This window comes from Peromyscus leucopus, chromosome 13, assembly GCF_004664715.2.
Source record: "Peromyscus leucopus breed LL Stock chromosome 13, UCI_PerLeu_2.1, whole genome shotgun sequence".
Classification (NCBI taxonomy): domain Eukaryota; kingdom Metazoa; phylum Chordata; class Mammalia; order Rodentia; family Cricetidae; genus Peromyscus; species Peromyscus leucopus.
The window spans coordinates 29,163,514-29,272,111 of record NC_051074.1 but is presented as its reverse complement, the minus strand read 5'-3'; the positions used below and the strand labels follow the sequence as shown (position 1 = coordinate 29,272,111).

General features: G+C 39.9%; 1 protein-coding gene across 2 annotated transcripts; it reads right to left on the bottom strand.

The window, feature by feature from the left end:
• Nucleotides 1-8,598: 8,598 nt before the first annotated feature.
• On the bottom strand, nucleotides 8,599-77,966 carry Yes1 (YES proto-oncogene 1, Src family tyrosine kinase). Of its 2 annotated transcripts, none has more exons than XM_028874093.2 (12): nucleotides 77,874-77,966; nucleotides 44,291-44,563; nucleotides 40,060-40,159; nucleotides 36,623-36,721; nucleotides 35,386-35,489; nucleotides 35,141-35,290; nucleotides 32,898-33,053; nucleotides 32,515-32,694; nucleotides 28,800-28,876; nucleotides 24,311-24,464; nucleotides 19,603-19,734; nucleotides 8,599-9,338 (listed from the first exon to the last, which is right to left on the bottom strand). In XM_028874093.2, the coding sequence occupies exons 2-12, from the start codon at nucleotides 44,553-44,555 to the stop codon at nucleotides 9,130-9,132; spliced, it is 1,626 nt and encodes a 541-aa protein (XP_028729926.1). In that variant the 5' UTR covers nucleotides 44,556-44,563; nucleotides 77,874-77,966; the 3' UTR covers nucleotides 8,599-9,129. The 2 variants fall into 2 exon arrangements, with proteins under 2 accessions (XP_028729926.1, XP_028729925.1); XM_028874092.2 differs by lacking the exon at nucleotides 77,874-77,966 and adding an exon at nucleotides 77,493-77,576.
• Nucleotides 77,967-108,598: the final 30,632 nt, after the last annotated feature.

Genomic DNA, 108,598 nt, shown 5'->3' with positions numbered 1-108,598 from the left:
AATGGAGCCAAAGACAGCTTCCTGGTTTTGCCTCTCATAAAGGCCTTGGTACAGAGATGCTGCAGAATGGGCTTGAGCTACAGCATGATGGGTTCCCACAGGCTCACATGAACTGCAGTAACAGCATGTACTGCATGGTGGATTTAGGGTTTCTGCTCATACAAACAAAAAAGGGTCAGAAATATACAGTAAAAACAGGTTCAGACAATAAGACCTCTAAACTGGTTACAGTATGCTTAAAAAATGTGCATAGCCTTAAAAATGAGAAGAGGGAGAATATATACAGCTTAGATTAAAAAATATATTTAAAATAATAAAATCCTTTAAAAGGGGAATAAAATAAAAAAAAGTAAGCCACATAAAGATGAAAAATATAGTCTGGATTACATATATTATTGTGTTTTCTTTAGATTTTTTGATTGTTAACAAGCTAATTGCTGAGAGATATTTGATTATAAAAGCTGCTAAATTTACTTCTACTTTGATAAGTTATTTTGGGAAAGAGATTCTGCTTTTATTTCCACAGAAAATGAGAGGCTATAGATTCATTTTAGGTTAAGAAAAATCATGTTTGATTGAGAAAAACCTCTGAAAATCCTGACCAAAGACATGGGAAAATAATCCTAAAGTAACTACAAGACATGAGATGTATATTTTACCCACTAAACCATAAAACAAAAAATTATCTTTGGCTGGCTTATGTACAAAACACAGTTTATATTTCTATTAATACCTTTAAAAATGCCTATGTTTCCAGAACAAGTGGACCAGACACCAATAAAAACAGATGGCCCAGATGATCCAATGTTTCAGCATACCCGTTACAGTTTCCTGAGTTCTGCACCCAAAACAGCTTCAAGGCTGCTGGCTGAGATGGACCTACTGCAAAAAACACTCCAGTCAGGACTTGACCATAATTCTAAGTTTTCTCAGGGTCCCTGTAAGATTATCAGCACCAATCAACAGTGAGCAGTCAAGAAAACTATGTCCAAATTCCCAAATATTGTTTACGAATGTTTATTTTCATTTAAGGGGTGGTGGTGGTTATAAATTGTTATTGGTCATAGTCAACTTCTTTCTAAAGAAGGAAGGGGGATATGAAATAGAAATAATGGGGGAAAAGGGCAGATTTTTATAACAAGAAAAAAGGGTAGATTGTTGAATCTATTTTAATACCCAAAACAACTGTTAATATAACATATTTTACATTGGTATGAATTTTAGTTTATTGATATAAATTTAAAGTTATTTCTGTTATACTATATGTATATTTCTAATCTTGTTTAAGGTATTATGTTTATACAGCTCAATTAAAAATGTAATGTAAGCCGGGCGGTGGTGGCGTACGCCTTTAATCCCAGCACTCGGGAGGCAGAGCCAGGCAGATCTCTGTGAGTTTGAGGCCAGCCTGGACTACCAAGTGAGTTCCAGGAAAAGGTGCAAAGCTACACAGAGAAATCCTGTCTCGAAAAACAAAAAACAAAAAACAAAACAAAACAAAACATGTAATGTATAATTAAAAATACAATTTAATAATCATCTATAATAGTCAAACTTACAGTCATTTAGGTTTTCTAGGTATACAAAAACATATTTCAATTAGATAGTCATCAAACACTTCAAAGACCTACAGAATATAGCATTTAAAATTTTTTAAGAACTTAGAATTCTTTTGAACATGAGATACATTTGCTCCTAGCAACACGAATCTACTCATGAGAGGATGATGGGCACTGAAGCCACTCCATATAGAGTTTGTTTTCCTTTTGCCAAAACTGGCCTACTGGGCAAGAAACTGCCCTTGCCTCCACTGCTGACAGTAAGTACGCTGTACAATCTTGACAAATAGGACACAAAGAAAAGTGACTGCCAAGCTTTGCCAAGACAAGATAAACAGTCTTTCAAACTTTTCTGTTTCTGAAAAAGATCTGTCAGATATGCTAAGACTGTAGGCCAAAGATGGATATCCCAACATTATAGAAAGATTTGGGTGACTGTCATTATGTAACATTACATCCTTTTGGAGTCTTTGATGAAGTTGAGTACTAGATAATTATAATTATAGTTTTCCTTGGTTATGATAAAAGATAAATTAGATATAAAACTTTAGACTCACCAAGATAATTGTTTTCTCGAATTTTGTCAAACACAAATAGACTAGATATTATAACTATAATTCTCATTTGATAACTGTTTTGTTGTATGTAATCTTACTATGTTAAAGTTAAAATCTTCCTTTTTAATAATAAAAAAAAGGGGGAAATGCTGTGGAATAATCCTCTTGTGCACTGTAAAGATTTGCTATTCAAATGGTTTAATAAAATGCTGATAGGCTAGTAGCCAGGCAGGAAGTATAGGTAGGGTGACCAAACTAAGAATACTGGGAAGAGGAAGTGTGGAGTTAGGAATTGCCAGGTAGAAGCAGAGGAAGCAAGATGAGAATGCCATACTGAAAACGGGACCAAGCCATGTGGCTAAACATAAATAAGAATAATGGGTTAATTTAAGTGTGAGAGATAGTTAGTAATAAGCCTGAGTTACCGGCTGAGCATTTATAATTAATATAAGCTTCTGTGGGTATTTGGGAGTGGCTAGTAGAACAGAAACTTACTCATACAGTTGGAAACCTACAGGAAAATAAGAGATAACACACTATAAAGTCATGTTTTATTTTCCAATAGCTTCTAAATGAATCAAAACATTAAAAATGAAAAGCACAAATTATAAAAGAGGTGACATGAATTTTTAATATTGGGGCAGATAAATGCTTTCTAAGCATAAAAAAGAATATACTTGGCAAAATACAAATGTAAAACTTAAATGTTAATCAAGCACATGTAACATTAAAAGCAAATCACCAAACTAGGGAAAATATGTTTTTTGAGACAAGGTCTTACTGTGTAGCCCTGGCTGGACTGTGTAATCGGAAGTTTCTCTTCCACCTGCCAGTTCCCAAATAACCAGAGGCTTAATATTATTTATAAATGCTTGGTCGATGCCTCAGACTTGTAATTAGCTAGCTCTTACATTTAAATTAACTCACTTCTATTAGTCTATGTATTGCCATGTAGCGTTGACATTACTGGTCTGCTGGCATCTTGCTCCTTGGGAAGCTGGCTGGCTTCTCCCAGACTCTACCCTTTTCCTGTATCTCTGCTTGGATTTCCCACCTGGCTGTATGCTGCCTTGCCATAGGCCAAAGCAGCTTTATTTATTAACCAATGGGAGTAATACATATTCACAACATACAGGAAAACATCCCACATCATTTGCCCTTTTCTGTCAAACAAAAAAAAGGTTTTAACTTTAACATAGTAAAATTACATATAACAAAAGTTATTAAGCAAGAATTACAGTTACAATATTTAACCTATTTGTATTTGGCAAAATTAAATACTCTATCATCTATTCTATCTTTGTGAGTCTAAAGTTTCCTATCTAATTTATTTTTTATCATAACTAAGGAAAACTATAACTATCTAGTCTTCAACTCCATCAAAGACCCCAGAAGGATATAACATTACCTTAGTAAACAAGAAGTGCACTACAAGCAACTTCCAAAATTCTAGAATGACAGAGACATCTGGCTGCCTGGAGAGTCACCCAAAGTTCCTCTGTAATGTTGAGGCATTGATCTTCAGCCTCTAAGCCTAGAGTATCTGGCAGACTTCTTAGTGAAGTAGGAAATTTGAAGGACTGTCCCTATTATTTTGGCAAATTTCATCAGTTGCTTTCCTCTGTGTCCTGAAGAATGTCTGACAGTTTCTTCTGTGAAGCAGGAGCCCTGAAGGATTGTCCCAACTTGTTCTGGCAAAGCTCAGCATTCACTTTCCTGTGGGTCCTGCATGTCCAGTTTAGAGAGCATAGTCAAGCAGTCAAGGCAAAAGCTGTTTCTTGCCTAAAAGGCTAACCTTGCCACAATGAAAGCAAACTCCTATGGAGGTTCTTTAATACCCACCATCCTTTTATGAAGTAAACTGGTGCTGCCAGGAGCAGATGTGTCTCATTGTCATGAAAAACCCTAAGTTAACAAAACATTTCAAATGCCATATTCTATAGGTCTTTGAAGTATTTGAAGACCACTTATCTATCTAAAATATATCTCTGTATGATCTAGAAACATGTCTAATATATCTACAAATTTGGCTGTTATAAATGACTATTAACCTATGTTTTTTGATTATCCTAAATAGTTTATAATAATAGCTTTCAAAAACCAGAATTTTACATTTTTAAATGAACTGCATAGGTACAATACTTTAAACAAGAGTAGAAGCATATATACAATGTTGTGCCAAAAATAACCTTAAATTTGTATCAATATACAAAAATCCTTTAAACCAGAAACATATACATAGTGTAACAAAATTAACTTTAAATTTGTATCACTATACCAAAATCCATGCCAATGCAAAATATCTGAGATTAATAGTTGCCCTTTTATCCTATATTCTCCTAAATGTAATAAACATTCATAACCCACCAAATAACGAAAGACCATCCGTATCCCCCACCTCTTGAGAAAGTGGACGTCATTTCCTCCAAACTGCTCCTGCTGTCTGTGGACGAGCTATCTTTAGGGTCCCTGAGAAAACATGAGATAATGGCCATGTCCTGGGAAGACCAGTTATAACCTTTGTTGATAGGTATCACCTGTCAAAGTTCAGGTCTCCCTTGATCAAATCTGGTCCATCTAAACCTGGAACAAATCCATAGCCTCTTGTTTCCAATGGAAACAAAAGCAGAATCTCTTTCCCAAAGTAACACATCTTTTGACTTAAATTCTGAAGTCAAGGCATTTTTTAAATATTTAAGTTGGGTTAACCCAGCAACATTTTTAATCAAACATCTCTTAGCAGCTGTTGTTCCTTCCTCAACAGTCGAACAATTCAAAGACAATATCCAGATTCTCTGTGTATTTTTCATTTTTATGTCGCTTTTTTTATATTCCTTTATTCCCCCTTTAAGGATTTTAATTTAAAATTATGTATTTCTTTTTTATGACTGTCTATACCTTTTCTCTTCCAAGCCTATGTATATTTTTCAAACATATTGTGACCCATTTGGAGGCCTTTTTTGGTCTGAATCTGTTTCTGTTGTTTATCTCTGACCCTTTGTCTATATGAGCAAAAACCTTAACCTGCCCTGTGGTATGCTGCTGGAGTTTGTACTGATAGCTTAAGCCAGCAGGCAGTGTGGCTCCTGTGAGAGACCATGGAAGCCTGTTGTGTGGCTTGGCTCATGGTGGTTGGCAGCCAGCTCTATTTCAAGGGAACCACGGTGCTGTGAGAAAATGGTCTTGTAAAGATTTGTCATTTGAATTGGTTTAATAAAACAATGATTAGCCAGTAGCCAAGGAGGAAGTATATGAGGGGTGACCAGACTAGGTGAATTCTAGAAAAAGAGGGCAGAGTAAGGAGTTGCCAGTCAGACACAGAGGAAGCAAGATGAGAATGCTGCACTAAGAAAAGGTACCAAGTCACGTGGCTAACCATAGATAAGAATTATGGGTTAATTTAAGTGTAAGAGCTAGCTAGTAATAAGCCTGAGCTACTGGCTGAGCATTTGTAAGTAATATTAAGCCTCAGAGTCGCTGCTGGGTATTTGGGACCAGGCCTGTGGCAGAAAAACTTCCACCTACACTGTGGCTGGCATGAAAGAGTAGGAAGCCCATTGTGGCTCCATTTCTGTGCGTTAGAATCTTTTTAAAGCTTTCTTGGGTTTTATGTGGATGTACATGCTCTACATTGGGTACCATTTGTAATCAGAAATTTCTTTCCCTCCCACTAGTTCCCAAATAACCATTCAGAGGTCTAATATTATTTATAAATGCTTGGACAATGCCTCAGGCTCATTGCTAGCTAGCTCTTACATTTACATTAACCCCTTTCTATTAAGCTACGTATTGCCACATAGCCATGGCATTACTGGTCTGCTGGCATCTTACTCCTTGGGCAGCTGGCTGGCTTCTCCCAGACTCTGACCTTCTTCTCCAGTATCTCTGCTTGAATTTCCCACTTGGATCTATCCCACCTTGCCATAGGCCAAAGCAGCTTTATTTATTAACCAATGGGAGCAATACATATTCACAGAGTACAGAAAAGACATCCCACACCAGGAATGGAACTGTCTATGTTGATCAGGCTGGCATAGAAATCAGAGATTTGCTTTCCTCTGCCTTCCAAGTGTTGGGATTAGAAGAATGTACACCATGCCCAGCTGGAAAAACATTCTAGGAGATTGTTAATATACTACATAAACAATGAATTGAAGAAAGTATTGTGTTGATTGTAATTTGTGATTTTTTTTTTTTTGGAAATCATGAAAAGGGGCAATAATTTCACATGAAGTAGTAGTAAAAAGTAATTAACACAACTGTAGAACTGAAAATCACAAAAGCTTTTGATAAGACATTTAAAATTTTAATTAAATCTGTGAAAACAGATTTGTAGAACACATAGAGATGTTTGTGCCACTTAAGGAAAGTAAAGTGACTTTTCTACTTTATATCTTTCCTATTGTCTGTAAATAGCTTCACTTAAATCACCCAGGTTTCTCTATGTGATACAGTGGCTGTATTTGCTGATACAATTTTAGAAAATGTCATTTACTGTAGACAGGAAATTAATCATGTGAAATAAGTTCAATAGTGTTCTAAACTTAAGAAAGAACTGATTTTAACTCTGTTCGAGATTTACAATTTCTAACTCAACATTTTCTTCCCAATGGAAGAATAAATTCAGAATAGCCAATACTTACATAATTAATGAGGAAATATAAAGAGCAAATGAAAAGATAAATAGATGCATTCAACAAAGAATTTTATTTTAATTATCCACAAAACAATATTTCAACATTTTATAAAAATATTAAGTTTTAGGTTACCATTATTTATTTTAAAAAAGTGTGCTAGAAGGCTTCTTTTGCCAACTTTCCTTTTTTGGTAAGGGTTAAAGTTCCAAGTTAAGACAATAAAGATGAAAACTGTTGGAAAAAAAAAATCTTCAAATGTACAAAACTTTTTCTTGACAATTCAAAAATACATAACAATTTAAACTGAATACACATTAAGTTAGTGTTGTGTCCTTACTATACAAGTGTTAGTATAAGAACTGCTTCATCCAGTTTATTGAAAATCTAAAGAATTCCATCAACTTTTCCTGCCTTATTTTTCTGATCAGAATTAGTACATAAACGTAATTTTATTACTCTTTAAAGAATCCTTAGAAAAACTACAATACCATAGTTCACATGAAGCCCTTTAAAACACTCATGTCACAAACTGTAGACATCAGGACAAATAAGGACGACATTCTTATCAGGAGACCCTCTTGGCAGAGGATTCAGTACTGAATAGGTTAATTAAAAAGAAAACAAACACAACTTTTAGTACCAGAACTTTTGCCAACTTGCATGAAGTTCACTTGTCACATTTAAAAAGGTCTAAATTTGAACATACTTTACCATGGCACAGATCTTTAAATTTCTTGATTAAAATGATGGTAGTTTAAAATTATATGCTGAAAATAAGACAACTTGATATAACGTTTTAAAGTGTAACTATAAAATACAGCATTTAAAAACATAAATATTAGACTTTTATTTAGCAGTTTTCCCTTGCTAGACCCTTAAACCATTAACACTACTCAATTCAAATTAATATTTCATAATTTCTGAGTTAGAAAAGCTCTCATTTTGAATGTTCTACTTCTGCACTTTGAGTGGGCAAAAATTTCCCTCTTTAAATTACTGTTACTTAGAGTAAGTATTCTCCCTCAAATTAATTATATTATGAAAGGAAAATACGATAATCATCAAGTATATCTGAAATGTAAGTGAAATTTCAGAGATTTGAAAATTGGAGTTCTAAAAAGGTTCTGTATAAAAATGGGCCACTGAAATTAGTGTTAAGCCTTATCTTCACTATTTTGAGGATGTAGAACTGGTTTAGTGTATATGTTAAGAAAATGAGTTTTACAGTCATACTTTACAACTTTTAAAGTCTAAAAGTAGCTAATGAGGAGCTCTGAGTGCCAGAAAAGCCACGTTGTCACTCCACAACACCAACATTCAACATTCCATCCTATCCCAATACCTGTAAAACTTTCCCATTTTCTTCTCTCATGTTTATTTAAATACATTTTCCTCTCTCCTATTCTATACTCAATACAAGCAAAGTGCATTCAAGTCCCTGATCTAGTGATGTTTTCTATTGTGGAGCCCATCACCATAAAAACATACTAGCAACACCTCATAGTACACCATCTATTTCTTAAAAATGGACTGCTTAAATGCTGGGTTTTTATTTTTCATGCTATGCAAATATTAAAAGATTTTTCCCTTGGACTGGATAGTATAATTTCAATTGTACATTGCCTTTAAAAAATCAATACAACCTTATAAAAGATTAACTCACTTTCTGGTTATCTTATTATTCTAACCTGAACAATTTAAGAAATGACTGAAGTAAAAAAACTGTTTTTCTACTTTCCAGTTCTATGAACTAAATGTGAACACAGTGTATTATGCTTCCAAATTCCAAGGCTGTGATCTAACACTTAATCAAGTTTCTGATGCTGTTTATAATCCATTTTTTTGTTTTTGGAACACTTGGCCCGTTCCACACAAAAGGAGATCTGTGTTAAGACTACATGCCAACTGTTAAATAGAAAAACAAAACAAAAACCTAACTTCTGAGGAAAAAAAAAATGCAAGATTTTTAAAAACTGGAATGGAATTATTTGGTCCCATGAAGTTCTTTGATTTTAGATTTTACAGTGGTATAACAGCCCAAGTTTCGTCCATATCAATAAATAGTTTTCTTTTAGCAATTCTGAGTTTGGGGAAGAAAAGAAAGTGACTAGTAAACAGTAGTCTTGTTGCTCTTTCTTACCATGCTATCGCCCACAGTCACAATAGCTTAGCTTTCTTTGGACCCTGAAGTAAGTTGTAAGATGTATCATTGGTACTTTAGAGTTTAACACTTGGGGGAAAAAGTGGTTTTGTGCAACCATATCTGGAATTCCAGTTTACCACAAGAAACATGCAGAGTGAAGAGTATCTTCTCATTCCTGTGCATGAGGAACTCACACAAGTGTTTTGGCAGATCTGTGCACACAGCTACTTGGATTATAAATTTTCTCCTGGTTGGTACTGTGGCTCTGTAGCAGTGAAGTAGTCTTCCAAGAAGGACTGAATATATTCAAATGTTGGTCTCTCATCAGGGTCCTTCTTCCAACAATGATTCATCAATTCATGGAGGGATTCTGGACAGCCCTGAGGGCAAGGCATCCTGTACCCTCGCTCCACTTGTTCCAGAACTTCACGGTTTACCATACCTAAGGTTAAGATTCAAACGTTAAAAATAATGGTCCTAGCCATGAAGAGCAAAACAGAGTAAATACCCTAGCCATTAACTAAGACATACCAAATTTACCTAGTGAAAAGACATTTTCAACAGAGACTAGAATAAAATTTAAACACCAATTTATTTAAAGAAAAGCTGAGAAATGATTATAGATATATATGTATACACACACACACACACACACACACACACACACACACACGTGATTTTTCAAGACAGGGCTTGTCTGTGTAGCTTTGGAGCCTGTCCTGGAACTCACTGTGTAGATCAGGCTGCCCTCAAACTCACTGACATTCACCTGCTTCTGCCTCCAGTACTGGGATTAACGGCATGCACCACCACACTGGGCTGATAATCTATATTTTAATATGATCAATTTTTTCATTCCACTTAAACTTTTACTTGTAACACAGTATCTTCAAATGCCAACTAAACTTGACTGAGAATTTAGAGTGGAATGGTATTTTCTATTACCATTTAATAACTCCAACTTAAGTAATGAGGAATCACAACTGAATTAGGAGAGAATTCTAGTTTTATTTTTGTGTATACTAACTACATAATTATTTTTAATCACTAGCCTGAGTTCCCTTATCTATTATCACCTATTTGAATTTGTCTTATTACACAGTTCATTTCTTTTATTCTTTTGTAAGTTTCCTCCCATGATTAATGAGTTACTGTGCACTGTCCCAAGTAGCAAGTGGACTCTTCCTAAATTTCTCTTCTAGACGTTGACTCACTGTGATGGTAGAATTACCTAGGAGAAAATGTCTGGGCATAGCTGTGAAGGATTATCTAGATTAAGATAGCCTCTATGAAGGATTTTCTAGGCTAGGTTATTTAAGGTGAGAAGACCCATTTAACTGTGGACAGCATCAGTCTATGAGTTGGGAGGTCTTGGCCTGAATGTAAAGGAGAAAGAGCTGTGCTGTGGGATGTCTTTCTGTATGCTGTGAATATGTGTTGCTCTGACTGGTTGATAAATAAAGCTGCACTGGCCTACAGCAAGACAGCTTAGCAGCAGGTGGGAAATCCCAACAGATATACGGAGAGAAGAAAGGAGAGGAGAGGAGAGATGCCAGCTGCCGTGCAGAAGGAGCAGCAAGATGCCAGCAGAACAGTAATACTGTGGCCACATGGCAACTTATAGATTAATAGAAATTAGTTAAGTTATAAGAGCGAGCTAGTAAGAAGCCTACCATAGGCCATTCAATTGATAATAAATATTAAGCCTCTGAATAATTATTTTATAAGTAGCTGAGGAACCTTCCGGCTACAGAGCTGAACACTAGCTTCCATCTCCCTCTGCTTCTTGACTAGATACAATGAGATCAGTATCTTGCGCTTCTATAGTTATGACTGACTACTATGATGGGATAGTACCTTCAACTGTGAGCTGAAATAAGCCCTTTCTCCCTTCCGCCAGTCAGGTATTTTGTTCCAGCAACATGTAAAGCAACCAATACACGTGTCATGCCAGCAAACCCTGGACTCTTTCCCACATCCCATTATCACCTTCCCTGCCAGCCAAGGCAGGCCATCCCTTATTTCCTGTCATCTCATACTGACCACCAGCAGTAAGGTTGTTCACTGACCATGATTACTTTCTTTTTTTTTCCCCCAAGGCAGGGTTTCTCTGTATAGCTTTGGTGCCTGTCCTGTAACTTGCTCTGTAGACCACACTGGCCTCAAACTCAGAGATCTGCCTGCCTCTGCCTTCCAAGTGCTAGTATTAAAGGCATGCACCACCACTGCCCAGCAACTATGATTGCTTTCAAACAACGAAACATCATAGAACTATTTCCATTTTTAGTTATGACTTTCTAAGGAATAAGGGATTCCTCAAAATACTTAAAATCTTAAAAACTGAAGAATGTTTTCATCTAAGAAAATAGCACCTCTTAGTGAAATCCAATATATTTTCCTGCTACAGAAATAAAGCCAGAAGTTGTTACACACATGCAGAAAGGACCCAATATTTAACATTCGATGAGGGCTTACTGTAACTGGAGAACTTTTGTTATTGAACATATATGCCTATGAGCTTTTGTACTTCTTAATAGACTAATATTAATTAATCTAAATAAGCCTGAACCCACAAAACCAACTTTAAGTACTAATTACTTCTCCTTTGGGGTGTGTGTGTGTGTGTGTGCTGGAGATAGAACCCAGGGCATGGCAGAAACGGCCTCCACTCAGTCTTCAGAAAGATAACCATTTCCTACAATCATTTCTAAGATGCTGAGTAAGACATAACTCCGGAGCATGGCAGGAAGTCAATTCTTTCATACCTGCTTTTTAATAAAAAGATAGACCTCTAACACTTAATACTTAAAACCGACTGTAATGGCTTTGCTTTCTGTCAATGAAGTATTTAATTATTGCTTACATTTGTTGAGGCTATTTTGCTAAAATTATAGTAGCAAATAGAAACTGTTGGTGCTACATGTTAATCCTCTTCAGTAATCAAAGACGGACAATATATTCTCTTTTCCTTTTTGGAAGCCTGGAATTTGGGGGCTGGAGTGGTAGCTCAGTGGTAGAATGCTGGCTAAGTGCATACACGGTCCTAGGTCCAATCCCTGGCACTTTCCTGCCAAAATAAAATCTGTAAATTGTTTATATTCTGCTTATTTAAATGTTTATTAATGTATATTTACAGATATGTAATTAGTTATACCTGTTTGGATTTTTATGTTTCCCTGTTCAACTGACACTTTTATCATTCAACGATATTTTGTCTCTAGTAATATTTCTTGTCCACAGCTGCACAGGTTTTCTTTTGGCTAATATTTTGCATAGTATGTCTCTTTCCACCCTCTGAATTTTAATCATTTTGTACAGCTTATGTATTTAAAGTGTATCTCTTAAAAATAGTACTATAGGGGCTGGAAAGACAGCTCAGTGGTTAAGAGCACTACGAAGTCATGAGGACCATTCATAGTTGGGATTCCAGCACTCATGTAATAAACTAGGTGGCCAATGCATACCTGTGATGGCAGCTGCAAGGGCAGGGATGGGTGGTGAGGCAGACACAGAAGGATTTCTGGGGTTTGTTAGTTCTAGCCTGGCCAAGAAAAAAAAAAATTTTTTTTTTCTAGTTCCAGGGAGAGACACTGCTTCAAAAGGAATATGAGGAGTGATAGGGGTGTACTAGAGGTTTGGCACTGATGCATATATTTAAGACCTGGTTTTTGTCTTTTAACTGGAATATTTAGTGCACTTACTGCCAGGTTTACCATCCCATTTACTTGCTGTTTGTCCCATCTATTCCTTGGTCCTCTTTATATTTTGATTAAGCAAGCACTGTTCATCATTACATTTTAGTGGATTGTTTTTGTGCTAGGGATCAGACTCATGGCCTAGGGCACGCTAAGTGAGCACTCTACACTCCACATAGTCGTCTACCACTGAATCACACTCTACTGGAATTGCAATAAGCTTCTCTGGGGCTTACGCTTTACTTTAAATAAGTACTTCTATAATCTCTACATATTAACAGAAACTCAGAACTATCTACCTACTACTATTTCATACCCTGTGACCTTTGTGTTACCATCATGGAATTTATCTTACTTTCTAAAGATTTATTTTTATTCTAAGTGTGTGGGTGGTTTTGTCTGTATCTATGCCTGTGTACCACATGCACAGACTCCAGAAAAGGACACTGGCTCCCCTGTAACTAAAGTTATGGGCAGTTGTGAGTCACCATGTGGGTGATGGGAATGGAATCCAGGTCCTCTTGAAGAGTATTGAGTGCTCTTAATCACTGAACCATCTCTCTAGCCCCATTGAATATATTTTTAGATGTACCATAAATGTGGTAAGTCAACAATTTCCCCCTAAGCACTTTAAAGACAATTCTGGGCAGGGGTGGCTTAATGGGTAAGGGTGCTTTGCTACCAAATCTGGTGACTTGAGTTGGAGCACCAGAATCTACATAGTAGAGAGAGCTAACTCCTACAGGTTGTCCTCTGACCTTTCCATGTGTGTCCATACACATACATATACATAAATAAATAAAAACATAATAAAGATCTTTCACTTATTTCCAGCTTCCATATGCATTGAGGAACCGTCAAGTATATACCAACTCCCTAGGGCTATCTATTTATTTGGCTTTGACTTTTATAATTTGGTAATGCTATACCTGATTGAAGTACACTAAATTTCCTTTATCCTGCTTCAGGTTCACTGAGTTAACCATAACTATTTATTTTTAAGGAACTTCTGGCTATTCCTTTCCTAGTAATACTTGTTACTATTCCACTCTCCCATCTCCTAGGGCTCCAGGTACAGAGAAATGAGACCTTTTCACTATGTCCTATTTAGTTCATACATTGTCCATCCCCACCCCCAGGTATTTAATCTATACACTGCCTTGAGAATTCATCTAATAATGAACCTATGAATCTACTAATTTTGTCTTCCGCAGCCATATAATGTGTGAATTTTACAAAATATTTTACAGTTCTTACATGATATTTACTTATTAGAGACAGGTTCTTGCTAAGCAAGGTAGACTTGAAGCTGTGATCTTTCTGCTTCAGTATCTTGATTGCTGGGATTACAGGTGAGCACCACCACATCCAGCTTTGTTTATTTCGTTTATAGATCCCAATTCTATTGAAACTCTCCAGTTTTCTTATCATTTTGCTAACCACTTCTTTTGTTTTAAGTATTGTTAGCTTTGGTCATGTACACCTATAGTACCAGCAGTCTAGGGGCTGAGATGGATAGATCACTTCAAGTTTGAGGCCAGCCTGGATATTTTAAATAGGAAGACCAAGGAAAGCTTGGGTTACAAAGGGATGACCTGCCTCAGACAACACATACACACATACACACATACACATACACACACACACACACACACACACACACACACACACACACACACACCCCATACCACACTCATGCACACACACAAAGCACTAATTTGAAGTTCTTTACTAAGTTTATAATTGGGGTTTTCTTTAGGGCCTAGTAATTTTCAATTCTTGAATCAGTCATCTATTTATTTATTTATATTTTAGAGACATGGTCTTACTGTGTACTCTGCTGGCCTGGAACTCACAAAGATCCACCTGTTTGTGTGTCTCAAGTGCTAGGATTAAAACATGCACCACCACACATGACTTCTGGCAGTTTGAATGAGAATGGCCTCCATAGGCTAAAATATCTGAATGACTGTCACCAGTTAATTGAATTGTTTGAAAAAGATTAGGAGGTGTGGCCTTGTTGGAGGAGGTGTGTCACTAGGAATTAGCTTTCAGGTTTCAAAAGCCAATGCCAGCCAGGTCTAGTGCCTCTCTCTTTGCCTGATGCCTGAGGATAAGATATAAAGCCCTCAGCTACTGTTCCTATGCCAGACCTGTCTGCTTCCAGTCATGATGACCATGGACAAATCCTCTAAACTGTAAGCAAGCCCTGCGTAAGTGCCTTCTTTTATAAGCGTTTCCTTGGTCATGCTGTATCTCCACAGTAATAGAACAATAACTAAGACATGGTTCTCCCCTAATCAGTTCTCAACCTATGGGTCGCAACCCCTTTGGGGGGTTGAACGATCCTTTCATAGGGGTCACATATCAAATATCCTGCATATCAGATATTTATATTACAATTCATAACAGTAGCAAAATTACAGTTATGAAGTATCAACAAAATAATTTTATGGTTGGGGGTCACCACAACATGAGAAACTCTATTAAATAAAGGGTCACAGCATTAGGAACATTGATAACTAAATGATTGGGGCTTTAGTTTTCTTTCACAGAATACAAAATTTTGCATCAATAGATCTATTTTAGGTTGACATTCTGAATCACACACTATGAACTATTTCTTTTTCTTCAAGACATTAGGTTTGATTTTACCAGTAAATTTATTGTCAGGTCACCTGGTTCTTCCTTGGCAATACTTTGCTTTAGGTGTTCTTTAATTTTGCCTTTTCTACTAGAGCACTGATGTCAGAACACTGTCCAGGAATGGAATTATGTGAGAAGAATTCTGAGTGCTTGTGAGAACACTCCAAGAAAACAAGACAAGAGTCTTGTAACCCTAAGTTTCTTCAAAAACACAAAATTACCCTTGGAATATGTTTTTGGGCCCTCCTGGGTGTGCTCCTCCCAGGTGTAGCACAGGAATGAGTTTACTTCAGATAACTCATTATCGCTTGCTGTTGTTACTGAATTCAATGTTTAAACTATCCTTTATATGCCTCAATGGAAATTTTATACAGCTTGAACTCATGAGAACTTTACTCATGTGACCTTTCTTAACTCTCAAGAGTATAAATTGTCTATGGTGCTGATAAAGTTGGCATGAAACTTTACCACCTCATTTATCGGTTCCATTCCCCCAGGTCCCACTGCCTGTGGTGACACATTGCCTTGTAGGGTCCCAACAAAAAGCATAAAATGTTCCCTAATATCTGTTCATTTTGGCTAGGCAAGAACTCTCTATGACTCTGTGCTTTTAGCTCAGCTCAGTTTAGCTCAGTTTTCAGACTCTGAGTGCCTGTTTTCTGTTAGGACTCCCAACCACAGTCTTTCCGTTAGGAGGACCTACTGTAAAGAGCCTATAGGGACTGTTTAATGCAGAATTTCAGTTCTTTTTTTTCCTGGAGCTGAGGACCGAACCCAGAGCCTTGTGCTTGCTAGGCAAGCACTCTACCACTGAGCTAAATCCCCAACCCCAGAATTTCAGTTCTTTTACTGGGGCTCCATCCTTTTTAGGAGCATTTGTACTTCTTTCTCCTTTGTTCAGAAAAACAAACAAATAAACAAATAAACCTCCCCCAAAAAAGCAAAAACTGATGTCCTCACTTGGACTTTATGAATATGCCCACTATAAATGTGATATAAATGTAGGTCTCATTTAAAAAAAAAAGATTGCATTCTTCCTTGGTGGCTGTGAAATATACTGTATTATGTTTCTGTCTAATTCTGTATCTGTAGTGAGATAGCAGATATTAGATTCTCTATTGTGGCTAAAACAGAAAGTGCACCATGATTAAAACTTCAAAGTGAAATGACTTAATATAACTTTTTTCACCTCTGGCTTTATTTACTGGTATAGAGAGGACAAAACTGGATTTTATCCAGAATTATGACTTAAGTAGTAATAAAGTAAAAAAAAAATAAAGGATAAAATAAACCCAAGGGAATGATCATATTGTTTGACTATAAAGTTTAAGAACAGAGGGGTTTATGAAGAGGATGAGGGTCTGGCAAAGTTGGTACCAATACATAAAAGATCCTGGTAGTGTCAAATTGCTAAAGCTGGGGTAGAAAAGGATAGAAAGATGCAAGGTAGGAGTCAGATAAGGGGCACATGAAATTGTGATAATGAGAGGAATACAGTTATAGGTATTGTTAAGGTTGAAAGTGTGAGAAATGACAAGATCACAGACAGAAAGTGCCCAAGCCATGAGATCAGAGAATGGGAAGAAACACTGACATATGTATTAAGATGACTATTGTGTCCTTGCTGTATAGAAGCTTTTCAGACTCATGAGATTCCCATTTACTGTTTGTTGTTCTTAGTGCCTGTGCTACTGTTGCCCTGTTTAGAAGTCTTTTCCTGTGCCAATGAGTCCAAGTAATTTCCCTACTTTCTATTCTATCGGATTCAAGATATCTGATCTTCTGTTGAGATCCTTGATCCATCTGGAGTTTTGTACAGGGTGATACACATCTATTTGGAATCTTCTACACGGAGCCATTCAGTTTCTCCAGTGTGTACTTTTGGCTTCTTTGTCAAAAATCAGGTGTCTGTATGTATGTGAAATTGAGGTTTCAAAACAAAAACAATCTAAATAGTCACCAAATATTATGGGAAACAATATCCCAGCTAGGCATCTTCTAGTACCAAGTAAAACCACCAGTGCCAAGAATATTGATGTTGGCCAAAGGGTCCCATAGAGACACTACCCTAAACATCACAGGGTACTGCCAAGGCTTACTGGCTGTTCTCCATAACCTGGTGGTAAGGTCCTACTGCTGAAAAAAAACACTTATGACATCGAACACAGAGAAGTTGAGCTGGTGCCTAACTAGAAGCTTTACCCTTACTGATTAGCATTCATGGCGCTGGAAGGTACTCTGCATGCACTGGAAGAGAAAGGTTATTAGTATCACCCAGCTACCTACAATAGCAACCTGCCTGCAAGACACCCTGGTTCAATAGTGTCACAAATGGTACAGCAATGACCTTTCAGAATGGATTTAAGGCACACTCTATGAGATGGAACCCATATCTGACACTGCTAAAGTAGCTAAGAAACTAAGACTAGACAGGCTATGGGCCTAGGGGAAAACCTACTATTATTTGGCTAAAGGAATATAGTAATCTAATGACATAGTACTACACCCAGAGATCAGCAGCTTACTTAAGCCATATCAGAAAAATTTCTTCTTGCATAAGATGAGAATTAACACCAAGTCCCACAACTGGAAAATATGCAAAGATTGAGAGATTTTAGAAAACTCAGTCCTAAATGGGATGTCTTCATAAAAAGCCCTCCCCTCAAGGCTCAGGAATCAATGTTGGAAGAAGAAGCAGAAAAGACTGTAAAAGCCAGAGGTGACAGTTGACTCCAAGAAAACAGTGTCTTCCAGATACAATAGGACTGATGCACATATACACTCACAGAGATTGTGGTAACACACAAGATTTGCACAGGTTAAAGCCACATGGGGTCCTAGCACTGAAAGGAGAAAATGGACAGGGCATCCCATCCCTAACTAATAAGGTATTTGCAACTGAAGACCTGCAAACAAAGAGAAACATCAGTTTCTCTAATGGAGTATCACTTTGTGTATCAACCACAGTCTAGGGCAGACTATGCCTAGAAGTAGTTACCCAACACAAAATGAACTCAATGATATTGCTGTAACCTTTTTTTTTGGTTTTTCAAGACAGGGATTCTCTGTGTATCCTGGAACTAGCTCTGTAGACCAGGCTAGCCTTGAACTTTGAGATTCACTTACCACTGTGCTTACTAAGTGCTGGGATTAAAGGCCCAGTGTGGCACTTTTTTTTTTTTTTTTTTGTCTTATTGGTGTTTTGGTTGTTTTGATTTTCATTTCTATGGTTTTTGTTTTTGTTTTTTGAAAGAGGAAAAAAAACAAAGATGGGTGGGTAGAAAGGAGGGAAAGATGTGGGACAAGTTGGGGGAGGGGGAAATGATAAAAAATATAGGCAGTGGTGGTGCATGCCTTTAATCCCAACACTTGGGAGGCAAAGACAGGTGGATCTCCGAGTTAGAGGTCAGCTACAGAGTGGGTTCCAGGACAGCTGGGGCTACACAGAGAAACCCTATCTCGAAAAACCATCTCGCTCTCGCTCTCGCTCTCTCTCTCTCTCTCTCTCTCTCTCTCTCTCTCTCTCTCTCTCTCACACACACACACACACACACACACACACACACACACACACACACACACCATATATTTATATGAAATGAAAAAACTCAGTAAATTAAAAAAAAAAAAAAAAAGAGATGACCACGAATTAAGATAGGAAGGGAGTCTTATCTGACAGGGTGATGAGGAATGGCCATTAAGTGAGGAGAATTTGGATGGCTAAGCATCAGCACATAATGAAAGGATGTGGCCATAGAACGTGACAACACTTCATCTACAGCTGCAAGGATTAAGGAATGGCACGTAAGAGATCACTATAGCAATTCTTCCCGAAGACTGGATTTTCTATGCTTTCACACTCTTCAACTGTCAGGAGACCTCAGTGGACCTGTTTGAGAGCTAACATGCTGAAGGAATATCAATTATAGCTGAATTTCAACTAGCCTAAAAATTCTTCTTGCTACCAAAAACCTACATTAATGTCTTAATTTTTACAGTAAAATAGTTTGTTTTTCCTCTTATTACAAGAGGAAACAATGCTTCTCAAAACTATCTTTTGAGTCTAGAATATCACAATTCTAGAAAAGAATACTTGGGGGGACAGATATAACCTAGAATATTTAAGATATGCTTCTGATATGAGAGTACAGAACATAAAAAGGGCTTTTTTGGAAAACATCTTAGAGAAGCCGAAGTGAATCTAGGACATACCTCCTGTGCTTGCTCAAGGATTCGAGCTCTCATGGATTGCTACATACCCAGTGCCAAAATAAAGGGGTAGGAAAGAAGAACATTCTTGCTGCGTGTACCCCTCATTAAAGCCTATGTTGAGATAACTAAAGAGCTAGAGAAACACAAGCTTACCTGGATATGGCACTCTCCCCTTGGTCACCAGCTCTGTCTGTAGAATTCCAAATGACCACACATCAGACTTTATTGTAAACCGACCATACAGTGCAGCCTCAGGAGCTGTCCACTTGATTGGAAATTTTGCACCTAAAAATAATATTGACAATCTTAAATGTTTCTGAAGAGCCTATTTGTGTAAATGTAAGGTACACGGGTCTAATGTCTATCAATATCCCAATTCTTTGTGTCTTAAGTTTAAATCTTCAAACACAGAAAATATGTGGAAAACTGCACTGACTTTAAATTTTTACATTAAAATAAATCTGTTTTTTCTTATATTTAATGATATAAAAAGTTGCTGGTGGGAACAGAACATGATCCAATAAAACAGCAGAAGTTTTAATAAGACAAAAACATGGATTGTAAAATTAGAAATTTGGGAGCAGGGAGCAAATGGGATCCTGATCTTGCTGTATTTATCTTAGGCTACTCTTAAATTCTCACAATTATGGCTGGGTGGGCATGGTGATGCACACCTTTAATCCCAGCACTCAGGAGACAGAGGCAGGAGATCTCTGTGAGTTTAAGAGCAGTCTGGTCTACAGAGCAAGTTCCAGTACATCCAGGAATAGAGAAACCCTGTCTTGGGGGGGGAAAAAAAAAAGTCTCACAATACTGTGTCAGCCTTTTGAAAATTGGAATTACAAACATTTGCTAAATCAAGCTAAATCTGTTGCTGTTTTTAGTGTGTGTGTAAAATATGTGATGAACAAAGATTAAAACTTCATGCATTAGTCTCTCCCTCTGTCTGGCTTTTTGAGAAAGCGTCAGCTGGTCTCTAACATGCTATTTTTTGAAGAAAAACCATGAACTCCTGATCCTTCTGCCTCTAACTGACAAGTGCTAAGTTTAGAGACATGAGATACTACATTATTATAAAATCTAAAACTTTAAGTTCAGGACATCCAGTGGCTGTAGCCAATTATGGTTGAAAACCCATTCTGGGTCTAATGGCTATTGGCTCATAACCTTAATGTACTTTTGTGCTATCTTTGCAGTTTTTTTGTGGTGGTGATATTTTATTTGTGCTCTACCAAATAAAGCTTGCCTGGAGATCAGAATGTGGAGCCAGCCACTAGTTAACCATAGAAGCCAGGCATTGGTGGCACACATCTTTGATTCCAATACTTGGGAGACACATGCCTTTTATCCCAGCACTAGAGAGGTGGAGACAGGATTTGATAAGGCTGGGTGGAGAGAGCAATATAAGGCAGGAGTAGACAGGAGCTGAACCACTTTCAGCTGAGGAGTTGGCAAGGTAAGAGGTAGCTGTGGCTTGCTCCTTTGTCTCTCTGATTTTTCAATATTTACACCAATTATCTGGCTCCAGGTTTTTATTATTAAGACTAATTAGGATTCCTGCTACAGTTTTTATTGTGCTATCATATTTTTATTGTGTGTTTGTGTGAGTGCACATATGCCTTGGCACTTGCATGGAGGTCAGAGGACAACTCTGTGGAGTTGGCTCTACCTTTCTACCTTTATGTGGGTTCCAACGATCAAACTCAGGTCACCAGGCCTGAGTAACAAGCACATCTGCTAGCTGATTCATTACACCAGCCCTTGTGTTACCATTTTTAAAACACTTTGTTAATTTACACAAATATTTAGTGTAAGACTTGAAAACACAAGCATTTTGCTAATTATTGTGGATACACAAACAACACAGCTTTCATGAAATTTGTATATTTATGCTAGCAAAATTATAAGTGCTATATATACTTGAAGTGATTTTATGTGTGTGTATGTGTGTATGTTGTAAAATAAGAGTTCATAGATATTATGAAAATAGTTCAATTTTCATTTGTCACATAACAAATCTTCATTAAACAGTGGCAACTAAATTTAGCCTTAAACAAATGGTTAGGATTTTCTAAGTAAGGACTACAGGAATATAGGACTAGTTGGAGGTAAGTATGTGTAGGGGTAGAGAAAGTAAAGGAATGGAGAAGGTGGGGAGATGGCTCAACAGTTAAGAGTACTGGCTACGCTTCCAGAGGATCCAGGATTGATACCCAGCACCCACAAGGCAGCTCACATCCGTCCCTCCAGTTCTAGGAGATTTGACACCCTCTGCTGGCCTCCACGGGTACTACACGCATGTGGTGCACTGGCATACAAACGAACAAAACACCCCCCCACATAAAATAAACATAAACCCCTTTTTCAGACTGGAGCCAAATCATGGGTTTTCTACTCTGGTAAAGCTAACTATTCTGGGCATGGTAATTTGTGTGTGTGTGTGTGTGTGTGTGTGTGTGTGTGTGTGTGTGTGTGTGTGTGTGAGAGTGAGAGAGAGAGAGAGAGAGAGAGAGAGAGAGAGAGAGAGAGATTGATTGATTATTAGGCTGTACGTTACAGCATGTTTAGCAGTATGTTAGCCTCTACCTACCAGATGCTGGCAGTAGTGCCCAAATTGGAACAACAAAAAATGTTTCTAGACAGTGCTGAGGTCTCCTTGTGGTAGGAAGAGACAATGGTTGGTTGGGAACCACCTCCAATCTAAGACAACAGTTTAAATAACAACTCATCAAGTTTGTTAAAAAAAAAACAAAAACAAAAAACATTTATCTGAGACAAGGGAGATGGCTCAGTGGGTCAAGTGCTTGTCAGCCATGAGGACTTGAGTTTGGATTCCCAGAACCCATGTAACTTGTGTGTGTAATCCAAGTGCTTTTACAATGAGAGGGTAATTGGAAACAGGGAAATGTCAGGACGCTTAGAGACAGCTAAATCTGGCACTTATCCTGGGAAACAAGGAACCCAATCTCAAGATGGGAGAGTAAAGCCCAAGGCTGTATTCTGACTTTTGTGTGCTTACTGTGTCAAGTGTGTGTTGAGGAGGTCCACAAAGGTTTCCTAGTGAGACCTGAGCTTGCTTTACCCAGCAGAGCTGCATTAGAAAATTGCTTGGCCACATGCAGGGTTACCAGGTGTTTGGAAGGGTCTGCTACATGTGTAGCATGCTTTGATCTAACAAAGGGAAGTATTTTGCCCTGCTCCTTGGCATTCCTTTAAAAATCCCTTTGAAGACGGCTGGTGGTCGTGCATACCTTTAATCCCAGCACTAAGGAGACAGAGCCAGGCAGATCTCTGTGAGTTCAAGGCCAGCCTGGTCTACAGAGCAATATCTAGGACAGGTACCAAAACAACATGAAGAAACCCTGTCTTGAAAAAAAAAAAAAATTTTTTTTTTTGGTTTCTCTGTGTAGCTTTGCGCCTTTCCTGGAACTCACTGTGTAGTCCAGGTTGGCCTTGAACTCATAAAGATCTGGCTGGCTCTGCCTCCCAAGTGCTGGGATTAAAGGTGTACACCACCACTGCCTGGCTGAATACTTTTTATAAAAGCTTAAAATACAATTTTATGATCTCAGTAGCCCCTGGAAAACTTAACTGAAGTCATAATTAGGGGAGTTTTTCTGTCTTATTTCTAGAAGTTTCCACTCCTGTTTCTGTTTAGAAAGAGGTAGGCTTCCCACAAAGGGATAGGCCTCCTATAATCGAATTTGTAAAAGTGTCTTTATAATTAGCATAGTTTTTGTTTACTTGAGTGGACACTTTGAAATGGTTTGACATGACTGTTTTCTCCTGGGAATCAAAATAATCTCTTGAATGTTTTATTGAACATCTGTTAGAAGAGAGTTTTGATCCAGGAAAAGGGCTTGATCCAGCTAAGACTGCTGTAATCACCTTAGACCCATTCCAAGAAAGACATTCCATCTTCATTATCCTCTACTTCTTTACTGGGAGGTGTAGCAGCTATGGAGATCACTGTAGATATTTGCAAGCTCTGTATCCCCTCCTGCCAGAGCCTGGCAAAGACAGGCAACTTTCTTCTTGATAGCTTTCAACCTAAGGCAGAGTATGCTTGATGGAAAGTTTATCTCCACGACAGGTAAGGAAGATCTATCAAGGAGGGCAAACTAACACAGGTGCAGTCTATCTGAGGGGCCTGGGGGGACCTTTTTAATATCAAGAAGGGGGAGTTGTAGATGCCCAAAAAGGTTTCCTAGTATGATCTGAGCTTGTTTTACCCAGCAGAGCTGCATTAGAGGATTGCTTGGCCACATGCATGGGTCTGCACTTGATGTGTGGTATGCTTTGATCTAGCAAAGAGAGGTCTTTTGCCCTGCCCCTTGATATTCCTTTAAAAAGCCCTTTAGAAGAAACAGAAGGGGCCAGTGGATAAGGATCCAGGTCCCCCCAAGCTATCCTGTGTTTCTATGTGTCTCTCTCCCCTCTATCCTTCTATCTAAATATTTCACTTCTCCCTCCTCAAGAGTTTCAGGTGTTTTTTACCTGCTCAGCCATCTTCCTGATCCCTTTTCCCCAAAATCCTGTTGACCTTGAACAGATCTCATAGATGGCTTTGCTACATGGGGAACACTCACACAAAAGCACATAGTCTACAGATAGTTTCTTGCCAGGCCCACATAAACATGCATGTTACACGCTAAGGAAAAAGGTAGTCTCTCTACCTAGATGTGCCCTGTTTCCCACAACAAAAAGCGCTTGCATCCACATCCTACCCTGGTGACAGCCCAGCTAGGCAAGAAGCTGGATAACTATTAGTATATTGCATAAAGTCCTGGGTGTTCAAAACAATGTTAAGTAAGACAAGTATAGGGCACTAGATTATAAGCATCTATGTATGTTATTTTACCTTGTCTTGCTGTGTATTCATTGTCTTCAATTAATCTTGCTAAGCCAAAATCTGCTATTTTGCATACAAGATTTTCTCCTACAAGAATATTAGCAGCTCGGAGATCTCGGTGAATGTAGTTCATTCTTTCAATATACGCCATACCATCAGCAATCTTAAGAGAGGAAACAAAATGAGAGGCAAAATATATGATACAAAGGGAAAAATTTTGTTTAAATTAAAGGGACTGTTGAAAAATTATGTAGTTAAAAAAATTATAGTAACAGACACAGTCCATAAGACAACAGAAAAAAAAACTATAATTAAAAAAAGGCTAAATTAATCTTTATATCCCTAACACTGCAAGGAAAAAACAATCAACATATATTTTGAAGATCAATATTTTATGCCCAGAGTATATCCAGTGATCATGACCAGCACAATGTCCTACTGTCTTGTCAATGGTCAGAAGATCACAAGAGGATGGAGTCTACAGTCTCTGTAGAAAAACTCACACAGTCGATACCAGACACAATCTAAGGTACTGAAGCACCAACAAACTATAGCTTATAAGTCAGATGTGGCCACAGCCTGTTTTCACATGCCTTGAGAAGTGTTAAAAAAAAAAAAAATGACTTTTACATTTTTTTAAAGGGCTGTGAAAACTAATGAGGCCCAACAGAGTTTGTATGTGGCTTGCAAAGCCTAAAAGGTCTGCCATTTTTCTAAGAGAAGGTGACTAAGAGCCTTGAATGCAGGGTCTGGCATATGCCTGTCTCCTCTGAAGTTTGTCTACATTAACAGATGCTATGGATGTGTGGACTTTCACTGACAGGTAAGAGCCACAGTGCTGTGCAACAATCTTTTTCTACACTATGAATATGTATTACCCTCATTGGTTAATAAAAAGCTGACAGACCAGTACCTGAGAAGGAAGTTAAGCAGGAAAGCCAATCTGGGAATGATGGGAAAAAGGGTGAAGTCAGGAGAGATGCCAGCCAGCCACCAAACAAGCAGGACATTCAAAAAAAAAAAAAAAAAAAAGAGGAAACAAGCCATTGAGTCACATGGCAAAGCATAAATAGAAATGTAGGTTAATTTAAGTGTAAGAGTTAGCTAGTAACAAGCCTGAGCCATCGGCTGAGCATTTTTAATTAATATAAGCCTCTATGTGGTAATTTGGGAAGTGGCTGCTGAGTATTTGGGAATTTCTGGAGGAACAGACTTCTGCCTACATATGGCATTCCAACGTGGGGCCAAAATTTCCACATAAAACCTGACAAAGCTTCAAAAAGGATTCTAGACACACAAGAATGGAGTCAAGCACAACTTCTTGGTAGCTGCATTTTCTCAGGTGGGTTCTACATGTTGGCGGTGAGCAGAGGCGCAGCTCTAGGAGACAACTTTCTGGCTCAGTGCTAGTGGCAAAAATAAGTGGCTCTTTTAGGAGGCCCTGCTGCCAAACACTTATATGGTATTTAAGAGCAGCATGATACTCAGTGACAGCGTGGACCTAGAAACTTCCCAGAGTTGAGGCAGTAAACATGGCACTCAGAGCTGGCGGTAAATGTGCTTCCGCCATGAGGCTAGCCTCCCAGGGAACTGAGGGGAGGAGCCAGCATTAGAACGCCATGATCCAAGTTACACAGCAGTTTTTTTTTGCTTATGTAGACAGAAAAGGTTATAGATACACAGTAAAGACAGATTCAGATGGAAAAAAACTCTGAACGGGTCACAGTGTGTTTAAAACTATATGTGAGCTTGGGAGAGAGAAAGAAAAAAAGAATAGAAAAAGTCCTTAATAAGAGAGTAATAAAAAAAAAGACACATAAAGATGGAAAATACACAGAGAGTCTGGATACTATGTTATTATGTTATCTTTAATTTTTTTTACTGCTAATGAACAAATAATTGCTGAGAGACATTTTATCATGAAAGCTACTAGATTAAACCAACCTATATATTTTTAAAATATCCTGACTTCAAAATTGAGTCAAAAAATATGTTACTTTGGGAAAGAGGTTCTGCTTTTATTTCCACAGGAAATGCGAGGCTGTGGATTAATTCTGGGTTAAGAAAAATCAGGTTTGATCGAGGAAGACCCCCTTAAAGTCTCCAATGGAAATGGATGGCCCAGATGATCAAATGTTTCAGAGTGCCTCTGTTGTAGTTTCCTCTGAGTCCTACATCCAGAACAGCTTCAAAGCTGCTGACTGAGATGATCCAGTCTCACAGAATACTCTAGTCAGGACTTGCCCACAATCCTTAATTTTCTCCGAGTCCCCCAAAGATTACCAAAGGCCCCAGTCAACAGGAAGTAGTATAAAGAACTACACCCCCAAAATAAATTATGAATGTTTGTCATCATTCAGGGGGGTTGGTTACAAGTTGTTATGGATAATGGTCAGGAAAAAAATGCTACCCAAAGGAGATTAGATTCAGGGATCTTGTTCTGAAAAGAAAAAGGGAGGATATAGAAAAGACAGGATAAAAGGATAGACTATTGAATCTACTGTAATACTATTAATCTTACATTAGTATGGATTTTGGTTTATTGATATAAATTTAAAGTTAATTTTGTTATACAATATGTATATTTCTACTCTTGTTTAAAGTATTGTGTTTTGCAGCTCATTTAAAATGCAATATATAATTAAGAAACACAGATTAATAGTTATCTACAATAGCAAACTTACAGTCATGTTAGTTAGGTTTTCAAGGTTATACAGAGATACACTTCAGGTAGACAGGCACTTTTCAAACACTTCAAAGACCTAAAGAATATGGCATTTAAAATGTTTTAAGAACTCAGCCTTTTCTAAACAGTGAGACACATCTGCTCTTGGCAGCACCAATTACTTCAAAGAGGATGATGGGTGTTGAAAAACTCCATATGGAGTTTGTTTTCTTTATGGCAAAAGCTAGCCATGTGGGCAAAGAAACTGCCCTTGCCTCAACTGTTGACAGTTACTGTCCAAACTGGACCAACAGGACACAAGAAAGGTCACTGCTGAACTTTGCAAAAAGACAAGCCCTTCAAAATTCCCTGCTTCACAGGAAAGTCTGACAGATATGCTAGGCCTGTAGGTCAGATGCCCCAATGTTACAGCAGAACTTTGGGTGACTGTCCAGGCAGTCTGATGTCCTTGTCACTAGGTAACATTTCACTCTTCTAAGGTCTTTTATAGAGCTGAAGACTAAGTAGTTATAGTTTTCCTTAGTTATAATACAAAGTAAATTAGATACAAAAATTTAGACTCACCAAGACAGAAAATTAAGTATTTTCTCTAATTTTGCCAAAGGCAAATGGATTAGATAGTATTATTGTAATTCTTACTTAATAACTGTTTTTGTTGTATATAGTTTTACCATATTAAGGTTAAAACTTTCCTTTTTAATTAGACAAAAAGGGGGGAATGCTGTGGAACAATTCTTTTCTACACTATGAATATGTATTACTCTCATTGGCTAATAAAAAGCTGACAGGCCAGTAGCTGGGCAGGAAGTTTGATGGGAAAGACAAACTGAAAATAATGTAAAGGAGGGCAGAGTCAGGAAAGATGTCAGTCAGGTGCCAAACAAGCAGGGCATTTAAAAAAATTAGGTAATAAGCCATGAGCCATGTGGCAAAGCATAAACAGGAATATGGGTTAATTTAAATGTAAGAGCTAGTAACAAGCTTGAGCTATCAGCCAAACATTTAAAATTAACATAAGCCTCTGTGTGGTAATTTAGGAAGCAGCTGCCGTGTATTTGTGAGTTTCTGGAGGGACAGAAACTTCTGCCTACACTGCAGAAGCTCATAAACTGAAGGCAATAAATGGTGCCTTCAATACTTATCCTCTATCTTAATAGAAACTTTGCAACAAAAATTCAGAAGTACACAAGACTAATTCTTACTTGTATATTATCTGAGTTCTTGTCTTAGACTATAATAAACAAAAGAACTTCAGCATATACTTTCAGGTTTAATATTTGGAATAATTCTCATCCATCTTAATTATCGTTTTGTTTCTTCTTCTTCTTCTTCTTCTTCTTCTTCTTCTTCTTCTTCTTCTTCTTCTTCTTCTTCTTCTTCTTCTTCTTCTTCTTCCTCCTCTTCCTCTTCCTCCTCCTCCTTCTTCTTTTTTTTGGAGACAGGGTTTCTCTCTGTAGCCCTGGCTATCCTGGAACTCACTCTGTAGAACAGGTTGGCCTCAAATGCCTGCCTCTACCTCCTGAGTGCTGGGATTAAAAATGTGTACCACCACCTCTCAGCCCATCTTAATTTTCTTAAACTTATTTGCTGAAATGTAAATACATAAATTGTATTTGTGGAAGCACCTGACAGGAAGAGCTATCATATTCTAATACTAGCTCAGCTACTAAGGGGCTCACACTGAACCATCTCCAGTGTTCCTTCCTCTTCTAAAATTCTAGTTCATTGCACCAATTTTAATATTATACTAAGATTTTTCTACATTTTAAGCATATGCTTTTGTTTCAAATTGACACATATATATGCAACTACCTGAGCAGCCATATCGACCAGCTGTGGAAGCTTCAAATATTTTCCATCTCCTTCTTTAAGGAAATCTAACAAGCTCCCTGTAAGAAACAGAAAGATATTCCAGAAAAATTCAAACATTACACTAAAATGGAAATGAATATTCTTCAATTCTTTAAACAAATCATTAAACCAGAAAACTTTTCAAGTTTTTTGTCTTTTGTTTTGTTTTTGTTTTTTCGAGACAGGGTTTCTGTGTGTAGCTTTGTGCCTTTTCTGGAACTCACTTTGGAGACCAGGCTGGCTTTGAACTCACAGAGATCCACCTGGCTCTGCCTCCCGAGCGCTGGGATTAAAGGCGTGCGCCACAACCGCCTGGCTTATATATATATATATTTGGGGGGGGGGGCACTTTTGGAGCTATTAAGGATTCCAGAGGAGTACCAAACTAAAATTTTAAAAATTCTCTTAATAACAGATTTTAAAGGAAAAAAACTACCACTTCCCTATCCTGGGAGAAAATATCACCAGATTGGTTACTCCCCCCATACACTTTGATCAAGATTCTGTGATGAAAAAGGTGTTAGAACTACGTATCTTAAAAGTCAGTTTGAAACTAGTATTCAGCCAACTGGGAATATCATGGAATTGTTACAATTGTATACAAGCAACTCATGCTGGCTTGATGGATAGCTCCTTGGTGTCAGGAGATGGCACCATGGGGACAGCCAAGTATGAAGAACTCAGCAAAGTGAAAGGTTAGGAAGGCAAGTCTGGTGGTTCCCTCTACTATGAGTTAAAAGCATACAACATGAGATAAAACCAAATAACGACACATTTTTATAGAAGTAAAACAAAACAACAAAAATACCCATTTTCATAAGAAAGGCTGAGAATTTCAGATTAAAAGGCATATAAAGAGCTGGGCCATGGTGGCGCATGCCTTTAATCCCAGCACTTGGGAGGTAGAGGCAGGCAGATCTCAGTGAGTTCGAGGCCAGACTGGTTTACAAATCGAGTTCCAGGACAGCCAGGGCTGTTGCACAGAGAAACCCTGTCTGGGGGCGGGGCGCGGGGGGGGGGGGGGATGACAAAAAAAAAGAGATAGCAATTAAATATTGGGCTTTACCATGGATTCCACACTAGATCAGGAAAGTATAATTGGTAGAACTGGCAAAGAGAGAGAAACAAATTCTAAGGGTCGAGAATAATATGAACAGACTCAGGGCAAAGCTGGGGCCAACATGGCTCAATAGTAGAGTGTGTTCTTAGAATATACAAGACCCTGAGTTTGACTGTCAACGCAACAGTAGGAAAAAACACAACATGGAAATCAAGAACAACAAGAAAATCTGTCTGCAACAATAGATTTATGATAAAGCACATGAGGCAATAAGCTTTAATGGATTACAGGGGTCTACTGTCAAACAACTGAATATTAATGAGTGAGGAATTACTGCATTTTAAAACCAGAAACAACTTCTACTATTTTATATTCTCAATCTCTCACCTGGAAATAATCTTAACCAAATTATGTAACAACACAGAATTCTAGCATTTTCTCCCAATTGTGGATGGTCCATTAGTCTTACCCATTTGATTCTTTATGCTGCCAATGTCTTGACTTACATTTCTTTCTTGTGCTTTTCTCACTTCCTCTTCTAGTTCATCTAATGCACTCATTCAAATGCCATAGGTGACAATGTCTGTAGCCTAAACACCTTCCGAAGAAGACATACACTTTGGAACTTTAGGTATGTTTTGGCTTAATAGGCTTTTGGCTTTAGTTCTTTTAAAAGAATTTTTTCCCTCCTGTACCAAATTTGAATGTGTAGATGCCTCCATCACTACTAGCAGGAACTATATCACCAGCCAAGGGGGACTACTAGAGAAGGTGACATAATAGTTACTTAACTAGTCTGATTCAAAAAAAATAAATAAATAAAAATAACTCAGGCAGTGGTGGCACAGGCCTTTAATCCCAGCACTTGGGAGACAGAGGCAAATGGATCTCTGAGTTCAAGGTCAGCCTGGACTACACAGAGAACCCTGTCCTGAAAAACCAAAATAAATGAATAAATAAAAAATAAATAAAAATTTTAAAATAGATCCAATTAAAAAGGGGTAGATTCAGGCTAATCAGCATCAGTTACTAGATTCTCTTCAAAAGCATCAATGTCCTAGAAATAAATAGGGAAGAGCATCAACCTTGTCTGGCTTTGCCCCTGGCTCTAACTAGCCTTACATAAGAGCCCACCTGTGCCTGGACTGGCGAGGATGAAAAATTTCAATTGACAGCAGGGGAGAACAGTTTCTGGAAGTCTAGTGTGTAAGAACTATGTTTATATAAAATGAGATAAAAATTATACCTTTTGGTTTAATTTGTCTACTTTTTTTATTGCTCTAGCAATTCCATTTCCTTTAGTTAAATCAACTATGAAAAGACTCAGTCTGTCTAATTTTCCTTTAAAGTCTCATAAGATCCTGTGGGATAACTGGGAATAACCACTATTCCATTAAAAAAAATCACATTTGCTCTTTTCAAAAGTCTACAGAAAAGTCTTAAGTTAGAAAGTACTATATGACAAAAATCTGTATAAAAAAAGAGGGCCTGCAAGAGGGCTCAGTGGGTAAAGGTGCCTGCTGCCAAGACCGGTGACACCTGAGTTCAATCCCCAAGACCTAAATGGTAGAAGAAAAGCCAACTTCTTCAAGCTGTCACTCGCCTCCACATATGTGTCATGGCACCCATACATATACGCATCCAAAATACATAAATAAATGTAATTTTAAGGGAGAAAAGTAAATTCTGTGAGCTACATTAGCAATCTGCTTGCCAGGTATACTCACTGGTGTAATAGGCGTATGAATGTTATGAGAGTAACCATCCATCTTCTGGCTGGACTTAAAAGGCTCAGTTCATAAGATGGAACCCATACCTGACACTTAATGAGACCAAGAACCTCTGAGAGCTAGATCACGGACCCCAGAGTAAATCTACAATTATTCTGTTAAATGAACAAAGCAATAAAAGGATTCCTAACAACATACTGTTATACCCATAGAAAGAAAGGTGTACCACTGAGCCTCATTAGAGATGACTTCTTACAGCAGGAGGCAATTAACACAGAATCACAACTGGACAACATGCAGAGAGTGAGAGACTTTGAAACACTGAGATCTAGATGGAATCACACCCCTTCCCTCAAGGCTCAGGGATCTATGCAAGAGCCAGATGACTCCATGATAACAGCATTTTCCAGACACAGCAGGTGTGATGCACATATGAACTCACAAAGACTGTGACAGTATGCACAAGTTTAAACCAGACAAAATCCCAACAAAGAGAAGGGTAAGTGGGCAAATAGTCCAACTCCTACCCAAGAACCTATTTGCAATTGACAACTGCTGGGAAAGGGAAAAACCTTTTTTTTTTTTCTTTTTCCCAGTGGAGAGACAATGGGTGTACCAACCACACCTCAGGAAAGGCTGAATGCTCAGGAATAGTGGCCAACACAAAATGGACTCCATGTTTTTGTTTTTAATTTTGATTTGGGTTCTTCTTAATTATTTTGTCTTTTTATGAGAAAGAATATAAAATTGGTTGGGTGAGTGGGTTGAGTATCTGGGAAAGAATATGATCAAAATATATTGTATGTTTTTTTAATCTAAAAAAGAACAGAAATGAACTTGTTTAATTGCAACAGAACCACGTAAAAGACAATTCATATGCACTTACCTTTTGACATAAACTCAGTGACAATATAAATTGGCTCTTCAGAAACAACTGCATACAGCGGAACAAGTTTATCATGTCTTAATTTCTTCATTATCTGAGCTTCTTGAAGGAAAGATTCTGGCATCATTGTACCTGGCTTTAGTGTTTTGATTGCTACTTTTGTGGTTCCATTCCACGTTCCTAGGAAAACAATTTATTTGACACTTTCAATATTTCTGTATCTGAATCTGTATTTGAAGGGATTTTAGACCAAAATCCAACCAACAATAAAAGTTATCCTACATAATTAAGTACATATTGTACATATTTTATCATATTTTGCTATTTTAATTTATGGTTCCACAGTAACAAAATGAAGTAACAACAAAGCTCAGGCTTCTTACCCATCCACACTTCACCAAAGCATCCTTGACCTAGTTTAACCTCTAGTCGCAACGATTCTCGAGGGATTTCCCAAGCATCTTTTGCTAGACCTTGAGTCTGGGGTTTCACAGTTGGACACACAGTTGTTAACTTGTGGCATAAACCATCAGCATGTTCTAGATAAATGAACAGGATATACTGTAAATGAATTACTTTCAAAGTTAAGACAATTAGTGTGTATATATACATACATATATGAACTCAGTGATTTACCTGCTTCTAGGATTAAAGGGGTATGTCACCATACCTGGCTTATTATTTGGTTTTTCAAAAAAGCTTAAGTCATTGAATTCAAGTCATAATCTCCTACAAGCTATCAACTTTCTTCTAAAACTACATGTATAATAGGAAGGTTTCCATAAGAAAGATATGAAGTATACACAAGTGAAACATTTTAGAAATACATTTATGCTAATATTTGTTGACTACATATGCTTATGTTATTGTGTCAATTAGTACTATGTAAATCTTTCATATAAATTGATCTTGGAAAACCTAGAGAACTGTTCTAAGGTCCCAGCTAGTAAATGAGAATTCAAACACAGATCTGTCTGCCTCCAAAATTCCACTATGCTTTTCAGCAGGTAGATAGGGTGTCTGAGACAAGGTCTTGCTATATATTCTGGGCTGGACTTGAATTCAGGTTCTTCCTGCCTCAGTCTCTTAAATGCTGGGATTAAAGGCCTGCATCACAGCTTAAAGCTCTGCTTAGACCACTAGGATTCATGTATTTCCCCAGGGGGATGACCATTAGTTGTTATTTCTAATAACCACTAATTTGTAAGACTCTGAAAATCAAGGAAGAAGTTGATGTAAGTGATTGAATTTTAAATAAAGGAGACCTAAAGGCAGCCAGTCCAGATTCATAATGGCTTGGTTTGTGTACCCTGCTTATATAAAACTTCTCATTGTAAGTGAAACACATTTCCTCCCATTCTTATCAAGTAACCACTCAAATTCACATTCTAACAGTGGCAATTACAAGTTAACGCCAGCTTGGAAACGTTCCATTAATTTCAAGCTTGCTGATTGACTTGATAGTTTCAGTTTGCTGCTAGCTGTCATAGAAAAAGAATTGCCATGGAAACTTCCCCCTCGTAGTACTAATTATTTAAAGACTTTTAGATGCATTTACATATCCAATTGGCAATGAAAAAATTTAAGACCCAAGACTGCAAATCAGAATACTTTTCAAAGGTCCTTGAAAGACCAGAATGCCTGTAGCTGCTATAGGTCTATTTTTTTGGATAAGAAATAGCATCTTCAAATTGGACTTTGTAGAGTCTATATTTTAGAAAGTCTTAAAAGATTCAGCTTCTACAGAAGGAAATCAAAGAAGATATCTGAGAACTTTTTTTTTTTTTGGTTTTTTTCGAGACAGGGTTTCTGTGTAGCTTTGCGTCTTTCCTGGAACTCACTTAGTAGCCCAGGCTGGCCTCGAACTCATAGAGATCCGCCTGGCTCTGCCTCCCGAGTGCTGGGATTAAAGGCGTGCACCACCACTGCCCGGCTCATCTGAGAACTTTCGACTCTATTCCTTTTTCTTTTTTGCAGTGTTGGGGAGGAAACCTTAACACACGTAAGTAAGCGCTTTACCAGTGAGCTACAATCCTAGCTCTGAGATAACTTTTTTATATTACAAGTTTAATTTTAGCTACTTAATATACATAAATATTTGCTGTCATGTTTTGTAACTTACTGTCACAATCTATCTTAGCATTTATACATTATGATCTCGAACTCCAATGTAAGCACTATGCCAGTAAGGCATAATGATTCCAATTACAGTCTGATTTAAGCCTGATATCCAATCGCCCAATTTATGGTTCTGCTATGTTGCCTGGGCCATTGTTCCTCATTTTGAAACCAGAGCACAGCCAAGTAAAATGGCTTAGCTGGTACTTGTGGCCAAGCCTGGTAATTTAATCCCCAGGACCCACAAGTTATGAAAAGAGGACTGAGTCCCTAAGTCGCTCCCTGACCTTCACATATGTACCACAGCATGGGTGTGCATACACACGATCACATGCACAAACACTAAATAAATAATTTAAAAAAAAATCCAACCCAGAACACCAACATCTATTGGAGATTTACTGTGTGTAAATATAAATGAGCATATTAAAGCTTAAGAGAGATAAAGAGTTGTCCTCACAAAATAGAACGTCAGAGATTAATTCCTACCTCTGAAGTGCTCACCTACCTGTGTAATGCTTCACCAGTTTCTGCAGAGTATCAAACTGAGCTCTGGTCGTGATGTAGTATCCACCATTGTCAAGTTTCCTAATTTTATAATGCTTCACATTGTCACCCCTTACCTCATCCCAATCACGAATTGAGAGGGAATAAGCACCTGCGGTGGAAGGAGGGGGAGATGAACACATTCACTACAGCTTCCTCAAACCATGCCTAAAGCACGTTATGCACATATTAATATAATAATCATACCTTTAGTGGTTTCACTTTCTCTTACTAAGAATATACCTCGCTGATTCCCAGGATTCAGAAGTAATCTTTCAGCATCTTTTCTCCCCATTTTGCCAAAATACCATCTGAAAAAAAAAATTATGATGTTTTGAGTTAAAAAGGTATGAGGATCAGAAAAATTACATACATGTATCAATAAAAATGGAGTGTGACAGCCTGGTAGTAATGGCACACTCCTTTAATCGGAGGCAGAGGCAGAGGCAGAGGCAGGAGGATCTCTGTGAGGTCAAGGCCAACCTGGTTTACAGAGCAAGTTTCAGGACAGCCAGAGCTACACAGAGAAACCTGTCTTGAAAAACCAAAAACCAAAAAACAAAAAAACCAAAAACCAAAAACCAAAAAGAAAAGAAAACAAAACAAAACAAAAAACCGCATGCCTTTAATTCTAGCACTTGGGAGGCAGAGGCAGGCAGATTTCTGTGAGTTCAAGGCCAGCCTGGTCCACAGAGCAAGTTCCAGGTCAGCCAGGGCTAAACAGAGAAACCCTGTCTCAAAAAAAACCAAACTAAAACAAAACAAAAAACAAAACTGTGGAAATATGCTCTAACAGTTTTTCCATGTACTATCTATTCAGTATGTCTCTTAAATTCCCCTTACCAGCCAGTAAACCAGCAAATAGAGAAGGAAAGACAGAAAATCTGTCAGTGAGGGGTAATGAATTCTTTGGAAACAAGTATGATCACTTGTATTCAGTAAGATGCAAGGAGATCATACCAAAACTATAGGGGACTCCAAACTCATGTGGGTTTGATTTAATAAAGCTTTGTGACAAAAATGACAGTCATTGCTGTGGGAAGGTTCACAGAATACTAAAGACAACCAAACAAAAGTCATAGTAGAAAAAGAACACTGTTGTGACAATTTGTATCAGCAAAAACAAACAAGTATCACAAATGTATACACTGTGCAAGGAGATGAAGAGATAGTCTACAGAGTGTAAAAAAATGAGTTTTAAAAATAAACAGAAAAATAAAGGAAAGAGACTAAATACAATGTACAATGACTAATGCAGATTTACTTGCTGTGTGTCTCTGAGCAGACACATTAATTATTAATTCTCAAACAGCATTTATTAATATGACACATTAGATGTATTAAGACTGGTATATAACTGTGTGTAAAGTTGTGGTTAAGCAGAATGTGCATCAAAACATTATAAAAGTCAAAGTGATTAATAGAATATGAAGTAGCACCATACTCTTCTGCCTGAATGGAATCTGCAGGTGCTACATAATTGCTAGGGATATAACCATTCTTTCCGGTAGCAATTGATCTTGCTTCCCACCAGTCTCCTTCCCTGAAAGACAAAAAAAACCCAACAATCACTACAATGCAGACGCTTACCCCAGGTGTAATTCTTATCTCAAGCAAAGAACAGGAACCACTTTCATTTTTAATCTCGATTTTTTATGGATTAATCAAACAAAGAGCTAAATTCAAAAGAGGGGTATTTTTAAAAGCTGGTTAAATAAATTAAGACCACATAAAAGCACAACTGCACCTATCTGTTCTAAACCAACAGGAATAAATACTAAATACTGCACACTTGAATTAGACTTACCTTTTTCATGTTAATTCTTTCAACTAAACCTGACGAACTATGCTGAATAAAGAAATTTACTAAATTTTAAATAAAATTTTAGAAGTTTGAGATTTTATTTGTATGCCATACACATCTCACATTTAAAGGACAACATTTAAGGGTTTTAATATATTCAGAGTTGTACAGTCATCAAAATAACACATTTTAGAACATTTTGCCACCATAACAACCCTGGGCTGGCAAGATAGCTCAGCAGGGGAAGGCAGTTGCCACACAAGCTACTGACCTAAGTTCAGTCCCCAGAGCCAGTGGAAAGGAGGAGAACCAACTACATACACCAAGCCGCCTCTGGGCTCCATGTGTGCACCCCCCACACACACACACATCATACACATACTGATAAAGAAAGAAAATAAAGGTAGAAAGATAGAAAGATAGATAATCTCTATGGACATGCTTTTTTGTGTGAGATGGGGCCATTTATGAAGTCTTTTGCGATGGCCTTCTTAGAATAATATTATTAACGTTCACCCATATTTTAGCCTATGTCAGATAATTTTTTGTTGTTGTTACCAAATGCTTCCTTCTTAATAGCATATAAAATTGTAACTTTTAAAAAGTCACCTAAGGAATAAAATAAAAGGCCTTGGTATGCTTATAGCCAAAAACTTAACAATGAATAATAACAATCCAAAGTTGATTTTCTAGAGCTGGTGAAATGGTTTGGTGGGTAAAGGCACTTGCTTCCAAGTCTAACAACCTATTTCCAAAAATTGTCCTCCACACGTGTACCGTGGTACGTGTACATGCCCACAGTGTGTGTGTGTGTGTGTGTGTGTGTGTGTGTGTGTGTGTGTTTCTCTCAAAACTATTCCTTTAAAAAAGTTGGCGCACGCCTTTAATCCCAGCACTTGGGAGGCAGAGGCAGGCGGATTTCTGTGAGTTCGAGGCCAGCCTGGGCTACCAAGTGAGTTCCAGGAAAGGCACAAAGCTACATAGAGAAACCCTGTCTCGGGGAAAAAAAAAAAAAGTTGAATTTCTAGTGGTAGTGGCAAAAGCCTATGATCCAGCACCCAGGAGGTGAGGGGCAGTAACAGTGAGTTCAAAGTCAGACTGGGCCATATAGCAAGACCCTGATTCAAATAAAACAAGCATGTTATTCAAAAACTGATATCCAAATATCAGCAAGACTAATACTATAATTCAAAACATGAGAACTGTATATTGTTTAGAATATATTAACCTTGGCTTTTCCAAAATTCCTATGAAAATATCTCTAAAAAGAAGTTATATGTGATTCACAACTAAAGATTACATGTTATTGTACAAACTGAAATTTTTATACATGTTTAAAGTGAATTTATTCTCTAACAAAAAGAATTAAGAAAGTTTTTGATAATTTAACTATTTGAAAATAGATACATTGATTAGTGGTGTCCTAGAATATATTAAATCTTTTCTCATATTCATTATAAAGTCTTACTATGTAGCCCTGGCTGGCCTAGAACCTGTGGTAATCCTTTCTTAGACTAAAACTTTGCATTAACTACGTCATTCACTGAGTGTTACTAAGTGTAAGGCAAACAGCAGTCCTTAAGCTCAAGAACAGACTCTGGAGCAGGGAATGACAATTTTAATGGTACTAACACTCTGACACTTCGGAGTTGATGAATCTTTGTCATGTACATAGCAGGACTTTATCAATATCCGTGGCTTATTACACAGGTGACAACAGCCACACTCTCATCCTGACTGTGACAACCAAAAGTATCTCTAGACAATGCTAAGTACTTACTGTGTGATTCTGCCGAGACCCACTGGCCTAAAAGAATGACAAGTCAAAACAAAAACTGTAATTTACAATGTGATGACAACCATGACTGAGGTTTGTAGAGCAACATGCAAATACCTAAGAGAAACACTTCATAGAGTAGGGTGTGGGAACTGAGCCAGGCAGGAGAAGAACAAGACAAGGAGAGGAACCACTGAAAAGGGCATAGGAAATATCTTTTAAAGGATGAGGAAGGCTAACTTGAAAGAGGAAAGAAACATGGGATCAAGTATAGCTTAGTGACAGAGCACAGGCTCGCATGCTTGAGGCTCAGGACTCCATCCCCATCTCAAACGGGCAACCCTTCCACCCCATAAAAAAAGAAAGACATAGACCATTCTATTTCATTCTAGAAAAGTCATTCTAGAAAAAGAAATAGCATGTGTAAAAGCATAAAGAGGGTGAGAAACTATTGTACTCAAAATATTGCAAGTACTTCAGTATGGCTGTGTAGCTTTAAGTCTTCATAGCATCATTAGCTACTGAAGGATCTTAAGGCAGAGACACACAATCACAGTTTATGTTCTGGAACAGTAAGTGGTAACAGATGGTAAAACAACAATAAAGAGAAACATGACTAGAAGCAAAGAAGACCATAAGTATGTGCTTTGAGAAGTTACAAAGTATTTGTTATGCTTGTTAATGAAATTATGAAATCTGCTGCATAACAAGCATCAAATTTTCTATGGCAGACCGCTAAATGACAAAGTCTAAGAGTAAACATAAGAAAAACACAATTTGGTAAGTTTCAGAGTACAAGGTTTCCATGTCCTAGCCACTCCCCCAACAAATAAGGTTTTAAAGTCATCTGGTATTTATATAAATACAGATTTTACTTCCTAAAGATCTTTTTATAAGGGGCATCATTTTGGAGACAGGAACTTGGTAGGTATGCAGCCCATGTTGACTTGGAATTCACTATGCAGCCTAGGCTAGCCTCAAACTCAAGAACTTTTTGTCTTAGCCTCTCTAGTGCTGTGATTATAGGTTAGTGCCACCACACCTAGAAAGAACTCTTTCTTCTAAAATCTCTGTTTACAGACTAACTCCATAAGCACAATTTGCAAAAGTAGTAACTTCTGCTTGTAGCAATATATTATCCAATGTGTCTCAAGAAGCCAAATGCATCATCATCTAACCCAAAGACAAAGATCCGTACCCCACCACTCTCATCTCCACATCATCAACTCCATCAGTGGTTCAATGCAGAGACCAGATTCCTCTCTTACCAAAAAAAAAAAAAAAAATACACAAAACTTACGTATTGTTAATTATTTGAAATCTTTCACCCTTCTTAAAGGAAAGGTCTTCTGTAGTTCTAGCTTCATAATCATATAAGGCCACAAATATAGTGACACCACCTGGCACAGGAAAAAAAGACCAAGGTAAATGATAAACCTGAAATGCATGAAAGAAATAAACAATTACTGCTAATAAAAGCTTAGGCTCAGTATCCTCCTTGCTCTAGTATTTAGTATTCATTTTTTTAGAAGCTGGGTTTTGATAAGATGTTCTCCTAAGGCTTCCTGTAAAACCACATACTGTACTGTATAAATTCTAAAATACTATAAACTCTGAAATAACTATAATTTCACTTCTGAAACAATATGTATAGCCTGAAAAAGCAGCCACATTGCAGATCAATTCTTTGGGAGGGGAAAGCACACAGACTACTGGTGCCTGCCTTCAATTCCTTACCTCAAACATGAAGACATTTCCATCTACAACCATTAACAGCAATCATTAAGGTTTTCTTAAAGTTCACTTTATACTTAAAAATGAAAATGTCATATTTGTCTTAAAAGTTAAGGGCATGGTTAATATGAATTATATAGTACAAATTTAAAAAGTTGTCAGATATAGCAATGTGTGAATATAGTTAAAAGATAAGCATATTTAATATCTAATCTATTATGTGCAATCAGAATAACAGAGCATATATACAATAAAAATGACATTGCAGTGTTTAGAATACTTAATAGTAGGTATTCTAGTTTTGAAAATTATATCACTTTTTAAAGATGTATATATTTATCATGTATAATAAAATGTTTTGAAACATGAATAAATTATGGAATGGTTAAATCAGGTTATATTATTTATTCATCTTTTTAGGCAAGAAACTTAAAACTTACTTTTACCAATTTTCAATACAATTTGTTGTTACTAAGTAGTCACAAGGTTGTACAATGAAATTCTTGTACTTATTCCTACTGAAAATTTATATCTTTTTACCAACTTTTTTCTGAGAAGGGTGTGAGAAGATCAAATCCTTAGCCTCCTACATGCAAGATCAGCCCTAGGCTATACTTTTAGACCTGACCTCTGACAAACATATTCTTTTTGAGACAAGGCTTCACTCTGTGGACCAGGCTGGCATTCAACTCATAGAGATCTGCCTGCCTCTGCCTCCTGAGTGCTGGGATTAAAGACGTGTGTCACTACATCCAGCTGACCAACATAGTCTTAACTCAATTATGTATAAACTCTATCTTGTATAGTTCAATTGATTTGCTGCATTCATTACTAGTTTACATCCATCAGTATTTTTTTTAAATGGGAGAGAGAAAAAGCAGGTAGTATAACTACAAATGAGTAATAAATACAAATACTGTGACATGGAAAATGCATGGAAACGACATGGAAAATAAAAATTACTGCATCTAAATACAAAGTAGGAGAAAAGCAAAAGTATAAGAACACATTCATACATAGCATCAGCTCACTCAGCTGGTTTCTCCTCTAAGCTTTAGTCATCAATCAACTTGCTTATTTGACATCTCTACTTCAACGTCTAGCAAGGATTCAAAATTTATAATAAATTAAGCTCTTGATTTTTCTCCTTTAATTTGTATTTGCCCAAGTCATTTTTCTCTGAGGAAAGGGGAGTGTAATGATGTCGGGACTGTTAGTTCTAGCTCTGAAATAGATGATTTACCTACTTCCCACTTCTACTGTGGCCACCTCTCATTAGGAATGCTGGCATCAGAAACTACCTTCCTAACCTGCTTCTACTCTGCTTCACTGTCATCCATTCTTCACACAGCTACTAGAGTTTTAATTACTTTCCAAGATTTATTTTTATTTAAGTGTATGTGTATATGAGTGTAAGCCATATATGTACAGGTGCCTGAGGAGGCCAGAGGGTGTTGAGCTGGAGTTACAGGTAGTTTTGAGCTTCCTGACATGGATGCTTGGAACCAAACTCAGGTCCTCTGGAAGAGCATCCAGTGCTCTAAACTGCTGAGCCACCTCTACAGTCCCTAGAGTGTTTTTAAAGAGGAAACCCAACAAGCAAAATCCTTTCCTTAAATCTCAAAGCTTCTTTCTAGATCTGAATAACACTCAAACAACCCTGTCTATATAGCCTATGGTCCTAAGTAATTACAGTGTCCTGTCCAACTGTCTAGCCTTGTACAATTCTTCCATTTGTGTTCATTGGTCTTCAAAAGTTCCAAGTACATTTATACTTTTTGACTTTGCGATTGCTAATTTTGTAATTTTGCTCCTTCTTTCTCATAGGTCATATCTATCAATTAAGTATCAGTTCAAGTGGGTCCTTCACCAATCATCTTGTTTTTGCCTGCACAATACTTAAACACTAATGATCACTGTTTATTCACTAATTATTATTCAAGCATTATAATATAAACTTCACCAGGTTCAGAAACTTCATTTATGTTGCTCACCTCTCTATGTCTTGTACAAGACATTCTGGTCCCCCCACCCCATTTTTTAGCTACTAAATGAACACCCATGAATGGAATATTTCAAATAAGTAAATAGCTTTAAGTATTGGAGGTGGATCTGGGAAGAGTTAGGTGAAGGATTGTGGGAAGTGAAAAGGATCAAAATACATTGTATGCATGCATGAAATTCACAACGAATAGAAATACAGTATTTTTAAAAATTGCTTTAAGTAACTAAAGGAATGTCTTTTTGTATCAACATTTATTTACTCTAGCCATTTTTATTTACTACCTTTCCCAAGTAATTTCAAGGCTTGTGTTAACTATCAGAAATAGCACCATGGTCACTTGTTGGCTGAGATCAGAATTGTGATCAACTGTGATGTCTACCACTCTCCAAATGCTATCTAAAAGATCTAGTGTATTAAAGTTCTTTGGCTACTTCTACTGGTCCAGAAGTGAGCAGACTGAGGAAGACAAATGTACATACAGTCCATGCTTGTGGAAGAGACTTCCTCTTTTTGCCCCCATTGATAATTAATAAGGACAGGAGCCATTCCATTTGTCCTGGGTACCTGTTTACACCCAAAGCTAAGGTGGGCACTCCAAAGATTAGAGAAGAGAGATGAAAGTAACATCAGGCCTTGCTGACATTATAGAACCCTCATATCAGGGAATCCTGGAGATCACTCTTTTCTAAGCCAGCTGTGCTTTGTTATTTTAAGAGAAAAGCATCCTAATGTGGGACGTTGAGCAAATGAGTTTATTTTCTTTCTTTTTAAAATCGACACTTTTAGGACTACCTGATTCCACAGAAAGATTGTCAACTATCACTTCTTGCCATCTTCTGAAAGGAAATGACAATGTAATAAATGGAGTTCTGGACTAGGGTACTAAATCTGTTGCTTATCAACTGTGACTCTGGAGGAAAACTATCTGAACTCTAAGCTTCAGGATTTTCCTTTTTAAAATCAGCACCCGGGCCAGTGGGAGGGCTTAGCTAATAAAGGTGTTTGCTGCCAACACTGATGACCTCAGTTCAATCCCCAGAACCAACATGTGGAAGGAGAAAATGGACTGACTCCTGCAAATTGTCCTCTGACTTCCACATGTACACTATGGGGCATGCAGGAGTGCACACACAAAATAAATAAATAAATACAATAAACTCAGTATCTGATAGAAAACAGTGTGCTATTTTAATAAACTAACATATATTAACATTTATCAAATAAATAAACAGCACTTTACAGTTCTAAAGAGCTAACAAATTACTGGGGTACAGAAAGAAGGACGTTTTTAAAATTTCTGTATTCTCAGTGTCTGCCACACAGTAGATTCTCAATAATTACTTAGATAATGAGTTAATGAAACAATTTATGGTATAATTCAGTAAATAGTCACAGTCAGTTCTCATAAAATTTCCCAGAACCCTATTATATATATATTAAGACTTCAGGGCTGGAGATACAGCTCCATGCTTGCCTAGCATGTTATGCTGGAGGCCTTGCTTTTGATCCCCAGCTCCACCAAAAAAAAAAGAAAAGAAAAAGAAAGAGAGAGAGAGAGAGAGAGAGAGAGAGAGAGAGAGAGAGAAAGAAAGAAAGAAAGAAAGAGAAAGAAAGACCTGAAAATTTGAGGGTGGTGCAGCTACAGAGTCAGACTGCCTTTTGTTACAGACTTTATTTGCTCACACAATTTTTTGGGAAATTTGCTAAAAAGGAAGTTTCCCTAACAGTGGCCAGACCTGATGTATGTAAAGCCCAAGGTTATATTTTCTGTAACTATCCATTTAAATCTCACCTGTTAAACTCGTAGGATATGAACTTGGCACCACTGAGAACGAGGAAGACGTGCCTCCAAAAGGAGTCACCCCAGAGGACCCTCCAAATGGTGTCATGGAAAGACTGTTAAAATTGACCGGTGCTCCCTTTGTGGAAGAGGTCGGGGCAACTGTGGTGTGTTCTGTTCCATAATGATTGGCACTTGTGCTTACAGGCTCTGGAGGGTTTTCCGGTGTGTATTTAATGGCTGGACTTTTGTTTTCTTTACTTTTAATGCAGCCCATTATCAAATCTGCAGAGGCAATAAGGCAAGTATTTGAGAATTAGTTAACATACAGGGAACTTCAAAAAGATACAATTGGGTAGGGCAGTTGCTGACTTTAATCCTAGCACTCCGGAGGCAGAGGCAGGCGGAACTCTGTTTGAGGCCAGCCTGGTCTACAGAGCTAGTTCCAGGACAACCAGGGCTACACAAAGAAACGCTGTCTGGAAAAACAAAGTAAAACAAACACACAAGCAAACATATGAAAGAGTAATTAACAAGAACATGTGTTCGACCTCCCAGCCAACACAAATTTTTTTGTAGTTTTTTTTTCCTTTTTTATTTTATTTTACAATACCATTCAGTTCTACATATCAGCGGATTCCCTTGCTCTCCCCCCTCCCCTGCCCCCCTCCTCTTCCCTCCAGCCCACCCCCATTCCAACCTCCTCCAGGGCAAAGCCTCCCAAGGACTGAGATCAACCTGGTAGACTCAGTCCAGGCAGGTCCAGTCCCCTCCTCCCAGACTGAGCCAAGTGTCCCTGCATAAGCTCCAGGTTTCAAACAGCCAACTCATGCAATGAGCACAGGACTTGGTCCCACTGCCTAGTTGCCTCCCAAACTGATCAAGCCAATCAACTGTCTCACCTATTCAGAGGGCCTGATTCAGCTGGGGGCCCCTCAGCCTTTGGTTCATAGTTCATGTGTTTCCATTCATTTGGCTTTTTTTTTTTCAATAATTGAGTAAAACCGAAATTTATTATAAGCCACAGTCGTCCTAGGGACCTCCATGCTATATATATATAGCCTCTATGGTTCTATGGGTTGTGGTCTGATTGTTCTTTATTTTATATCTAGAATCCACTTATGAGTGAGTACATACCATGACTGTCTTTCTGGGTTTGGGTTACCTCACTCAGGATGATTTTTTCTAGTTCCATCCATTTGCCTGCAAATTTCATGCTTTCATTGGTTTTCTCTGCTGAGTAGTACTCCATTGTGTATATGTACCACATTTTTTTCATCCATTCTTCCATTGACGGGCATCTAGGTTGTTTCCAGGTTCTGGCTATTACAAATAGTGCTGCTATGAACATAGCTGAGCATGCATCTTTATGGTATGAATCTGCATTCCTTGGGTATATGCCCAAGAGTGGGATGGCTGGGTCTTGAGGTAGTTCGATTCCTAATTTTCTAAGAAACCGCCATACTGATTTCCACAGTGGTTGTACAAGTTTACATTCCCACCAACAGTGGAGGAGTGTTCCCTTTGCTCCACATCCTCTCCAACATTGACTGTCATTGGTGTTTTTGATCGTAGCCATTCTGACAGGTGTAAGGTGGTATCTCAGAGTCGTTTTGATTTGCATTTCTCTGATGATTAAGGATGTTGAGCATTTCTTTAAATGTCTTTCAGCCATTTGTGATTCTTGTTTTGTGAATTCTCTGTTTAGTTCTTTAGCCCATTTTTTATTGGACTGTTCAGTATTTTGATGTCTAGTTTCTTGAGTTCTTTATACACTGTGGAGATCAATCCTCTGTCAGATGTGGGGTTGGTGAAGATCTTTTCCCATTCTGTTGGCTGTCTTTTTGTCTTATTGACTGTGTCTTTTGCCCTGCAAAAGCTTCTCAGTTTTGAGAGGTCCCATTTATTAATTGTTGTGCTCAGGGTCTGTGCTGGCCAACACAAATTTTATGTTACCTTTTTTGATTATCACTTTGGAAAAGTCGAACTCAATACTTAAGGCTAAATTTTATCCAAAAATTATTAATACCCACAAAATACATTAAACTGTAAAAATATATTAGTATAACAAATTTATAAAATTATCTAAATACAAAGTCTAAGTATTATGGAACTGTTTGTAACTAAAGTCTGAAAGAATGGCAGTCATATCAAGAGTTTAAAATATGAAAGAAAACACTATTTTAAATCTGATAGTGGGCTAATGGTGAAATGTTTTATCCGTTCATAAAAGGTTACTGTAATTACTGACCACCCATTTCCTCTGGCAGTTTCCTTAATTATTTCCTACTTTTATGCAGTATGACTTTAGCTAGGTGCTTGATTACCTCCTAAGACACTCCTCTATGTCTACATCTGTTGTGGGATATTTGTGCACTGTGTGAAGATGTGCCACTGTGATTGGTTTAATACAAAACTGAACAGCCAATAGCTATGCAGGAGAGGTTAGGCAGGACTTTCTGGCAGAGAGTGGAACTCAGGGGATCAATCACACAGCATTAGCCAATGAGACATTGAAGGAGTTGGATGTACAGAATGGAGGAGAGGTTAAGAGACACGTGGCAGAATCCAGATTAATAGAAATGGGTTAATTTAAGTTATAAGAGCTAGTGAGACAAGTATAAGCTATGGCCAAGTTTTCATAATAATAATAAGTATTGGGGGCTGGTGGTACAAGGAAAGTCCAACCAGACTCGTTACACACATCCTCTCCCTTGAAGAGCCACACACTTTCCTTTGCTCACCTATGAAGTCTTCTATTAGTATTCCTGACGACTTCTCCCATTTCCTCTTAATATGTTCTTGGTCCTTATAGTGAATATAAATAATTTTCTTCATGTCCCCTCTTCCTTAGTCAAATTGTCATCTAAATCCTGATTATTTTACTTTTTATATACCTCTTTTTCCCCTCTTTTGTCCACCTACTTATCCTTTTCAATATCACAGGACAGACCACCACTGTCAGTCCAGTTCCATCAACACATGACATTGACACACAGAAGCCACTACTGCTGTCCATCTCATTTCAAATGTTAAAAATGTAAGGTATGCTTTATTTTAAAGTAACTATCAGGTGTAAACTGTTAATATTCTGACCCGCCCCTTAAAATCCCCCCCCCCTTGGGGCCATCCCACCGCTGCATCTGCCCAGCATGCCAGCATGTTTCCCTGCACACACAGGATACCCTCGGGGTCCCCATGCATAATTCATAACCTTGGTGCCCAACGTCTCCGGGCAATCCCACTTCCTTCTCTTGCCCACCAGCAGTCTGACAAGCTCTGGGATCCTGTACCACCCACCATTTTTTCGGCTGGAGCACTGATGGGGACGCTTCACCCTACTGGATCAGTAAGATTCCTCCCTTCCCTTCTGGCCATTTTCCCACAAATGAGCATTTGTCTTGTTTTACTTGCTGGTACCACGTGTCTGTCAACCCCGGCACCTATGTGACAGCATATGGAGATGGCCTGTGCCCACTCAATTCTATGGCCCATAGCCTCTGTTATGACGGTGCATTGGCTATCTTGCGCCATTATCGTTGGCCCTCGTTGACCCTCTGGGATGCTAGAGGTCAGTCTGCTAGGCCTTATACCTCACTGTGGAAAACTGTGCCTACCCCATCCCAGCTCCCTCCTGGTCCACTGGCCCATGCTCCTCCAGTCTCTGCTAATCTGGCAGTACTTGCTAATTTCATTAAGCTGTAACTGGGAAACCTGTATATTCAGATTTAAGTCATATATATATGCTCTCAAAGTTATAAATACATCTAACAGATTTTGTTCCCCCAGTCCTCAAACACATGTAAAGACCTGAGAACGTGGCATTTAATATAAAAGCCTTTTTATGATAAAGAGACATGTCAGCTCCTGGCAGCATCCTGTATCATCTCCATGGCTGCAGAAGAACTTCCACCTGGAAGCTTATGGCAAGGCTGGCTATGCAGAGAAAAGCTGAGATCCTGTCCAGACTGTGAATAAGAGGCACAACGGAGGGCCGAGTGCCCCATACTGCAAAGTCAAGGTGGGTCAGTCTCCCCAAATTTCTAATCCACAGAAAAAAATCTGTCAGATCTTCTGGGGCCTTTGGGACTTCTGTCCCCTTGAAGACCACGAAGAGACTTAGGACTGCTGCCTAGGTAGCTGGAAAGCTGTCTCACTTCTCCTTAAATTTATCCTTCTCAGATCGGATGATGTTTGATGACCAGGGTATCAGTTTAACAGCCCCAATCCCAAGATTTTATATATATATATACACTCTCTCCAAATACAGACAGGTATGCCTCATTCACAGACTTCATGGTACAGAGTAGACTGGTTTCAGATATAATTCCAGAGGTACAAAGTTTTAATACTGATAAATGCAGCTTTGATAAACAAATAGAACATTGACTACAAAGAGTTCTTAAGAGTCCTTAAATGGATTTTTATCCCTTCTGCCATGATGTAAATCCATTTCAGCTGTCTTACAGATACCTACAGGCTCCTGGGAAAAGTTGTGCTAACTGCATCAAGAAATCTGGTCTAATGAAAACTAACAATCTCCATAGTTCATTTCTGACCCCACCTATTTTTTGAGCCTATTTTGCAGATTCATTGTTCCTGCCTGACCTCCAGGGAAATAGCAGATGCCATGGCTTCAAAACTCTTGATTTGGTGTGCCATTTCCCCCCAAGCTCCTGGAACACCACTGCTGCAACCTGCCTCCTCAGCTCCCTCAAGGAACATTCCTTAGATCTTCCACCATGCTCTTCCCTCCCACTTTACTCTTTGTCAGCTTGAAGCAGTCTCGGGAATTCAGCGCCCTTGTTCCCCCACTTAGTTCCATAACTCATCTCTTTTTATAATAATCAAAACGGAGTAATGGTAATATGCTGACCCACCCCTTGAAATTCCCTTCACTTGGGGCTGCCCTGCATCCTGATATAAAGGAAAAACCCTTCCCCTTCCTCTCTCTCTTTCTCTCCACTCCCATAAGATGTACACCCCTCAATCCTTCTCTCTCTCTCTCTTCCTCTCTCTCTCTCTCTCTCTCTCTCTCTCTCTCTCTCTCTCTCTCTCTCTCTCTCTCTCTCTCTCTTTTTCCTGTGGTGACATATTGTGTACCCTAATAAACTTGCCTGATGATCAGAGGGCAGAGCCAGCCACTAGATTAGACATAGAGGCCAGCCAGTGAAGGCACACACCTTTAACCCCAGCACTTGAGATCTCATGCCTTTGCTTGGGAAGCACACACACGCCTTAAATCCCAGGAAGTAATATGGCAGAGCAGGGAAGGGTATATAAGGTGTGAAGAAACAGGAACTCTCTCTTTAGGCTGAGGATGTCGTAGAGGTAAGAACTGGTGTCTGGCTGCTCTGCTTCTCTCATCTTTCAGCTTTCACCCTGACATCTGGCTCTGGCTTTTTATTAAAAGACTATCTAAGATTCGAACAACACTTTCTCTCTCTCCACTGCCTCATCCCTATCTTTTCTTTCTCTCTCTACTATAATAAACCATTTCCACGCAAATGCCGTGTCTGGGTTGTAAATGTCCACCCGTCACCTCACCCGTCATCCCACCGCCATGCCTACATGGCATGGGTCACCCGCCAGCCTGCTGCTGCATCTGCCCAGCATGCCAGCATGTTTCCCTGAACATGTGGGATACCCTTGGGGTTCCCCGTGCATAATTCATAACATAAACAAGAGTTAAAAGACATTTGGTGATGACTAGGGGGTGGGGAGTGGGGGTTTGGTGGTGAGATGGTTTAATGCAATGGTTCTCAACCTGTGGGTATCAGCCACTTTGGTAACCCCCAATCTCCAAAAATATTTACATTAGTAACAAACTTAGTTATAAAGTAGCAATGAAAATAATTTTATGGTTGGGGTCACCACAACATGAGGAACTATATTAAAGGATCGCATCACCAAGAAGGTTGAAAACCACTGGTTTAGTGGGTAAATGAACTTGCCACTCAAAATGGGCATGGTGGCAAACACCTTTAATCCCAGCACTCAGGGAGGCAGAGGCTGGTGGATCTGAGTCCAAGGCCAGTCTGGTCTACAAACTGAGTTCCAGGCCAGCCAGGGCTATTACACAATCTGATCCCAATCTGATGAACAGACTTCCTTCCATTCCAGGAACTCATCAGCCAGATGTAGTGGTGTACATCTGTAATTCCAGCACTCCTACTGTAAAATGGGAGGCAAAGACAGAAAAATAAATGGAAAACTTGTGGGCCTGCTGGCATGGAATACTCAGCACAGGAAAAACAAGACAGACATTGCCTCAACAAGGCAGGAGGCATTTTGCAATTAAAAAGAAAAAGTTTTAAATTGCTAATTTCATGTATAAGGGTGTTTTGTCTGCATGTATGCCTGTGCACCATGTGTATGCCTGGTGCACACAGACACCTGGAACTGGAGTTATAGGCATTGTGAGTTTCCACGCAGGTGTGGGAATCAAACCCAGGACGTCTGTAAGAGCAGTCAATGCTCTTAACCACTGAGCCATCTTTTCAGTCAAATATCTGACTTTTTCTCTTTTTGTTCCGTTTAAAGAACAGACTCTTGAAAGTTGTTCTCTGATCTTTACATGTGTATCATGGTTCACATGAATATACACACAATAAATGCAGGTTTTCAAAAGGCCAGATTTTATTTTATGGATTGCTTTGAGTTCCATACTACTAACTTGAGAGGTATATGTTAACATAAATCATTAGACCACAAGAGGAGATGGGCTCTTTTTAAAAAAGACCCCACACAAAGTATAAGAAACAAAATACTGTGAAATCTGAAAAGTGATAGAAGGGAGAGAGGTACAAAATATCATAGAACACAAGAGCATTTAAGTGAAGCCCTGAATGCTGAGGGAAGGAAGAGAGGTGTAAAGGAAGGGAGTATGTAGAGTATGAACTTATTTAAGAATGAAAATTATGGAAATCCTTCCTCTCAGATACTATCACAGTTTTTACATAAAATGCTCCCCCCAATTAATGGAGGTATAATTTACATACATTCAAATGCACCCATTTGTATGAGAGGTTCAATTGTGTTTTGGCAAATGTGTAAAATTTCACAACAAACACTATAATCACAACATACAATGGTTTTATCATCCCTACCTCAGACAATTTCCAACCATAGCCCTAGGTACCACTAATCAGTTGCTATTAATTAAAGATTCATCTTTTCTAGTGTTTCACATAGAGGGAATCACAAAAGCAGTCTTTTGTATCTTTTAAAAATCAAATACTGTGTATCTGAGATAGCTCCACAATGTTACAGATATAATCAACTCATTAATTTTTTATTGAAATTTGCTTGTTAAATGAGTTATTTATTCCAGTTTTGGGATATAAATATTCCAGCAAATCTCTGGGTTATTTTTTTCTCCCCAGCCTCAGCAACAGGTAGGAATGGAACTATTTGGTCATATGAGATGAAATTAAAGACTCCTTTGCTCTATGAAGGTATTTATCCATTTTCTATATAATGTGATCTACTATAAGCCCTCACACAGTCATGTGAATTCCAGTTGCTTTACATATATAACACTTCTTCCTTCCTTCCTTCCTTTCTCAAAAAGCCATGATACATATATATGTATCTGGACAGATGTAAACATCAATATAGCTACCATTTCACTCTATTTAGAAAGCTTTACAATTGACACCTACTGATATCAAAAGGAAGCCAATAATACAAAATGTATCTGGATGAGTTGATGTTAAATACATTTACTACAAAACTATTAAAAACCATTAGAACAAGAAGTTTTTTGTTTTTTTTTTTTTTTTTTGGTTTTTCGAGACAGGGTTTCTCTGTGTAGCTTTGCGCCTTTCCTGGAACTCACTTGGTAGCCCAGGCTGGCCTCGAACTCACAAAGATCCGCCTGGCTCTGCCTCCCGAGTGCTGGGATTAAAGGCGTGCGCCACCACCGCCCGGCTAGAACAAGAAGTTAACCACTGAGTTCTAGTTTAGTGGTGGAGACCTGAGTTACTACCAAACAATCTTACCAACTATCTAATTTGCCTCATTAGAGAGGTTTTTTTTCTTTTTTAACTGCAGTAGACAACAGTTAATATAGAGCCTCACAACTAGTTAAAGTGCAGAGAATGAATGGCCATGGAGTGTTTAGTCCCAAGTATGGTATCTGGAACCCCCCCCCCCCTGCAAGGTTCAGGGCCTATCAGGAAGAGGGGAGTTGGAAAGACTAAGTCAGAGGCTGGAAAGGGCTACTGTGAAGTAAGAGTTTTCTGGATATGACCGGGTCATTGATAACCTGAACTATAGCAACTGTAGCTGCCTGCACAAGATCTGGAGAGGAAAATTCCAGCATTGATGGGGATCCACTTATGATGCCCATTGCCTAGCCGAAAGCTATTAGCAGTTGACTGTGAGTGGGAGTCAGGTGTCTTTAGGTATGTGGCCTCTAGTAGCTTGCCAATGGTTTGGTGGATGGCCCTACACCCAAGTACACAGGGACAGCTCCTCTTACTGGATTCAATAGGTTATATATGGAGGAGGAGGGGCACAAAGTTGAAAGAGAGATGAAGGGACCCAGGAGCCAGTATGATCAAATACAGTATATACATGTTTAAAATCTATCTTGTTTCAAAATCCTGTAAGAAATAAAGTTGTGGCAGTACTAAGAAATGTTGCTGGGTATTGAAATAGCCAACCACTTGTTTTCAAATCTCTAGCCTCCAAATACTGCCTGCCTCCCAACATTTATTCCAGCAAATTCAACTTCCTGGTTTCTCACCTTTACTTAAAATATAACCCAAATATTTTTATTGCTTGCTAATTCCATTAATTTAAAATTTGGGAGGCCTGTCCATCAGTTCTCTCCCTAGCACCCCATAGGGCTTCGTAGAAACCAGACAATAGAACCTGACCCTTGATCTGGCATTCCAGGGTAACTTCCCATTTTCTGCTTATTTTCCAGCAATAGTCTTGGGGTTTAGAGAAAGACCAACAAGAGCTTATCTGAGAAAATTAAGAGGCAGAGATACATACTCCTGTAAGGAGAGACAACAGGGTGTTGAAAAGCCACGCACAAGAAAGAAAAGATGGTTTTTTGAAACCTTAAGTAATTCTGGCTGGAAGTACAGCATAAGAAGAGGAAGAGAAGCAATGAAGTCAAATACCTCTAGTAAAGATGCTGAATTGGGGTGGGGATGTAGCTCAGTTTGGTAAGATGGCTTGCCTTGCACTCACCAGGTCCTGCCTTTGATCTCGGCCCCACATAAAGCCAGGCATGGTGGTACACATCTATAATTGCAGCACACACGAGGAGATGAGGCAGAAGATCAAAATTTCCATCATTCTCAGCTACACAGTGAGTTAAAAGCCAGCCTAGCCTACAGGAGACCCTGTCTCAAAAACTCTTGTTTCCTCCCACAAATCACATTTTATGTGTTCATTTAAACTTTCTTTTAAAAGAAATCAATGAACTGTAACTTAGGTCTAAGCAATTTTACAGAACAACCAACCTAATATTTATATTTCTCCTAGACTCAAACATAGCGTAAGTTTTAGAAATAGTTTTCCTACATCAATTCTGTAACTCAAAGTTTTTCAACTTTCTAAATATCAGAATTTCCTTAGCTGGGCATGGAGGCACATGTTTTTAAACCCAGCACGGAGGAGCAGAAGCAGGTGGATTTCTTAGTTTCAGACCAGCCAGGGCTACACAATGGAAACTCTGTCTCAAGAAATTAATAAAACAACTCTTTTAAATAATTCACTTATTAGAACCTGCTTTATAAGAGTGTTTTGGTAAAGCTGGAATGAATTTGAGGTAGGTTTTTTATTGGCCAGAAGCTGGAATAGAGTATCATGATATACAGTATGCTAAGTTCACTTAAAAATAGTATTTTACATGATGATAGTAATTTTTATCTCCCCAGTTTTATTTCCCACACAATCCTAACCGGTCACTAGGAGGAATAGAGATAGCTACTATATATTACATGTGAAAAACGTGGAGCTGAGGAAAGCTGTCTTCTTAAAGGAGATGTAGCTGAGTGGGAACCCAGGTTTTCTGCCATCTAAACTACATGTTTTCCTACTATTCACATACCCTCTAGGGAAGCCTTGTGTACATTTCATATTCATAATGTTCATAGATAAGTTATGAAATATTAGCTCTTTGTAAAACTTTATAAATAGGGTAACTTTATTGGCAGCCAGCTTCATTATTTGGTCAACACAAATCCACTCACTTTGAAAACAGCCTCCCACCTCTCACCAGGAACTTGTCCCTTTATTATTAGTAATAGAGACTAAAAACTCTCAGACTTAACACTTTTGAACTTTTTAAAAGGATTTAAATGTACAGTCTTTCCAATTTTAGCAAGCTAACCAATTGTGACATCACATGTTGTAACCAGCTAGAGGATTAAGTTGTAGTTTGGCATTTTGCCCAGACAGTTCCAGTTTATAACAAAGTTCTAAATCTTTAAGAAAGCCTTCAGAAGGCTAGAGATTAGGTAGAGTATGTGCCTAACATGTGTAAGACAATGGGTTCAGTCTGCAGTATTAAAGCAAAACAAAACTTATAGGAATTAATTTATAAACTTACTTTTAAAAGATATAAAACAAGCAATCTCTACCAGTCAAGCAATTCAATGGATTATAAATAGTCAATGATTTGTCTCTGGTTTCATTTTAAAACCTCCTTTAGTCCAAAGCACAAAGGACAGGCAGGACCATAAAACAGAAAACGGAGAGGAGGAAGTGGCAGGCTGCTATGGGGTATGTACACTGTCTCCTAAAAGCAAACAAAGAACTTAATTAATTTTCCAAGAGTCTCTTTAAAGACAGAAAAACGTGATCTATGGAAAACGGAGTTTGCAGGGCTCACTCTGGGAACAAATCCCTCCCCTCAGCACACACACTTTAGATACACAAACAACTGACCTTGAGGAAACAAGCCTTCCCAAGCTAAGTCCTTGGAGCTTCCTGGTTTCTTTTCTGACCTTCCTGCCTCCACTTACCATGCACTGGGATACAGGCCAGTGCCACCAGGCCCAGTTCACAGCTTCTTTAATGAAGCCTTTAACAGACTGCCCTGAGAAGGACCTGACCTGATAGACAATATGCAAAGAACTGTAAATAATTCATAATTTATTTTCTCCTGTGGGATATAATTTTTAAAAACTTTCAAATTGCCAGGTGGTGGTGGCACACGCCTTTAACCCCAGCACTCAGGAGACAGAGGCAGGTGGATCTCTGTGAATTCAAGGCCAGCCTTTCTACAGAGTCAGTTCTAAGACAGGCACCAAAAAACTACACAGAGAAATTCTGTCTTGAAAACAAACAACAACAACCTTTCAAATTAATGTAAAGCCTCAAGATCTAAAAATTTGACTATTGTTCTGATAAGGGAACAAAGTGATGATGACGACTCTTAATGACGTTCTGCTGTACCCACAGATCAGTGTCTCACTCAGTCACCAGAAAGCTTTCTCCTACACTAGATGGAAACTAAAACAGAGACTCAGAACTGGACAATATACAGAGAGCGAGAGACCTTGGAACACCCAGTCCTAAATGGGATGTCTTCATCAAGCTCCTCCCTTCAGGACTCAGAGAACTATGCGGAAGAGGAGGCAAAAAGAATGTAAGAGCCAGAGGGGATGATACCAAGGAAAACAGCATCTTCCAGACACAACAGAACTGGTGCACACATGAACTCAGAGAAGGTAGCAGCATACGAGGGGCCTGCACAGGTCTAATCCAGACAGGGTCTCAGTGCTGACAGGGGGAGTAGACATCAGCGACCATTCCTAACCAAAAGGGAAAAGTAGTGTGCAGATCCAAACAAACCACACTTTAAGGGTGGGTTCCATGCTTAGTAATAGATGGAAAACAAAATGAACTCAAAGGTAATTTTGAAGATCCTTTGTTTCGTTTGGGTGTTTACTGCCTTACTGGTCATTTGCTAGTATATTATGGTTTCTGATCCTGCAATTTTATGTTGTGTGTGTGTGTGTGTGTGTGTGTGTGTGTGTGTGTGCGCGCGCGCGCGCGCGCGCACGCGCGCGCGCTTCTTGTCCTCTTTGTTTTTATTGTTGTTTATTCGTTTTGCTTTATTCTTGTTTGCTTGTTTTTTGGCCTGTCTGTTTTCTTAAGAGAGAAAAAAAGAAGGCATGGAGTTGGAAGAGTGGGAAAGTGAAGAGAATTTGGAAGGGGAAACTGAGATCAGAATATATTGCACAAAAAAATATTGTTGGGGGGGGGGTGGTGGTGGTGGTGGTGGTGGTGGTGGTGGTGGTGGTGGTGGTGGTGGTGGTGGTGGTGGTGCACACCTTTAATCCCAGCACTCGGGAGGCAGAGACAGGCAGATCTCTGTGAGTTCGAGGCCAGCCTGGTCTACAGAGTAAGTTCCAGGACAGCCAGGGCTGTTTACATGGAGAAACTGTCTTGAAAAACAAAAATAAAAAAATAAAAAAAATCAATTAAAACAACAGATCTCTAATTGATAACTATGGGAACAAAGTTAATTACCTTCAGTAAGACTTGAGACAATCATGCCGGGCGGTGGTGGCGCACGCTTTTAATCCCAACACTCGGGAGGCAGAGCCAGATCTCTGTGAGTTCGAGGCCAGCCTGGACTACAGAGTGAGTTCCAGGAAAGGCACAAAGCTATACAGAGAAACCCTGTCTTGAAAAACCACAAAAGAGCCGGGCGTGGTGGCGCACGCCTTTAATCCCAGCACTTGGGAGGCAGAGCCAGGCGGATCTCTGTGAGTTCAAGGCCAGCCTGGGCTACCAAGTGAGCTCCAGGAAAGGCGCAAAGCTACACAGAGAAACCCTGTCTCGAAAAAAACCAAAAAAAAAAAAAAAAAAAAAAAAAAGAAAAGAAAAACAAAAGAAAAAAGAAGAAAAAAAAAGAAAGACTTGAGACAATCATTAGAAATAAGTACACTTCTGGGTATCAGTCCATCAGATTTATCCCATTTTTTGAGAACTTAAAATATTCTGACATCTATAAGAACCTTTTAAAAATAAACTTTTTAAAATTTTACTTAAAAATTTTAAACCTTTGCAAATAAAAATATTACATACTAAAATTAACTAAACCTATACTCTACACAAGTTAATGAACTTAGACAGTTAGAATTGGCATTTGAACCCATTAAATTTTACACTTTCAGCAGCAAATGTATTTTATACACTTATCTACCACCAAAACCAAAGTCCATGACAGAATTAGAAAAATAATCAGCTTCCATAATTCATGTCTAGTACCTGTATCCCCTTATATTTAGCTAGCCAATTGTGTTAAAAGATGTTTTTCTCAACTTAAAAATTCCATTAAGAAAGTTCTGTCCTGTTATTAATAAACTAAACACATAAAAAATTGTGGTTTGTATATATTGTGTTCACTAAATGTTTATTATCCAACTTCTTTAGCTTTTATAAATGCTAATACAATTCTATAGGTACCTACAAATTAAAAAGATACAGCAAGTTCCAATTTTACCTTTTAAATAGGTTTGTTTCCTCCAAAAAGTTCACAGAATAGCATAGAAAAAAAAAACCCACAACTTTACTGTTTAACAAGCAAAGTCTCAGATCAACTAAAATATCAAAACCTATTAGACGCTGCCATGGTTTGTGATGGTTAGTTTACATTGTAAGTTTGACCCAAACTCAAATCACCTGAGAAGTGAATCTCAATGAAAGATTGTTTAGAGCAAGTTGGGGTGGTGGAGGTGGGAGGATTGTCTTAACAGAGATGAGAAGACCTGTCCACTGTGAGTGGCAAGCATCCCTAGGTGTCACAGGAAGTCAGGACAGGAACTCAAGCAGGACAGGAACCTGTAGGCAGGAGCTGATGCAGAGACTGTGGAAAGGGTGCTGCTTATTCTTGCTTCCCCGTGGCTTGTTCAGTCTGCTTTCTTATAGAACCCAGAACCACCAGCCCGGGGATGGAACCACCCACAATGGTCTGGGCATCCCCCATCAATCACTATTTAAGAAAACGCCGTACAGGCTTGTGTGGGGGATGGAGGGAGGAGCATGCCCAGAACTCAGGAGGCAGAGATAGGCCAACCTCGGAGTTCAAGGCCAGCCTGGTCTACAGAGCCAGTTCCAGGACAATCAGGGCTACACAGAGAAACCCTGTTTCGAAAAACAAAAAGAGTAGAAAGAATTAAAGAGTGACAAAGTGGAAAGTGAGCTGAAGTGAGTACATACACATCCACTCTCTGTTCTTGCCTACAGAGTGATCAGGTGCTTCAAGTTTGCCACTTTGATTTCTCTGCTATGATGGACAGTCAGCTAAAATAAACGCTTTCATCCCCAAGGAGATGTTGTTTCTGTCAGAGTATTTTATCCCTGCAATAGGAAACAAAACTAAGACATGGTTTGGATCTAAAATGTTCCTTGAAGGCTCATTTGCTAAAGGCCTGGTTGCCTGCTGATACAGATTTGGGAAGTAACAGGACTTACATTTTAGGATGTTTTTAATTGCTATTTTAATCCCCCCTCTTTTTTTTTTTTTAACTGGGTTTTCTTTAACTGCACTGTATTAGTGTGGATGTATCCTGCAGGGCAGATAACTTCCAAACCTTTTACTACTATGGATATTGGAGAAACTGAGAAGACCAAGACCCCTCCCTGAAGGTCCTCAGGTTACTCTATACTGGGTGCCTTTGGCTTTTTCCCTGGTCTCCTCTCATTATGACTAGGAACCCTGTTTACCCCTATGCTTAGGCAAAGTCAGTCCTTTGGAGTTTGGAGGACTTGCAAGGTACAGGCTTCATGGTAATGAGATGAAAGATGAAAACTCTAGTACCTCCAGTGCTTGGCAGTAAAGTTCTAAAATTTTACCTTTGGTTTTAATAGATTAATCTGTGTGACTGGATCTTGAGGATGTTGGATCAATTCCATGATGGACTGATAATTTGTGGGCATCACTAGAAGTAGTGTAGATGGTCTAGATGCAGGAAGCAGATCATTAGGAGAATGTCAGAGAAGGGTTCTATCCTGTTACTGGATCTGCATTCTTCCCTCCCTTACTCCTCATCGCTCTTTCTTTCTCCTTCCTGGATGTCATAAGATGAGCATCTCTGCTCTACCATATGCTTCCAGACATGATGTTCTCCTTCACTTTGGCCCCAAAGTAGAAGAGCTGGCCAACCATGAACTAAAACCATTGAAAATGTGAGTCAATATAAACTTCCTTTAATTGATTTCTCTTAGGTATCTGAAAGGCAAGGCTGATTAACAACAGATGCCTACAAACATTCTTTTCCAGAAACCCAAAGGCTCTTTGGAAACTGGTAAAGTTGTCTACTGGGCCTCCATTGGAGTCTTTTCCAGGAATTTCAAATTTATCATGTCCAAAGTAATACTTGTCATTTTTTTCCTATCACAACAATCCACTCCCTTTTTGTCACAAATGCTCTATGAATGGTGAGAACGGCACTCCCATCTAGACTCAGAAACCTGAGAGTCACTTTTGGTCTTACTCATCCCATGCCTCAGTCACTCAAATCTGCCCAAACCACTTTATTATCTAGTAAAAAGTACTCTACTTCTCCCCTAAGCTAATTACTACCCCCATGGCTACTGGTCATGTCTAGTTCACTGTCTCTAAGTGTTAGTTCGCCAATCTTTTTTATTACTTTTTCCTTCCTTTTCTGTAAAGTCCACTCCTTAACATGCTATACACACAACTTACTTTACTTCACTCTCCGGGCTTTTTCTTGTTTATTCTTGTTTGTTTGTTTGTTTTTAGTTTTTTGAGAAAGGGTTTCTCTGTGTAGCCCTGGCTGTCCTGGAACTAGCTCTGTAGACCAGGCTGGCCTCAAACTTACAGGTATTTGTCTACCTCTGCCTCTGGAGTGCTGGGATTAAAGGCATACGCAACTACAGTTGGCTTTATTCTTATATTTTTATCTTCCTGGCCAGCTAATTTTGTTTTTTTAGATTCTCAAGTGCACCAAAATGTTTTCTTCGCTGATTGGCACAATCTTTTATTTTATGCTTAGTTTATTCTCGCCCTTCTCTAGTCTTACCTTGTGCAGTCTAAGGATCTTCCCTAAGTCCTCTTGTGCTCTCACAGCCCATTTTATTCCTTCCCCCAAAGGATTAACTGTGTGGAATTATCACTGCCTGTTTATGTCTCCATCCTTCTCTGAACTCTAAGCTTTAGAAAAGCTATTTGGGGGTGGGGGGTGTCTCTTTTGTAACTTGGCCTAATATCTGTACCACAGACATACCCAATGAATATTTTATATAGTGCCCATGTACTATAAAAAAGAAATATCTTTGGGTTTAGATCTATAGTTCAATTCTGCTTTGGCCACTTATGACTCTTATTTAATCTTTTCTTTCCTTTTTTTTTAAACATTTTAAAAAATGTTTTATGTGCATTGGTGTTTTGCCTACATGTATGTCTGTGTGAGGGTCCCAGAACCCATAGAACTGGAGTTACAGACAGTTGTGAGCTGCCATGTGGGTGCTGGGAATTGAACCTGAGTCCTCTGGAAGAACAACCAGTGCTCTTAAGCCATCTCTCCAGCCCCTATTTAATCTTTTCTAAACCCAACTTCTTCCCCACTCTCAACCCCAACTGAGCACACACCTGCAAGAATAGTACCTATCTTGAAGTTGCAAGAACTGATATTATATGCAAAAACAAACAAACACCACATGTCCCAACAAAAGCAGATATTTGCTTTCATTAGGACTCCAGAATGAGCCAGGTGAGAATGAGTGCACACCTTTAATCCCAGCACTCCAGAGGGAGAGGCAGGAGGATCTCTTTGAGTTCCAGGCCAGCCTGGGCTACAGAGTGAGTTCCAGGCCCGGAGGGCTACAAAGAGAACTTCTGTCAAGAAAAACAAAAACAAAACTCCAGAATGAAAGAACATATCTGACCAGGTAGCTTAAGCAACAAGGGGGCTTTCAATAAAAGTTACTAAAGTATTTCATGTAATTCAAGGTCAAAAGAAAAAATTTGAACCAGAAACCTAAGTCCCACCTTAGAATGCAAACACACACACACACACACACACACACACACACACACACACACAGAGTAAAGAAAAAATTAAAAAAAAAAAAAACAAAACTGTTAATATATTGGGTCTACCCAGATATCCCAGGAGGCACTCACTCACTATTTCAAAATTTAAGCAAATTCTCATTTTATTAGCAAGCTTAACTGCATCTGCAAACACATGTGTCTGCACCCAACCTTTTGTGAATGATTATCTAGATTAGGTTAGCCTCTAGGCATGCTACTGGCATATTACTTAGATTAGGTTGAGGTGAGAAGATCCACTGGGCAGCATTATTCCATGAGTTGGGTTCCTAGACTTAAAAAAAGGAGCAATCAAGCTGAACACAAACATTGATCACTCTCTGCTTCTTGACTGCAGATGAAATGTGACCAGCTGCCTCAAGCTCCTACATCAAGACTTCCCTGTTACAACAGACTGTTCCCCTGAACTATGAGCCATAGTAACCCCCCTTCCCCTTAAGTTGTTTTTGTCATGGTATTTTATGTACAGGAAAAGTGACTGAAAGAGTTTAACTAAATGTTCCTACCAAGACTCATGTTGAAATTGTGAGGGATTAAGAGGTGGTGGTACAGACCAAGCAGGACCATAAGATGTTTGCGAAAGGGTCCTCCTTTGAATGAATTAAACTATTCCTCCATTAATAAGCTAGTGGTTTGTTTCGGGAGTGGGTCTCTTATCAGAACCAGTTTCAGTTTATCTCTTATATATCCCTCTTCCTATGTGATGCTCTGTGCCACCCCAGGACTCTATAAGGTCATCATCATCATCATCAAGGTCCTCATCAGATACAACCCCTTACCCCTGGACACTCCCAGCCTTCACAACAGTGCACTGAATAAACTCTTAGTTTCTATAATCTACCACTCACTGTACTGTTGGTAACAAAAACAGACCAAGACAATGTAATCTAGTCACACGTTCCTGGAATTCTCAGGATATGATCATCTTGGAGAGCCAAAATCCATGGGCTCTCAAGTTTCTTCTAAAAAGGGGTGAACCATGTACATTTAACTTATGTACTTTCTCACATATACTTTTAAGTTACCTTTACCTCTACTAGCTAATAATATGCAAGTACTATAGAAATAATTTTACAATATGATTTTTAGGTGATAATGACAAGGAAAGTCCTCATGTTCAGTACAGATGTAGTTTGTTTCAACACTCCCACACAAACACACATCCTGTGGTACTAGAGATTGAACCCAGTCTTAGGTGATGTTAGCAAGTGCTCTATCATTGAGCTATATCCCTAGCCCCTATATGACACATAGTTGGCTGTATCTGAGGATATAGAGCCCAAAGACAACACAGGGCCAACTGTTAGGGTCCAGGCACCACGTTTTGAGTCAAAATATGTCATGACTTAAGGTGAACTCTATACTAAGCAATACAACCTGTCCAAATTTGGATATTTTCATTTATTAATTTAACTCTCAAAGTAAAGCAATGAGCATCAGTCAGGAGAATTATTCTTCTTACTGCATCATAGATGAAATAAGCCAATAAGAGATGCCATGTTTCTCTTCCACTTTGAACTTTTGGAGTCCTAGTCTTACTGGCAGGAAGCTGCCCTCTACAGAACAATTACCAAAACCACCAGGATTCAAAGATGGGAGATTTGAGGGAGTGGGGTTGATTTCCTTCTCTGCCACACCACCAAACACTGAAGCATTTTCTTCTCTTCCTTTTCTATAGTGGAAAAGAGATGCTAGATGACTGTTAAGTTTGAGCAATGCACTCAAAAGAACTAAGGAAACTTGGAGTAGGATCTTTGTCTATTATTATGGTTAGCTCAGAAAGTTTTCTGTAATATTCACTACTATAAATATCATTATTAACATACTCATGGCCATCCATTCTCTTAGTAAAATACATTGGCACTCACTGAATCAATACTCAAGGTATTTCAAAAGGACTACAAAAACTGAGTTGATAGGTGTATATATTCCTAGCATAGGTAAAACAAGGTGACTCACTGCTTTCTTGAATGTCCTTTATGTGGTCTTTAGTGCTTTTTTTTTTTTTTCATTTTTGTGCATTTTATTGATTTTGTTGTTTAAATGCCCTGGTGCTGAGGGTTCATGCTGAAGTATGCAAAAGTGCAATAAGATACTATGGAAATAACTTAAATAACCGAGTAAAGTCCTTGCTACCCAGGCATAAAGACCTGAGTTCTGATCTCCAGCATCCATGTAAAGACCAGGGTGGCAGAACACGCTTGCAATCTCAGTGCTAGGGAGTATTGTGTGACACTGTTCCTGGAAAGATGAGAATAAATGTCTACTCACCCCAGATAGGGAACTAATGACAGACCAAGTCCAGAGTCTACCAAAGTCCAAAGTGATCTAACAAGTTTTCCTGGGGTTACTTATAGGAATATGGGTTAGGGCTTATCCATAAGACCAGAAATGACTTAAAGACAGCTAAGCTACATCACCAAAAGTCCACCCCAGCTAGAAAGCTGGAAACCTGGAGCACAATGCACAGCCCTGCAGGCAGCTCAACAGATACAGTGTCCTTTCGTGGTAGTCCACTGGTCTGAGCCCCTTATAAACAGCTATGTTGGTCTATGTTTCTTTCAGGCAGCTAGGTTGGTCTGAGTCTCTTTTCAAGACAGTACAGCTGGCAGACAGTCTTTTGGGTATCTTGGCTTGTCTTGAGACTTTATTCCTTAAGTACTCTTGGAGAATCTGGTCAGTTTCAGGGACTTCCAGAAGCTATTTTGAGTTTACTTCCTATCTAAGAAGCTTCCCTGCAGGATGGAGTGTTTCACACCTCCTCTTAGAGCATCCTGCTGTTTCACTTTCCTTTTCACATCCTACACCTTAAGATTCCCTCTAAAATGGAAGGCTTTAATCTCAGAGAAAAATGACATACAACATGGAAGAAGAGATAGGAAGATCCTTAGAACTTGCTGGCCAGTCTCGTCAATCACTGAGCTGTGAAAGACCCTGTCTAAAAAGTTCAAAAGTAAATAAAAATATACAAATGTAAGAAGTCTAGGCTGTGTCTAACAGAGAAAACACAGGTGTTAGATAGAAAAGCTGCATTTAGGCATGAATTAAAGTGTTATTTTTTGAGTTCGATGTTACCAAATCAAAAATGTATATTAAGGTGTTTTTAAACGAAGCACACACAAAAGAGTTACATGGTATTTACAAAAGCTCTATTGAACCTAACTGTGGGTTTCTCCTAAGAAGCAAATGTTCAGTGGCTGTTAACTTAATGTTAATAGTAATTTTATAGAACATAACCAGAAATAATTATTTTGTGCTCTAGTTCTACTCTAGTTCTGTTGCTGTGATAAACACTCTGACCAAATTGCTTAAGGGATAAAGGGGCTTCTTTTAGCTCACAGGTCATTGTCCACCACTGTGAGAAGTGAGGGCCGGAACTCAAACAAGAACCTGAAGCAGAAACCATTAAGGAACACTGCTTCCTGCCTGGCTCAAGCTTAGCTACTTTTCTTAAATAACCCAGGACCACCTGCCATAGTGGACTAGGCCCTCTCTCATCAACCAACAATCAAGACAATACCTAACATACATGGCCACAAGCCAATAAGATCTGAGTAATACCTCACTGGAGGGAGCCTCTCTTTTTGAGTGATCCTATGCTGTCAGGTTAACAGTTAAAGCTAATTAGGATATTTTGTATATATGGTTATTTTGATGGAAAATACTGTTATAAGTAAGTTAAATGTTTTGTTTGATGCTGGAGATTGAACCTGGTACCTTATGTGATACGCACACGCTATAACCATCAAGTTAAACCCCTAGCTCCAAATATGTTTTAAGTGTGATACATGATTATCAATTTTCCCTCTTATAAGCATTTATGTAAGGAAAATCTAAATGCTGTTGTTTTAATTAATTTTTGCAGTGCTAGGGAGTGAATCTGAAAATTAGCATAACAAGCCTGAAGAGATGGCTTAGCAAGTAAAGGCACTTGATACCAAACCTGATGACTAAGTTTGTTTGATTCCCTGGGATCCATGTCTATGTGGTACAAGGAAAGAACTAACTCCTGAAAGCTGTCCTCTGGTTACCATGCACATAGCTTAGCAGGTTTTTACTTGGATGCATGTACATGTACACACACACACACACACACACACACACTTCAAGAAATATAATAAAATTTGGAATTTATGTTAACTGTATGCACACAAGTCAACATTTTAAATCTTATTAAAATGCAAACATTTTGATTATCAAAATTGTCACATAAAGCTTTAGAAGTTTCTAAGTAGAAAGCCACAAATACTATACAGATATCAGGATGAAAAAATGAGGACATGGCTGCTCCAAGGTATGGTTGAGGAAGTTTATTGTAGATCTGAGGGAGAGAATAGCCAGAAGCATCTTGAAGGGTCCAGACTGAGTATGGCCAGCAGACTGAAACTGAACCCGGTCATGAGAGGGGGGGTGGGGAAGGGGAGTGAGAGGAAGAGAAGGAAGGTGGCAAGCAGAACAAGAGGGAGCCATGGACCACGTGGCCAGGAGTGAGCCAGGAGACCACGAGGGTACAGAGCCAAATGGCTGCGTTATACAGGAATCCGAAGGAAGGGGAGGGGAAGGAGGAGCCCAGCCCTTGGGAAAGAGAAGTTTAGAGTGGGTGGTAAGTGAGGAGTGCTGGGAGGAACCACAGGTACTGAGAGCTATCCCAGGTTTCTTTGGGACCTGACAATATCCAACCTGTTTAATTGCCAAGCCATTCTGTGGCAAAGATAAAACTACCGTCCACTAAAATTTCATTTTCTCCTCCTACGTGCAAAGTTGCTATGAGTAGCTAGGGGCCTGACAGAGACTATTTTTCCCAACTCTCCTTAAAAACCATCTGGTAAACCCGTATGACTTGTTTACATTAATGTAATATAATAGGACCTGATGTATGCTATAGTTTTTAAGCATGGTCACTAGACATGAACAGAATGCTCTCACTGAAAATGAGTAGCTTAGAGATAATTAAGTACTTCTCTTATCATTTACATCTTCCTGCCAATTCAAACATCAGTCAAGTTAAATGCTTATTTAACTTTACTTAGGAGAAAAATAAACAATGACACTAATTTGTTTCAGAATATTCCTTTACACTGTGTGAAGATGTGTTACAGTGACTGGTTTAATAAAGAGCTGAATGGCTTATAGCTAGGCAGGAAGAGGTTAGGTGGGACTTCTGGAGACAAAAGTCTCAGGAAGAAGAGAGGCAGAATGCCAGCCAGACATGGACAAAACAGGATGGGCAGTACAGAGTAAAGGTAATCTAGTCATGTAAAAGAATGTAGATTTAAAAATATGGGTTAATTTAAGTTATAAGGACTAGTTAGGGCAAGCCTAGGGGGCTGGAGAGATAGCTCAGAGGTTAAGAGCACTGGCTGCTCTTCCAGAGGTCCTGAGTTCAATTCCCAGCACCCATATGATGATTCACAACCATCTATAGTGAGATCGGATGCCTCGTCTGGCATTAAAGCCAAAAGAGCACTCATATACATAAAATTTAAAAAAGCCTAATTTAAGCCCAAGCTTTCATAATTAATAATGTCTTCATGTCATTATTTATGAGCTGGCAGCCCAAAGAAAAAGTCTGCTGCACTAATTTACATTAGGTCTGCCATGCCAAAAAGTCAAATTTTTTTAGAAAAAATAAAAATCTGTGGTTGTTGTATGAGTTTAGTGAGATATTTGTTGATGGCTCTGTGATAAGCAGACACTGCCAGCTGCATATCCTACATTCAAAAAACACTCCATAAGTGTCACTGTCTTGGATTCATGAAAACTTTAGAGCTAAAATAAAACTTCCTACCCCAGGCAGCTTACATTTTAGTCTAGAGTTGGCACAACAGAGTAAAACTTGTCACTCTTCCTATGAAAACTTACTAAGCATGGGCAGTGATAAACTGCCGAAGTTATTTATAAAGGACCTGTACTGCATTTATTCTCTGTGGCATAATCATATTAGAAAGTCTAGCTGGTGTTCCCACTAGGAAATGATGTTCTAGCCTATGAGGGAGAACAAACGGTATAATCTCAGCTACAACTCAAGGCATGAAAGGAAGCTAAAAAAGACTTCTAAAGTAGTGAAGGAAACTGTCGAGAATTTAATATATGGCCAAAGTAGCAAACAAAAATTGCATTTAGATCTTTAGATGGGAACTTTTTTCCAGATAGTGAAGAATTTGTATAGCAGTATGATTTACGGAAACAAACTATATGGAAGACAGTAAGAATTAAAATGATGAACCAGTGGGCCGGCTGGTGGTGGTGGTGGTGGTGCACGCCGTTAACCCCAACACTTGGGAAGCAGAGATAGGCAGATCTCAGTGAGTTCAAGGCCAGCCTGGTCTACAAAGCAAGTTCCAAGGCAGCCAGGACTATTACACAGAGAAACCCTGTCTTGAAAAACCACCTCCCACCCTCAAAAAAAAAAAAAAAAAAAAAAAAGATGAACCAATATGGAAGAACTACTGTTTCCTCCAAATGTAGCTTGATCACTTGGTAAATATCTAACAATAGGAAATCACCATCCAAAAACCGGTAACCTCGAAAACACCTCCTTATGCAGTATGATCTAAAACGTGGAGGGGATGAGGCCCCTGTCCAATTTGTTTCTATTAACTCATCTAAGAATAAATAATACATTTCAGCCATCAAAGCAATACTGCGTATTAGCAATACAAGTCAGAAACTCAATGTGCGAAGAAGCCCTATGAGCACATACACAAGTATTTTCTGTATACACAATTACATGATGGGAGCTTAACTATAAACAGACAGATTATATGTAGAGTATTATGGGCCTAAACCTACAGAAAGGCTACATGAATAAATAAATCATTTTTTGCATAATTCATTGTTCTTTCAATGAATTAAATTTAGAGAGGAAAAAAACGCTGGGAAAACATGCTAAAAATTATCTCTGTTAATCTGAGCTGGACGTTTATAAAGAATCCTTGTATCATTTTCCATGATAAACCCACAAACAGCATCTGATGCAAGAAGCTTCTTCCCTTAAAAAGTCAAGGATGGTGGCAGATGTCTCTAATTCCACCACTAGGGAGCAGAAAGCAAAGGCAAGAAGACTAAGAGTCTGAGGCCAGCTTAGGCTACAGAGCTAGTTCAAGGCCAATCTGGTTACACTGTAAAGCCATGAATACAAACAAACAAAAACAAAAAAATATCTAAGTGAAAAATTTTCTTTTCTCCCAATTCAAACAGATAAAATTTAAACTAGATAGAAAAGGACAGGACCCTCCTTTCCTACCACTGTTTCTCATTCCCAAGGAATAAAGGTCTAGATTCAAATCCTAGTTCTGCTAAATCATGAGCATGAATCTCTAGTAAGTCAATCATCATGGGTTGCTCCAGCTGTAATGAATATGTATGTCCATGATTTTTCTGCATATTTGGAAACATATTAAAATTCATATTAAATATGATAATCCATGTTAAATATTAGTATCCCAACAAACCTGTCACAGGACAGGCTTTTTTTCATTACTTAATGCCCAAGGAATAGACAGAAAACAGAAAAGGACAAAATAAAGAGGAAAGTTATAAACTCAACATCATGCCAGTCATCATTTTCCCAAGCCCCTGTCTTCTTATTTTTGAAGCTTCACTCTGTCCTATAGGGTTAGAGTAGAACGCATCGAAAGTAGAATAGTAGGTATCAAAAAGCTTACTAAGCACCAAGCCCCAGGTGAAGCTCCAGGAGTCCAATTGGCGAGAAAGAGGAGGATTTGTATGAGCGAGAATTGTTGAAACCAAGGTTGGATAAAGCACAGGGACAAATGGCCAAACGAATGGAAACACATGAACTATAAACCAGTAGCTGAGGATCCCCCAACTGGATCAGACCCTCTGGATAAGTGAGACAGCTGATTAGCTTGATCTGTTTGGGAGGCATCCAGGCAGTGGGACTGGGTCCTGGGCTCAGTGCATGAGTTGGCTGTTTGAAACCTGCGGTTTATGCAGGGACACTTGGCTCAGCCTGGGAGGAGGGGACTGGACCTGCCTGGACTGAGTCTATCAGGTTGATCTCAGTCCTCAGGGGAGTCTTTGCCCTGGAGGAGATGGGAATGGGGGATGAGCTAGGGGGATGGGAGGAAGGGGGGAGAGGGAGGAGAATGAGGGAATCCATGGCTGATATGTAAAATTGAATTGAATTATAGAATAAAAAAAAGAAAAAAGAAAAAAAGCTTACTAAACAGGTGAGAGAGACTACAGATAATTCTTACTCAGGGTTCACTAGGAGTCTCGGTGATTCTTAACAAGATTAGGGGCTGCAAAGGTACCAAGGGGGTGACAGAATAGACAATAGGTTTATCTATCTCATAGTTAATAATATTTGTAGACAAACATTTTATTAATTCAAAAAGTACATATTTAAAAAACAAAAAAAAATGAAAATTAAAAAGCACTCTACTACCAAAACACTGTTATATCTGCTTCTTAGCATTTTACAGGATAATTTTAGTGAACTACAAAGAAATCTAACCAGATAGGTTACATTACAGAAAAAGACATTCTGGGGAAATATTCCAATTTCAAAAAACTAATAAACAAGGAACACAGCCTACTTGCAATTTTTGGTTTTCCCCTAGGAAATCTATTCTGCAAACCTTCAAAGGTGAAGACTTCTAATACCCATGCTTGTTGTGTTCCAAATATTAATTATTTGTTCAAAGAAAAATAAATACCCTTTTCAAGGAGTTTACATTTCATCAATAGAAAGAACCCTAAATTGGGGCCAGTAGGATGGCTCATTGGGTAAAGATGCTTACCATGTAAACCTAGTAACCTAAATTCAATCCCCGAAACCCCAGTAAAGGTGGGAAGAGAGAACCTACTCTGTCCTCTGACCTCCAGATACATACTGTGCCCGGCATGTTTCTTCCCATCATGAATTTACATAAACATAATAACCAAAATTTTTAAAAATTAAATCTGAATTTTAATGACAATAGCTATTTTCCTGTTGCAGTGTGGCAATGTCCTCCTCATTCAACTAGCCATGAATTATCTGATAACTGATATCACAGCTAACTGCTTCTAAAAACAGTTAAGAAACCAATTTTTGCTGAGTAGTGGTGGTACATGCCTTTAATCCCAGCATCTGGGAGACAGAGGCAGTGGATTTCTGAGTACAAGGCCAGCCTGGTCTACAGAGTGAGCTCCAGGTAAACCCTGTCTCAAAAAACTAAGAAACAAGCAAACCAAAAAGTTTCAGAATTATCACACACTAAACACCACTGTCTTAGTTGGAGTTTCTATTGCTGTGGAGACACCATAACCACAGCAACTTGTATAAAGGAAACCATTTCACTGGGGTGGCTTACAGGCTCAGCAGTTTAATCCATTCTATTATCATTATGGGCGGTGGGTGTGCAGGCAGACACAGTGGCTGGAGAAGCTGAGAGTTCTACCTCTGGATCCTCTGACAGCAGGAGGAGACTTGACACACTGGCCAGGCTTGAGCATCTGAGACCTCAAAGCCCACCCCGAGTGACACACTTTCTCCAACAAAGACACACCTAGTCCAGCAAGGCCACACCTCCAAAGAGTGCCACTCCTTAGGGACCAAGCATTCAAACACAAGCGTCTATGGAGGCCATTCCTATTCAAACCACTACAATCATCAAAATCCAAAAGTACTGTAATATCACACTAAAAACAGCCACCAACTTATAAAATTTACAACAGCCACATAATCACAGCTAATTCTACCAACCGTGAATCCCTAGGAAGCAGAAGTCAGGTTACAGCATTTTTATAATCAAAATTATCATAGTTTTTTTTCATTTAATGAATGGAATAACATTGCATTTGCTTGAGAAAATTCACTGGAAAGTCCATGGGTCATATTTTTTATTTTTATTTTTTTACCATTTCTATGTATTTGACACCTAATTTTATTATAAATTTCAGACTAAAACATTTTCATAAAAATTTATCAAAAAAAATCACAAAAACTTCAACAGTAGCAAAAGTAACATTTCAAACATTATACAACAGTAAAATGTTATTAGAAACCATCTGGCTCAACAACCTCTTACCAAAGAAGTTTACTAAAATGACAAAGCTATGGAACTGGTCACTGTCCTAAGTGGAATCCTGTACACTAATTTAAAATAAAGCACGTCTGTACAAAAGTTCGTCATTTTTTGTTCTTTCCTCATACATCTCCTTCTCTGCTCCTTTCCATATGCCTGACTGGCATTACTTTCAGGTGTCCTTATCTGTAAAAACTAATCACATGAACAAAGGTTAGACTTCAATAAATCTGCCTCAGAACAATTCTAAGTATTAACTTATATATGTAAGCCATCAGCTCTACCTCATTTCAACTGCTCTTGAAGGCTAAGAAACTGTAAATTATTTAACAGACAAAAAGAGAGAGAGAGAGACAGACTGCTGAAACAACCTAAGACTCTATATATACACTGTTAGAAACACAGGCTGAAAACCAGACAATCTTGACGTTTCAGTGGTCAGCACTTTCCTTCCTGAACTTCCTGCCTCCCAACCCCCAACCAAAAAAAAAAAAAAAACCAACACAATGTGTCCCAAGAATTATGCATTCCTTTACACACATCATAGCAAATGAGTACATTTCTTTCCTTTCATCCTACAGAGAAACGAACCTAAATTATAATACTGTCAGTTTTAGTACGATAAATTACCAAATGTATTTCAGATAAAAATCAGGATTCTTTTTTTAAATTTTTTTTTTAATAATTTAACTTTATTTTATGTGTATTGGTATGAAGGTGTCAGATTCCCTGGAAATGGAATTACAGACAGTTGTGAGCTGCCATGTGAGTACTGGGAATTGAACCCAGGTCTTCTGGAAGAGCAGCCAGTGCTCTTAACCGCTGAGCCATCTCTCCAGCCCCCAGGATTCTTTTTATAAGTTAAGACTTCCTATATTCATTAAAACAGTTTAAAAAAAAAAAAAAAGTAGGGCTGGAGAGATAGTTCTGTCATTAAAGGCTAGGCTCACAACCAAAATGTCAGAACTGTAAAAAGTATTTCTTTGAAATAATCTTTCCTAAAGACAAGTTTAACTTCAACTATAAGGAGTTTTTAGTTTATAAAGAAAACCTTCAAAGTTCTCTAGTTTATAAAGAAAACCTTCAAAGTTCTCACCTGCAAGATTGTTTAAAATTATTTTATAAAATGTAAACAAAACTTTGAGAGCAAAAAAACTGACATTATTTAACTTTAATCTATAAAAAAAAGCACTAAGCTAATTTTATTAATTTTGGTAAAGAAACACATAAAGATGTTTGTTATGGACTTAAAAAGCCCACAGTTAGTTATATGGTTATATATCTGATATCTTTGATACAATTCGAAGACTACTTCTTAGGTTGGTGAAATGGCTGATTGGATAACAGTGAGTTCAATCCTAGAACCCACATGATAGAAGGAAAGAATATACAAGCTACACACACACACACACACACACACACACACACACACACACACCCCTAAATAAATAAATACATAAATACATAAATACATAAATGCAAAAGCTTTTTAAAAAATTCTTTATGTGGATTACTATAAAACCGCCCCTTGCCACAGGAACACTATGTCACCTACAACAGCCACAGAAAGAAATTACAATTTTAAGAGAAATATGCTTTGTCATATGAGTTCTGTGGAACACACAGGAAGAGAATATCTTACCAGTCTCTTGCTAAGTGGCCTAGTGATAATGTATACTTGATCATGTTCAGTCTTCTGTATCTCTTCCTTCCTTAGGTTTACGCAACTCTGTCTAATCCTCACCTCAAATTGGCCAACCCCTGAACCACCTGGTATTGCCAGGACTAGTAAAAGGAATTGTCCCTGCTATCTCAGTAGATAGCTGTAAAAAAGCAGTATAAGACACTGCGATTATCATTTCAGAGGCAACAAAATTTGCCCATGGCATCTTCCAGTCTGAAGTTTTCCATACATAGCTGATACTGTATTTGTATGTTGCTTTCTTCTTTTACTTTTGAGATAAGATAATACTAAATGGTCTAGGCTGGCCTTGAATTCCCAATCCTCCCACATCAGCCTCCTCCCCAGTAGGTGGGAATACAGACTATCACGCATGGCTAGTACTTGTACTTGTTGAGGCTTATGTTCTCAAATACCAACAGTAAGAAAAAAGAATTTTGGATTTCTACTTTCAAAATTCAGACAGCAGGGGATAAGCTATGGGTAGCTAGTTCTAGAAGTAACTCCTCTCCAGGATCTTCCACTTTTTGTTAGAAAGGAGAATGTACATTGGTACATCGGCAATCCAGTCATTCCGCCAAACACTAACAGTAGTTAAAGCAGAATGGAATAGTTTTTCTAGTTAAAAGCTTCTTGAAACCCAACAAGAGATACGGAAGGGCTCTGCTAGGCAAGGAGATGAGGCATTGGAGCTTGTAATTCAGGCCTTCAGTATATCATGCTTGGTAATCATAGGACTCCCCATTTTTCTTGGAGTATGCTTCCCAGTCTTAAGGGTAAAGCTCAACTCAGATAAAGATCCGCTGCCACCAAGTTGGCGGTCCCAAGACGACAGCAGTGCTACAGCAGCCGAGGACCCCTTGGCTCAGACGACACTGGCAGCAGCACTGGCTCTTCTCTTTCTCTCCCGACTATCACGACAGCTCCTTCTGCTAAATCTGCCTCTGAGTTTAGACACGAGTGGATGGCGCATAATCACCCAGCAGCTGCAGCTGAGCAATACTCAGCTAATTGTGGCACTGGAGCAGCTGAGGAAAGAAAACATATACCCTACGGTAGCCATACACAAATGGCTGTACACGGTACTGGTGAAGACGGCAAGATACTTTAATAGGAACAAAGCAGTTCCTTTCGAGAGAAGCAGTTGGATCTTGCTAGAGGAGTTGTATTTATGTTATAAACCAGTTTAAATGTGAAACAAAGGTGACCTAGCCATGCAGCCCTCTGAACAATGGAAGATCTTACGAAAACTTCCTGTAAATACTCACACAAGGCCAGAGTAACAAACATCACCTTTACAACATGGCACAGTTCCTGTGACATAAGAACTTGGCACAGATGCAGTCTCTTCAGCGCTCCATTACAACAATGTAAAGCAACAAAATCAACAGCTAAAACGGCAAACCACTACACAGAATAAACAAGCAGCACCACGCAACTACTGTGCCTTCCCGAAACACACCACCACCGTCACAGCTTTCTTCTGCAGCCAAAGTGGGTTCTTTCTTCAGACTCTACCCACCTCATAAAGTCTCTGGAAAGGAAAAATTACTACACAATAACAATCTCATGAGAATATCAAAACTAACACTGAAATTTTTTAGTTAAAGCATTACTACTCTAGGGGGACAAAACTGAATCAAAGTCAAGACTTGCTATATCAATTTTGTCATGGTACCTGATTTTCTCAAAGTAGGTACTTGATTAACAGAACATCCATTCATTCAACAAACATTTTTGATTACTTACTATTTACTACTCACATTTAAAATTAGTAAAGCACAACGCCTTCTTCCAAAGTATTAAAATAACATTAACAAAACCCTGTAATAGTTCTATTTCTATGAGAAATACTGTTTTTTTTTTTTCAAAATTCTCTCATTATTGTACATTTGGAAGTGTGTGGTATTTTCAAGGCAGTTATACACAGAAGCTAGAATATGACAGTTATGATGCAGGAAGTCTAAACCTGTTAGCAAAGGAGAGCCCAGGGAGTGTTCTAAAGTCAGTCACCAATGGTTACATTTTTTAACAAACAGGGTAAAGATTAAAGGATGTGACAAGAAGCCAGGGTATCCCAGAACTTAAATTAGTAATTTAATCCAAACACCATCTGTATTGCATTACACTCAGGCTTCTTAAAACTATTTTCATGCAAAATATAAAACCCAGGTACAGAGAAACACACAAATGTAAGACTTGATGAATTACATTAAGACCAACACCTCCATGACCCCAAGGTTAAAAGACCTTTGCTACTATTTCAGAAGTGGGAGCCCTTATCAGCTGCCTGCCTGCCTGCCTGCCTCCCTCCCTCCCTCCCTCCCTCCCAATCTTTGTTTTTATGCAAATCACTTCCTTGTAGTTCTTTTTAAATAATAGTTTTGTCACTTAAGTTTACATTTCTAGACACCAGAGTCTAGCAAATGCTCTTAAAAAAAATCTGCTTAGGCCTCTTTCCTAAATAATGGCAATAGGAGGTAACTATTTTTAAAGAAAAATTACCCACAGCAATAAGCTATTTACGGCTAGAACTATGCAAATTTGAACTACAAATAAACAAGGATTAGTAATACTTCACTTGTACTGGATCACTAATCTTTCAGTGTATCCTTTTACTTATAAGCACAATGAAGTAGAATTTTGTTTGCATAGACAGTGACTTTTTTGGGAGAATTTCCTCCACTAAAAACAAATTTTTGACTATATATTAATATTATCCTTTGACCATAAGACAAATTCTATACCTCTCTCAGGAAGACAGGTCAGGGCTGTAATTTCACTTTCAGTTGAACAGAAAGGAGTCAATTTTGTGGTGTGTGAAGTCAGCAAAAACTAGCTGCAAAATTAAAGCTATGATAGCATTACTGTGGTTATGGCAAAGTACATATTTTAAGAGCCCTTCTATTTTTTTATCCTGGAGACATGGATACAAACTGTCTTGTATTTAGGTTTTGATCAAAGGCAATCGTTTTTGCTTTTTCAAATTGAGGACCCTCTGAAATGTCAACCAGTCTCTAAATTCCTCAATGAGATTTTGCTGATATTCAAAAAATAAGATATAGCTAAATGTTGACATGGCAAGAAGAAGAAAAAAGTATTCCTGGTGAACAACTTTCCTACAGTTTGTTCTCTCACATGTGATGCATACCAGAACTTTGGGTTTTAACATTCCCTTATCTGTCCACGCAAAATGTTTCCTGTCCACAACCAGTGTGCCTGTTAATAGATTTGACATGTATTTCATATTAAATTCATAAGTCACATACGCTTACTTAGTAACATTTTAAATTTAGACATTTAACAGGATATTTAAATGCACTTTCAATTGTCAAGACACTTCTGGTATGGTAATTGCATACGATAATGCACGAATAATCTAGACCACAGTGTCCTGTGAAATCACCTATGTGAAAACGCAGCTATGAGGCACACATACACAATAAACGACGGAGCTGCAAAGTTGCTGTACTGCAGACTTTTCGTTTATTTACTTTGATAACTGCCATTAACCATTCCACGACTCTTTCAATCCCTTATGTTAAAAAAAATAATAATAACCACATCAAAACCACGCTGTGCCCCATTCACTACAGCAGTCCCCTGTACCAGAAACGATATTCCCACTTACTTAAAACAACTCTTCCCCAGGTCCAATAAAGCCAAAGCTGGAAGCAATTATCAAGAAGAAAAACACACTCTCAAACAAAATCTTCATTAACCCAGGATAGAGAGCCGAGCCCAACAGGAGTTGAGTGGCCGAGAGTGGCACGGTACCTTCAAAGTGGCCGCTGAACACAACATGTCCCAACACCCTCCACCCCAAACAAAGGAAAAACTTTATTAAAAAAAAAAAAAAAAAAAAAACACGTCGCGGTTTTCAATCAAACCATGCCTACTCGCCAGCCGCTCACCCACTCGCCCCTCACGTCCTCCCCAGTCCTCGCTCCGTGTCCGGACCGTCGCTGCGGGGCGTCAGGCAACCCAGACCTCTAAAAAGCCGCTAGGACGAGAAGGGGGCCACTCCCCTGCCTCCCGCTCGCCCCTACTACGCCCTTTAGGACGCGGGGTGCAGCAGCAGCAGCGGGCCCCTTGCAGGATCGGGAAGGACTGGACGGGGCGGGGACCGGGGCTGGGGGGCAAGCAGGTAGCGCGCCCAGGAGACACGCCCGCCCGCCCGTCCGTCCGCCCGCCCGCCGGCCGGACCGATCGGGGGAAGGGAGAAGTTTCTTCTCCTCAACTTCCCGACACTCCCGGCCCGGCAGACGGAGGGCAGCGGCGGCAGGAACCGCGGCGCCTGGAGAATCCGGGGAAGCGGGAGGACGAACGCCGCCGCTGCCGCTGCCGCCGCCGCTGCCGCCGGGGCCTAGCGCTCCCCGGGCCGGGCCGGGGTGAGGGAGAGGTTCAGCAGCCTCCGTCGCGAGGCCCCGCCGCCAACTTTACCTGCCGTCCGGCCGCGCTCGGGCCCGGGTCGCTGCGGGCGGGGAGAAGAAGGTGGCCGGCCGAGGCCGGCGGACGCCCGCGGGGGCCCTCTCCCGTCTCCGACCTCCGGCCGCCTCGCACGCCGCCGCCGCTGCCGCCGCCCGGGCGCCGGGAGGAGGAGGAGGAGGAGGCAGCGACGACGGCACAGCCGGCCCCCGGGACGCGTTAGTTGTGGAGGAGGGAAATCCCGGGCGCCCGCACCCCGCGGTCTCCCTCTCTCCTCCTCCCTCTCCTCCGCCTCTCGCCGCCGGCCCCGCCCCTCCGTTCCCGACGGTGTTGTGGGGGGTGGGGGGAGCGGCTGCGGCTACCTGCGCGCGCCCGCCCGCTCGCTCGCTCGCTCACCGGAACTCGTGCCCTGCTGCCGGCTTCCAGCGCCTTCCGGCGCCGGATCTCCGTGCGGGGGTCCGCGGGCGGCTGGGAGGCCAGGCCCTGTGTGTGCGTGTGTGTGTGAGTGTGTGTGTGTGTGAGTGTGTGTGTGCGTGTGTGTGTGTGTGTGCGTGTGTCACGCCTGCCGGCCCAACATGGCGGCGGGGGCTCCCCGGCGGGCTCCGGAGGGGGCGTGAGGCGAAAGCGAGCGGCCCAGGCCTGTGGCCGCCCTTGCCCGCCCTCCGTGCCGCACGCCGGCCAACCGCGACGGGGAGAGGCGGACGGAGCTCGGGCCCCGGCTCTCCGGAGCTCCCGAGCGGGGTGTGTGTGTGTGTGTGTGTGTGTGTGTGTGTAGAGCTTTGTTGTGTGTGTGTAGCTGTAGCTTTGTTGGAGCGGTGTGTGTGTGTGTGTGTAGCTTTGTTGGAGCGGTGTGTGTGTGTGTGTGTGTGTGTGTGTAGCTTTGTTGGGGGGGGTGGCCGGGGTCGGGGGAGTTCTTTGGAGAGAGTTTGGCTGTCGACTCGTCTCGCAGCCTTGTGTCTGCGCAAGCCCTTTTGTCACTGATCGTAAAAAAAGAAAAGAAAATCTCAGCCCCCCCACCGCGTGAGCCAGCGGGGCGGTGCTTGACACCCTGGTCGCGGTCCAAAAACGTTCTCCTCTGGCCCCTCTCCGAAGCTGGGATCCTGTCCCTGCCCCAGAAGCTTCCTGTTGACTGCAAGCCGAACCGGCCTTGCCGGGAGGGGAGCCGAAGCCGTGGTGGTGTTGGCAACCTTCCCCCTCCTCGGAATGATGGCTTTCACTTAGCGCGGGGACAGCATCTTATTGGAGCCCAGTGGGAACCCGGGCTGGGACCCCGCTTTGACAGAGGTGGACACTTGAGGTTTGCCCCCCCCCCGAAGTTCAGAAGCCACCATGGTAGGGTTTTTCTCCGAAGGCTGTGCATCCTTGTTCTGTGTGCCTCGTGGGAAAGGAAGGGGTCCTTCAGAGAGAGGCAAGGTCAAGAGACTGAATCTAGAGGCAGCCCCGCTGAAGGCACTCCTGCCTTGTCAGACTATTTCCCGTTTGTATTTCCTGTTTGATGGGGTTATCCGAAGTATTAACGTGGGACTCTTGGTTTCCTTTGTGGTTTTCAAGAAAGTTCAGAATCATCTTCGGCGTATTCTAAATAGCACCATCCAACGTGTCAGTATTCTGGTATTCTAGAAACTTAAATGCGTAAAGTTTTTTTTTTTTCAAAGTTTCTTCAAAAGAAAGGTATGGGAATGCACATGAACAATTTTACATGTGGTGCAGAATGGTGCTTTATTTTGCCATTGGGGCATTAAGTTTTTCATATAGATGTATATTCCGTGTTTCTTGAAACTAGAGCTTTAATTATTTGACCAATTAAATATTTAATTATTGTGGCCTTTCTAAACCTCCAGATATAGCAATATATTTGTGACCCTAAACTCAAATCTCAAAAACAAAACAAAACAAAAAAAACCTCTCGGTGTTAGTTTAACCTGCTTTGAATTCGTTCTGTATGTTTTGTTATTTTGTTTCACTTTGTTTCTGAGACATGGTCTTGTGTAGCTCAGGCTGGCTTTGAGCCTCCTGTGTAGGAGAGGATGACCTTGAGGCCCTGCTTCTGCCTCCGCCTCCCAGTTCCTGGGGCTGCGAGTAGATGCCATCACACACAATTTCTGTATGTTAAGGAAGGAAGAGGCATCAAAGTCACACCTACAAACTCTAGTTTACATTTAAAGTCCATACATTTTAGAAATATTTAAAACTTTTTTTTTTAAAGAAAGTGTCAGAATCTGGAAAGTTTTGCTGAGTTTGTTGTTAAAGAAGTTAGTCTGTGGTAAAAACCTGTTTGTGAAATGGACACATGAAGGATGTCAGCCCACGTTTCCCTCTTGCACAGTGTTCTGGTGTGATAAGGAGCTATCTTGAAACCTCTGGGAAAGTCAGCCCTAGGGAGGAAGGGGAAGGTCAGGGGAACGTTTAAACTATATTAGGTATTTCTAAAACTAAGGTGTTCTTATTAAAGTTTATTAGTGCTTAAAAATTACTTGACTGGAAGCTTGAATTATTAGAAGTTAAACTGATGACCAGTGGAAGCTGTGATTCTGCCTGGAAATGTTTTTATTTAGGTTGAACTTCTGTCAGGGAGCGCTCTACCCTCCATCACTAAGACCCCAATGATGATTTTCTTTTCCTTTAACTGGAAAGCCAGCTGCTCTGCACAAGGTGCATACAGTGTATGATCTCAAACAGCCATCCCTACCGCCAGACAGATTTTTCAAGATGCCTTTTACCCCTTGGAAGCAGGATATCCTTGTAGCCACATGGCACCTAACGTTATCTGTACCACCTTGGCTTTGCCTCTTCCAGCTGGGCATACCTACTCCAAGGGCCCATCCAAGAAGAGCATAAGAGCCTCCCTAAGCTAAGAGTTGTAGGCTCAGGCATTTCTTCTTGAGTGTGAGACTCACTGTGCCAAGCTCTCTGAAGCAGTACAGTGACCCATTGCTTTCTCAAACTTCGTATTTTCATTACCTTATAATGGACATGGTGGTTTTGTTTTTACTTCCTCTCAACTGGACAAGAGTTGTCTAAGAGAACCAGAATAACAGGCATGAGAATATGCCCTACAGTGAATATACGTGTATATTTGGTTCAGCAAATACACCCCGTCTTCTTGTCTTCTTGCTGCTTTTTATTGCTTTCTCTAGCTTTTAACCTTGTAGCTCCTTGATACATAATCTTAGAATTTCAATCCTACTCTCTGTACCTCCTCAGATCCAGGGCTGTTTTGTAACAGTCTAGGTTTTGCTTTGACATCTACTTTGGGATCCATTGACATATTCTCTTACTTCAGTCCAAGTTCTTTTTAGTTTGGACCCAGTCTTACAACAAAATCCCCACTTTCAACTCTAGCACTTCCTATTCAGTCTGCATGCTTCTACTAGAAAGTCTTGCCTACATTTTCAGACTCATATTCCAAGTTGACACTTCATTCTGTTCTTTCAACTGCAGCTTCTACACTGAACTTGCACTTGACACCCTTTATGTGACCTCTGTAGAGTGACATACAGAAAGTAGTGGTTGTTGATGCCTTTTGAAAAGGGGTGTCTATGGGTCTGGAAATGTAGCTCAATTGATAGAGTGCTTGCTTACTCAGAGCTATAGATTCCATCCCCAGCACTACATAACCCCTGTGTGGAGGTACAGCCTTGTAATCTCAAAGCTTGGGAGGTAGAAACAAAGGAGCAGAAGGTTCAAGGTCATCCTTTGCTGTGAATTGAGTGCCTGGCCAGTCTGGTATACATGAGACCTGGCTGAAAAGGAGGATATGGGGGAGAGAAGTATATCTAAAAATTTCTGAGAATTAGTCCTCTACCAGTAGCTGGAATTTAATTTAAGCCTGCTCTCTGAGTACCTGTACTGCTAATAGCAGACTTTAATCTGGATTTCTGAGTATTTATTTTTAATTTGGGGAGAGGTATGCACCATGGTGCTTGGGAAGGTGAGACCACAGCTTGTGGAAGTTGGTTCCTCATCCACCATGTGGGTCCTGAGAATTGAATGCAGGTCCTCGGGTTTTGTGGCAAACACCTTTACCAGCTGATACATCTGTCTGGCCCTCTAGAATGTTGAGTTTTGAAAGTAACTCAGATTATTCTTAGAGCCGGATCTGGATTCCCCACACCTTAGCTTCCTGCCTGCGCCTGTTTCTCCAGTCTTCCTGTTGACTCTCTGAACTTACTCCAATAAATTCCTTTTTGGCTTAAATTAAGTAGGAAGTCTGTTCTTTGCAAGTAAGAAACCCAATTTAGAACCTAGCTCTTGAGAGATGGAGGCAAAAGATCAAGAGTTCTAGGCCAGCCTCATCTGCATACTGAGTTCCAGGCTAACCTAGGCTCAGTGGGTCACAAACAAAACAGAAATTCCCAGAAACACAATTTAGTGTCTCCTACTTTGTATTTCTGTCAGTCACCTCGGTCCTGTGAGGGCAGGATATCCTGCTTTCTGTAGAGACTAGGAGAGAGGCACTTAAAGGGGATTTTCACAGAGAGAGAGAGAGAGAGAGAGAGAGACTGTGCTTTGCTCACCACAGTTCTGACATCAGCTACCTGAAACTGGAATGTCTTGAAAGCCGTCTGCTGTGCCTGCCTGCTAGGCTGGTCACTTCCTCCCATGATCCGTATTTGCAGTTCTATAACTGCAGTTCCTCTAACCTGTTCCTAGAACGGGCAGCCTCTGTTGAGTGTTTGGCCTGGGCCTTTCTGATATCTGCAGCTGGTGTGTAATAATATTGGCAGTGTTCCTGGCTTTGAGTTTAAACTCCACTGAATTGCTACTACCAGCTTTCTATTTCTCGAGATCTTTACACATGGATTAGGAATGGTAGAACCTAACTTTGCTTGAAGGCAAGAAGTTGAAGTTAAGAGTGTTTACCAGAACTGATAGTTTAGAAAGAGAAACTAAATCAAGCTCTACCCTTAACTAACTCTGACCACAAAGCTTAACAGATTGATATTAGGAAGCTTTTTATAATTAGATGTTTTACAAGGTGATGCCAGCTTGGTTTTAAACTGTGTTTAGAATTTATACTTTTCAAACTTGTTTTAAATCTTCTTTCTAAAGCCTAACATTTTGTTGTGTTTTCAGCTACAATGATCACTTTCTCATCTGTGTCTGACCAGATTTTAAAACTTGACTCACCATACCTTAGGAATTAGCATAAACTAAAATGTCTTTAATCCTTTAACAAAATGCATTCACTCTTCTTTGACTTGTAAGTGAGTAGGGCTTTTGATGAGTTGAATTGTTTTGTTTTTTCTTACTAAAAGAAACACATAGTGGTACTTGCCTTTACTTCTAGCACTTAGGAGGCAGAAACATTACCAGGGCTATACAGAGAAACGAAAACAATAAAGAAATACATATACATTCAATATTTAAAGTGAGACCCATGCTTTGGTGAAATGTGTTTTAAGTCGTGTGAATGAATGTATTAATCAGATCAGCAATGCAGATAGTAAAGTTAATAAAACACCAGCAACAATAACAAGAACATTGGGTGTCTTTTATTGAGCCCCACACTGTACACACAGGGCTTGCCTGCAGCATTCATTGAATCCTTCGAATATCCTTGTATGTTAGCAGTCTTATTTTCAGTTTGGAGCTCTCAGGCTTGGGTGTGGGGGGGGTACTTAAACACAATGAGAGGAGCCACTCCAAAATGTACTGAGAATATGATTTCAAAAAATAATTACTTCCCCCCTCTACTCACAAGAATTATTTTAAAATATTTCAGTGACCATGTAAAGCCACAGTTATTTCTCCCTAATTCTAGAACCATAGGTAAATTGCTCATAGCTGAAACCTAGTTGGTAGGCATATCTGTAATTTCAGCACCTGGGACCAGTCTGAAATAATAGTGAAATCTCTCTCTCTCTCTCTCTCTCTCTCTCTCTCTCTCTCTCTCTCTCTCTCTCTCTCTCTCTCTCTCTCTCCTCCCTCTCCCCCTCCCCTGTCTCTCTCTCTCTCTCTCTCTCTCTTATAAAGACAGGGTTTCTCCATAGCTTTGGAACCTGTACTGGAACTGGTTCTGTAGACCAGGCTGGCCTCGAACTCACAGAGATCAGCCTGCCTCTATCTCCCGAATACTGGGATCAAAGGCATGTGCCACCACCACCTGGTGTGAAATCTCTTAAATATAAACAAATGAGAATTTAAAAATGAATACACAACAGTAAGCATGAGGTTCTATAAACTCATTAAAAATTCTATTACAATACTATATCCCTAAGAAAGGGTTGGGACAAGCTTAAGTGTATGAGACTAGTCTTAAAAGAGTTATTTGGGGGGTAGGATCAGAGGGGAGTTGGGTGCAGGACTGAGAGGAGAAGAGGGAGGGGAACTGCAACAGGATGTAAAATAAATAAATTTATTTTAAAAAGAAGAACCGTATTAGATAATGCTTTTTGATGATTAGTATTTTGCAGTTATTCACTCAAACTTCACTGAAATCTGCATAAACCATGGTTTTTAAGCAAAAACCTGAAAAATGATTATACATAAAATATCTTACCAAGTGAGAAAGTATGTTAACATTTCCATTTTGGTCTGCCAAGTTTAGCTGACAATAGTTAAGCTTTGCATGATAACCACAGTGACAAGACCCCATAAGTTAATAGCATGATGTGAAGTAATATTCTTAATGTCTTAAAATCAGCTTATTCATTCATAGAACATTTATAAAGTACCATCTTTATTATCTCTATTATCTCTTAGTCTATAGTAAACTTTTTGTGGTTTTTAGTAACTTAGAGAAACAAGAGAGTGAGACATATACTAAAGAACTCAGAGAACCACCTGTCTCTGCCTCGGAGTGCTAGGATTAAAGATGTGCACCACCACCACCAGAATTAGCAGATTTTCAAAGACTATTAGGGCCTTTATTTCTGAAGAAAAAGGACTTAATACCCTATGTGCTTTTATCTGTGAAGCTTTCTTTTTCTTTTTCTTTCTTTTTTTCTTTTTTTTTTTTTTTTTTTTTTTTGAGCCAGACTGTGGTGGCACACGCCTTTAATCCCAGAACTCTGGAGGTAGAAGCAGATCATGCCTGTGAGTTCAAGGCCAGACTGGTCTACAGAGCAAGCTCCAAGACAGCCAAAGGCTACACAGAGTAATCTAGTCAAAAAAACAAAACAACAAAAAAGCTTTCTTTTTGAAGTACCCGTTAAAGATAATATGGCTTAAATATTATGTTTTAACAACAAAAAGAAAAACCCTAGCCACTATTTCTCAACTGCCCTGTAGTCTTATTACCATCATGTTTCATGTCTTTATTGTGAGCTAATTCTCAAAGATTTCACAATTATTGTGCTCTGAGTTCTGGTGATGAGTTTACATGGTTAGACATTTTGTTGTTGATTTTTTTGTTTTGTTTTGTTTTTCGAGACAGATTTTCTCTGCATAGCTCTACCTGTCCTGGAGCTCATTTGTAGAACAGGCTGGCCTTGAACTCACAGAGATCCACCTGCCTCTGCCTCCAGAGTGCTGGGATTATAGGTCTGTGCCACCACCACCTGGCAGATATTCTTATGAATCCTCAAAACTGTGCTTTCTAAAGAATTAGCAGCTATGTACTGACTATTCAAATCCTATGTGATGGCTCTCAAAATTTGGAGGATGCTATTTGAATAACACAAACATGATTAACTTTCACTTAGAGATTTCTCTTGTGAAAACCATACAGTTTTAGCATACAGAGTACATTGTATGTTCACTTTATGTAAAATTAATTACAGTAAGTTAAAACTGAAGGAAAGGAAGAGACAAAGGAATGAACGTTTTGGAAAAATAACAAAACACCACAGATGAGAAACTCAGTTTATGTTATGGTGAATGACTTAAAATTTATTTGAACTTCCATCCAGGAAAGCATTTTGGTTCCCCTCAAATCTCTTAGGGGTCTATTGTCTAATAGATTTTTTGTTTGAAAACTCTGAAATAAAAAATAAAATAAAAAACATCTTATAAAAAGGTTCCAGAATAAACAATGTACTGAAGTTTTTTTCAAAGCCTCACATATTCCCTGTAAAAAGTACCAGTTTCATTCCTTTAAGATGATGCATGTCCAAAGAACAAAGTCTTTCCTGAGTCTGCTTCATGTACATGGGACTCATTCCTCAGTGCTTACTTACCATGTCCTCCCAAGAAGCTGGAAGGGATGGGGTCGGGGGAGAAAAATACAGAAATCTATATGAAACCTTGAGATGATTTTTAGCACACAGCTGTTCAAAATCTTGTGAGCTATTTGATAAACTTGATTTGCTTGTTTGGTTTTTTTTTTTGCTTGTTTGGTTGGTTGGTTTTTGTTTTTCAAGATACATCTCTCCATGTAGCTCTGGCCATTTTGGAACTTACTAGGTAGATCAGTCTGTCCTCAAACTCACAGAGATCCAAGATCCACCTTCCTTTTTCTCCTGAGTTCAGGAATTAAAGGTGTGTGCCACCACTGCCAGGGTGATAAATTTGATTCTTTAGACATGTTTATTTACCTTTAGGATCATCTATTTGAATAGTGATATAAGGCTATGGCAGTGCAAAGATCTTTGGATTCTGAGTAAATAAATTTTGGTACCATTGTGGACACAGGATTTCTTCTTGGAGTGATGAAAATATGGGGACTAATAGTCATAGCTTTATGAATGTACTTAAAAAGCCACTCAATTATAAACTTTAAGGGTAAATTTTACTATATATAAATTATATCTCAATTGAAGTCATTCTGATCCCCAAATCCGGTAGCTTTGTATCTAATATGGGCAAGTAAATATCCCTGTTCTTAGGACATCAGTTTTTCTACTCTAAAATGAAGGGATTGAACAAAGCCAATATTCTTTGGAGCTACATTACAATTTCTTAATGAAAGATAAAAATCAATTTAGTTCGTGGCAATTAAAATCTTTTGAAAGTTGAAGCAAAGAATTATATTTTATGCCATATTTTGTAAAACATTTGCTTCCTTTGTATATGTATAATAGTTATGTAAATACTTTTCCACCATGGGTTGCAGTAAAAATGTTAGAAACCAAGTATAGCTGTTTTTTGTTTGATTGTTTGTTTTGTTTTTGAGACAGTTAACAGCCCTGGCTGTCCTGGAACTCACTTTGTAGACCAGGCTGGTCTCAAACTTGCAGAGATCCACCTGCCTCTGTCTCCTAAGTGCTAGGATTAAAGGCATGTGCCACCATGCCTGGATATCAGCTGGTTTATAATATACTTCCTATATAATTTAACTATCTTAACATTATACGATTTGAAAGTACTGAATTCTTCACTATATTTTGTGAAACTGACAGGTAGCATTTTTTTTAAACAGTGTGTCAGACATTGTTCTCAACTTTCTATGTATTAAGTCAATCTTCACAATAGTCTAGAAAGCAGAAAATGATTTAAAAACTTCATTCAAGAGGCAGGAAATCAGGGGAAGAAAAAAATAATCATTAAGGCAAAAATTATTCCACCAAAAGGAAGATAGCTGGAAATTGAGCAGAAATAGTTCATTTTTAGAGCTACCCCTCGACTACTGTGACATCCTATCTAGAATTTTTTAAGTTTAAAATTGGCATACAATTTTTCAGTTAAAAAATATACCAAGTGTATTCTTTAACTTGGTGCTTGGTGGTGAATATTATTTGTAAAAAGTCAATATTTTGCTGATAGGAAGTAAACCTCATTTAGGGAGACCACTAAAGGGGATGGAGGAAGTGCAGCCCTCAAGTCAATTTAGTCCTTCGCCCTTTGTGGGATTAAAAGTTTCCACTGAGAATCAGAAACTTTAAAATACAAATAAAGTAACAGGTGTCTCTGTATTAAGGAATTCTTCCTCAAGAAAAAGTAAAACTTCTGTAATTCTTTTTCTCTTAGTATGAAGATTCCTTTGAGCTCAAGGTTTGAGTATGTGCTTAGCATTTGCAATGAAAGAAAACCTTTGGCTCCAGTCCCCAGCACAGAAAAAGGAACTGGACACTGTGATACACACCCCTAACCTCAGAACCTCAGGGGATTAAGGCAGGGCTTGAAGTTTAAGGCTAGCTTTGGCTACACAGAAAGAGCCTGTCTCAAAAATATTTCTTTCCCTTCAGCTTTAGTTTGGCTGAATTTGGGCACAAGCATGTCCATTGTGTCCTGAGATCAGAACTATTCTAATTAGCTTTTTTTTTTAAAAGCAAATGGTAATAGCATGCCTGAGAATCGAAAACCAAATTTAGATGAATGGCTGGAATATTTTTTTAAGTACAAATGCCTAATTCTCTGTCTTCCTTTTTTTGTTTTTTTAAATGATGTCTCTTATTGAGTGTGCACACATGTTCTTCCCCTTGTAGTGATTCAAAAACAATCTCCCCCCCCCCCCCCGCCGCCCCTGTGAGAACTGACTATGAAGGAGCTTCCAGTCTCTTGGCAGTAATAATTGAAAGCCTGAGCTGGCGAAATGGCTCAGCAAGTAAAGGTAACGACGACCTGAGTTTGATCCTAGGACCCACATGGTGGAAGGAGAGAACACCCCCCAGAAAGTTATCTCTGACTACCACCAGTAATAATACATACATGGTAATGAGCTTTTAGAAGTTGGAAAGCTTAACCATGATGTTGCTTTCCTTTAGGAAGGCTGAATCTTCTTTAGTAAGACTGATGGATTTAAATTAGACTTTACCATGAGTTTTTGTTCTCTTGTTTCGTTAATGAGCATACTGAACTTTAGTTAAATTAATTGATACTGTAAGATCTAACTTCAGTTAGAGGCTTCTGAGCCATGCATGGCAGTTCCCTTTGTTTCAGGACTCTGAAGCCTCTCTCTGAATACACCATCACACATTAAATGCATTTATTTAATGTACTTAGATTGTTAACATTAATTGAAGAACATGTAAGATATTTGCCTAGACACTCCATCCTGCAATCTGGATTTTGCTATTATACATTTAGAAGGTGTAGTCTACCCTATTTTGTTATTTTACCTTTAGTTCAGCTCAAATTCGAATATTTAACTTTGTATCTAGCAATCGCAAATGTTTCACAGTATTTTCTTGATTTTTTTTTTTTTTATCTGTTCCTGGGGATAGAACTGAGGGTCTCGTGGATGCTAGGTATGCAGTCTACCACTGAGCTACATTTCCAACCCCTTATTATTCCCTTTATAGTGCTACACTATAAATTGTTAAATTTAAGTCTGGCTGCTAATGCCTAAGAGACCAGGAATAATGTAGTTATTCAGGAAGAATTTGGCAAATTCTTTGTGGAATTTAAAGAGGAATGGAGAGTCCTGGCTGAGGTGGATTCCCCCTCACATGCCCACACACTTGCCATAATCCGTTCCTTGGAATTATGTTCAAGACAATGATCCCAGCAGAGAATGTAGAGAAATATAGAAAGGTAGAGAAAAGACACTTGTATAAAGCATAAAATGAGACATGAACTTCTGGTTTGTAAAAACTTCTTTGGGGAAATAAGATTACAGATTTCTCCAAGGTATAAGAGAGCATATTTAACAGGGATGTTAGCCAGAAGAAAGTATGCAAAACCCGTGTGACCGGCCACATACTGGGTTCCTGGTCGTTTACCAGGAAGTACCAGGAAGTACCAGGCAAGTACCATTCATTTCACAACTGACAAGCGTCAGGCAAGTTCCTAGTGCCTGTAATTCCCTTATACTGATCCTATATGTTCAGGTAGCAATGGAAAGTGAAAGTCTGGACAGTCAGAAATATCCTATTTGTGACAAATACCTTTGGGTCAAAAGGGAATACCATTCTAACCTATAAATAAGTGTTTAAGGTGAGGAAACGGTTTTAGGGATGTGAACCAAGGTGGCCGGATTGGACAGCTGGAGTCTGATGTCCTTTGTGTTACACTGTTGCCTCTATGAACGTTTAAATTGTCCCAGCCCTGCAGTTGTTGTTTTTTTTTTCCAGCACTTACTTCCTTAATCATCTGCTGGTAAATTGTACCTGTAAGTAATATGTGGCTTAGGAATTAGGTGGAAGTTAAAATTTAATCCTTAACTATAGATCAGATCCTTGCTGGGAGTGTAGCTCAGTGGTGGAGGTCTAACCCAGCATGTCCAAGCTCCTGGGTTCAATCCCTTGCACCATGGAGAGGAGAGAATTCGAATTCTCACACATAAAGGAATACTTTTGGATGATTTTTATGAAGAGTTTTTTTTATCCTCAGCAAAGATATTGGTAATTTTCTTATTATGAGAACATTATAAACAATTATATTTGTAACATAGTTCTTTTTCCTACTCAGAAATCATAAGCATCTTAAATATCTCCAGTATGAAATAGTGTCTAGCTTATGATTGAAATAAAATGATTTCCCAGTTTCTCTTGCTAAGGCAACAACATCAAATCTTTCATTACTCAAATTCTTACTAAAGTGGATGAAATGTAGGAACATGCCCTACTTTTAGACACTCAACAATAGAATATATACAAACATGAATAATAGCTAACATTTTTGAAAGTGAGAGGACTAGAAAAAAAAACATTGGCAATTTAGAATTGGGTTAGCTCTTAGGCAGAGAGAGCAGATAGCTTTGAAAGGCAGTGGTATATGATCTGGAAAGATAATTCCAGAAAGAGAAGGTAGGGGCATAGGTATAGCTTGAATCCCAAATGTATAAAATAGTGTGTTCAAAGTGCCAGAAATCTAGGGTTTGTATAGGGGGAGAATAGGAAGGAGTGACATTCAGTAACTGAACATTATACCTTTCACACTGAATGTGATATTTTCTAGAAAATACCTCTTGCTTTCACTGCATTGAGCTTTTAAAAAGGGGGACTTTATCTTATCGACTCATATGGCTTTTGTGTCTATCTCAACACCTTCAGTGCCTGAAAAAATGAAAGGAATTCTGCTAGCATTTGTTGAATGAATAAATGAATGAATGAAGAGGACAGGTAGATCGAGTGAGTTACTCAAAGTCAAACATCTAGTGGGTGGTGAATTTATGACTGGCACAAACCATTTATTTCTGTCCCATTCAGACAGGAAGCATGGAATGCTGCAGTCATTTCTGCATTCTTGACTTTTTGGAAAATTTCATAGGTGAATCTTCAGAAGCTTCCATTAAGGTTCTCCAGAGAAATGGATTTAATACGATGTGCATGCACATAGACAGCTATCATAAGGAACCGGTTCATATAGTTACCGTAGCTGGGACATTCTTCTGCACTGTGAGTTATCAAACCACAGAGCAGAGCTGGAGAACAGATAGCACAGTTCCAGGTGGAGCCTAAAGGTGTGATAACTTGTAGGTGGAGAGTAAGGGGGATGGCCCAGCAGTTCACGTGCTTGCTGCACAAGTGTGAGGACTAGAGTTCAGTCTCCAGAACCTGTGTAAAGCCTGGCAGAGTAGTGTGTGTTTGTAATCCCAGTACCTCTGTGGCAAGTTGGAGGCCGAGAAGGAGAACCCCTGGAAGTCCGTGCTTTCACTGTTCTGACCAGAACACATTCGCTGTTGATGCAATGCTATTCACTGAGTTCTTTGAAGCTCACTTAAAACATACCATTTTCAAACAGCATCATGGAATGAAGTGGAAATGAGAAAGTGTTGCAATGTCACATCTCTAGCATCTGTCTAAGACCCAAACATTTTAAAAATTAAAATTATACTAGCCTGGACTATATGGGGAGATTCCGCTTTAGCAAATGAAGACCATCCCTCCTGTTCCTCTCTGCTAAACCCTGCAAACAAAGCAAACAAGACAATCCGATGTGGCAACTGGTGAGAAGCAGCAAACAGCAAGGGGACAAATTGGCGATCAAAGCTCATGGGAAGGAGGCAGACTCGGTAAGGGAAGGGAGTGACATCATCACTGGGACAAAAGAGGAAGACGGCTTTGACAGCAGCCTTTGAATCAACTTTGAAGAAAAAAAAAATAGAAAGGGGGAAAAAGGAAACAGGAAAGGGAAGTCTGTCAAGAACTCAGCATGACATTGGGAGTGGGTGGGAAGCTTCCTGTAACAGCTTGATGTGTGGAACATCTGGTCTTCTCTCCTAGTCTCCTATCTTCAGAAATCCCAGGTTTCTCAACTGACCAAATTAGACACAGTAGGAGCCCACCACCAAAAAGCCATTGTTCCTAGACTGGGTTATCCAAAGAAAGCAAAAATGTAGAACAAACTCTCCTTTTACACTGGAAACATCACTTGTTTTTCTATGCAGCAAATCCTATCTGTATGTACTTTATGTACTTTGGATTATTGATTGTATGTTAAAACTGAAATGTAAAATGTATTTTAATTTTTTTCAGAGGGAAAAAGATGGCCAGTGAACTAACAGAGAAAGAAATTGTTTCAAAGTTAATAATTTTCTGTTGCATTGTTTAATTATTTTAATGTTTCTTTTGTTTCTCACTTCAAATTCAATGTTGACCAGTTTCCTAAAACTCACTTGCGCCCTCTAATGGTTCTTGGTATTTAATAAAGGCCACTTTGGAGGTTTTAAATAACTTACTATTATTTTAAATTGCATCTATTTACCCTGTCCCTTTGTGGTGTGGTGGTGGTGGTGGTGTGTGTATACACTCATACACACACTCACACAAGAATGGGCAGCACAGCCCATGTGTGGAGGTAAGAGGAAAACATGCAGGAATTGGTTCTTTCTTTCTACCATGTGGGGCCAGGAGGGATTGAAACTAAATCCTCATCCTGGCAGCAAGTGACCATACCAGTTACGCCATCTTGCTTGCCCCACGTTAGAGTTTCAAGAAATGCTTATGGGTAGAACTAATGATACTCATGTCACTTTCTTTTGGCTACTGTGGTAGTTTGAATGTAATTGGTCCCCATAAACTCATAGGAAGTGGCTCTATTAGGAGGTACGGCCTTTTTGGGAGTAGGTGTGGCATTGTTGGAGGAAGTGTGCCACTGTTGAGGTGGACTTTGAGTTCTCCTATGCTCAAGATATGCCCAATGTCACAGTTAACTTCCTGTTGCCTGAGGAGCAAGGTAGGACTCTCAGCTCCTTCTCCAGCATCATGTCTGCCACCATGTCCCACCACGATGATAATGGATTAAACTTCTGAAACTGTAAGCTACCCCTGTTTGGATAATCTTTTTGTATACTGTGTGAAGATGTGCCTCTGTTTAACTTCACCTGCCTAAGGCACCTTATGATTGGTTTAATAAAGAGCTGAATGGCCAGTAGTTAGGCAGGAGAAGATAGGTGGGACTTCCAGGGAGAGATAAGAACTCTGGGAAGTAGCACAATACAGATCTGCTATGTTAGTATGCAAGTAGCATCGGGAGCTTCCTGAATCCTGTAACACCTACTGACTTACCACCTTGTCTCCATGACATAGAAAAAATGGAGGAGAAACAGTAGATTTCACCTGCTTCAGAGTAGAAGTGATACATCACTTTCCCCTCTTTCCTCTCTCCCTTCCTCTTCTTCAAGCTCTGTCTTGCTTCTATCTCTCCTCTGGCCTCTTAATCCTCCATCTTTCTTTCCAGAGTCTTTCAGTGTTGTTTATGCTGATCTTGAATTCCTGGACTCAATACTCAGTACTCCAGCTTTCCAATTAGCTAGCATCAGCAGCGTGGTCCACCATGACTAGTTTTATGGTATTTCTGTTTGGTTGTTTATTTGTTTGTTTGGTTGATTGGTTGATTGGTTTTTGTTTTGTTTTGTTTTGTTTTTTTCAAGACAGGGTTTCCCTGAGTAGCCCTGGCTGTCCTGGAACTCACTCTGTAGACCAGATTGACCTTGATTTCAGAGATCTGCCGGCCTCTGCCTCTCAAGTGCTGGGATTAAAGGCGTACATCACCATTCCACTGCTTTCCTAATTTAAAGACCCAAAGTCCACATTCCTCAAAAAAAAAAACAAGAAAAAAGAAAGAAAACATGGTCAAGTCTATCACAGCAATACCCCAGTCCCTGGTACCAATTTCTGTCTTATTTAGGGTTTCTATTGCTGTGAAGAGACACCGTGACCACAGCAACATTTATAAAGGAAAACATTTAACTGGGGCTGGCTTACAGTTCAGAGGTTTGGTCCATTATCATTATGGTGGGAAGCATGGTGGCACTCAGGCAGACATGGTGCTGGAGATGTAGCTGGGAGTTCTACATCTGGATCCAAAGAAGAGACCATGAGCCACTGGCCTAACTTGAGCATCTGAAACCTCAAAGCCTGCCACTACTGACATACTTTCTCTAACAAGGCCACATTTACTCCAACAAGGCCACACCTCCTGTTGTAAAAAAACATTATTTTATGGTGTGTTACTTTTGTTTATGCTCTGAAACATTTGTTTAATAATACAAAGATGTGTTTGATTAAATAAAATTCACCTAGCTGACAGGAATTCAGCTAGCTGACAGGAAGCGGTCGGGAGGAGCCAGAAGGAGAAGGGTTTTTAAGGCGTGGGGAGGAGCAGCTTGAGGGCTTTCTGGAGGACTCAAGCAAGGAGAGGAGGTGAGCTGCTTGTTATTCAGCCTCTCTGTAGAGCAGAATTCCACCTTAACCTTTGAATCATGAGTTCCTTAGGGGGACAGAGGTTTAGTTAAGTTCCCTTCATAGCTGTGAAAGAGTCGGAGCCCGAGGGAACAGAATTTCCTCCAGCTACAGCCCTTGCAGCTTAACCGCTGTTGCGGAGTTGCGGTTGCTGATCAGGACCGCTGCTGCGGAGTTGCGGTTGCTGATCATCAGTACCGCTGCTGCGGAGTTGCGGTTGCTGATCAGGACCGCTGCTGTGGCCTAAAAGGCAGCAACAATTAAATAGAAGGACAACACCTCCTTATAGTGCCACTCCCTGTGGGTCTATGGGGGCCATTTTCTCTCAAACCACCAAAAGGTCAAACACCTGTGTGGGAGGCCAGCCCCCGCCTTTTAAAAGGTTCCTATGAGCAGGAGAGAGAGAAATAAGAAACTTGTAGATAGAAAGATAGCGGAGAAGAAACAGAAACACAGGATAGCCTCAGGAGGGCCTGGATCAAAACCCACCAGCCCCTTCTGTCTCTTCTAAAAGGCTTTTTATAACAATGCCAAGGGGTTGGGCAAAACACCTACCCCTTGCTAGATCACAGCCTACCGCACAGCCAAATGCAGACCCTTCCAAACACATGGTACCCACGCCCATGGTCCAATCATACCTCTATGCATGCAGCCCTACTGGGTAAAGCAAGCTCAGATCTCACTAGAAAACCACTGTAGGTCTCCACACACCTGCACTGAAAAAAAAAAAAAAAAAAAAAAAGCAAGTTGGGAGAGTGGATCCAAAGTGACTGCTAGACAGTTCTTGTGTTCTATAACAGAATGTTATAGTTAACAACATAGATGAGAGGATTTTGAATATTCTCATCACAAAGAAGTGATAGGTGTGTTGAGATTGTGGATAACCTGACTAGCTCAAATTGATCTTTATATACTGTATAAGTACACCAAAATAATCATGTGACTTTCATAAATATGCACAATTACCTGACAGTTGCAAAATAGATCAAACCATTAAAAGCAAAGTAGCAAGTGAAGATCTCCGCTGTAAAAACATAGGAAAGAAGTGTGCATTGTGCCGGGCGGTAGTGAATCCCAGCACTGGGGAGGCAGAGCCAGGCAGAGCTCTGTGAGTTCGAGGCCAGCTGGGTCTACAGAGTGAGATCCAGTACAGGCGCCAAAACTACAGAGAGACCCTGTCTCGAAAAAAACAACAAAAAGTGTGCATTGTAAGGTAAAAGAGAGAAGCTTCCAGTGAGGAAGGACAAGGACCAAGGGGCAGTCATGGTGTCTGCAAGTGGGGTTTTATAAGAAGCCTTGACAGAGCTTTTTCCATGCAGAAATAAAGGAGAAATCACTGGCAGAATAAGTCCTCTGGGACACTGAAGAAATTAGGATGCTGTTGGTAGAAGGTCTGGGGGTGTTCCATGATGCTCCAGGACCTGGGTTCCATTCCTACAATTGGAAACAAAACCCCGAACAAACAATAATGGTGTAGTTTCAATGTAAAGTACCTCATGCTCCATCCCCAGCTGGTGGCATGCTTTTCAAAGGTCATGGAACCTTTAGGAAGGAGAGTTTTACTTGAAAAAGTGGGTCACTTGGGTGTGCCTTGGGGTTTTAAAACCAGCTCTTACTTCCTGTCTGGATTCTGCTTCCTAACACAGTGTGAACAGCCAATCATCTTGCTATGATTGTATCCCTTCTTAAACCCTGAGCCAAATAAACTCTTGAGTGTGTTTGTCATGAGTGATATTTTTTTTAGAACAATGAGAAAGTAACTAATACATTGGGAATGTAGATACATGATTATACAGAGGGGAATGCAGGGACTTGAGAAAGTAACAAGTACAATGGGAATATAAACAAAGTATTAGATTCGTGGAATGGAGGGACTTGAGAAAGTAACAAGTACAATGGGAATATAAACAAAGTATTAGCTAGATGCATGGAATGGAGGGACTTGAGGAAGTAACAAATACAGTAGGAATACAAACAAATCACTAGATAAGTGGGTGGTAATGGAGGGACTTGATGCCATGGCTTCTGCTTTCTAAGTAAAGCTTCTAGCATAGCCATTGGAGGCCACACACATTTTGACAGAGTGAAGGCTTTGGAGTCGGATTACCTGGCTAGAATTCCATTTCTTCTGCCATTCCCCAGCTCTTGATCTCTGTGCCTAAGATTCTTATCTACAAAAAGGGGACATTTTCCCCCTCCCAATCTTTGTAGGACTGTTGGGAAGACTACAACGAATCAGCACATGGACTGTTTCAGAACAACCCTTGGCAGCCGTCAGTTCTCTGTTTTGAGTCAGCAATGATAGAAGCAAGGACAGGGCTTGATGGCAGGGCATCCTCTGTAGGGTGTGGGCCACCAGATCTGCAAAGGAGCTGTTGATGAGGGTCAGGGCCAGTGAAAGCTGGACACAATTTTTGTAGCAAGAAATTGCTGTTTGATTCCTTTGGCAGAGTAGAGCAGCAGGAGAAGCAGAGGAAGGCCATTAGATTGGAAGTAGACCAGAAAGGCAAGTGACTGGAGAAGGCCAAATACATTCATGACCAAGGCTAACTCTTTATTTTTGGTCCAGAAAAGGGCTGGCAGACTGGGGGTTTATTAAGGGTTCCTAGTTGTCTGAACTAAGGTGTCCTGTGAACTTCTCTAGGTAGGTTTAGATGGACATGCAGTGAGGGCCTGAGGGAGGGGACAGTTAGGATGGCAAACGTGTTAAGATTCCTACTTCAACCGGGTGGTGGTGGCACACGCCTTTAATCCCAGCACTCAGGAGGTAGAGCCAGGTGGATCTCTGTGAGTTCAAGGTCAGCCTGGGCTACCAAGTGAGTTCCAGGAAAGGCGCAAAGCTACACAGAGAAACCCTGTCTCAAAAAACAAACAAACAAACAAACAAACAAACAAACAAACAAACAAACAAAAGATTCCTACTTCAGTTACTCCACCCATCAATCATTTTCAAACTTGTCTGACAACCTGGTGGTTCTTCAGCAATGCCTCAAGGCCAACTTTATCAGATTGGCTCCTGATGGAGGGGGTGGAAGGAATAGTGGCAGTAGATTTTATTTGTAAGACTGTTAGAAAAAAAAAATAGTGTATTGCTTTGCTTTGGAAAGCACAGCCTCTTGGTGAAGTGGAAGGGGGTTTGAGGATTTGAACTTGGATCTTGCCTTCTCCAAACTGGAAGTGTGACTTGGATGAGGTCGTTTACATTCACTAGGCTTCAGTGTGCTATTTGCAAAATAGATAAATTGGATTAGATGATCTTTCTCTGACATCTCTTTTATTTAGAGTTTCCAAGGGTTGGGATTCAGCTGCCAGGTTGTTCAGCGCCGAGGAAGTTTTCGGACGCCACCTTGTGGTTTACAGAAATAGTACTGTCTTGAAGCTCAACTAGGGTTTTGGAAGTCAAGGACATGAGTTTCAAGGACATGAGGCCCTATCCAGGATAAGAGTGCTCTCTTGTTAGAATAGATTGTGGGTGAGCTGGGCATGGTATGGTAGCTAGAATCTCATCAGGAAAATAAGAATAGCTCATTGATGCACGTGAATAATTTATGGTCTGCTCAGCCTGTTGGAGAGAAGGCCAATAACAGTGGCCAAAACTTTTTTTGGAATCAGTTTACTTCAATTATACTTCTTCTTTATTGAAACAGTGACCTTGAGAACGACTCTGTCTTCATATTTCAACCCAGCTTACGTGTCTCCCGATGTGGTTATAAAATGCTCTGATGCATATGCACTCCTTAAGAGCCCTTGCTGAGCAGAGATGAGGTCAGGGTCACTTTACAATGAACCATGACAGACTCTTAATTTCAAATGACCTTTCAGAGGGTAGATGACTGGTTCCAAAGAGCCAGTTGTCTGATTCAGAAGGGTTCTCAGAACAATTTTCTGAAAATGGCCTTGGATTATAAATTTCCTGCCCAAGGGCATGGGGGTGTCTGGGCAACAAAGGCTGTCACAAAACAAACTGACTAAAGCGGAAGTCAGAGGGAGGTTTTCTTAGTTCAGCCTTGAACAGAGATGGAAAGGCCTCTCTGGCCAGGGACAGCGTTCTCGTGTGCACCCACAGTTTTTGTTTCTTTGTTTCTTTTTTGTTTTTGTCAGAAAAACTTGGGTCTAAAAATTTTACCTTCTGAAAAGTTAGCTTTAAGAACTATTTGATAGAGTTCTAGTTCCTTTACACTTAGAAGTATTTTACTCCTTCAGTCCCCCCCCCCACTTCCTTCTCCCCCTTTTTCTTCTTTTTTTCTGGGTTTGGAACCCTGGGTCTCATGGTCTCTACCACTGAGATATATTCCCATCACTAGTTTATGTCTTTGCTATTTCCATAAGAGAGTTATGGATTAGAGACTACACTGTCTCTGGTTGTGGGGGCTCGTAACAGTAGGATTTGCTGAAGAAGGCAAAGACAAGAGGATCACGAGTTCCGGGCTAGCCTGATCAACACATTCTATGCCTGGTGGTGGTGGCACACCCCTTTAATCCCAGCACTTGGGAGGCAGAGGCAGGCAGATTTCTGTGAGCTCAAGGTCAGCCTGGTCTACAAAATGACTTCTGAGACAGCCAGAGCTATACAGAGAAACCCTGTGTTGAAAAACTAAACAAACAACCCTCCCAAAACAAAACAAAACAAAACTCAAAAAACCAAAACAAGCAAACTAAACAAAGCAAAAGAACTGCACTGTCCACGTAATTAGAGATGGGTCAGCAGTTAAGAGCGCTGGGGTCCCCACAGGTACTGCACACAGGTGGTTTACAGACAAATGTGCAGGCAAAACGTAAACACGTAAAATAAAAATAAAACTTTAAAAATAAGCTATACTATCTGGAATTTATTATAAATTGATACCAAACTCTCACCCATTTTTTCAATTTCTACAAGTTAGTCTTGTAAGTCTACCATTAAAAATTCATGTTCCTCAGCCTTCCATCTGATTACAGCATATCATGAGAATTCAAACCCTCTACTTGCATTTTTTTTTTTTTTTTTTGAGACAGGGTTTCTCTGTGTAGCTTTGCGCCTTTCCTGGAACTCACTCTGTAGCCCAGGCTGGCCTCGAACTCACAGAGATCCACCTGGCTCTGCCTCCCAAGTGCTGGGATTAAAGGTGTGCGCCACCACCACACGGCTCTCTACTTTCATTCTTAAGGATTTATGAAATTAACCTTTGTATTAGTCCCTCTTCTCACCGCAGTGACAAAACAGCAATTTAAGGAAGGACAGGCTTATTCCGGCTCACAATTTGAGGGGACAAGCTATCCTGGTGAGATGGCATGGTGACAGGAGCTTGAGTTGCTGATCACATGGGTCTACAGTCTAGACCAGAGAGTGCTGTGGGATGGACTGTATGTCAAATAAAACACTGATTGGCCAGTGGCCAGGCAGGAAGTAGGTGGGACAAGGAGAGAGGAGAATTCTGGGAAGCAGAAGGCTGAGGCAGAGAGACACTGCCAGCTGCCGCCATGACCAGCAGCATGTGAAGACGTCGGTAAGTCACCAGCCTCGTGGCAAGGTATAGACTTATGGAAATGGATTAATTTAAGATATAAGAACAGTTAGCAAGAAGCCTGCCATGGCCATACAGTTTGTAAGCAATATAAGTCTCTGTGTTTACTTGGTTGGGTCTGAGCAGCTGTGGGACTGGCGGGTGACAAAGATTTGTCCTGACTGTGGGCAAGGCAGGAAAACTCTAGCTACAAGAGAGAGGTGGATGCTCGGGCTCAGCTTGCTTTCTTTTTATTTACAGTTCAGGGTGAGTCTGGTCTCCTCAGTTAGTCGTCTCAGAAAACTTTTACCGACATACCCAGAAGTATGTTGCTCAGTTGTTTCTAAAACCCATTGAAGTTGACATTGAAAGTTCACCAGCACAAATCCTCATCCACGTTTTCTTGACTGTCTTATTTAGAGTTTCTGTTGCTGTGAAGAGACACCATGACCAGGGCAACTCTTATAAGGAAAACATTTAATGGGGGCTGGCTTACAGTTCAGAGGTTTAGTCCATCATTATCATGGCGGGAAACATGGTGGCATGCAAGCAGATATGATGGTGGAGAGGTAGCTGAGAGGTCTACATCTGTATCGGCAGGCAGCAGGAAGAGAATGAGACACTGGGCCTGACTTGAGCACCTGAGACCTCAAAGCCCACCCCTCTGTGACACACTTCCTCCAACAAGGCCACACCTCCAATAATGCCACTCTTTAAGAATCTAGGGGGGCCTTTTTTTTTTTTTAACCAATTTGTTATTGATTCTTTGGGAATTTCACATCATGCACCCCAACCCCACTCATTTCCCAGTCCCTCCATATCCACCCTTCACCCTTGCAGCATTCCTTCCAAAAGAAAACAATTTTAAAAATATTAAGAAAACAAAACAGCAGTTCAGTTCTCCTGTTTCCTGCCCTCTTTTCATCACCTCTTCATTCTTCTTAGTGACTTTGGAAGTTGCAGTGTGTCATGTAGTGTACCCATTAGTTCAAACAGCCTTACTTGCAATTGTTCATTGTAATGCATTGTTGGTCTGGTTCGAGGCCTCTGGCTTCTGGTCCACCATCAGTACAGGACCCTCACCGAAACTCCTTTCAAGTGTCCTGCTGTTGCCCTGAGTCACGGAGATCGTGCAGCTCTGGTGCCACAGGATACTCTCCAACAGGTCATAGATGGGGTAGATGTTGGGATGGGCAAACTCAAAGAGCTGGATGTGGGCCTGGGTGCTAGCTGAGTTGGTCAGTCTGGCCCTCCCCTGGGACTACCCCCAGCTCTCTTGCACCCTTGCTGTGGAGGTTAGCTCTACTGTGCCTGTGGTGAGGGGTGAGACCAGCTCTCCTGCTACAGCAGCCAGCAAGGCAGGGCCAGATCTCTGAGAGCCTGTGAAGGGCAGAGCCAGTTCAACAAGGTCCTTAGATTTCAACACACATGGTTCATATGGCCCTATGGGAGCCATTTTTATTTAAACCACCACATTGTCTTACAACAAAAGGTATGGTCCCATCATCTGGGTTCTAGGTCCTATGACCTCTGCCCTCCCATTTCATAAATCAATGAGCATGTCTCTTCTCCATTCAAACATATCCCCCAACCCTCCACTTCCATTGAAATGTGACCATGCTTAAGTGATATGACCTTGAAACAAGAAGCGGATATAGTTCTGTTCTCTTCACTCTAGTACAGATCTTTTTTTCCTCTCCCAGCTGAACCTCATCCTAGAGTGGAGTCAGCTCTCTGTCTCCATTCCCACCAGTTCACAGTTCCTCAAAGGCTAGTCACAATGCTTCCACCACAGATAGAGTAACCATTGGCTGCCTTTCTGGCTCATCCTCCTCGACCCCTCTTGGGAATTGCTGTCACTGGCCATCTTCATCCTTTAGCTGTCTCTTCGATTCTGACGTGACTCTTGAGACTCTTATCTAGCCCTTATCAGTTCACATTTCGGAGAACTCTGCCAGTGCCGTGTGTGCACGTGTGAGTTTGAACTTGCCACTTGAAAAGCTCCCAAGAAGTGCCAGACACAGCACGTGTGTGTTGACTTTCTAAAGGAATACTCGGAACAACCTGAGGATGAGACAGGTGATTTGCATTCACAATGCAACTCTCAGAGAAGTGAAATATAGTGCTTGATGAGCAGCAAGGGACAGATTCAGTCCCAGAGACCTGAGTGTTTGGAGGGGCAGGTCTGGCTCTCTGCATCATTTTCGTTTGCTTCTTCGAGTTAAGCCTCTCCAAAGGTGCTGCCTTGTTTTCTTCTCTTCACTTCCCCAGTACGACAGCATGACAAAGGTAACTTATAGAAGAAATTTATTGGGAGCTCACATTTCAGAGGGTTAGAGTCCATGTCCATGATGGTGGGGCCCATGGCAGCAGGCAGGCAGAAATGGTGCTGGGGCAGAAAAGGCCAGCCTAATACCATGACACGTTCCTAATAATTCAGTTAAGAACTAGGCTTCAGTTCCTGCCTCTTGAAACTAAACAGGCCGTTTCTGAGGAAGCCACAAACAAAGGGCAATCAATCACCAGCGCCCCGACAGCCAGGACGAGGGGACTGCATATACCAGGCATAAGCCAGCCCCTGCAGTCAATAACCAAATAAAGACAGAGCCTGGGACTTGTCCAGCCTTGCCCAAAAGTGGAAAAAAAACGGTAGACTTAACCAGCTTCTGCTAGCCCTAACCAATTAGAACATACCAATATGATTGCCACTCGCGTAAGCCAATCGTATCTGAGACGACCTAACTGTCCCTGGAACTCCCCTTACCTGTGCTCAAAAGGAGCCTGCAGGCTTCTCTAGGGGTTGGCATTTTTGCCTTTGAGTCCGATGTATGGCTCCAGCATGCTGGTACCTTTGTTCTTGAGATAATAAACTCTCTTGCTTATTGCATACGTGGATGGTGGTCCTTTGTGGGGCTTCTCCAGGACCCTAGCAGAGCAGTAGCTGAGAGTTTACGTTTTGAGACACAACCCTGAAGCAGAGAAGAGCTAAGTAAGAATGGCATGAGCTTTTGAAACTTCAAAGCCCATCCCCCAGTGACATAACTTCTCCAATTGGGCACCAAGTATTCAAACATTTGAGCCTATGGGGACATTCTCTTTCAAACCACCATAGCTTGGCTATTATTTTTCAGCTTCCACTAAAAGGTAAGCCCCTTGAGGTCAACTCATTTGTTTAGAGACACTGTGGATATTTGTATACATTGTGCACTGTTCAAGGAAGCCCTAGCTGAGGTGGGAAAATGAGCTAAAACTTTAGTCTTCCTCTATTTGCTCCCAGAAGGGCTGTCCTTTAAAAATTATTCAGACATCAAATCCAGCCTGGCAGTGGACCTGGCATTTATATTGCTCAATAGTTGCTTTCCAGAGACTAGAACAGTGACTGGACATGTTAGAATATTTATTAACGGAATGAAGGGAACAGTGTGACTATAGCTAGATGTTTTTTTTTCCCCTCTGCTCCTGCGTGCTGGGAATAAAGGTACGTATCACCACTGCCTGCTGCTAGATAGGTTTATACTAGAAAATAACCACGTGACTCTTAAAATATTTTATTTTTATTTTAAATTATGTGTATGTGTGAGTCTGTGAATGGGTTTGTGCATGTGAATGCAGTGCCCATGGAGGCCAGAAAAGGGCATCAGATCCCCTGGAGCTGGAGTTACAGATGAATGTGAGCCACTGGACGTGCACCACATTTATGGGAACCAGACTCAGGTCCTCTTTGAGATCAGTACATGCTCTTAATGAGTGCTGACTCATCTCGCCAGCTTATAAAATAAAGTGCTAGTGGGGCTGGGGTGGTAGCTCTTGGAAGACAGGAGTTTAGATGACCAGCACCATGCAAGTATTGGGCAGATATGGCAGCCTTCCTGTAATCCCAGCACTTGAGAATGGAGATAGGGGAATCTACAATGAAGCTGAACAGATGAGCTCTGGGTTCAAATGAGAGATCCTACCTCAACATACAAGGTAGAGTATAAATATAGAAGATATCTGATGTTAACCTCTGGCCTTCATGCACACCTGCACATACTGTACATGTGTAACACATATGAACACACACACACACACGGTGTCCTACCTGCCAGACAAATTTTTCATCCCTGAATTACATACACCCTTAGTCTTTAGGGAGTTCTTAACATTAAAAAAAATCCCCCAATGATTTCCATTGCAAAGAGGGTAATATACAAACAAGGAAAAATTATTTTTGAGATAGAGTGACCTCAAATTCATGTATTCTTCTCCTTCAACATGCTATGTGCTGTAATTACAGGTATGGGCCACTATGCCTGGCAAGTAAAAATGTCTTCTATGACCCATTTGGGTTTGACAAAGCCACCCTCCAGCCAAAACCTCTAAAGCCTCGCCTCATACTAATTCTCTGCCTTGGTTATGTGATGAACTACTGTCATTCTGACCAACATGAAGGAAAAAAATCAGGTATCTTTCAACAATCAAATCTTGACTACAATTCCAGAATCTACAACCCAGGTAGAATGCTGTTGCTTGGCAGCGTTTCAGTTTTTGGGAAGAAGGTGCATCTTGGATCTCAGGGCTCAGCCGAAGTCTTGAAACTTCCTCCCACCCCCACCCCACCATCATAGAGTGGGTTCTAATGAGACTCTTCAACAAAAATTTCCCTCAGGTCATGAGGTTGCATGACCTCAAATTTTCCTGTGGATGTGTTCCTTTCAACTTTTGCTCGAGTTGTGTGTAAGTGGGAACTTTGTGTGGCTTCTGGGCTTTCTTTGACATGGTCTTTGATAGCAGTCTCTAACCAAGTGGTCCTTTCAAGTAAGTCTGTTAGTCCCACCACTCGGCAATAAAACCACCACCACAGTCTTTGAGCTCCATTTGAAGCAAGCTCTAATTAAATATTGGCCAAGTTGATAGACTCTGGCCAGGTCCATTCCACAGTTCCCAAGAAATGGCTATGATCACATTTTGCAGAGTCTTAAAAAGGCAAAAACCACAAGGCCAACATGTTTCCCATCAGGTCCAATTAGGAACAAGCATATATCCTGACATATTTCCTATCTGCAAACCTCTTGCCTATGTGAGATCAAGCACATCTGTTTCAGTTGGGTCAAACAAATTTGTTTAGGGGAGTGGAAACATAAACAGCCTCTAGTACTTAACTTTGGTTCTCATTGGGGATTTAGCTCAGTGGTGGAGTGCTTGCCTAGCAAGCGCAAGGCCCTGGGTTCAGTCCTCAACTACGACAAAACAAAACAAAACAAAACAAAACAGAACAGAACAGAACAAAACAAAACAAAACAAAACAAAACAACCTTTGGTTCTCTCAATTCCCCCTGAGATTTCACTTTGTGTACAAACCAATTGTGGTGGGTGGAATAAAAATGGCCCACATTGGCTCATAGGTCTGAATGCTTGGTTACCAGAGAGTAGCACTATTAGGAGGTGTGACCTTGCAGGAGTAGGTGTGGTAGAGGAAGTGTGCCATTGGGTTTGGGCTTTGGGGTTTCAAATGCTCAAGCCAGGCCCAGGGTCTCTTTCTCTCTGCCTGCTGCCTATATCAGGATAGAGAACTCTCAGATACCATGTCTGCCTACATACCAGCATGTTTCTTGCCTTGATGACAATGGACTAAACCTCTGAACCTATAAGCAATCCCCAGCTAAATGCTTTCCTTTATAAGAGTTGCTGTGGCCATCTCTTCACAGCAATAGAAACCCTAACTAAGACAGAAGTTGGTACCAGGAGTGGGGTATTGCTGTGATAGGCCTAACCATGCTTTTGTTTGGAGAAATGTAAACTTTTGGATCTAGGATTAGGAAAGCAGTTAAATGCTTTAGGAGGAGCTTAATGGGCCATACTAGTAGGAGCAGGAAGACAGTGGAGCTGAGAGTGTGTCTTAGGGTTTTATTGCTGTGATGAGACCATGATGACCATGGCAACTCTTATAATATAAAGCATTTAACTGGGGCTGGCTCACAGTTCAGAGGTTTAGCCCATTGTCATCATGATGGAAAGCATGGCAGTATATAGGTAGACACAGTGTGTGGTGGTTTAAAGGATAATGGCCAGTGAAGGGAGTAGCAGTATTAGGAGGTGTGGCCTTGTTGGAGGAAGTGTGTCACCGTGGGGGTGGGCTTTGAGGTCTCTTTTGCTCAAGCTTCCCTCAGTGGGACTGTCAGTCGACTTCCTGTTTCCTGCAAGATATAGGACTCTTAGCTATTTCTCCAGTACCACATCTATTTGTCTGTCACCATGTTCCCTGCTGTGGCAGGAATCTTAAAAGTTTTTATTAATAAAATCAAACCTGAGCTAGGTATTAGGACGAATGCTGGAAGATCAGAGGACCAGAACAAGCCACAGCTAACCTCACTGGCCAACTTCTCAGCTGGTCTTGTTTCCTCAGACTGGAAGCTTCTGTGTCCTCATCCCAATGGCTCTCAGCTGAACTGCTGCTCCAAAGCCTGAAAGCTTAACCAGCCAAAAGCTGCTAGTTCCTAGTCCTCACACCTTATATATCTTTCTGCTTTCTGCCTCACTCTCTGGGATTAAAGGCTCACTTTCTGGGATTAAAGGTGTGAGTCACCATGCTTGGCTGAATCCTTGAACACATGGATTTCTGCCTCTGGAATGCTAGGATTAAAGGCGTGTGCTACCACTACCTATCCTCTATGTTTTATATTGTGGCTGTTCTGTCTCTGACCCCAGATAAGTTTATTAGGGTACACAATATTTTGGGGAACACAATACCACACCCTGCCATGATGATAATAAAGTGAACCTCTGAAATTGTAAGATGCAACCTCAATTAAAAGTTTTCCTTATAAGAATTGCTGTCGTCATGGTGTCTCTTTGCAGCAATAAAACCCTAAGTAAGACAGATGTTGGTACCAGGATTGGGGAATTGTGATAGGCCTGACCATGTGAGTGTTTGGAGGGATTTGAACTTTGGGACTTAGGGTTTGGAAAGCAGTGGAATTCTTTAAGCACTGCTTAATGGGCCATACTAGTAGGAACATGGAAGACAGCAGTGCTAAGGGTTATTTGAACTATGAGGGTTCAAGAGGTTTCAGAGGAGAAGAATTTGAATATGTTGCCTAGAGATCATGCTTGTAATATTTTCATGAAGAAAGTGGCTGCTTTTTGTTCTTGTCTAAAGAGTCTACCTAAGGCTAAAGCTAAAGTGAGAATTTTGGATTAATTCCATTGAGAGATAAAATCTCAAAACAACCTAATATAGACTATGTCATGTGTTTTTTAGTGGTAACTGTAGTGAAGATTTATAATGAGAAGGAGCAAGCTGAGCAGGGTAAATTACAAAGTGAAAATTTTGAGGAGAAAAAGAGCAACAGGAAGTAGAACATAGATAAATCTGTGTTCAAGGAGATAAATGGATTAAAAAAAGGAATAAAGGGAGTAGTGACCTCAGGGCAAGATCCCACCAGCTAAATTTCCAACTTGTGAAAAGAAACTAAAGAAAAGCTTAGAGCCAGGTGTGGTGGTGCGCATCATTAACACCAGCACTTGGAACACAGTCTCTTGAGGATCTCTGAGTTTGAGGTTTATAGAGCAAGCTTCAGGACAGCAGAGCTTAGACAGTGGAAGACAGAAAGCTGGTGAAGATGTAATTGAACAAGGGGCCATGTTCTAGCCCCACCAAGCAGCAGAATTTGGCAGCTTTGATGACATTTCTGGGTTTAGAGTTAAGGATAGAAGAAAGAAGTTATGGAATAAAGCTTCTGAGGCAAGGCATGTATCAGGGGTCTCCCTGAATGGAGGCCTAGTAGAGAGGCCATTGCATGAAGCTGTGAAGTTGAAGCCTGGATTGTCTTGGAGAATTCAAGATGTTAGAGATGCCAGAGTTGTGGGATACTTACCAAGGAGAGATGGTAACAGAATGGAAATAGCCCAAGAAAAAGAAGTGTGTAGTACTCAACAAAGCTTAAAGGTGTTGGAGCTTGGTCAGCTTGTTCTCGGTCTTGTTTTGATCCAGTATTCCCTTACTATGCTCCCTTCAATATGTTTTGGAATGGTAATGCATATCCTGTGCCATTATATGTTGGAAGTATATGATCTACTTTTTGATTTTGATTTTTATAGGGGGATTACAGTGAAGAGATTGCTATGTGTCTCAGCAGAGACTTTGGACTTTGAAACAAGTTTAAGACTATTATAGACCATGAGAACTTTTGAAGTTCAACTGAATGCATTTTTTTTGCATTATGGTATGGCTATAAGCCTTTGGGGGCCAGGGAGTGGAATGTAGTAGTTTGAAAGAAAATGACCCCAAAGCAAGTGGGACTATTAGAAAGTGTGGCCTTGTTGGAGGAAGTTTGTCACTGTGGGGGTGGGCTTTGAGGTCTCTTTTGCTCATGTTTCTCTCAGTGGGACTGGCAGTTGACTTCCTGTTGCCTGCAAGATGTAGGGCTCTCAGTTATTTCTTCAATAACATGTCTGCCTGTCTGCCACTATGCTCTCCCATGATGATAATGGACTGAACCTCTGAAACTGTAAGCTGCCACCTCAATTAAATGTTTTCCTTATAAGAGTTGCTGTGGTCATGGTGTCTCTTCAAAGCAATAAAAACCCTAACTAAGATATAGTGCTAGAGAAGCAGCTGAGAGTTCTGTATCCTGATTCATAGGCAGTAGGCAGAAAGAATGAGACTCTAGGTCTGGCTTGAGCATCTGAGACCTCAAAGCCCACCTCTGGTGACACACTTCCTCCAACAAAGCCACACCTATTCTGACAAGGCCATATCTTCTAACAGTGCCACTCCCTATGGCCTATGTGAACCATTTTTATTCAAACCACCACTGTTTTTTTTTTTTTTTTTAAAGCTGTGATTTGAACTGTGGGGGCTTGGCTCAAGAGGTTTCAGAGAAGAAAAATATTAGTAGAAAAATATTAGCATGTGTCCTAGAAACCATTCTTGTGATATTTTGGTGAAGAATGTGGCAGTTATTCCCCCCTTGTCCAAGAAAAATCTGCTTGAACTAAATTGAAGAGTTTGCAGAGAAGATTTATAGATAGCCTAGTATTGACTGTGTTACTTGGTTATTAGTGGCCACTTTTCTGCAAATCTGTAATGAAAAGAGAAAGCTGAGCATGAAAAAAATACAAAATGTACAGTTTGAGGAGAAAAAGAGCACCAGAGGAAAGTTTCAAGGAAAGCCAGATCCTAAATGGAGTAAAGGGAATGGTGGCTTAA

What these genes read in the sequence shown, in the direction of transcription:
- Yes1 (XM_028874093.2), bottom strand. Translation starts at nt 44,555, where the DNA reads ATGGGCTGCATTAAAAGTAAAGAAAACAAAAGTCCAGCCATTAAATAC. An exon ending in ACTGGTGAAGCATTACACAG is followed by an intron (nt 33,054 to 35,140) that starts GTAGGTGAGCAC and finishes TCATTTATCTAG; the next exon opens with AACATGCTGATGGTTTATGC. An exon ending in GGGGAGAGTGCCATATCCAG is followed by an intron (nt 9,339 to 19,602) that starts GTAAGCTTGTGT and finishes TCTTAACCTTAG; the next exon opens with GTATGGTAAACCGTGAAGTT.